The sequence below is a fragment of the Barbatula barbatula genome (genome assembly GCF_947034865.1).
Source record: "Barbatula barbatula genome assembly, chromosome: 16".
NCBI lineage: Eukaryota > Metazoa > Chordata > Actinopteri > Cypriniformes > Nemacheilidae > Barbatula > Barbatula barbatula.
The window spans coordinates 18,676,794-18,820,972 of NC_136779.1; the positions used below are offsets into that span (position 1 = coordinate 18,676,794).

The following is a 144,179-nucleotide window of genomic DNA, read 5'->3' on the forward strand; positions in this document are numbered from 1 at the left end:
TCCCCTCTCAATCGGCCTGTTACGAAACCAGACTCAATACACAGACGTAAGTAAAACCAAGCAGATGTATTTATTAACAGGTTAAGAAACAACAGCAACAGGTATATATCAGAATATGATTCTCTTGATGTAACTTGATGTATGATGGTACTAATGGTTGGTTCTTGCTTTACCAGCTGGAGATCAACACATACAGACACACAGAGAGAGAGAGAGAGAGAGAGAGAGAGAGAGGACTGTTCCGGGAGCTGGAATTAGTTAAGTACTGCTATAATAAAATAAAACAGGCTCATCAGACTTCTTTACCTGTACAGACTGAGTGATACAGAACGAGCCATGTAGGAAACCAAAACTTCCCAGAAGTGTGTTCTTTCATTACCAATGAAATAGATATGATGTAATAATAGTGTAGTATAAATAGTCTAAAAATAAAAAATTACTACTATTACAAAGCGAAGTTAATAAGCCAAACATTTATGAAAACACACGTACAAACTCTGTAACGATTTTACTACTACTATTATTATCTCAAATGATTTTGGTCACAATTTAGTTTAGGGTCTGATTCTCATTATTAACTTGTATTAACTATACCACATTTGCCTCAAAACACTCCTGATTATTGCCTATAAGGGAGTCACTAGGTTTAGCTATTGGGTAAGATTAAGGGACAGTCAGAATAAGGCATTCAAATGTGCTTTTTAAGCAAATTAATAGTAATATACGTGCTGATAAACAACCAGTTCATAGTGAGAATTTAAATAATTTCACTTGACAAAGGTTAAAATGAAAAGTAAGCTATGATTTGTTCAATTTGAAGTATTGTTTCCGAATGTTGCAGAGCCTTATTGGAAAGGTACAATGTAAACGCACATACTGTACATTACAAAATGCCATCTAAAATCCCTATTAATGCCTTCAGAACCTTTTTTTGGTTCCCAAAGTGGTCCCAAATCAACCAATCACATTAAACCGGATTGCTTTCGTGGTGTAGACCCTCATGTGGTCGACAGCGTTCAAACAACCACAGAAGACCGCCTACTGACATTATGCTTAAACATTATGGTTGCCAGACAGAGTTAAACATTTTCCAAATGAACACCTAAAAGTTTGGTTTAAAGACAAAAAATTTACCAAGCACAATGTTTCTTCACCATTCCATATTTCTAACACACACATACAGTGTTCGGCACAGTCTTGTGGCTGTAAAAGCAGAAATGAAAAATGTTGCTCTCTGTATTGTTTTTCTGTCATATCCGGTCACATTCATTTATAAATTGAATGCACTTATTTAGTCCATTTGATTGAAAGATCCGAAAAGCCCAAACATTTACCTGAACGCTACTCTCGGAAAAAGACGTATTAAAACACCAGGTGTAAACGGGTCTGTGGATATTTAAGGGGAGTGGAGAAGGTTATTTACTGTTGGCTAATGTTCTCATCTACTGTCCCTCGGGCAAAAGGAGGTCACTGCGGTGGGAAGGCAGGGTAAAGTAGTGCCTGATTTATATTTTTTTACCACGTGACACCTCTGCCTGTGCATTGATCCTTTGTGTTTTAAATAACTTATTTCCAATCATATCAAACCAACCAACCAACCATAATTTGGTATACATAGGCTACATATAGATTCCAAAAAATTGCATCCCATACAATGTATATTTTTGTTGTTTTTTATGTCATTACCATATGTTGATGCATGAGATGTTGTAACCTTGAGTAATGCTAAGTCTTTGTGAGTATGTGCCTGCATGACAGAGGTTATCCTACCCATCTTGTTAATACCCAGCTATTCACGTTTTTTAACAGTTGATTAGAAAGCGCCATCTGGTGTAATGAAACTGTCATCACACTATCCTAAATGGTTTTATAACAAGCTAAAATTACATTAACAAGTGTATTGGCATTAGATAATAATGCTTTTACTAATAGTAACAGATACTACCTTATTTTAAGTGTTATCAAGATATTTGTCAAATGAAACCTGCAGGGAGGTTTTAAAAATACCACACACAAATTCAATGCAATCCACACACGTGTTACGATTTGTAAATGCAGATTCAACGCCGTATAAATACATGTAACAATATTCACAAATGTTTAATTGAAATTAATTCAAGATCTTGATATACATTTTGAAAGCAGAGATAGTTCAAGACTGGCAGGAAATGTGCGTGGATACACCTCCATTCTACAAGGTCGTTTACTTTGATATATGAACTGTCTTTGTATTTTTAATATTTTAAAGACTTTGTATTTTGGGTGATTTGTTTTGCGCTTCAGCCACATAAAAACTAAATTTTTCTATAGAATAATATATAATAATAATTCTGTGAAATCGCAATTTTGATCAAAAACTGACTTCCAAGCTATTTTTGATATTCCTGAAAATGTCCCAGCGCAACATCCAACAGGCTCTCTCCAGGGCTCTGCCCCATCCTTCTTCTGAGCTTGCAGAGCCATCTCCAGAGCTCTACCCTGAACTATCTCTAGTTCTTCGTAGAGCCCTCTCTAGTGTCCTTCGTAGAGCCCTCTCCATTGTCACTCATAAAGCCCTCTCCTGTGTCACTCATTGAGCCCTCTCTAGTGGTGACTTTCACAGAGCCCTCTCCTGTGGTTCCGCCTTGCTCTGCCTCCAAGCCACCACCGTCTCAATTGTGGCGTGGCTGCATGGGCACCCTGGGATTTCCCCAAAGTAATTTGGGGGGACTCAGATACCCGCGCTGCTGTGGCGTGTCCTGTCTCCCCAGTCAAGATTCTGAAGACGGGGCCACTGGAAGCACCTCCATGCTACGGTCGACCTGACCCGCCGGTACACCCCTGGCCCCCTGAACTGCCGGCACCTCCCTGGAGTCCTGTGCTCCCAGCACCTCTATGGTCCCCCTGATCGCGGTGCCGGAAGCACCGCCCTGGAGGCCTTCCCGTCCTGTCCTGTCTGTCCAGTTATTTTATTAAATGGTGAGAATAGTGAAGATGTTCTGTTTTAATTTGGGTAGACTCAGTATTGATACTGCTATTTTATACTTTAAACAATCACGCAGACATTGGAGCATCACACAAGTCAAATGAACTTGAGATCTAGGATCTAGGTCTACTGGAAAACCTGAAAAACTTTATAAATGTATTTATTGTCCACTTTTGCTTGCTGTACACATTAAACATGTAGTATGGCATCTAAAATCTAAATTAATATAATGTTAAAATAGCTTGAGTGCTTAGTGCATACTGATTTAATATGTTTTATTCTTTTAGTGCAATGGTAAATAAACATTTAGCCTCAGTGCTCTTACAATTTGAAATATATAATTGGGCAAATTTGCTTCAAAATGCGTTGTGCGAACTCGTAATGTTTTAAAAATGGTCATGAATTCATTTCTAACAAGGTGCGGTGGAATAACCAGGTCAGATGTCTGTTTATTAGTTAATCAAGCAACTGAACTAAATAATCATTGTTACGCAATTCTATTGTTGCCCCATTAGTGTATATTAACAACTAATTATTTGTCATAATATGATATTTGTTGGTGATATTCATATTGTTAAAGACAAATGCAGTATATTGGTCTTCCAAAACAATTTATTGATCTTCCAAATTTTAAGACATCAAGAGAAAAATATATTGGAATAACAAATATTTTCTAATAAATTACAAAGTTAGAGAGGTATCCTTTAAAATATTACACATAATTTATCCTGTTAACTTGTTATTTGAGCGTTTCAAATTAGATCGGGCGAATTCTTGTGATTTTTGTGGCTGGAGAATCTTTTCTTTGATTGAATATATTCAGAAATTTGGATTGACATCTCAATTACATATTTGTACAAAATTCCATTGATTTTAAAAGTACAAAATCTTTTTAGTTTACTTTTATCAAATTCATTTTAAAAAATTGGGCTAAAGCTTAGCCAAATTTTGAACAGTTTGTAAAAGAAATTAAACAATATGGACAAATTTGAAGTTATATAAAAACAACAAAGACTGTGTTATTTAAATGTATGCACCCCTCACATAAATTGTTATTCTTTTCACATACCCCAAGTTAGATTTGATGTAATTATTTAACTTGTTGTTGTTGTTGTTGTGAGTTGTATATGTTTGTACAAATTTTGTACTCTTCTGTACTATAATAAAAATACATTTAATAAAAGCAAGCAGGACTGTCAGGAAACTGACTGAGAACCCAGACGCAGATGGCAGTTGAAACTAAATACTTTTGTTTAACAAAAAACCCACGATGGGGGCAAACAGCAAATGATAAACAAACCGCAGCCAAAACAAAGACTTGAACAAAAACAACTGAATAAATAATTGGCTTCTCTAAAAGACAAGGCAAGAACAGGGCAGGCAAGACACAGCATAACAACTAGAGACATTGAAGGAACGAACCAGCACAGGACAGCAAACACATTAAATAGTGTAAACTAACCAAAGATAATAAGGATGGGCAGGTGTGGGGAAGATAGACGAGGAATTTATGTGGTGGGGCCAAGAGGCACGACTGGAGAGCACATGTGCTTCCATACATAACACAACAAGCACAAGGACATGGGTCTGTCATAGCCCTGTCCACAAAACCAGAAAAAGAGTCGACAAGAAGGACAGGATCAGGACAGAATCATGACAGTACATCCCCGCCACCAAGAGATGCCACCTGGCGGCCCCAGGGGAACAGACTAACATGGCAAGATAGACAGGCACACAGTCATACACCAAAACCACATAACAAAACAAATAAGGGCGAACACAGAGGAAAACAATAAATGGGTTGGGATGACACAATAAAAATAGCATCTGCGGAGGGGAAAAGGAAGTCCAAACTTAGGAGAATTAGACAGGGCGGGAAGTCCTCGGAGGGGCTGGGACCCTGGACCGTGGCGGGACAAGGGGATCCGACAAGCAGGAAAGATCAGGCATGACTAGGGCTGACATGGGGGAATAAACGATAGGTGCCGGCTGGAACGGCCCTGGAGCTAGACTGTATGCCGGCGAGGGACTGGAGCTGTGGTTGATACCGGCGGCGGGACCAGGAGTGGATGCTGGGGGTGTCAGAGATACTCCTGCCCACCTCCGAAGAGGGAGCAGAGGGGACTGCCAGGTCAGAGGTTGCGAGTGTGTGGTCGGCTGGCTCATAGGAGGATGTGGACTCTGTAGACTCCATGGAAATCCTCCTGGTCCACTTTCCCCGCAGGCTGAGGGGCAACCCTGAGGGATTGGGTAGTGTGATGCCATCCAGGGTACAGTTCTCTGGGATAGAAGGCAGTCAGGAGCATGAAGAAATGGGTCGGAAACCATAAAAGGAAGAGGGGAGGAAAACCCTCCCCACCGGTGGCATTGGTGGCGGAGAGACCCTGGGCTCCTTGCGATCCATGGCATAGCGGACTTGGTCTATAAAGTCCAGGGGAGCCAGCATCCTCATCTTCCACGTGGCGAGGGGAACATTGAGACCGGAGCCGAACATGTACTTTAGCTCCCCCTCGCTGCACTCCTGACCGGCAGCAGCCAGGAGCTCCAATGCGAAGGACAGCACATCGCGTCAACAAAAACAACTGAATTAATAACTGGCTTCCCTAAAAGGCAAGGCAAGGCAAGGCAGGGCAGGGCAAGGGCAAGCTAAGACAAGACATGTCGTAACAACTAGGGACATTGAATGAACAAACCAGCACAGGACAGCAAACACAAGGGCATTAAATAGGTCAAACTAACAAGGGATAATAATGATGGGCAGGTGTGGGGAATGAAACACTAATGGGAAGATAGACAAGGAAATGAGGGGTCGGGGCCAAGAGGTGCGAAAGTAGAACACATGGCACTAAGCAACAAAACAAAGGTCATGTGCTTCCACACATACCACAACAAGCACAAAGGTACTGTCATGGCCCTGTCCACAAAACTAGAAAAACAGTCAACAAGGATAGGTTTATGACACAGGACACTCCGAATGCAACCTTCTTTCACTTGAATTCGAAGGATACATGAGGTATCTTTCCCTGCTAGAGCTAACTCACAAACCAATGTATTTTATTTTAATAAATGGAAGCAGCTGCACATTCAGAAAAATTTTTTTGGCATATGGGCCTACTATCTGTTTACAGACGGAGTTTTCAATGAGGCACCGAACAATAGTATTGACAGGTTTCTCTCAAGGACCTCTGGCCGTGTTATCAATCCATAAATGTTTTTTGTGATTATTTGATTCTTTTAGACTACTTCACCCTGATTCGACTAATTTACCTGGTTCAAAGGTGATCTAAGAAATCTAGAATATACCTTTGGTTAATTTCAGATTGTTTGTCTCAATATATACACTTGTGAAATCTATCTGGCCCCTTAAACAGTCCATTCAGGTATTTCTTTAACCCTTTCGCTATATAAACATATACAAAATGTAAGTTCAGGCTAAATTGAACTGTTCCTTTTCGGACCAAATACATTATTGCAATAGAATATATAATAAAAAATACAAAGATATGTAAACATCCTTAAAATGGGAGTTATTAAAAATGACTGTATAAGTTTTTCAATTAAATATGGGAGAGATCATGCTAAATGTTTTTTTTTTTCAAAATTCAAAAGTATGCATTAGGCAAAATACATTTTCTTCTCAGGAAACCTTAATGAAAAATCTACACAATCTGGAATATTTTTGAGGTGACAATTACTTCAATTACTTCTTCACCTCATAAGTGCATTGTGTGGAATAATCAATCTTCTATGTAAAAATAGGACCATATTTAGCAAACAGTATGTTGAAAAAACACAGAATGGAAACCTGATTAGCAAAAAATTATTGAAGATAACCAATTTATTATTACTAGTATAATATTTGAGGGTAATTAAAGGGATATCTCCTACAAAACTACAGAATACTCATTATTATCAATATTTGTATGTATTATTTAAGTCTACGTTTTAAGGTTTTTCCTTTTATTTTATGTATTATGTTTACATATGTAATGTTGTGCAAACTATTGAATTGTATCCTTTGTACTACTTTCAATCCACATGTTTGTCATTATTGTAATATTTAATGTGAGGCAATAAAAAAGGCCTACCACCTGCTTCCTTTTCTTCAATTCTAGGTTGAGGACCTCCGCATAACGTATCCGTCAGAGGATGTGGCCTCCAAAGAGTTCTGGGACGAAGCCTTTCGAAATAAAACACAGCTATTGTACTACATTACACAGGGAGGGGTGTATCTCCATTGTTTTACTTTTATTTATTTATTTATTGTTTGGGGAAATAAACATTTGTTTCGATCACTATGTTATATTTCAGACAAAATGGAATTATTTGAAAAATATCCTAGTTTTCAATATCCCCTATGGGGGAAGGGGTGAATTGTCGCACAATCATGACGTCAGTACAATCGATCCAAGAGTGTGCATTCAACCCAGCATTTAGCGTTTACAGTGTATTCGTAGTCTAAAGTAGACGTCGTTTGGTTTTATTCGAACATCACGAATGTTTGTTTTAAATGTATGTGCTCAGAGCATCTGCGTGTGTGTCTGATATCTGTTAAGTTACTGTTTATAAGTATTGAAAATGGCGGCGGTTTCTGTGCGGAGCAGCAGTCCGGGAGTAGACGCATCTCATGGCATAGCAGCGGCGTCGGACCGTTTACGGGTTGAGGAGGGGTCCGGTAATGTACACACTTTTCTCTTTCCTCATAAACGCTTTTTTTATTATAATGTTTGCTTGCATTATAGATTTAATATTGAGTATACACTTCAGAAAAGTGCCATGGTGTTCTCCAAGATTCTTGCACATTAAATGGATTATGCATAGTAATAATTGTACTACTATGGAATTGACTTGCGTCTAGATAAATAACGCACAGAGAGAGAGAGAGAGAATCCTATTGTTTGAAATCCCTAGCACTGTAACGTTAGTGCTTTCTAACAAAACATTAGGGCTTGCTCACACTATTATATCTGTACCGTGCGGGCACAATTCCCCCGCTGGTAGAGGTGGGCTCGGACGCGGTTTATTTGGCATGGAGTGTGAAAGGAATAAAGTTAATGTGATCGCGAAATGAACAGAGCTGAAAGCATGCTTAGGTGGTTTTCACGGGTGGGGGATTGCTTGCTGTGGTTTTTCCCATCGCCCCAGCATAGACCTTTATCACACTTCCTATATCCGGTAAGGGAAGAATTGTATCGCTATTTTCGGTATCAAAGCAACACGATTAAAGGAGTCATGTGACATGGCATTAAAAGTAATGCAATGTGTGCACACGATTTAAGTTAAAAAAAAAACTGTATTTTCCACATACAGTGCATGTTTGTATCTCCTCTCTGTCCCGCCCCCTGAAATGTGCAGATGTTTTACAAAGCTCATCGCGCTGAAAAGCAAGGTGTGGTATGATTGGCCAGTTAACCTGTGCGTAGTGATTGGTCGAATACTGCAAGCGTGTGACGGAAATGTAAACGTCTCTTACCATATTTGGAACATCAGGTTCCAAAGCAATTGTACTGACAGGTATGGCCACCTTACTAGCGTTTCATGTAGGTGGTCTTAGTCAAGTCATACTATGAAGTGATGTAGATTTGTGGGGGTGTGGTTACTCGAGGCGTTTCAGGCAGGTCTGGGTGAGTATTCACTTTTAAAATACTTAGATTTTTGCAATTTTCCGTGTCTAATACATGCATGGGCAACATACCAAAGACACGTATTCGCGCCATATGACCCCTTTAAAACTAATGGCTGAATTGGCTTACCAGCTGTGTTACTGCAGAACCTGGCTACTTTAAAGTAGAGGTGCCCCTATTGACCGTCCAGAGACTGGAATCGGACGGTTTTCCGCATGATCGGCCGGGACCGGTGACCAGCCGGTCAGTCTCACGTCTTACCGATCTTCTGTTGCCCGTGACGCAGGCAATAACGTCAATATGTCACAACCATCAAGTAAACATGTAAACGTGCATTTGCACAGCCTGTCTTTCACGGGTCCACTGTACCACGAGTCTGACTGACACCCATCACTCATATCCGCTGACTGCACGCGCAACACATGCATCATATACTGTACAGACAATAAGGTGCACTGTAGTTTCCCAGTCTACTTGGGGTATGTATGCTAACAGTGATGCTACACTCTGACACATACTAAACTCATGATCAAGGGGTTCACTTTGTGTTAAACAAACGTAAATTCCATTCAACCTGATTGCTTGTCTTACGTTAAAACTATGGTAATTTCACTTGGGGAAAATGATATTCAACACAACTTCTTCTACTTGTTTTTATAATCCAAAATATAAAAAAATAATAAATCTGCCTATCTATGTGATTATCTGAGTCAATTCTTTACTAACACAAAAAATGTAATGATACATATAGATCTTTAGAGTAGTATTCATTTATAAGATTTTTAACTTTTCATTGAAGTTGCAGCTCAAATAAACTAACCAACTTCTTTTAATGCTACAGACCCAAGATAAAGTCAATTAGTTTAACATTTCAGAAAATAAAGCAATGTTAGAACAGGAACAGACAAGAATAAAGTGAAAGTACTATTTTATTCACAGGCTTGTGATCTTAGACTTTTGTGAGATGAGTACAAACAAGAAAAGGGTTAATTAAAGTGACATTTGTTCAGTTTTTTATCTCTTATTCTTATCAGTTCTTCATTAATATTAAGTAAATTCTTATTATGAAAAAATATCCATTGAGGAAAAGTAAATATGGTTTATATATATATTGTCAATTATGGTTTGTGCATAGAAAATAGGAAATGAACAAAAATCGGAAAACAGTGAGATGAAGCACCTTGGAGTATGTTTTTATACAGTATCTGTTTCGCTTCACATGTAAGGGGAATCTCCTCAACCAACAGGCAGCATCCAGCTGGATGATGCGGCTGCAGCCATATTGCCCACCACACACCAGCTTATTGGTGGAGAGGAGACAGAATTACGAAGCCAATTGGTACATATGGGCAGGCCATTATCTATATAGGCAAATTTGGCCAGGATGCCAGGGGATGCCCACACAAACCACAGGGTGAGCAACCCCTGCTGGTCTCACTAACACCTCTTCCAGCAGCAACCTAGTTTTCCTAGCATGTCTCCCATCCAGATACTGACCAGGCTGAACCCTGCTTAGCTCCAGTGGGCAACATGTCTTGGGCTACAGGGTGACATGACTGCTGACATGGAATCCATACGAACGGGAAAGCGTTTCCTGCCAAAGCTTGTCAAAATTAGCAGAGAAGTTGCCGAGACTCGCTCAATCGCTCTGTGGAAATGCACCGCCGTCAGTCTTTCTTTACTAAGAGTAATGCGATGATAGATCGACTGCATTTAATATTAATGAATGTTGTTGTTTTTGAAAATTAAATTCAGTAAAATTACTCCATGACAAATGACACGCAATAGTAATAAAAGAACCATTTTATGTAAATAAATACTCATTTGTCTCAAATAGTTATTCATCCCACTGCAGCATTGTGCGGCTCACAAATTTAGAGCACTGACTGACACTGTTTGGTGAAATAATCATGTGTTTACCAGCCATTTACCACCATTATAAAAGGCATTTCGTTTATATTATTGTGCTCTGTGCAGTGTACACTGCGTGAGGTTAAATTATTTGTATTCTGTACTTTTTGTAGGAAGTGCCTTTTATATTAGGGATGTGATATTGGGGGTCAATACAGACCTTTTTGCTGGATCTGGTATTGAACTGACGGGACCGATCAAAATCTGATCCTGTGCGTTAGCTGCATGTTACTCATAAAGCTTCAAGGGATATTTCACCCAAGAATTAAGGTTCCGTCATCATTTACTCAACCTCATGTCATTTCATACATGTATAAATTACTTTGTTCTAATGAACACAGAGAAAGATATTTGAAAGAATGTTAGTAATTTTCAGTTTGGGGACATCATTAACTACCATAGTAGAAAAATGGAAGTCAAAGGTGCGCCAGAACTCTTTGTTTTCCTAACATTCTTCCAAATATATTTCTCTGTGTTCATCAGAACAAATAAATGTACAGGTTTAAAACAACCTGAGGGCAGAGTCCTGCACGGGTCCGATTTTGTAAATCCGCACCCGCCCGTACCCGCAGTCATTGGAACTGCATCCGACCCGTTTTCCGACACTAGCACTTATTAAAATCTGCACCCGACCCGACCTGCTTAAAATAGAACCGACACCCGACCCGCACCCGAAATAAAATCAGTTTAGCCAGCCAAATTTTAGACACACTTACAAAAATGTTTATTGCCAGGTCATACAGAAGTTATCACACGACCATTAACACAATGACAACAGCCTACGCTGTCAAAAGAGCTAGGCTACCCTATAGGCTATATGAAGAACATGGCTACGAAAACACTGAGTGATAACATTTTAGGCTACCAACCGGCCTGTGCATTAGGCTACTTAACTATAGCCTACAATTGGGGCTGAGACGTGGATCCAATATCTAATGAGGGCAATTTTGGCCTGTACCTTTTCCCGAGGGGATTAGATCCTGTTTGTGGTGGCGTGGTGTTTTAAATTGCTGTGTAAAAAAAGAACATCGTCCACTGTTGACGGTTTCAGCTGACTCCTCCGCTCCTGGATAACGTATCCAGCACAAGAGAAGTCTCGCTCACTTGCAGCGCTGGATGCAGGGATGGCGAGGATAGACCTCGCAATCTGGGCAATATAAGGGAAAAGGCGAGCATGATCTTGCCACCATGACAAAACGTCAAAAGGGTCATCTTTTGGCGTTTTGTGATCGATGTAAGCAGCCACTTCGTCCTGATATTGCGGGGCCTCGTCACTGGAATCTTCTACGTCTGATAAAGTGTCCGCCGACACTCGAACTCGCTTCTCCGGTGGGGGGCGGTGGCACTGCTGTTCAGGACTTCCACGCTTATCCTTGAGGTCTATGATAAATGTAAACAAACAAACAAACATTGCAGTGCAAAATAACGTTATATATTGTATAGGCAGATGTAGGTAACGTTAAGTTTGGCTATGTCTAATAATGGAACCTAGGCTGTGTAGCCTACTTTGCATTAACACTGACCTTTCACAAGTCGCCGCAACTCGCTGTGCACGCTTGTCACTTCACTACTGTCAGCAAGTAGCTTCAAACTTTTCAGTTTAGGATGCAGTAACATTGCAAGTCTATGTAAAAGATGAATGTCGAACTTGTCCTGGAGAATACTGAGGCATTTCTCCTTCAGTGAGGAAATGGTCATGCTATCATTTGAAGAAGCTTGCAAATGGCGTCTGATGCGCTCATACCAAACAATGGTTAGATGGAGCGTTGGGGTTTTCGATGCCTCTGAAGCTTTAGTGGCTTCCTTAAATCGCTCCAGGAATGCAACAAAGTCGGAGAGAGCCTCTTCATCCAAGTTTGTGAGGCGGTTAACTTCCCTTCGCTCTTCCAGAAGTGTGCGGATGTCTTCATATTGACTGCTGATAGACTCTAGCATTGTATGCAGGGAATTCCACCGAGTCTCTACAGAGTTTTTAAGAGTCTTTTTCAGGCGAGCCTGAAGGTTGGTCTGCTTGAAATAGGTCACCAGTGACTTGGCAGAGTCAATCATAGCTGCTACTTCTTCTCCATACGTATCCTCCTGGGATGGTTTGAATGTAGTGTACAGGACAGTGTTGAAAATATGGGCAGCACAGCTCAATCTGGTCACTGTACGCAGGGCCGCAACTATATTTGCGCCCCTATCTGTCACGTAGACCAGTTTGGAGTAGAATTCATCAATGCCAAATTTGCGCAATGCGCTGACGATTGCTGGTTTAATGTTGTCGGCCGTTTTACGCAGTGAACTGTCCCACTCAGAGGTACAGAGCACTCGTTCGATCAGCTCCCACTTATTGTTTATGTAGTGCAGAGTAACACAAAGGTAGCCGATTTTTCTGTAGTCGTCAGTCCACATGTCCAAGGTAACAGCTCCATTACTCCCCCCCAACTGCATTTTAAGTTCTGGGATTATTTTTTGGCGAATCTCCTCTGCATATTTGTTAACTCCACGAGAAACCGTAGTAGGGTCAGGCAGTAGTTGTTTAGCATCCACACGACCAGCTCGAGCACCAACATCTATCAACCCTTGTGCTAATGCAAAAAAACCCTCTCCGTGTACTGCCTCAAAGGGTCTAATATCATTGCATACAAAGTTCACAGACAGTCTGGTTATGGTGTCCTTATCATCTCTACGAGGCACCTTAAGTTCTGTTCCCTTTGAAAAATACTGTTCGATAGAACTGCTTGGTTTGTTACCACAGTTGTCTGCGTGTTTCCTCAGCGATGAAGTTCCACATTTGCGGCTATCGAATACAAAAACCTTAAGGCAGGTTTTGCATGCAGCAAAGCCTTTCACAATATTGTTTTCCTCATCTGAGATAACTCCAAATATCTCCCACACACTGGACTTGATTTTTGATGAGGTATTGTCGACAACTTTACAATCTCCACTAGCTATTCTTTTCTTTAACTCCTCAGGATCCATCTCGACGACTGCCGGCAGATCGCGCGGTTGTGATTTTTTAAAAGTGAAAGTAGGCATAGAGAGTTCTGGGAAAGCGCGGGCATAAATAAACTGATATGGATTTTAAATTATTTTATCAACTTGAAATACAGACATATTCTTGTGGATGTGTTAAAATATGCATAGGCCTATATTTTTACGTTTGCACGTGACTGTTTTAAAACCGTCTTTAGACCCGTGTTTCCCCCTTGTCCGACCCGACCCGCACCCGTATCCGACACAGTTGGATATTTTTCACCCGTTCTAGCAAAATTTGCGGGTCACCCGTCGGGTACCCGCGGGTACCCGAACCCGTGCAGGACTCTGCCTGAGGGTGAGTTAAAGATGACTATAAATATTATGAAAACAATGTAATAGTTTTCATGCACTATATTCCACGTCTTTCTTTTTTCATTCAATAGCTTTATGCGAGGAACAAACCAATATAGCAAAAAAGTAGTTATGGAAACTCTGACCTCTGCTGGTGCTGGCTAGAGGTCGACGATTGATCCGAATATTTTTTTGAGTAATTGGCATCGGCCAAATTTGTGTGATGCTGTCTCCTGCGGAAAACCGATTACCTCCGGCATAACACTGTTGTGTTCTCATCTGCCTGCTAACTTTTTAACTACATGATAACTTCACAATAATTCGGTAGGACTTAAATTCAGGAGTATATATACACAGACTAATGAGGGCTAACTTGACACACCTGGGAGATGATCAACAAGGGACCAATGAACAAAAGAACAAGACAGGAAACGGGAAGGGACAAATACAAACTTAAAGTCCACCTAACAAGACCAAGGAACATGTAACAAATTACAGAAACCATGGCACACAGCCATAGTCTAATTAATGAACAGGATACACTGACCACCTTTAGAGAGCATCTCTAGTGAGGATGACCCCACTTTAAGTAACCAATCACTCTTTCTAGCTACATCAGTTTTTATTTATTCCACAGCCTATTTTACTATTGTTGGTAATACTGTGGATCCCTTAATTCCCATTAAAAATGTATTGGAAAGAAATTCTACAATACCGAGGGTTACCGAAGTGCGTCTGTTTGTATACAGAGCTGGTACATGCTTTTCATTAAATTTATGATGTCATCTTATGTGGTTTGTGTTGACAGAGGCAGAGAAAAAGAGCCGTGTAACTGCGCTGCTGGAAAGACTACATGCCAAACACAACTCATCCCGCTCTTGGCAGGAGACCAGTAAGGTGGTCCGACAAGCTATGGTAAGACCTTCCCATAGAACTGCTTTCTGAAAGAAAGGAAGGTAGATTTCTTTACCATCTTGGTGTTTTTCATCTCATGAGCATTTGATTTATTGACTGTTCAGGAAAAGCGTGGAGTGGCGAATACAGCTGGTCACCAACTTCTGCTTAACTGTTTAGAGACGCTTCAGAGGGCTCTAAAAGGTACAACATTTAATCAAAACATTCTACTCTAGATATAGTACTGATAAAATCAATCAATTCAATATATTTAATACTTGATTATGTCCTAGGCTCATGGAGTTATTTATATGGAATAGGGTTGTCATATTGTCGAATGATCCTATATAACAATACCAAATAGTATCAGGATACTCTGAATGTTGTGGTAGTTCAAATCTAAAGAAAAGAAACCAACATTTTCTAAATACACAGATCGAGATGAAAACAGTCCCAATTCTGAACACTTTAATAATGAGAAAAATGTATGGCTATATGAAAAACTCAATACCAATCATACAAATGCCATGAAGAAAGCATATATGCAAAATGTTGTGAATGTCGCAGAATTTATCTCATATTCAAACAAACACTGCAAAATTTGCAACAACTTGTTCCGCATAATTTGGCCAAAGACGCACCATGTGATGTCGTGTTACAACCTACTCCAAAAGTCAATCAGAGAGATACTATAGAAGGGTCTGTAACACTTTGCTAAAATCATCGATTGCCATCTATTTAAAAAAATAGCCTCTGGTATTTTTTCCTGCATTCCACTGTAGGCGTTAGTATTAGCCGTTACGCTTTTTTGGCAAAAGGTTGCAAGCTAGTGGCTTTGAGTCAAGTCAGCCTTCCAGATGTGTGTGTAACGTTCTTAAACAAGACACCTGGAAACAACATAATGTTGTAAACATCATGTTATTTTAGGTGTCAATGAACATTCATCACAATCAACTAAAGCTGTCTTCTCACAATTGTGCAAGGTTCATGGCATAAACTCATTGCATAGACATTTCCACAACCATAAACATGAAACAGCATGAAACGATATGTGATTGGTTGCTTGACCTGTCAGTCAAAGCCTTTTGGGTGGGCCTTAAACTTTCCAGAACTTTAGTGTGAATCTGCTGCATGACTTTTAATCAAAAGTTATGCATTAATAATTATTTCACAGGTGGTAGTTTTAAAGAAGAACCATATTTGCCAATTCAAGTAGTTTTTAAAAAATCCTTTTCTGTAAACCCCCCGCAATTTTTATCACAACATTTTAATAAAGCCTGTGCAAAATGTAGCATTTTTGGCCCCAGAAATCACCAAAAATTTCCAAACAATCCTGTGGGGACTGACAAATGAGGTAAACAATGGAAGCAAAAACCATAAGCGCAGTAAAACCAGTCTCATCTGGCCTACCACAGTATACAAAGCTAAGGTTTTTAGAAGTCAGAACTAATTGGTCCGCATAGGTGATACATTTCATGAATATACGTTATGGTACTTCTTCTGCAGGGTATATTTGGCTTTCAGATGCAGCCGCATTTAACCGTACTTTCACAGACAAGCTACACACACAAAATCGCAGCCAACTGTCAAATCCTGTGCGTGTTTCAATTTATCGCGCAGCCCCAATGCATTTGTATTTACTGTAGTATACTGTAATGTATAACAGTATTACTATACTTACTTAATGCACACTGCAGTATTTTTGTAGTATTAATTGGATAAACTGTAGTAAATACTGTAGTATGCTTTAGGCTCAAGACTCAAAAACTACACTGTTTAGGAACTAAACTACATTTTACTATAGTAAATACTACAGTATACCACAAACATTTGACATGGGAACTAATTTAAAATGTGGCATATTTAATTTATACGGCAATGTTTGGTGAAATGGTCATTTCAAAAGTACAACCAAAGCTGCCAGTAGGCTGGCATTCAGAGTCAGGGAATCATTCAGCTAATTTATTCAAAAACAAAGCAAGTGTCTTTATGACTGACTCACTGAATCATTGACTTTGGTCATTGAATGGTTCAAAACACTTGATTTATTTAGGAATGAAACACAACTGTGTGTCAGTTCTGCTCTGTTTAGTACTTTTAAAATTGATGGAATAGCACAAAACAGTATAACAATGCTATGTAATGGATAATGTACAGGCAGATGGTTATCATCGCAGAAATAAGTCCCGACAGTGTGATCAGGATTTTGTATCACACTGAAGGGGCGTATTTCGCGATAACAGTCAGCTGCTTGTACATTATCCCGCTTATTACACGGCTTCTTGCCACATGATATAAAAAGTGGACATGGAATATGAATTTGAAATATTTTATTAGCTCAGTGATATCGAATGCAGACTTTCTGCGAGGAAAAGCGCTTTACCTTTGGTTCTAAGGTAAGAAACGACATTTAAATATCACAAACAGGCAATTTGGTTTAATCATTTGTAAATATAATATCATGTACATTAGATAGATACATATTTATAATTGATTTGCCAAAAAAAGCCTGGCAACCCTGCATTCTCTCTTGTGGTATTATTATGTCATCCATCCATCAGTCGGGTACATTTACCTACAAGTTTCAATGAGAGTAACTTCTAAGTTCAACTTAACAAAAGTTTTTTTTCTGCCCTGGCTGTAAATGTGTTTTTACACTTAAAATAGCAACATGGAGGACTCTCTAAAAGTACTTGATTGATGCTGTTTTTTTATTGGTTAGACATTCGCAAAACCCAGTGACAAACATAAAGGCCTACTAATAATAAAATTATAGAATATATATCAAGATACAAGGTTTCAAAGGGACAGCTGCAATATTTCATTTCATTCACCTGATGGGACATCTCCGATGGAGAACTAATCATACTTTAATCTGTAATGCCCACCTAATGTATAAGACATTTGAGTACGCAATAATACAGTTGACTACCTCTGAGGCACAGTATTAAAGTAAATTCTAAAGACACAAACACTGCGTATTATTCTCATTTTATTCTCATTTACATCCTCAGTGTCCTCGCTGTCATCAATGACCGATCGTCTGGAATCCATTGCTCGCCAAAACATGTGAGTTTTCATTTATTTGCTCTCTTTCTTTTTTATGTGTATTCTTCTTGCAGTTGTGCGGCATCAGGCTTATTCATAAAGCTGTCATGAAAACTATTTTCGTTACCGGAAATAAAAACAAAACTTTCCAAATAAATGAAAAACTGTATCGAAACTAATGAACACCCACAATACGAAAGAAAGTTAGATAATTATTTTAGTAAACTCTTTCTCCGAATCCGATATTTATAATGCATTTAAAGGACATTCTTTATCCATCGTAATGCAGTTGTAGTGAGGGGTATGAAGCATGTGGATCCATTTGCAGATTAACTTTTAATAATCGAGATCAGGGTCAAACAGGCAGTGATCAAACAACAGTGGCAGGAATATCAGAGGCAGAACATTAACAGAGACGATACCAGGCAAGAGTCAGGGCTGGCAGCAAAGCAGTCGAAGTTCCAGAGAGCAAGGTCACAAGGGCAGGCGGCAGAGAATCAACAGTAGTCAAACAATCCAGGATAATACACAGAAGGGTCACAGAATATCAAGGTTAACGCTTAGAAATGTCAGCCGGGACAAGACTTCGCAATGAGTAAGAGTGTGAATGCTGCTTAAGTAGAGCAGATCATGGAGAACACCTGTGCAGGTGATTAGTCTCTATGCGGGGTGCATGGGAAATGTAGTCCGGGAAAGTCAATACTCAGGAGAGGGTGCCCTCCGGTGGCCATCAGAGAGAGCCACAGAGGTCTGATTCATGACAGCAGTTGTAAAGCCTTATGAAAAAACTTGTTATGTGGGCTTCAAGTGACGAATGTAAATCCTTCTTTATTATGATCACATTATAAAGATTTTTGGAGGTTTTTAAGTGTTTTTGTTAGTAGAAAAACAAAGGTTAAGGCTCCTTGTAAAGTCATTGTGAAATGAAATATTTAACAATGTTGCAGTGATTATTATAAATGATTTATCCATGAACATCATTATTTTTGTAATATTAATTTGCAGTTGTAGTCTTTAATCAAAAACATATTCTCGTTATGACATAATGTCTGAAGAAGAGGTAGGACTATACTGACTGGCCAATAGGTACTCGTGGTGTATCAGGTCAACTTACAATGATTAACCAATTATTTTTACAAAGCTACTTACTAATATGGCAATTTTGACGTAATGTTGTGTTTATATGACCATTTCAGAGTAAGAAGACATGAAATAATCTCCGTTTACTATTTTGCACTCTGTCTGCGAGACGACTCTCTGGGCGCGTATATCTCAACAACGCATGATAACTGAAGGCCTTTAGTGATTTTTGTTCTTGAAAGTTTCACTGATAACAAATAAAAAGTAGTTAATGTTATGTCTAACATTTTCTATGCTTTGAATCATTGTAAAGTTTTATACAATAGTATAGTGTAGGGCTGTAGCGATCGATTATTTTAATAATCGAGTATTCTACCAATTATTCCATCGATTAATCAAGCATTCAGATAATAAGTACTTTTTCTCTATTAAAGCGCAATACTAAAAATACAAGAGAAAATAACACAGGTCTCTTAAATGAAATAACTTATTTGTTTCCTTTTTAGAAATATTTACATTTATTTTGCCTAAATTGCATGCATTAATATTTGTGATCACTTAACCCATTTACCACATTTAATTGCCCTATATAAATAAGAAACATAAATATAAATAAGAAACATAAATAAAAATGGTAATAAAATGAATAATTTCAAAGGAAAACAACTAACTTACGCTTATGCATGATGCATTTAGTTTTCCTAAATTAGTTTAAATTTTTCATAGCTCTATTTTTTTTTACTATTAAATAGTAATTTATGTGTCCACATAAAACTACTGTAGTTAACCGAACTTTTATCTTGGCTAGTCGTCGGAAGATGCTTTTTTTTGTGTGTGTTTGATACCTTCACTTCACATAGCTGCACTCAGTAAAATGTTCTGAAATAAACTCTCAGAGCAACTCTGGAGATGAAGTTCATGTGTTCATGTCCTCATACAGCGCAGACGCAGACAAATCTATATGAATCACACATGTAGCACATTAAACTGCAGTTCATTCACTCAGAACAGCCAGATGGCATGTTTATACACGATTGCAGCCGGAAAACAAGTTTTATTCGCAAAATAGACTGAAACTAAGTTAAAACGTCAAATCAACGTCAAGCACTTCGACTAACGCAATTCATAAAAAAAGCGGCCAAGGTCATGGGTTCGATCCATGGGGATTGTAGATGGTCAGAAACAAATGTATAGTATAATGCAATGAAAGTCGCTTTGGATAAAAGTGTCTACCAAATTCATAAAAATTTTTTTAATGCACCTGCCAAACTGTATCGCATGCGTACTTCACTGGTAAATACATATATGCCGACCTGTACAGCCCTGTTAGCGACCTCAAAGACCGCTTTCAGCCTTTGGATAAACACAGTGCTGTGTTTTGGGAAACACAGTGCTCTGTGTGCACTGTAGTTAAATGGATTAAATGAAACTTTGAGACAAAAAATTTGCCTTTATGATTATTTGTATTCAAATTACTCGAGGAATCGTTCCAGCCTAGTATAGTGCTTCTCCACCACACGTTGATGCAGCTGGTCAGCACACTCTCAATGGTGCCCATGAAGAATGTGGTGAGGATTAGTGGAGGGAGACTTACTTTTTTCAGCTGGTGCAGGTAATGAAGTCGCTGTTGGCCCTTCGTTGAGAGTGAAATGGTGTTGGTGGTCCAGGTGAGGTCCTCTGTGATGTGCATTGCCAGGAATTTACAGCTACTGACCATCTCTACAATTGAGCTGCCAATGGCCATTGGGGGGTGGTTAACAGAGTTCTATCTGAAGTCCATCACAATATATTTTGTCTTCTCCACTTTGATGTTGTTTGCACCACACCATGTGGCCAGCTCTGCTGGTTGGTGTTGAACTTTGCAGTGCAGTCATGGGTCAGCAATGTGTAGAGTAGTGGGCTGAGCACACAGCCTTGTGGAGTTACTGTGTTCGGCATGATGGTGCTTTGACTGAGGTCTTCGAGTTAAAAGGTTCAATATCCAATTACAGATGGATGTGTTGAGCCCAAGTGGGTTTGTTTATTTTATTTTTATTTATATATACATATACAGTTAGGTCCATAAATATTGGGACATCGACACAATTCTAATCTTTTTGGCTCTATACACCACCACAATGGATTTGAAATTAAACAAACAAGATGTTCTTCAAATGCAGACTGTTGGCTTTAATTTGAGGGTATTTACAGCCAAATCAGGTGAACGGTGTAGAAATTATTCCCTCATTCTCCCATTTACAAGGAGTAGATAAAAGGTGTCAGAGTTCATTTCAAGTGTGCTATTTGCATTTGGAAACTGTTGCTGTCAACTCTCAATATGACATCCAAAGAGCTGTCACTATCAGTGAAGCAAGCCATCATTAGGCTGAAAAAACGGAACAAACCATCAGAGAGATAGCAAAAACTTTAGGTGTGGCCAAATCTGGAGCATCCTTAAAAAAAAAGAACGCACCGGTGAGCTCAGCAACACCAAAAGACCCAGAAGACCACGGAAAACAACTGTGGTGGATGAACGAAGAATTATTTCCATGGTGAAGAAAACACCCTTCATAACAGTTGGCCAGATCAAGAACACTCTCCAGGAGGTTGGTGTATGTGTGTCAAAGTCAACAATCAAGAGAAGGCTTCACCAGGGTAAATACAGAGGGTTTACCACAAGATGTAAACCATTGGTGATCCTCAAAAACAGGAAGGCCAGATTAGAGTTTGCCAAACAACATCTAAAAAAGCCTTCACAGTTCTGGAACAACATCCTATGGACCGATGAGACCAAGATCAACTTGTGCCAGAGTGATGGGAAGAGAAGAGTAGGGAGAAGGAAAGGAACTGCTCATGATCCAAAGCATACCACCTCATCAGTGAAGCATTGTGGTGGTAGTGTCATGGCGTGGGCATGTATGGCTGCCAATGGAACTGGTTCTCTTGTATGTATTGATGATGTGACTGCTGACAAAAGCAGCAGGATGAATTTAGAAGTTTTTCAGGCAATATTATCTGCTCATATTCAGCCAAACACTTGCTGAAGACAAGACTGAAGGGAAAATGCCCCAAGAACAAGCAGGAACTGTAGACAGTTGCAAAACAGAGCATCACCAGGGATGAAACCCAATGTCTGGTGATGTCTATGCGTTCCAGACTTCAGGCTGTAATTGACTGCAAAGGATTTGCAACCAAGTATTAAAAAATGAAAGTTTGATTTATGATTTTTAATCTGTCCCATTACTTTTGGTCCCTTAAAAAGTGGGAGGCACATATACAAACTGTTGTAATTCCTACACCGTTGATAAACCAGATGTAAATACCCTCAAATTAAAGCTAAAAGTCTGCAGTTAAAGCACATCTTGTTCGTTTAATTTCAAATCCATTGTGGTGGTGTATAGAGTCAAAAAGATTAGAATTGTGTCGATGTCCCAATATTTATGGGCCTGACTGTATACACACACACACACACACACACCCACGTATACACACACGCACACACTCACCCACGTATACACACAAACACTCTTATACACACACACAGTTATACACACACACACGTATACACACACACACACACACACACAAACGTATACACGCACACACATGCGCATAAACACACACGTATACGTATACACACACACACATATACATACATACACACACACATATATATGGGACCTTGCAGTCATTCAGGAAGGTTGCAGGTAACTTCTTGGGAACTGGAATAATGGTGGTGGATTTAAGATATGCGGGGATGACTGCCTAGCACAGCGAGGTTTTAAATATATCTGTAATGACACCTGTCAGCTATGCAGTACAGTCTCTCAGTACTGTTGTCGGGACTCCCAGCCTTTTCTGTGTTCGTTTTGACATGCATGCTTGCAAATTCATTGACGCGCTATGTGAGAATGAATTGAAAATGTAAAGATTTAATAACTTTTTGTCAGGTATGTCTAGCTGAATAGCAAATTGAACAAACCATCTAGGAGGAGCTGGAAAAGTAGGTTAATGGAAATTTTCTAAATGATCGGGAGATTTTCATGAGCCAAGAATTAGAAGATAACAAATTATTGTGTTTTTTGCATGTACGGTTCAGAAGTTATGAGCATAGGTGAAACTTTTCATTAGTGGTGGCCCAAATTGAGATTTGACATAAAATGTGCAAAGTGTGCAAAGTTTCATAGCTTTCCCATGTACGGTTCTATAGGCCGCCATAGACGCAATAGCAGAAAAAGCAGTATAATAATATGAAAAATAATAGGACTTGATCCCTAATAAATAATATAAACATGATAACTATATGCAGAGTCAAGTGTTTATTTAGATTTACAGGAAAGAGCTAAAAAGATAAATATGATTATATAGCAATAGCACATGTGCACATTGTCATGATGGCACCACCCCCACCTCATTTTGAGCAAGGAAAAACCCTGCTGACTGCTTCATTTTTACTTTAACATATATTCATAAATGCTGTACAATGTTTCAGTATTGGTATCGATATGCTTTTCTTAGGTATTGTATCGAAGCTTAAAAACGTGTGTCGTGACAGCACTACTTAACAGACAGGTGTGCATATTTTTTACTCTTCAACCCTCTACGGACAATGAAGCTTGAGTCAACATTTTTTATTTTGCTCGCCAGATTTTTTACATAAAATTTGTGAACACAAAATGAACAAAAAAAACATAATTTATCTGAATTTATATTCGTTTCCATACTAATTTAATCTACTGTATCATCAAGCACATGCTAGTATTTTTTTTTACTTTTCATGCCAGACTTTTTTTTACAGGAAATGCATGATCAATGCAAATGAACAAAATAATAAAATGAAACAAAACATACTTTATCTGATTATTTCTTTTTTTCCATATGCGTTTAATCTATTGTTGCTTAGCAAATGCTAGTATTTTTTTACTTTACTTGCCAGACGTTTTATAGGAAATGCATGAACAATGCAATTGAACAAAAGAAATTCAATAACTTTTCTTTGTTTTCAATTGTTCCATTGAATCTACCATTTTCATCCAAAGTAAAGAAAGAAGACCTTTTGATGTGATGCGTCAATTCTCTTTACACATCAAGACATTGAGTGTGTAAGAAAAAGCGACAGAAGGTGCTCTCAGCTAAAAGACAGTGTACTGTCAAGGCAGGCAAACCGGACGTTGAAATGATAGCTGCGCTGAACTTATTCTTTTCATCTAACCTTAATCACTATTTGGAAATTTACTGCCATTGTAGAGGGTTGCCTTAGTATCCTTTGTTTTACCATCACCGTTTTTCTTACCATATTTTCTCTTATCTAACAATAATTAAATTAAAGGTATTTGACATTAGATTTATGACCTTGACCTTGGTCTTTCCTTTTTAATAAGCTACTTTAATAAGTGTGGTTGATCTCTTAGCTCTCCGAAATATTTGTAATTGTTCTGTGAACCTGCAGGTTGGGATCTCACCTGAGTCCTTCAAGAACCGAGTGCTACATCACCTCAGATATGTTCTATGTAGAGGTGCATTTGGATAAAGCCGGACAGCTTGTGGATGTCAAAGTAGCCCATCATGGAGAAAACCCTGCGGTGAGGGAAACATTCTTGATTGTTTTGAGTAGTGTAGAAAAGCTGTCTGTTTTTTCATCTGTGCAATTCTATCTGATTTTTCAAGTAGAGTTGTCCTGAGCTGATACAACATTTAAGGTAAGCAATCTATTTTAAAATAAAAAATACCAAACATGTTGCTGGATCTCCAACTATGAAGATGACTTGTAGATCCTATAGATTGCAGGATTAGAGTCCAGTACATTTTCACTAGATCTCTCTGCGTCATGAAATGACTCGGTCCTTACTCTTTATATATAGTAATGTTCAAATTTGTGTTAAATTTGACAATTTGTTTTATTTTAAATTTGCCAGCCCTACAACACGTACGCTATAAGCCTAATATTCCGTTTTTCATGTTATTGGTATATTTAAGCAGCCTGTTTGATTTTGGGTAGGCTATGATTTACTTTTTCATCAATGTTTGTGTTTCAATGCTCCTAAGACTGCATGCTGCTATCACGTTTAGTCAAAAAACAGTTGTGAATGGTGCTATATGTACATCGTCATTGTTATCATTATCGCTATAAATAAAATCACGATATAATTTTGAGGCCATCTCTGACACACACTCTAAGCGGTTGACCAATCACAGCAGACTAGGTCAGCATGACCAACAAAGCATTTTATTAAGAGAGATTTTATAGAACCAGAGACTCAACAACCTGTTTTCCTGAGAATTCAGACAGCCATGTAGAATAAAGGTGAAATAGGTGAATTAAAAAGCGTTTTAGTTTTTTATTTAACATGAGCACCTTTTGTTGAGCCTCCAAAAAACACGACCAAGACCTAGAAAATTGGCAAAATAGCACCCCTTTAAGTACATTTGTTTCATTATACAACCTTTTATTTTTTCAGAGACAAAAACTTTGATGAGTTCTCCAAACATCTGAAGGGGCTGGTCAATCTTTACAAGTTACCCGGAGACAAGTGTGTATTGCTTTATTTGTTTTAGGTATTTCATCATCATATCATGTATTACATCAACACATGCAGTCCACAGGTGATTAAGATGATTTTTCTAATTTTCGTCAGCAAATTGAAGACTAAGATGTACCTGGCTCTCCAGTCTCTGGAGTTAGACCTCACCAAGATGATGCATATGTTCAGGTACATTGACTTGTTTCTACTAGGAGAACCACGGGATTGCCTTTGTTTTAGGCATGGTACAATTGTAATAACATGTTTTTGACTATGCATTGTAATAGTAACAAATTTACTTATTCTGTGCTCTTTATTATTTTTTGTTTGGTGAAAAACAACCTAAATATAAACCATTATTATATGTTAACCTTGACACGTGCTATTTTTCTATTTGTCTCCTGACACTCCTAAAATTCAAATGCACCGTTTTTGCATTCAAATGTTTATATTTTTGATAAATATTTGAATTAAAAATTTAAATTTGCCAATATATGCATATGGTTTGTATACAGGGTTTTATTTAATTTGATTCTTTACTACAACCTTTGGAAAGTAAAGTGTGGTTTTATTATTTTATGTAAAGCTTGACACATGCGAACAGTAGACAACAACAATTAAATAATGACTAACATTATGACTATGAACAAAAAAGTGAGGGAACGATGGTTGGGCAAATGTATGCATGTATATGTAACAGATTAATGAAAGTATGTTTCATAATTTACTTAAATCGGAATAAAAAAAATTAAGTTGGAGAGATGTAAGTTTTGCCTGTTCTTGATTGATACCAGCTGTGAATTATCACAACGTGCCAATACAGTCACGTCACAGGAAATTACATTGTCCCAATGCGAAGTGAGCTAGGGTCCTTTGCCCAAACCCGTGTACACGATAAACTGATTCAAAACCTATAGGGAGCGGATTGAGACACAGCCAAGGTGTTAGGACCAGACCAACCAGAATCACGCATTCTAAACGTAATGTTTGCACCCGTGCTGAAAGGGACAACTGCAAAGTGTCTGTCAAAGAGAAAATGGAGTTGAAATGTATTGATCAAGTCACCCGTGTGATGGAAACGATTGATATACGTCTGAAGTTTCAGTCGCAGAAGCTGTAGTTTACAGATGATATTGAATAATTATTTTAGAGATTATTTTATTTAAATTCTCTTCATAATACATCGTCAGGAGCCGCAGGGATTACTTTTGTATTGCTTGCATCTGCTTTTTGACCTTTCTTTTTTATGAAAGCTCTTATATCTATTAACATCAGCCCCGCACATTATTTTCTCAATCCTGCATGTTTTAAAACCAAAACCCCCAGGCGCGCAAACGCTTTGGTTCCGATGGACACACATCCAGTTTGTATTAGGAAAGGTGCACCTCTTGGAAAACTTAAACAAATTAAGATAATTTTAGATGTTTAATTATGACTTGAAGCATTGGGATCGTGAGACGAAGGCAACGTTTTAATTTTTTATGAAAATCTCAAATTCGAAGAAAATACACATTTTTCCTGTAGCTCAAAATTGTTGTCATGTGATTAGCTGCTGCTCCATTGGTGTCATGTTTTGCACTTGTGCAGGCCAAAGCCTGAAGAAAATGACAATACCTTACCCCCCCCCCCCCCCCTGCGTATGGCTGTCACCTTTTTCACCTCTTCCGAGTTTGCATGTATAACGATGAAATAGAAATGCAGCTTCACGCTTATAAACAGGAAAAACTAAATGTTCTGCTTCAGGATAGCCACGAATGCCAACACCGTGGAGACAATTCTTCACGGAGGTGTGGGTCTGTTGACAGCGAGGAGTGGTGGTCATCTAGTGTCTCTGCAGTGTTATGTTTCTCCATACGACATCTTTGAGGAAGGATCAGGAATGCCACTCAACTTCACAGATGCCAATAGTGAGATCGTTTTTCAATTAGATATAATACAAAAGCTCATTCACATAGTTAACCACTCTTGTTTCCCTCTTGTTGTCTTTTGTGTTTTGCAGTTCCTCGTACTTTAGGTGTGAGTGTATTGGTGACTGTCGAGGGCACCTCATCGGTTTATAAGCTTCCCATTGCTCCACTTATTACAGGATCCCATCCAGTTGATAACAAAGGGTCAGACATACAGACAATGAAAACGTTTATCAAAAAGGAAATTTCTGTCATGGTTTCATAGTTCCAAACCCGAATTTCTTTTCTCTTAACAAAAAATGAAATGTCTAGCAGAACATCCAAACTTATACACTGTTCCAATTCGTGAAAATGCAAGGTAACAGACCAAGCAACGTAACAAACAGGTAGACGTGTTACATACCAGGCTTTTCTGAGAAAAATTTCTGACAGAAATTTCATTTTTGAATTGTTGTTTTGTAACTGGTTTTCATGTTCATTGTTTTTATTTCGTTATTTATTCCGGCAGTTTGTCTTTGTTGAAGTGTCGAGTCAGATATTCATTTACTTATTTTTGTGTTTCCAGGACTCCATCATTTTCTTCAGTAACAAACTCAAACTGTGTAGATTTACCTGCGTGCTTCTTCTTGAAGATGAACCATCCAATGCCTTTTTCTTTATCATTTGTTCAAAAGATGGGAAATATCACGGGTGAGAAAATATGCCTTTTACTAAAGTAAAATGCGTTGGTTAATAGTTGTGTAGTATCTCTTTTTTGCATGTTAAAATATTTCAGTTCCACCATGCATGCCATTAATAATCATGTGATGTGTCTACCTCTTACAATTTTTAGGAATCCCAGTATTTGAATCTGCTCCCACCTTGTCCTCACTCTATGAACTTATTATTAAAAGTCAACTGCGTGAAGAGGGTTGTATCTCTCCTGCTCTGGACAAATCGATGCGCTTCTACGCAGTGAGTGTTGGATGCCATTAAATGTTTTGCATTAACATTTAGTCATTTAGCAGACTCTTTTATCCGAAGCGACCTTAAAATGAGGCAGAACAATCTTTTGATTACAGCATGGATATATTCTAGATGGTACATGGTTATGCTGTGAATTCTGAAGATCTTGACATATTTAAGAAGAGTTTTATTTATTTAATTTGTATCACTACAGTTATCCTCTATTTTAACGTATTTTTAACCATGATGATCAGAGAGGTTTCAGACAGTGTTTGTGTGACTTTTAACCTTTGGTTCATTGAGACAAAACAAAGTATGAATTCTGATTTAATCAAATTAAAATGTCCCGCTCTCTAAATGCCCCTGTATTTAATAAGTGTTTAACAGGACAGCAGCACTGCTATTATCTAAATGGTGATGCTCCAGTCCAGGATGGGAGATCTCTGCAAGGAGCTTTGGTCCACAAGATTCCCTTTAGACATCCTGCTCAAGTGCCCACTCTCCTTGAAATTATTCGACACCAGGCGGCTTACAACACACTCATTAGTAGCTGTGTCAAAAAGACCTATATTAAGGAAGGTGGGTATATGATATTTTAATGGGCAGTTGTTGTGGCAATTAGATATGTTTGGTTTGACTGTATATTAGTATAATAAGGCTGTTAACCCATGCATATTAACCGCATTCTTAAACCTGCTGCTGTGACTCCTTTCACTAATGTCAATCAAAGAACAAAATTGTTTTGTAGCTTTAATTCTGTTTTTAATATGGAATTTAGCATTAAAGACTGTAAAGTGTTTGAGAACTTAATTCAATTTCTGTATATTTCCTGTCTGTTAGACATGATGCTCTCAAAATACTGTACTTCAATGTTGAACGGGTATAATTAATGTTAAAATAAAGAAAATATCAATTTACTGAAGACATCAGTTGCAGTACTAATATCAGAATGTTGGCTTTCATTCATAAAATTATGTTGTTACAGAAATCTGTTGTGTTTACATAAATATTTAGATTAAATGTGAAATTATTAGAATGTTAAAGTATATTTAAAACATTAATGTTATGTGCGATTAATTGTGATTAAAAAATTGTGTGGTTAATCGTATAACATTTTTAATCGATTGACAGCAGTAATATATATATGTTCTGTGTGTGTGTGTATATATATATATATATATATATATATATATATATATAATATTTTAGCTTCTTTCAGGAACTAACACTTTATCTAGATTCTATAATCTTCAACTCATTTTTTAATTAACATTTTAGCTTGTAGATTTTTAAAGCAATTTTTTATACACAACTAATTTCAAGCGTCCAAGTGTAAGCTTTTAGGCCAAAAGGTTTTCAAGTTCATGAACTTTTGACGGGAAGTGACAGCTCTCTTCTTGTATCCTGTTCTTGTCTTGCTTCGGTGTTGGTGTGTGGGGAAAAGTTATAATAGTATTTACTGTTTTCAGCAGATACACCAGGACTTCTCCAGTTTGAGGTGTGCCCGCTAACAGACTCAAGCTTTAGTGTGTCATTCCAACACCCAGTCAATGAATCACTTGTCTGTGGTAAGACGCACATTATTCTCACTTTACAACTTTCTCTCAAGAAAACCCTTAATGTAATGTGTAACATACAGCATTTCGCTTACTTCAAACTCTGACTCTGTCTTTATTACAGTGGTGATGGAGGTGATTGACTCAAGGCAGGTAGCCTGTAAACTGTATAAGGGATTATCTGATGCTTTGATCTGCACTGAAGACTTCATTACCAAAGTTGTCCAGAGGTATGAACAGATGTTCTGTAGCTCAAGTGGTAGCAAAAACCTAGGTTTTGAATTCTGTTCCCAGGGAATGAACATACTCTATTAAGTTTAAGTTAAACTATTAAGTATATAGAAGGTTTCAAACAACAACATAAACAAACGCATCCACACTTTAGTGGCCCAAACTCAACTACAGGTACACATGCGCAAAGAACTGCAGATTATTTCTGATAACAAATCTAAATAAAAAATCTAAATAAATAATGAGTGGATTACATAATTTTTTTATTATGACAAAATTTATTTAAATAAAGTAAAATATAAATGGTTATTAACTACTAGCCAGACCGATCAACAAACATAGACCGGAAGTTAACTTCGGGCCAGGCGCGTGCATCTTATGAAACAGTCTATAGCTCCAATGCACTATAAGTTGCTTTGGATCATATATAAAATCCACAACAAAATGTATAAATGTGCAAGTTCTGGCATCTGTGCCATTTTGGCATAATATAAATGCAATAATACATGCTGCATATACAATATGTGAAACATACAGTGCCTTGCAAAAGTATTCATCCCCCTTCATTTTACTCACATTTTGTTGTGTTTTTGCCTTTTCTTAGACTACTTTAAATAAAAAAACTTCATTAATCGACACTCCATCCACAATAATGACAAAATAAAAAACACATTTGTGACAACTTTGCAAATTTATAACAAAAATGTAAACTGAAATAAGTACATTGAATAAGTATTCATACCCTTTTCTGGGACACTTGAAGTTTAGCTCCGAAGCATTAGTTTTGCTTGTATGCTTGATCTTTCTACACTTCAAATGGAGTTAACCTGTGGCAAATTCAAATGAATATGTATGATGTGAATATGTACGTTGAAACTAGTAACTTTGTATTAGCACCTATTGTACTATTGCTCTTGTATGACATTTCGCTTATTCCTCCCTGCATTCTTTATAAGTCGCTGTGGATAAAAGCATCTTCTAAATGACTTAATGTAAATGTGCAGCGGCACATACCTCTCAATAAAAGGTGCAACAGCTGAAATGCATATCAAGGTAAAAACCAAGACATGAGGTCAAAAGATCGGCCAGTAGGGCACTGAGACAGGATTGTATCTAGACCCATTTTGGGAAGACTTCTGATAAAAATCTGCTGTATTGATGGTACACAGAAGCATGTAGCCTCCATTAATCCTTAATGAAAGAGCTTTGGAACAACCAGATCGCTTACTCCAGATCGCTTAGCTGACCTCCTGTCCATACCGTGTCCTCTACGGAGAAGGGTCTTTGTTGGAGCAGTGACCGAGAAGCTGATGATCACTCTCGTTGAGTTCCATGATCATATATGGCATCGGTTCCCAACAGGGGGTCCCGGCCCACAAGGGGGCCTCACCGAGCTCTGTGGGTCTTATCATATTTTGAAAAGTGTTGAGCAGTGAGCATTAAGGAGAAGAATCTTATTACATTATCTCATTTTACCCATGATGTCAAAAATTTACAAATCTTTAATTCGCCCTCCACAAAAACGACCGAGTCTCACTGCTTCACCTACAGTAGCTGAGAGCAATGACCCAGGCATACTGGACCCAGGTGAGGAAGCTCACACCAATTTGTGTCGCAGTTTTAGAAGTGCTATCACACTGGAAAAACGAAATGCTGGAAATTCCAAGATAGTTTTTGGTTTTATTTCATTTTCTCATGGCAAAGAATCCCTGCCACAGTGCATCATCTGAGTCAAATTCCTGGCTGACGAATGCACGAGGCCGTCCAAATTAATGAGACATTTACAGACAACTCGCCCTCAATACCGCGACGGCAAAAAAGATTTTTGAAACTTTGGATAATTTCGTGAGGTCAAATGAACATTGACCAAATTATTACTCACTGCCAGCAGCAATCCTGACACTGATTGATAAAGCCCCACAAATAACATGCAAGTATTGAGGTGCCAGACAGTAGTCATTTTGTAATTGCCTATATTTATTCTTTTTTTCTTACACAAAAGTGTGGTTACTGATATTTTTTATATTGCATTTCAAATAAGGCCAAATTATGATAGATTTTTTTATTACAAATGGCCTACTGATGATTTGGTTATTGTATTTTAAATATTATATGTAGGCTATTATTTGTGCATAAGCATATCCGGTTATAGTAATAAACAAACCGTTTCTTTGAAAACAACATTTTTGGTAATCCTTGCTGCAAGCTTACAAGAGCAATACTATCATTATATGTGTAGGGGGGGCCCTAATATATTTCCTTGGGAAAGAGGGTGTCTCAGACAAAAAAGGTTGGGAACCACTGATATATGGAGATGGGAGAAACTAACAGAAGGACAAACATCACTGCAACACTCCACCAATCTGAGCTTTATGGCAGAGTGGCCAGACTCGAGCCTATGCTAAGTGAAGACGCATAAAAACAGAAGGTTCATCCTCCAACATGACAATGATCCTAAGCACACAGCTAAAACAATGCAAGAGTGGCTTAGGGATAACTGTGTCCTTCAGTGTCCTAGCTAGTTAGCTTGAACCCAGCTAAACATCTCTGTATAAATCTGAAAATGTCTGTCTACTGATGATCTCCATCCAACTTGACAAGAGTTTGAGAGGATCTGAGGATAAAGATGGCAGAAAATTGCCAAATGCAGATGTGTAAAGCTTGTCGTTGTAAAGCAACGTAACAAAATGTGAATAAAATGAAGGGGGTTGAATACTTTTGCAAGGCACTGTATTTACAAAATCTCTGATCAACCTACAATAAACTACAGAGTAGCAAATTAAATGAATTGTTCACTTTCAACACATTTTCATGATACTTTACTCACCCCTGTTGTCAACCAAGATGTTTATGTATTTTTTTTCTTTAGTCAAAATGAAATTAAGATTTTTTTTGAAAACATTGCAGGATTATTCTTCATATAGTGGATTTAAATGGGCTCCAAACGGTCGAAGGTTAACAGTTTCAGTGCAGCTTCAAAGGGCTTTAAACGATACCAGACGATGAGTCTTATCTAGCGAAACAATGGGTATACACACCAGGATACACACAAGAAATTACCATTCATTCATTCATTTTCTACCGCTTATCCGGGTCGCGGGGGCAGCAGTCTAAGCAGAGATGCCCAGACATCCCTCACCCTAGACACTTCCTCCAGCTCTTCCGGGGGGACACCGAGGCGTTCCCAGGCCAGCCGGGAGACATAGTCCCACCAGCGTGTCCTAGGTCTTCCCCGGGGTCTCCTCCCGGTCGGACGGGCCCGGAGCACCTTCCGGGGAAGGCGTCCAGTAGGCATCCGTAACAGATGCCCAACCCACCTCACCTGACCCCTCTCGATGTGGAGGAGCAGCGGCTCTACTCCGAGCTCCTCCCGGGTGACCGAGCTTCTCACCCTATCTCTAAGGGATCGCCCAGCCACCCTGCGGAGGAAGCTCATTTCAGCCGCCTGTATCCGGGATCTTGTCCTTTCGGTCATGACCCAAAGCTCATGACCATAGGTGAGAGTAGGAACGTAGATTGACCGGTAAATTGAGAGCTTCGCCTTGCGGCTCAGCTCTTTCTTCACCACGACGGACCGGTACATCGACCGCATTACTGCAGAAGCTGCACCGATCCGTCTGTCAATCTCCCGTTCCATCCTTCCCTCACTCGTGAACAAGACCCCGAGATACTTAAACTCCTCCACTTGAGGAAGGAACTCTCCACCAACCTGAAGTGGGCAAGCCACCCTTTTCCGACTGAGGACCATGGCCTCGGATTTGGAGGTACTGATTTTCATTCCAGCCGCTTCACACTCTGCTGTAAACCGTCCCAGTGCATGCTGAAGGTCCTGGTTTGAAGGGGCCAACACGACAACATCATCCGCAAATAGCAGAGACGAGATCGTGTCGTCCCCAAACCTGACACCCTCCGGCCCCTGGCTGCGCCTAGAAATTCTGTCCATAAAAATTACGAACAGAACCGGTGACAAAGGGCAGCCCTGCCGGAGTCCGACATGCACTGGGAACTAGTCCGACTTACTGCCGGCAATGCGAACCAAGCTCCTGCTCCGGCCGTACAGGGACCTGACAGCCCTTACCAAAGGACCACAGACCCCATACTCCCGAAGCACCCTCCACAGGATGCCACGAGGGACACAGTCGAATGCCTTCTCCAAATCCACAAAACACATGTGGATTGGTTGAGCAAACTCCCATGAACCCTCCAGCACCCTGTAGAGGGTGTAGAGCTGGTCCAGCGTTCCACGGCCTGGACGAAAACCACACTGTTCCTCCTGAATCTGAGGTTCTACTATCGGCCGTATTCTCCTCTCCAGTACCCTGGCATAGACTTTCCCGGGAAGGCTGAGAAGTGTGATCCCCCTGTAGTTGGAACACACCCTCCGGTCCCCCTTCTTAAAAAGAGGGACCACCACCCCGGTCTGCCATCCCAGAGGCACTGTCCCCGACCGCCACGCGATGCTGCAGAGGCGTGTCAGCCAAGACAGCCCCACAACATTCAGAGACTTGAGGTACTCAGGGCGAATCTCATCCACCCCCGGTGCCTTGCCACTGAGGAGTTTCTTGACTACCTCAGTGACTTCGGCTTGGGTGATGGACGAGTCCACCTCTGAGCCCTCAGCTTCTGCTTCCTCAATGGAGGACGTGACGGTGGGATTGAGGAGATCCTCGAAGTACTCCTTCCACCGTCCGACGACATCCCCAGTTGAGGTCAACAGCCTCCCACCTCCACTGTAAACAGCATTGGTAGGGCACTGTTTCCCTCTCCTGAGGTGCCGGACGGTTTGCCAGAATCTCTTCGAGGCCAGTCGATAGTCCTTCTCCATGGCCTCACCAAACTCCTCCCAGGCCCGAGTTTTTGCCTCCACAACCACCCGGACAGCAGTCCGCTTGGCCTGCCGGTACCTGTCAGCTGCCTCAGGAGTCCCACAGGCCAACCAAGCCCGATAAGACTCCTTCTTCAGCTTGACGGTTTCCCTTACTTCCGGTGTCCACCACCGGGTTCGGGGATTCCCGCCTCGACAGGCACCGGAGACTTTACGGCCACAGCTCCGAGTGGCCGCTTCGACAATGGAGGCGGAGAACATGGTCCACTCGGACTCAATGTCTCCAGCCTCCCTCGGGATCTGGTTGAAGCTCTGCCGGAGGTGGGAGTTAAAGATCTCTCTGACAGGAGACTCGGCCAGGCGTTCCCAGCAGACCCTTACAGTACGTTTGGGCCTGCCGAGTCTGTCCAGCTTCCTCTCCTGCCATCGGATCCAACTCACCACCAGGTGGTGATCAGTTGACAGCTCCGCCCCTCTCTTAACCCGAGTGTCCAAAACATATGGTCGCAGGTCAGATGAAACAACCACAAAGTCGATCATCGACCTGCGGCCTAGGGTGTCCTGGTGCCACGTGCACTGATGGACACCCTTATGCTTGAACATGGTGTTCGTTATAGACAAACTGTGACTAGCACAGAAGTCCAATAACTGAACACCGCTCGGGTTCAGATCAGGGGGGCCGTTCCTCCCAATCACGCCCCTCCAGGTGTCACTGTCGTTGCCGACATGGGCGTTGAAGTCCCCCAGTAAGACGACGGAGTCCCCAGTCGGAGTACTTTCCAGCACCCCTCCCAGAGACTCCAAGAAGGTCGGGTACTCTGCACTGCCGTTCGGCCCGTAGGCACAAACAACAGTGAGAGACCTAACCCCGACCCGTAGGCGCAGGGAAACGACCCTCTCGTTCACCGGGGTAAACTCCAACACATGGCGGGAGAGCTGGGGGGCTATAAGCAGACCCACGCCAGCCCGCCGCCTCTTCCCATGGGCAACTCCAGAGTGATGAAGTGTCCATCCTCTCTCGAGGAGTGTGGTTCCAGAGCCCAAGAAATTACCATTTTAAACAAAAAACTGACACAAAGACAATTGAATATGTGGCATTGAACACAACAACTTTTGAACGGTCCTCCTCCACATTTTAAACACTGACTCAGTACAAAGTGAATTACATTACTAAAATAACGAACATCTCCAGGTACCTGCTCTCTGTCCGGTATTGTCCAACTGCCTGCACATCGCACATGAGCGCGCTGATGACGTATGCTGTCTGCGTGAACAGGGTGCGCAGTTGGATGCAAAAAAGGGTGACTAAAAATTTACATGACGTATCATTGCCCTCAGATCCGAGGGCAGTAATTGGTCCAACATTTTTTGACCCTATGCCTTTCACAGACGATATATAATTATAAAAATACCAATGATTCCCTTTACTTATTGATCGCTATCAGGACGTCAAGAGACTTCAGACTTTATGCCCTTTTAAGCTGCACCGAAACTGTAATTATGACCTTCTACCGTTTGGACTCCATTGAAGTCCACTACATGGAGAATAATCCTGGAATGTTTTCATCAAAAACCTTAATTTATTTTTCTACTAAAGAAAGATATACATAAACATCTTGGATGACAATATCTTGGATGACAACAGGGGTGAGTAAATTAACATAAACATTTATGTTGAACGTGACCATTTCCTTAAAGCCCAAGAAAATAGTGTGAAATAAGTAAAAGTTAAATGTATTCCTGTCTGAAGTTGAGGTGTGTAGGAATCTTATTAAAATGTTTGGTAGCTGACAGAGGTTGTAGGGTTTCATCCTACCAAGGGGTGATCAGTAAACTGTCATAAGCTGGATAAAAAATAGCGCTAAATGACTACATATTAGAAAGAATGAATATGATTATTGACATAATACTGTTTTTTTAAGTAAATTAACTGGAAATTGCATTATGTCTTTTTTCTAGATGTATGTCTATTCCTGTGACTATGCGTGCCATCCGATGCAAGGCGGAAACTATTCAGGCAGATACCCCAGCATTGTCCCTTATTGCTGAGACTGTGGAAATAATGGTTAAGAAGAACCTGCCCCCAACTAGTAGCCCAGGATACTTGGGAATTGGTACAGGGGCTGATGGGAGCAACCCAATAGGACTTCCTGGTGTAAGTGGTGGGACCATATCAACAGGAAGCAACAGTGTTGTGGGTGTAGGGGGCAGTGGGTCTTTCCAAGGCCCAATCACCTCATTCAACATAAGTCGAACAAGTCAGGGAGGCTCAAGTATGGATAGCGTTGGACATGTCGGCGGCCAGCAGCAATCGATGCAACAACAACCTCAGTTGCAGAGCCACAGTTCAGATGACTTTAGCAAAGTCACTCAGAATCCAATCTTAACAAGTCTTCTGAAAATCACAGGTAGTGTCGGGTCCAGTCCTCCTCCACAGCCACCTCAGCCTCATCAGACTCCACCACCGACCACCTCACCAGCAAGCAACACCAAGAATCACCCCATGCTAATGAACCTATTAAAAGATAACCCTTCACAAGAATTTGCATTGTATGGTGGTAGCCCTTTAGACAGACAGAACTCATCTGGGTCCCCACGGACTGATAGCCAAGGGCAGTCGTGCTCTGGCACCAAAAGTAAGAAAAAACGTCCAAGAGGCTCTGAAAAGGGACTAATGGGATCAAGTGGAGGAATTGGCATGAAACAACAATCTCAACAGCAGGTGGGAGTCATGACTCAGCATCATCACACACACCACTCTGAAGATGATTTCCACCGTGAGCTTTTCTCAATGGATGTTGATGCCTCCCAGAACCCAATCTTTGATGTCAGTCTTGCAGGCGATGGACTTGACACCCCTCACAGCATCACTCCAGCCCCAAGTCAGTGTGGTACTCCCCCTTCAGGTTCTGCAATGGCATACCACCCACAATCTCATGTCCAAAATCAGCCACAAGTTCAGCTACAAGGATCCCTACCCCGTATGGTCCGTCTCTCTAGCTCTGAAAGTATTGGGCCTGATATTAATGACATTCTATCTGAAGTTCCTGATCAGGCCAACAAAGGAAGCAGCCAACATCTCATGTCTGGGGAAGAAGGAGGTTCCTTGGGAACTCCAATTCGGGATTCCTCCAGCTCAGGCCAAGGTAGCACAGTGTTTGAGGCAGACCTTTTTAATGCAAACAGCAATGAAAATCCCTTTGCTGATGCAGCAGACCTGATTGCAGAGGCTGCTACTGCAGCAACACCCAACAGTGATTCTTCCTCAACAAATTTCTTTCCAGATACAGACTTCAACCCAGAACTTCTCCCTGGACAGGGAAGTTTTTCTCAGAATTACTTTGAAGACAGTTCCCCCAGCCCTGACCCAGATAATGACCTTGTCAAAGGTTTTAGTGGAGGTAGTCAGCAGAACACCCCTACAGGCACACCTCAGAATCCCACTCCACATGGGCAAAATACTCCAGAGGCCTTGTTAAAAGACCATTTTGACATTGGAATTTTTAGTGGGAACAGTAGTGGAGGAAAGCCAATGCTCGGCCCAGCATCAGATATGGGGGACTCGCACCCTTCTGATGTGACCTTAGGTCAAAGCTCACTCATGATGGCCATTGGGGCAGCAAGTAATGATTTTAAAAGTAGTGATACAAAAAGTAAGCAGCAGCAAATGAGAGCAAAGGAGGAAATTGGAGGAAGTTCTGGAATTGGAATAAGTGGTGCATGCTCTTCTGAGATGAAACAGGTGAAGCGTAGTCGAACTCCTTCAAGTGAGAGCAAATCAAAAGAAAAGCCACCTAAGCGCAAGAAGCTGGATCCAGATGGCAAGTCCCCTTCACACAGCTCAGGGGGTCGACCTTATACTCCTCCATGTGGGAGTGGCAGTTCTGGAGGAACAGTGAGTGGAGGTGGATCTAAGTCACCTGGCAGTTCAGGTAGATCTCAGACCCCACCAGGAGGTGCTACTCCACCAATCCCTAAGATTACTATACAAATTCCTAGGACTGGAGGAAAAACAACTTCTCATGGAGGCTACACATCAAGTAGCTCAGCAAGTGGAGGAACTGGTAGTGCAGGTAGCACAAGCAGTAGCAAAAGTCACCATTCCCACTCCTCTTCTTCCTCTGGGAAGTTAAAGAGCAGTAAACTTGAAGTCAGTGGGCAAGGCAACATCTCCAAACCATCAAATACTGGAGGTGTTGGGAGTGGCATGGCTCCTCAATCCAAAGGGTCATCCTTAGGGATGAGCACTAGCAAGCTTTCCTCTTCTCCCATTACCAAGCATGGGCTATCAGGCTCAGGCAGTGGTGGCAGTAGTGGAACAGGAAGTGGAAACAAAATGAAGCCACAAGGTGGTAAACCCTCTGGCTCACTAATGAACCCCAACATCAAGCCCAACATTTCTCCTTCACACTCTCGTTCTGGCACATCAGACAAACTCTCCTCTCCAATGAAACTTCAGCAAGGGCAGGTTCCTGGGACTCCACCCTCTTCAAAAGCAAAATCTCCTATTGGTTCAGGAAGTGTGGGATCGGGAGGCTCCAAGCCCTCCTCAGGTGGTGGAATGGGTACCCAAAAACAGTTAGGCAATAGCTCATCCTCAAGCTCATCTGCGTCATCTTCGTCTGGGTCCATGTCATTTTCTTCAGGGGGCCAGTCACAGTACGGGAGCAGTGGGGGTGGAGGTAGTGGGGGTGGGGGTGGGAACAACCCTAATGCAAAGGGTAAGTCACCAAGCCGAAACAAAAAGCCATCTCTTACAGCAGTTATAGACAAACTTAAAAGTGTGGGTAGTAGTGGTATTGGTGGGGAAGAGGGTGAATGTAGTGGTGGGAGTGCAGGTGGCGGAGTGCCTTCAAACGTTGGTACCTCATCCTCCAAGCATGGGATGTCCTCCCAGGGAGGAGACTTTGTAAACAAACGAGACAAGATAGACAAAGATACCAAGTCCAGGGTTTCAGGATCAGGTGGTAGCTCTGGCGATAAGAAGTTAATCGATTCCAAAAGTGGTGCTGCGAGTGGCACAGGTGTGGCAAAGATTATTATCAGCAAACCAGATGGGGGCTCTCCAAGCATTAAGTCAAAAGTAACTCTACAGAAACCTGGAGAAGGTTCTGGAGATGGCTCCATGCGCTCCCAGCACACAGGTCTCAAAGCATCACCTCTTTTCAGTGGCTCAACACCAAAACATGATCGGAGCTCGCCAAGCCATAGCCGTTCCCCTGGTTACACTCCTCTCAACCCAGACAGTGAAAGTGAGTCTGGAAGCAGTTCAGTTGCTGAAAAGTCTCATCAAAACAGCCCTAGCTCAGATGATGACCAAGCTATTAGACCTCACCAACCCCCTCAAGAATACACGAGTTCCATATCAATTAGCCAAGGTGAAAAACACAAGAAGCATAAAAAAGAAAAGAAAAAGCAGAAGGACAGAGAAAGGGAAAGGGATAGGGATAGGGACAGAGACAGAGAAAAAGAAAAAAAGAAATCGTCTTGTGGGCCATCATCTCACTCAATAAAGACAGATAGCTGGTCCAGATCACCTATATATTCTGAATCTTCAATGTCAATGCTTAGTTCTGAGCGCACCTCACGACCAAGTCCTGTGTATATGCATACAGAAGATGATGACCTCATGGACTCGGCCTTAACAGGCAATTTAGAACCATTTAAATAATTGAGATTGTTTTTTGTAGTGGCATATGATTCCAGCATATCGCTGCTGTCCTTCTGAAACCTCGTATCTCCATATTTCATGCTTTTAATTTTTGTCATAAATTATTATTCTTAGTCACCCTTCATGTTTATCACTGGGTTTAGCAAAAATCTAACCAACAAAAACTATTAGAAAGTGCTTGTCAACTGTGACAACACAGTATTTCAACATTTAAAAGTACTTTGTGTACTTCAGTGTTTAAGTGTTTTTTGTTTAATTTCCTGAAAAACCACAAATTTTTTTATTGTATTTCTATTCCTTTACTTCAGAAAAACTATTTTATAATGATTGTTTATATTTTTTAAATGTCATACTTTTTCTAACTTTGGCCTCGTTTATGCAAATCATGTTAGACTGTTGTAATAGCCTTGTTTTCCAAGTATGTGGTAATTTTTTAGCAGTAAACTAGATATTCTGGTGTAAGATTTTAAGTATTCATAGTATGTAATTGTTATTATTATTGGAAGCCTTGCTCTGTTTTGCATATGCCTTAATTATATCAATATACAATGTAACATTTTAAGGTTTTGTTGTCGTGTGTGTCATTTAACCCGCACATTACTTGACAGATCCATATTTTACTTTTTTTTTCCTGAAAATAGATAATCTAATGTTTAATTCTAATTAGATTGTATTTAATGTATTATTCTGATTATAATGTTTAAACAAATATGGAGCATAAAATGGCCTAATGGTTGTTTAAAATATTTCAGTCTTAAGTAAATAGCTGGAGTGGGTATTTTAAGCATGTTTTCTAGACTGCAGATGTAGCAGATTTAGACTGGGGGCACGTACCCCAGTAAAAGGGGTCTTGCAAAGCCCTTACCTGAAGCTTGTATTGACCTTTTAAACCTGGTCTGCTGAAAAAGACGCTGGTGCTGGCTTTTAAAAAACACTCGGGACCTTTTTGGAAAACACAGTGAATATAATGTAAAAGTCAACTCGACTTAAAAATAATTTCTTCTGCATATAACATCAAAGTAACATAATATACTGCTTTCGGGGTCCTTTGTAATAAAGCTCCTTCTGATTCCGACATCAAAGTATGTTTACACACACACACACAGGGAATTTGACTTTGCAACAGAAGCTTAGTGCAGAAGAAAGAACTAAGCTCATATATGTCTCATTTAGTAATTGTTCACTATATTTTATGAAAAGAGGGACCGATAACTGCCATGTTTGTTTGTACATGTGTACTGAAATGTTCTGTGCTACCCCAACCTAATAGGTCAACCCTATGAATACATTATTATACATCATTCAATAATAATTCTGATAATTCTGCTTTTAAAAAAAACATTCTTTGCATGGCATTCACAGATACTGGTCAGAAAATAAATGAATGGCGAAATTGTGGAAACAGGAAGTGCCTCATATATACTCTTTACATCGAGTGATTCTGATCAAACTTGTTTATTCATGATGTCTGATCACATTGATGTGACTAGTGTCTCCTGGTCATAGTGCCATCAACTACCAACAGGAAGTGTGTCACTCTCAAAAGTTGATTTTTTTTACTGACAAAAAGTTATTAAAAGCTTTTTATTGATCAAATGTTTCTCGTATAAAGCGTCAACGCATTTTAAGTGGAGCATGCCAAAGGGTCATGTGGCTGTGTCTTTGAGGACACTTTTGTGTATTGACACGAAACTTGGTATGTACAGTGCATCCGGAAAGTATTCACAGCACTTCACTTTTTCCACATTCAGTCATGTTACAACCTTATTCCTAAATGGATTCAATTCATTATTTTCCTTAAAATTCTACAAACAATACCCGATAATGACAACGTGAAAGAAGTTTGTTTGAAATCTTTGCAAATTAAAAAAAAAATTTAAACGAGAAAAGCACATTTACATAAGTATTGTACTGTATCATCACTGGCACATCTTGTCTGCCACACACCACCTAGTGGTCAAAGGTTATAAGGATTATTGTTGTAGTTATTGTATCCCAAGTGCATTTCCCTGTGTTTTTAAACTTGGTTTCAAAATATTTCCCTTTGGGCAATTGTTTGCTTGACCCAGTTAAGTGCTGCTTGCAGCTATATTTCTTCCAATTATTCTTCTTCTTCAAACATTCTGGGAAACATTTTGGGGCCCTTTACATTCTCAAAAACCATTGAAAATTGGCACACATGTAGGAATCTGGGGCCATTAGGAAAACGCAGAGGCTTGGACCCGGGCAATGCACTGGGGCTCTGCAGCACACCCAGGAATCTAGCGGTCCATATCTAATGCATGTTGCACATAGAAATATGAAGCTTGTAGATGTAGATCTCATTGAGCCACACAACTTTGAATATTCCTGCTAGAATTTTCACACGACTGCCACCAAACTTGGTCAACATGATCTCAAGATATTGGGGATGCAAAATTGCGAAGGGACACATTTTTTATCAAAATGTATAATTATCAAAATGTATATTTTTTTGTATTATAGTACCACTAACTGGCAGCAGGCAGTGTGTCATTTTTTTAAAAGCTTTGAAATCAGCCTTTTATTTTTACGGGACGTCACCTGCATAATATCAAAACACGGCAGATGTGAAACTCAGAGGGGACTCTTGATAACTGAAATACTGTTGCCATGACAACGTGTCAAATTTGAATATTCTTTTCACATTCTTTTTTTAAGCATTTACCATGCTTATAATTGCATGAAAATCAAAACACACATCAGTAGTAATGCTAGTTAGATACTGGCAAAAAAGGCATAGAGCAGGCGCTCAATAGCGCTACCTTTGACAAAAGTGTGGGGTTTGTTTTTCCTACTCGGTACATATATTGTTGTTCTCATCGAGCCAGACAACTTTACAGTCATTGGCTAAGATCGACAGCAAGTCTGCTATTTTGGTTTGAAGGTGGATATTTGGAATGAATGCATTCTTCTAGGAGACTTGTGCTAGTAACACCAAATTTTGTCAAGCTGATGCAAAGACACTGAAGATGCTAAGTTGCAAATGGATTTTAGATGTCTTGAACAGTGTTGCCATGATGATTTTTATAAAGTAACATTTAAAAGGCTGTTACACTAAGGTTATCCACCAGATGAAAATACCCTTTGTTTCGACTGTAAATCGGTTTAAATAATTGTATTCTATTTGTGAATTAGGACTTTGTGATGCTGGTATGTTGTATTTTTATGCACTGAAATTAGCTTTATGTATCAGATTCCATTAAGGAAGGTGAAGATCGAAGAGATAGAGGCGAACAAAGAACCAAAGCAGAATTTATCCGTTTGCTGCTACAGAACAGGCACTGAATTAAAACATATATCAGAGTTAAACTCTGCACGGTCAAATTAAACACATGCTCAGAATGAGAGCCAGAGAATAACACAGGAGAGCAGTCAAAACAATCAACCTAGGAAGGCTGAAACATGCACAAATATACGGAGAAACTGCACAAACCATTTAGAAAATACTATAGTCACACATGCAAATACAAGAAGAGCACAATACCATTGATGACAGCATGAGCACTGAGCAGCATAAGGAGCACCAATCCTTTATATAACTCTTCTGCAAGCACATAACCTGCATTACAAACTTGAAAGTCCTTTACAAAATTGTCAAACACACTTGTTGCAAGCAAAATAAAAAACATGAGAAATAAATTGAATAGTTCTTGGGTTTTATTGGGAAAAGTCTAAACTCATTTACCAACACTAAGGGTCCATGTGTAAAAACACATGTGTTTATTAAGACACCACAGCTTCAACACCATAATTCACCTTCAGAATTACATTATTTGTTTGTACAACAGCTGAGACCAATTTTGGAGTGAGAATGGATGAAGACGAATTCAAGAAAGAGAAGTGTCTTTGATGAGTGAGTGTGAATGAAGAGAAAGGAGTGAGAGGAAGATGAAGAGGTGAGAGAATGGGAATATATAGACAAGGACAAAGGAGGAAAAGGATGGAGACAGGATACACGCCATTTTTTCAACAAGCTTATTTGTTTGCAGCGTCTCCTGTTACTGTTCACCTACAAACATGTGTATATTATGAGTTTGTCTGCCACTCTGCCTGTCAAACTTGCCTTGGTTTGATTATTGATGTATTTATTCCCTAGGTACGACTCTTGACCCAAGCCTTCTGTTTTTCAAGCTGCTTCAATAATATTTTGTTCTTTTCTTTGGCTTTTGAGTCGGCCCGACATAACCTAGTACTGGTCTTGAAACAGAAGTAATACAATGAATCAATACAAAAACAATATTTATTTTTAAGAAGGGCACATAATTAAGCTTATTAAGCAATGGCATGCAAAGGCTAAATAGGTTTAGTAACAATACACTGTATAAGGATTAAATAATTGTATCTAATTTGTAGGTTAAAAGGCAGTGCATTTATATTTATACATTTTGACATATATATAATATTATTATTCGATTATAAATGAGCTGGTCACAGCGTCCTTCGATTCCATTCAAGGACTTTGTTGCGTGGTGTTTAAATGACCTCTTGTGGACATCAGATACAACTGCAGAGATGTAGTTTGTCCCAAAATATAAAAATAATATAGGAATCTAGTGCGAAAATCTACAGAGATAGGTGTTTTTAACATAATACTTGAAACGTGAAAAATATCTTTCGTATTTTCAAAACAATCCAAAAAGCCACAATAAAAAGAGTGTAATATCGCTAATCGTTATGTTTATGACGAATGTCCGCGACACAGTCTATATACGTCATTCACTTCTTCCCCATACAGTGGACTCGAATGTCTGTATAGGGAGCAGGGAAGGAGTGAACGAGGCAGAGGATTCAGACACATCGTGCGTGTTTACGTCATGTCGTAGACCATAATGCACCTTTTTCTTGGAAAGTACCATTTCGATTTTAAGGGCTCGTTTGTTTCCAGCTTACGTCCACCTTAACAAACAGTCACACTGGCTTGCACATGAATTTATAGTTATAAGTAACACATTATTGAAATAGAATAGTTTAAGAAATTTCGCTAATTTCTTGTTAAAACAACTTGTATTTAAAAAGCGTGAAAGCTAAGGATTTGTCTAACGTACCCATTCTTTATAATGGTATGCCCCGGCGCGCAAGGCACACGCTCCTTTCTCTCAGCAAGTCGCCGCGATGAGGTGAGGGTATCATATTGCTCCTTCATAAATGATTGAAGTTGTGGTAAATATGGTGTTAATCCTTTTTGTTGTGACAACAAAATGTGTTGTTTTATATAACGTATCCTTGATGATGTTATCAGGGTTTGTTATTGAGTTTTACAACTCGAAGCGACCATTTCACCCTCCACGTTGTTTCGTAGTCGGCCCCAAAACAGCTTAGAACTTATATGGCATTTGTGAACCCAATTACGGTTTATTTAATTTTGTCTCTTATAAGCTTAGTGATAGTTCACCCGAAAATGTCAATTCTGTCATCATGTTCTCACCCTCATGTCATGCCTGTATAAATCACTTTGTTCTGATGAAAACAGAATATATTTAGAAGAATGTTAGCAATTCTGTGACACCATTGACTGCCATAGTATATATAAATTCTCCAGAACTGTCTGTGTTCCTAAATTCTTCAAAAATATCTCACTTTGTGTTCAACAGAACAACATAATATGCAATATTTGTCTTCCTACTTTGGTAGTGAATGATGTCACGGAACTGAAAATTGCTATAATTCTTACAGATATCTTTGTGTTTAACAGAACAAATACATTTATATAGGATTGAAACAATGACAGAATTTTAATATTTAAGTGAACTATCCCTCCAGGGTACTACAATGTGATTCATACTGTTTTGGCGTGTAAAGCTGTAATATTTCAAGTCTTTGAATTACATTTAGATACCATAGTCGGCTTTTAGTTTAATCGGTGACTTAACTGACAAAGGTATTTTTATTTTGTTGGGAATTAATATGCATTTTATTTCCCAGCATGCTCCGGCTGCAGAAGCGCTTGGCGTCCAGCGTCTTGCGCTGTGGCAAGAAGAAGGTCTGGCTGGACCCCAATGAAACCAATGAGATTGCCAATGCAAATTCTCGTAAGCAATTTCCTTTATTCGTTTAGAATTTTCAGTATTTGTCTTTGGAATCAAAGTTTTTTTACTATTCATTTGGCATTTTGTTGGCTGTCTTAAAAGAATGAGAGTAGTTACTTACTATACCAAAAAGTTACAAATATAGGGACTACTTTTGTGAAGGGTTGGTTATCCGTCACTTTTTAGCAGATATGGTACCTGGAATTCGGTGCTGGTACCAAACAGTACATTTTCCCGATACTTCTCTTTGTGTAATAAAAACATCCAAACCTCTCAATTTCAACATTTTGTTGAAATTGTATGCGAAAGAAATAAAGACTAGAAATAACTACAGCATTATTATTATTACTACAAGCTTATTCTACTTCCTCATCATGCACATAATAATTTATTTATGCAGTGTGATAATTTACCTCATGCTGCAACTGACGGCCTCACTCACCTCTTTCCATCGACTGCTTTAATGCATCTGTCACTAATAACTTTGTTCGGGACTTCATGAGATGATTTTATTCAGTGGTTGACAGAAAACACAAAGCACCTTAACAAACTTAAATGTTCAGCGGAGTGTTATGTGTGTGCACATCAGGTTGCGTCTGAGCAAGAACAAGTGAAATAATTATTATTAATATGATAACCATATGTAGAGTCGGGTGTCTATTTACATATAGTACGTCGATTAGGACAGCTCTCTCGCACAGCACCCGATGCGTTTTCAGGTACTGGAATTTGGCACCGATTGATTAAATGTGAATCGATACTCTGTAGTACTGACATAATTAAGTCTGTGCCCTTAAAAGTTCAGGTCAGGTACCCAACCCTACTTTTGTAAGACAAAAAGTTCACGTGGCAAAGTGACGACACGTCCATACCCTCCTTCATAATTATAAATCTTAAACCTCATCTTTCTGAGATTGATTAGATTTATTTATTAAAATCAGTTCAGATATTTATGGGGATAAAACAATATTATCTATATCGTGTTATTGCAATAGCAAAATTGTCTCAATATTATCGTGGTCACATGACCGTACAAACATAAGGTCTTCCGGGTCTAACATAGAGAATGTTAGAAAAAATTATAGATGTTGCCTTTGTCAAGTTCCATCTCGTGCTATTTTTTTATTTTATTTTAATGTCATTTGACCCATCTCATACTATAACTCATACCTCTAGGCAACAGTTATGGTCACAGGGTAAAGAAAAGAGGATGCCTACGACACATTTCCAAGTCATCATTTGTCATTTTAAATGTTGCAATAGATTATACCGAGGTGTTATCGTACAGTGAGATTTTGATAATGTTACATCCCTAGATATTTATATTAATTTTGTATTCTCTTTAATGGGTTTGTCTTGTCGCTTGTGTCTGGTGTACACAGCATTTTAGGGAATACCCATACTGAAAATAAAACTTTGTTGATTTCAATCCATGGTTGGGTCAGAAGGATACAAATTTAGTTGTAGGGTTCACTTGACCTAGAAAATATCCATATTTGACCCAACCATTAAAAGAGCACAGGATTTGTGTATATACCTTGAATGCACAAAGTTGCAATTGATAAGTGTCTTCAAAATGATGAATGGGATTTGTCAACAAGCTGTATTCGTTTTTGTCTTAATTTACAAACATGACTTTCTTTTATTTGTAGGCCAGCAAATTCGCAAACTGGTGAAGGATGGTCTGATCATTAAGAAACCTGTCGCGGTTCACTCTCGTGCCCGCTGCCGCAAGAACACATTGGCACGTCGCAAGGGGCGCCACACGGGCATCGGTATGTTGAGCAAAGATGCATTTTGTTTGTTTTTTCCCCTACAATTACAAAAAACTGTCAATCATTTAAGGGGTAAGTTACCCAAAACATGTGCGTGATCTGAATCTTTCCTCTGTGGAACACAAGAAGATATTCAGAGAAATGCCTTAGTGCGTTTGCATTCATGCAGTTAATGGGGCCCCAATGTCGCTTGGTTACAACGTTCTTTAAAAAATCTTCTTTTGTGTCCTGCCGAAAAAGTCATACAGTTTTCTATTGACATGACGGTAAGGAAATTATGAACCATTCTGGTTGATGGTTATAAGTCAAGTCAACTTGTCGTTAATAAAGAAAACAAAAGTAAGGACAATGCTTTGAAACAAGTGGCTGGTAAAACGTATAGCACAAGAACAACAAAATGAAAATAAAACTATTTAAGGGCAAGGTCTGAAGCATAGTGTTTACAGTTTTTGAAGACCAAAGTTTCCCTTACATTTGACAAGTCAGTTAAAATGTAAAGTGAAACGACAGAAAAATGCTTTTATCACTTTGACCTAGGGCTGTGCAATTAATCGTTATGAATTTAGCAAGGATCCACAGTGGTTCAGCAGTGCTATTTCTTTACATTCATTTGTTCAGTTCAATTCAGATATTTTTTATTTTCTATGTTGTTTTAAAGGTTAATGAGGAATCGTGTTAAATAATTTGGATCTCAATATTGGCCAAAATAAGCGCAACTATGATTTATGTCATAATCGAGCAGCCCTACTTCGACCAAACCTAGAACGTCTCTTGTTTCGTTATATTTACTTCATTGTCGCACCTTGTTGACGCAGCAGCCCATATGGAAAATAGTTAAATTATTCAGTTTTATAGTCATATTTTATTCAATTGGGAGCAAGTAGAAAAAAAATCATTAGTTCAAGATGACCGTGCAGAAGCAGAGCATGCATAATGCTGTACATTTACCTTTAGGCGTTTGCAGAGGGAGCAGGAGAAAATGTTGCTGATGACAACACAGGGTTTCTGCGGAGCATTGAAACCATTAAAAGTCATTAAATTGATTTTGGAAAAATGAAAGCATTCTCTTGTCCTCCACAATTATGTCATGTTCCCCTCTCATCTGTGGTGACCTTGTGGCTTTGGCCACTGTGATGTATCAGCATACAATATTGTAGTCATAGAAACAGTGCCAGATTTCTAAAACAGTACCAGCTTCTCTAGTGGCACTTTTCCGCTGCACGGAACGGTGCGGTACTGCTCACTTTTGCGAGGTTTTCCACTGGGTACAGTATCTAGTACCTGATTCTGTTTTAGTCGAGTTTTTAGTTGAGGTTCCAAGCGTACTGTACCGATACCAGTATGTGACGTGTTTACACACAGATCACTGATTGGCCATAGGGAATCATTACAAGCCTCATTGGATTTGCAACACATGAATACGCATTTTAATACGTTTTATTGGCATTTAGTATTATGCTTTGTGACAGTAAAATAGAGATCGAGACCCTTAACGCAATGCTATATGCTACTTTAGCTTACCCTTGTGTGCCGTCGAGTAAACCAAATGATCGTTGTCTGCTCTTTTCTTTAAGATTTCCCAAACTCTCTGGTATTTTAGGGGTATTTTGTTTTGCTGCCATCCAACATCGATATGCTCCATTATTCCTGTGTTGTGAATGTGTTGGTCGTGTTCACTATGGCTGTAGAGGCGGCGCAACAATGACGTCAGTTTATAATCCCCACCCACTTTGAAGCGCTACTAAACTGCTGTGGAAAAGCAAAGTGAGCCGAAGTGAAATTAACTGAACTGAGCCGAGTCGTACCGAACCTGACGGTAACTTGCAGTGGAAAAGCGACACAAACCTTGTACGTGTTCAAGAAGATGAGTACAACATGGTGAACAATGATCAAAAAAATCATGAAATTCCTCCATAGTGTTTATATAGAAGATAATGTGTTGATATTTTAAAGACACAGTGCAGCACGACTGGAGTGCAGCCTCCTTCCTAATGTTGGTATAAAACATTGTAAACTTTCTTTCCATAACCACCCGAATCAAGTCATTTGCACACAGTCCCGGTTAGGTCAAAACGTAGACGTAGGCCAAAAAAGGGCCGCTCCAAGTAGCCAGTTGATAAATTGCTACTTGGTGATAGAAAAAGCTATTGATAATTTATATGTCTGTTATATTTTTACTGTATGTATATATCTGCAAAATATTTGTTACATTTAAAATGTTAACACAATAACATGAAGTTTGTAATGGGCGATTTTGCTGAATGACCACAATAAAACGATTTGAGAATCAGTGTGAATTAAATCAGTTATCACTTGTTAATGGCCAATAGCTTTAGCTGTAGCTTTGCATCAATGTAAGTTGCTACAGTCAGTATTTACAGTGATGACACTAGGGCTGCAACAACGAATCGATAAAATCGATAAAAATCGATTATTAAAAATGTTGGCAACGAATTTCATTATCGATTCGTTGTATCGCGCGACTATAACGCGCGCCACATGTTTGAGTGGCGTGAGCGTGGCGTTTCTGTTGCGTTTCAGCTCTGTGGCGGCTGCGTCGTGTTTTCTGTATCTTTGCACACCAGCACCGTGCCTGACGCGGCGCTGGCGCGCTGATGCTGCTAAAGGTGACATAGAGGGAGGCCGCCGACAGACAAGGGTCTTGTATTCACGACAAGTTTAAACTTTTTTCACATAACCTACACCTTCCAAAATCCGAAAAATGAGTAAGTAGGCTGTCTGTTTATTTAAATAACATTTCCAAATGTTTTGTAGCTTTATTACCTGATGTTGGACCGTCACTCAGATGACACACTAGACTACGTTGTTATTGTAGTGTGTCATATTTTTTTCCATTTTTAATCACATTGTTAAGAGCATAAAAAACAAAAATAATTCAGTCACCAATACATTTTGGGGTTTAATACGAACCACAATTCGTATTAAGATGATTCTCAGATATGTTATTAAAGATGTAACGTAATCAATTGATGCACGAGTTTACTTTATGCAATATGTGTTTAAGATGGACATAAATTAATATTCCCATTCAATGCAATGTATCTTTTCATTGGATATAGCCTAAGCATTTTCTTGGAGGAAGATTTTATGGAAAAAAGTAGTTAATTGGAGTATTCATTTGCAACATTTTAGTAATAATATCTCATACTTAATAGGAATATTAATGTATAATTTATTTCAATATTCACTTGTTGTTTCTCCAAAAATGCATTATAAACATGATTTAAGTCCTGATGTTTTCTACAGTGGACATGTAAACCCCGTAACGTGTAGATGTTGGTTTAATGAAATTCAATTTGAAAATACGATCAAATAAATGATGATTAGCTTTCAAACATCAAAATGGCATTCATTAATATGTATTCGTGTACAAAATTACATATAAACATCTTTTCCTATTCTATTTTGCCTGGAAACGCTTCCAACACGCTTGCGTGTCTCGTGAAATATAGGCGTCGATTCAATTCCTAGCATGCACACGTGTTCCGTGCGGCTCGTCTCACGCAGGCAGTGTGCAAGCTCTAACCTGTTAACATGGGAGCCGATTTAAAAACGGTCACGCCAGGCTTCTGAGACGCTCACGCCACGCATCTAGTGTGTCACAGGACTAAAAAAAGTTGATCGCGCCGCGCAGCATAGCGGAGAAAAAATAAATTAAAAAAGCAGAGCGGAGGTAGAGGAAAGACCATCAGAGAGACCCGAAAAAATTCCAGAAAAAAACAGCAAACCATGAGAGGCTTCTTGATGGGAAATGCATCATGTAAACCACAGCCAGCTGTAATAATAATATAATAAGTAGGCCTAATAATAAAGCTTTTGAAATATGTTTTGCAATGTCAGTTCTATTTTTCAATAAAGGGTTGAAAATGAATGCTTTTAAAAATTTGTATCCGATTCATCGATTAATCGAACAAATAATCGACAGATTAATCGATTATTAAAATAATCGTTAGTTGCAGCTCTAGATGACACGTAAAGCCTTCAGATGTAAGAGCGAGTATGAATGGACACAACAAAAGGACAGTACTGTGCTATAGCATTATTTTGTGTCTGACAAGAGCATGAAATAAAACCGCTGTGAAATAACAAACTTATTGCGTTTTCATCGTGCTATCAGCCCACACTTATTCATAATTTTCCATGTGAAAACATGGACACTAATGTAACTGCAAAGATGTGTTGGATTTGCATTATCATAGCTTTCAATCCTCAAATGAATTTTCCCATTCTGAAAATATTTTTCTGACTATTCTAGCACCACACGAATAACAAGCGATCATGCAAGGTGCCAAAATTTGTGTTCTGATTTTGTCCGGTACATATCAGTTGAGGTCTCTGTAGCTAACCCTTAATGATCGGGGACTAGCGTCATGGTAGAGCATTGAAGTTGACTGGTTTGTGCCATTCCTCTTGTTTATACATTACATTTTTTTTCTTCTTCGTTTGTTAATCGCTGTCAGGTAAGAGGAAGGGTACAGCCAATGCCCGAATGCCAGAGAAGGTTATCTGGATGAGTCGCATGAGAATCCTGCGCCGTCTGCTGCGTCGCTACAGGGAGTCAAAGAAGATTGACAGGCACATGTAGGCTACGTTTTTCTTGTCTTCATACTTTACTTCAATAGTTTTTTGTTTGTTTTTAATGAAGGATTTTCTTTTTATGGTGTCCTTTTTAGGTACCACAGCCTGTACCTCAGAGCTAAGGGAAATGTTTTCAAAAACAAGCGGATCCTCATGGAGCACATCCACAAACTGAAGGCTGACAAGGCTCGCAAGAAGCTCCTGTCGTAAGTCAAAATTTCAGCATTTGAAAATGCTTACACTGGTATCTCGTAAAGTGTCATAAAATTGCAAATTAGAGATTGCAATGCCTGCAACGTGGGATGGGTTTACTCCAGTCCATAATTGAGAATTCCTGCTTTAGTTGAATATTGATTAAATATTCCATAAAACAGTACAGTAATCAATATGGTTGTGACGAGACACTTATCCCACGAGACGAAACGAGATCTGAGATTTTTAGACATGTTTAAAGAGAACCTCAATGGTCTTTAATTCACCTTGAAAACACAAAACGTAGGCATTATAAAATCAACTTGTACTTTATGAAACAAATTTAACTTTTATTTTAAAGAATTATATTATTCAGTAATAAAAAATACTTAATATGTAACATAACTGACAGGCAGTAATTGCACAAAAATGATGATTCGTTTTGTTAAAAGGCTTAGCTTCTAGTAAAAGAGCTGTGGTTGTTTTCTCTGTATGCTTTTGCATAGTGCCGGTTGTTTGAAGGGGTGGCGATCATATCTCACTGTGAATTCTCCTTCCTCCACTAACTGAACCCTCATCGCCTTCAGAGAAACTGTTAAAACTACATAAACGCATCACGTTTTATGCTTACATTACACATAAGAGACAGATGATTTGCATAAAAATGGTCGCAGTTTCGAGCCCAGCACTCGCAAGACCAATAGGATCTCGCGCCACGAGATCTTGTCACACCCCAGCAATCTGACAGGCTAGGCTGTTAGATAATGTAAAGTAGCCAGTTCAAAATGTGCAAGTGATGACTGAGTATTTTCTAACTCCTTTTGTCATAGTGACCAGGCTGAGGCTCGTCGCTCTAAGACCAGGGAGGCCCGTAAGCGCCGCGAAGAGCGTCTGCAGGCCAAAAAAGAGGAGATCACAAAGTCTCTGTCAAAGGAGGAGGAGACCAAAAAATGAGTGTTCATCTTATGGCAAACCTAGTTTCGGTTGTAATAAAAATCCACAAAAATCTGTTTGTTTGATTGTATTTATTTGTAAATATATTATTTAATCAAACTGACTTAAATTGAGAAACGAGTTTAGATGGTGCTTGTTAATGCAAAACGTTGTTGATTTCTGACCTTAAATAATGTAGAACATTTCTTAACTGGACGAATTTGACTGCCGCTGCTATCTGAGCAGCCTCATAGCGGCTACAATGGCACAATGTAAGTTCTGTGTTCGGGTCTGTACAAACAACCTGCGGAAGAGTGGTTTCCAAACAATGTGTCTGCTTTCGCATAAACTAAATCACATGTATTGCACTGCTCACCGGGAAGCTTGTACAGCGACATTATTTACCCCACCGTTAACAGACAATTGTGCTTATCAACCACATTGGGAATCCATGGGCAAAAGTTCTATAGTGTTGATTTAAGATTAGTTTAGAATTTCCTCTCTATTGACATAGAACCATTCATTTTAAGGATTTGGCTAAAGGCAAAGAGGAAAAACAGTTTTTTTTTATAAATGTAATTTGATTACATTTGTATAAAATTTCCATCCATTTGGATTACATATTTTTTTACCTAAACAAAGTAATACACTTGATATGAAACAAATTGGTAAGATAAGTTAATGAAACAAGAATTTGATTTAAGTAATACTATTATTAAATAAAACGTTTTAAATCACAAATCTGTGATGTAGGATTAGTTGGAATGAAAGGGTGGTGGTCTCCAAAAGAAGTGTCGAGAGGCTCAGGGCTTGAGTGGTTTTGCACCACATAAAGTCAGCAGAAACTAAAATCTCTTAAGAGCAGTTTGTTTTAAAACACTATTGGCTTACCACTGTAATGACGTAGATGAACCCGAAAGCAGAAATTCTAAGCTTTTCATGGATACCAAACTATAGATCAAGTAATTGTTTGCCAAAATATAGTTATTCACAATGACATTCTTAAACTTATTTACATTTTTATCTTAAAAAAGGCAAACATTTTGAAGATCAATATCTAAAATCCAGATAGAGCCTTATATATTCCAAGGTGGCCAAAAATAAAGTTGTTGATTTATTAAGGAGCACATAAATAAATCGATTATGGAGAGTTATTTTTCTTTTGTGATTTTGACTCCAAAAAGCTAACTTTCTTATATTCTAGATTCATTACACACAAAGTGAAATATATGTATTACAATTGATAAACATTATTTAAATGATGTACTCAATATTTGTTTGGGGCTCCTTTTGCACGAATTATTGCTTTAATGCGGCATGGCATGAAGGCGATCAGCCTGTGGCACTGCAGAGGTGTTATTGAAGCCCAAGTTGGTTTGATAGCAGCCTTCAGCTTGTCTGTATTGTTTGATCAGGTGTATCTTTCTTCCTCTTGACAATAGACCATATATTCTCTATGGGGCTCAGGTCTGACAAGTTGGCTGGCCAATCAAGCACAGTAATATCATGGTCAGCAAACCAGTTACTATTGGCACTGTGGGCAGGTGCTAAGTCCGGCTGCAAAAGAAAATTGGCATCTCCAAAAACCTTGTCAGCAGACCGACGTATAAAGTCCTCTAAATCTCCTGGTAGACGGCTAAAATGCAGGTGTCTTTGGTTTATGTTGGCACATAAGCTACTTGTGATATATGGCCGATGTTCTGTTGTATTATGTTAAAAAAAATCAACAAACAAGTTCAAAGGTTAGTTTCAGATTTCCGCCTTTTAATAATGTCAAATGAGTGTCATTGCTATATGAAAGAGCGCCTGTCAACATCCAAGTATTAGATATATTTCCAAAAACCTGCAGGACTCGGACAAGCTAAAGTGCGTACGTCTTCTCGGACCCTGACTTGGCGTTAATCACTTTTCCACATCAAAGACGGCCGTAAATGAGGCCATGGAATACTAAATGAGGAAATTCATTTCCTGCAAAGATACAGAAAATAAAAACTGTTGTGTCAAATATGTGGGGCATGTTTAAACGTGGACAGTTTACCTTTTTTTGCATTTTATTACATGAGAAGACAGTGAGTCAGATAAGAAGTGTGAAGTGGTTTTTAAAACAGCTAGTAAAGCAAGAAATAGTAATTTCTTTAACTCTTCTGGTATTGCTCAGGGTAGAGACTCGCTGATTTTTCCTCGCTTCAAATCATGTAGAATAATGTTAATATTTTGATTCTATAATGTTTCATTAAAGAAATCATGTACAACAATGGGAGTTTCTCTGCATACTACTGAGTACAACCAAACTTACAGTAAAGCGTATATCATTTTAATACACAACATTTGTTTTAATAAACTACAAAATAAGTTAAACAAATCAAATGAAAACACCTCATGCATATAAATGTCCTTTTAAAATAAAGTTTTCCTTAATTTACAGGTAAAATTGTATAGGCAGCGATTTATAAAATTCGGGGTCCCTACTGCAATAAAAAGCCTTTCAAAAAACGTTAACATAAATGTGTTTATTTGATATTAATTTATAAATACAAGTTTGTTCATTTTGTTGAGTATTTGACAGTTATTTTGCAAAGTTTGCCTCTGCTCAATGCATTGTACAGCGGATGCAAATAAGATTACAAACATGTTGCTAAATCCTTAAAGAATCAACAAAATATATTTTAGCCTTTTAATGAAATAAACTGTTTGCTGAATTTGAAGTTCCTATTTGTACTGGACAACACTCCCCATTCCCCCAAAAAGAAACATCAAACAGGTCTAAAGCACCTAACATACCTTTAAATGACTCCCCGAATAAAGCAAAAGCACCTTTATAGCACAATAAAACCTCCAAAAACACTCAAACAAGGCAGCTAATTTTGAAATGACACCATCTGTCCATAAGAGAGATACACTGAGAAGTCATGGCTCACTATCTAGGCAGACCTCATCAAAAAGAGTGAGCAGGTTTTTTGGCTCAAAGTTGCTTTTATTGGACAGTTCAGGGTTGATCCAGCTTCTGTTTCGGCTGTGTGGTGAGTCCGATAGATGGTCATGTGTGCTATGATGAATCGGGCTCAGACTGCTCCTCGAGTGGACACTGGAGGGAGTGTGTGTTAGCTGGCAGTGTGTTGGTGTGTGTGTAGTGCCCGTGTCAGTCTTTGGCAGTGGTGTAGAGGTGCTGGCTGCGGACAACCTCGCCTGGACTCTGTACAAGTAGAAAAAACAACAGCTTATAACAGATCAAAATCACACAGAGCAAGTTGACTTGAAAATGATATTTTTGTGCTTGGAAGCCTCAGCCTGCATGAAAAAGTATGACCGAAGCAGTCGTAAAAAGATGATTATTTAATCACCCTCTATGACTATTCCTTCATCCACAACTGTTATAAATCTGCCGCATCACATTTTGCAAAGTGAGTTGTACCTGTGTGAGAAGATGGGAGAGTGACAGGGTTCATCTGAAGGAAACACACAGTCATGAATGAGAGGGCTGTCTGAATCCGAGTAAACGTTGCTCAGATCCGTTTCTCTCTCCAAGCTGGTTTTGGGAGGAGTACTGGGTGGTGAGGATGTTGGCAGACTGAAGGTAAATGGATGACTGAGGGATGAAATAAAACGCCAGCTAGCTGTAAGAAGGGACTTTAGATGAAAAAAGAACAGGCAGTGTTAATGCTCACAGTCACATATTTTTAAGTCTCATGGATAGTGAAACAAATAATTCCTGGTTAGCATGAAAAATGCAGTGTGAATGCAGTCACATTTGCAGTCTTTGCACTTGACCATGTGTTCACAAAAGTTCTAGTGGGCATGAACACACATGCGTTTTGTTTCCCAACTTTTTACATTCTCGAAACAGATGGCGTTTACAGAAAGAAACATGACACGACACATAAGCAGCATGCTAGCTCCATATAAACAGATAATGACACTCAAAACTGTTCCGTTACCACAGCTAATATTACAACAACAAAATATATTATGGCCTCTCCAGGTTATGCATTTTTTTTGTGTGTTACATCAGATTTTGGCTGTGAAGTTCATTTCGTGGGCAAGAAACTACATCAGACTATATGTTGCTTTCTGTTGAGTCTTTTATGATGTGCGTGATGTCATTGAGTAAGGTGGAACTAAAGAGTGACTTCCAGACTGTTAGCAAACATTTGCTACAGATGCGTGTTTAAAATCTTGCTTATTGACTCTAAACCCCTACAAGGTTTAACACCTCACTACTTGAGTGAACTTCTCTTGTATTACAGTCTCTCACGTGCAATACGCTCTCAGGCGTCCGTTGAGTTGGTAATACCTAGAATTCAAGTGCAGGCGGCAGATCCTTTTCCTAAACTTTGGAACAGTCTTCCCCGCACTGTCCGGGAGGCAGACACACTGTCAGTTTAAATCTAGACTCAAGACGCATCTTTTTAATCTAGCATACAATACAGTATGATAATATAAATATTCAGAAGGTTTATGCTGCACTAGTTAGATCAACTGGAACCAGGAACACTTCCAATTACAAACCCTTGTTCCAAGGATACCACAGCTGACAAAAGCTGTGATGATAGAGCTGGATTAAGAAGGACGCGGTGACTTGACACGTCTTCACTACAAAATTTCAGCTGCTATTAGATTATTAATGATAATCTTAAATTTAATTATTTTGTTGTGCAATTACTGTCGAGCTTGTGCAGAGGCTGCAGCTTTTGCCAGAGTGGAACTGGAACCCCCTGGATAGGCCTGGTTTCCCTCTGAGTTTTTTTTTCTCCAATGGAGTTTGGGGTTCCACGTCACCATTTGCATACCTGGCCGGGGGGCTGCTAGAATTTTAAAGATTTATTAAATTAACACTGCATATAGGAATTTATAGTCTGTTAATATTTGACCTGTGTTTCTCTCTTCTTATCTTGGCTGTGTGGTTCTAGGTGATGGCCCCTGTGCGTGCACGCTTGTATGCATGTTGTAGGGAGTGTTTAAGTGTGGGTGTGTCTCTCTTCTGTGTGTGTCTGAATCGGTGTCTGTCTTCTGTGTTTTCACCTTTTTGTTTTGACTTGCATTGTATATTATTTGCTTGATTTGTTTTTATGCTTTTTCTTCTATGACATAAACGTGCAAAAGGAAAGTCGTTCTGCGCATCTACACAAACATGCACGCTGTAGAAGGTGTCAAGGACCCAGTTAATTGATTGAATGATGAGTAAAAACAATTTATTACTAAACTCGGACAAAACAGAAGTGTAACTTATTGGACCGAAAACCATCATACGAAACAAAGAAGAATACAGCTTAACTATTGACGGATGTTCCATAAAACCCTCACCACCAAAACATATTTATTTTGGTTGCAAGAGTGAGCACTTCAATCATCTCGCATGGGGTTTGGTGCGAGGGCACTGATAGATTAGCAAATGGCTAAAGGAGGAGATGCGAAAGGGAGTGACTCGATGCGCCTCTTGCGCAATATAACATTAATGCGTATTACAGTTGAAATATACAGTATATTGATCTGTTTGGCTGTTTGAAAAATACTCGCAAAATGTGACCATTTGATCACAGTCTAAAGCTAAGCTTACATTTAACAAACTGGAGGCCGATTAAATTCCCTTGCTGTAATCGCCAGGTGCTATCTGTAATGCTTACTTCATCTCTAAAGCAAAAATCCTCGACAGCACATAAATGAGTGCAAACTGAACTGATACAAACAGAGCTGATGCCACACTTACTTGACAAGAATGTAACAAGAATAGGAAGCTTTCGATGATGTAGAGGGACAGCTGCCGTCGCCATTTGTATTTGCACACAGAGGGCAGAGATAGCAGCTGCGGTGCTGTAGCTCTTCCACAGGGCTCTGGTGTCAACATGAGGCATAGTACATACTGCAGCTCTGCTGACAGTGCTGAAAAAAAACACACACACTTTTTAATCAAAAATATCTGTATATAATTTCTACAGCAAATAGATAAATATCAAGTGCGCTCCTGGTGTGGATGCGTACTAGTACTTTAAATGTCTGTGCCATCAAACCACTAATTTGGTTTTGATATCAATCTATAAACATGTTAATTAAATGGATGGTATGAACATCTGAGTACTCAAAAAGTAACACACTTAAATTGAATTCTGATTGACAAGATTTTTTGACAATTCAACACAGGAGTTCTTCCTGTCAAACTATCATGTAAATGGGCCACGAACCACCGCAGATGATGCAAGCACATCAAAGCGGTAAATCACTTACAGTATCCACATATTTCTGCCGTACCTTGAAAAGGACAAACATTTTATGCCATTTTGAAATTCTCTTTTGCATTTCCAAATAAAAAAACATACCTGCCAGCTAAGGCACTTCAGTGGGCCTTTATGGATTTATGGCTTGTCCACACCAGGACGATAATTGCACGTGCTTATCGCCAGCATTTTTGGCTTTCATACCCAAATTATTTTCACGTTTAAATTCACTCCCTGACATAGACGCCGCTAAATGAAAAACACAAGGTGGCGCTGGGCAACTTTATGCTTCTGACACTTGTTGCACAGAATAATGTGTTCTTGGCTAGACCATTTTGTGCTTGATAGCCACCAAGGAATGTTTTACTGTAACTTCAGCAGCTCCAGGCACGTGAACAAAAGTGCCAATCTCATTGGTCGGCCAGTTTTTGGCACCCTTTTTTTTAAGTCAAGAGGTGTTAAACGTTGATGCGATTATCGTCCTGGTGTGGACAAGCCAAGGCTGCCTCTGTTTTAATGTGTACATTATTATATTTATGCTACTACAGATATTCAGCGAAGTGTAGTACAGTAAGTGTTTTTCTTCAATATTTTGTATATGTGAATAACATGAATCACAATGGAAAATGAAAAAGCAAATGCTTGACAGTAATGTACCATTAGTGAATTCGGCAGGCAAGTGACCCTGTCTGAGCTGTTGCCAGTCATCTCCTCCTTTAGGTACCTCAATGTTACAGGCCAATTCCAGAATAGACACTCCTAAACTAACAGAAAAGACAAGACATGTTTATTCATATTCACTCAACACAGCTTGTTTAGAGCCATAACAAAACCTATAAATAAAATTTGCAATAAAAACACAAAACGGTCTGACGCATCACAATTATAGAAATATTAGCAAAACCAAGACATAACAGAACTCTTAGTTTAGGGTGTGTTTGCAGCGGAAGACATGGACCAAACACTAACAAACAAACATTTTCATGGTTTTTCCTGCATAGAATTTTTTGCCGCCAAAATGGGGGCGTTGTTTTTCAACAAAAGTGTTACGGTAGGCATGGTAAGGTAGGCCTACATATGCATGCGTGTACAAGTTCTCTGTCTCATTCTGAGAAACAAGCAGGAAAAAGAAATGAATGAAAATGAGAAAAGAATGAAGGGCAAATTAGGAATTTCTTCTGGTTGTTATTTCACGTTGCGAACGAGTAGATATCAAGGCCATCAGTATAGGAGTTTGTGTGTGAGAGGGGTAGAGTCCCAGGGTTTGTCCTGGCTCAAAATGAGGTGGAGGTGGTGCCATCCTTATCTTGTACACACACGCATGTGTAGGCCTACCGTACCTTTAAGAGGCTTAACCAAAGGATTTACACAAAAAAGGGATCCACAGCTGGAAGACCACCGCTGCATGAGTTAAACACTAAACAGAGCAATAAGATACAAACAATCGAGAATAACATCTACTAACCTAAATATGTCTGCAGCAGTCCCATACCTCCCTCTCAGAAGCTCAGGGGCCATGTATCTTGGGTCCCCTTCCTGTAAATCACCCTGTTCTCTCTTTTGTTTTTGAGCATCACTAGAAAGCTTGATCAACAAGCCGAAGTCTCCAAGTTTGAGGCGTCCAGACTTTGTAATGAAAACATTTGCTGGTTTGATGTCCAGGTGGCCAAACCCTTGAGCATGAAGATGCTCGAGTGCTGAGAGGATGTCACACAGGTATGTCCAGGCCCATACCTCACCTGAAACAAAACACACACAAACACTTAAATACTGGCATGAAAAGCCTTTCTTCAGAAAGTAGAATACGAGCCTGTAATTGGCAACAGGATTTTTATCAAAGTGTGCAGTTTTTTTATCATTTTTATCACCAGTATGGGATGGCATTTCTTCAGTTTGAACCAGCAGATTGTTGCAACACAGCTCTGTCTGTATGTAGACACGACCACCCTCCTCCCAGGCTGCGATGAATTCCAGCACATGAGGGTGTGGATACAATCCCTCATGACTACGAGCCTCCTTTATGCTCCTCGCTCGCTCCCCCTCACTGCGGAAGCGCTGTGCAGAGCGCTTGACAGCATACTGACAGCCATCCAGAAGACTCACGACCTTATAAAACACGAACACATTATTTATTCTAATTTACAAACACTGCTGGAGAGACAAACTCCTTTCATATTCTATTTCAAACGGTGTTGCAACATAATGGATTGCAGTTTGGTTGTTCCATTTTAGACCGTACATTTTCGCAAGCAACTTTGACAATAATGCATAGAGCAGAAATAGAAGGAGTGGAATGCTAACATACTAGAATTACCGCCATCGGGTGTTTCTCACCTTAAACACTTCACCGAAAGAGCCTTGTCCAATAAGGCCCAGATTGACGAAACACTGGTCGAAAAACGACTTTGGTCGAGACGGATCGTAAACTGAGCGAGGCGGCGGTGACTCTATAAGGGAGCGTGACAAGGGCGTCCACGGGACAGGCCTGTGGGGGAATACTCGACTGAGTGGCGGGCATCCTTTCGACGGGGGTCTTGGTGGTAAAGAATGAGAAAGCGGACGAGGGGACAGGGAGGAAGATGATATTGAGGAAGATAAGGGAAGTCTGCGTCTCCTCAGGGAGAAGGACTCCTCGGCATGAGAGAAATGAGTAGGCTGTGGAAGGGGGGTGCTGACCACTGTTGTCTGATGGGAAACCGACATGAGAAATACAGACAATTGGCTTCATTCATGTAGATGCAGACTCGAAAGAAATAAGATGCTCCTCAATATCCAATAACCTGTAATAGAACACAAGATGCCTCGATAAACAAAACACTTCATTTTCAAATCATTGTATGTTTTTCGAGGGTATTACGGTATTACACGGGTGTCCAACACTACCTGTCTTACTTTCACACCCTTACTTCCAAACGTATCGTTTCTCTCAACATTCAAAAACAACTTACACCATATTTTCCGTGAATGCTTGACTGGTAAATGTTGAGATCTCTACAAAAAACCGCTTTGTAAATACTAGTATCTCGGTATGCGTCAAGAACTCCTATTGACAAACCGCTTTATCGTTTTCTCTGTATCTTCTCTATAAGTCCCTTTGGATAAAAGCGTGTCCTAAATGTCCAAAACACAGCAACCACCGTCAAAAGTCTTAGTAAACACGTAATACCGTAGTACCTTTGGTTAGTGTAGTGCAGTACAGAACAGCCCACTAAAGTTTTCATGAAGAACGCGAACAATATATATAATATTTCGCTTTTGTGTGCAGTTGCGGTGTAATTCATCACTTACGTGTAGCATGTTTATTTCTCTAACTCGGGATGTTATGTCGCGACACGGTCAGGTCTCGCGCCAGAAGCGGATAATGACGTATGCACTAGCACCAGTGCATTGTGGTCTAGAGGCGTGCTGTGAGGCGGTGAACGGTGACTGCAACCCCAGAAATGGTAAGTAAAACTTTTGAAACTAGGTGAATGCGCGACGTTTGTAATGTAATGTTCCTATTTCGTTTTTTTTGTTTTGCTGTAATAAATCACTGGTTTGAGAACAGCCGGTAGAGGGGTTGCTTGTCCTCTAGTTTCATTTGTTTATTGCATTTAGTGTTGTGTCCATCCCCTAGTTAAACTATGGACTAAAAGTATGCGCTGTAACAAATATGTACACACCGGTGTGGAGCAAAACAGTAGGCTTGTTCGAGATGGCCAAATTCTGCGCTGAATCGATCACCGCAAGATGCATACCGGTTAGATATTTGTCCGAGTTACGTCAGCCGTGCTCCGATGTCATGCTAACGTGCGAAAACTCTCGCGGCGACCGGGCCGAAATCCGCAGCCGAGCGCAGTTGCGTTCCCCCGACTGCTATGATGAAGAGCACGATGGGAAACGACTTGCTGACGACACTGAGCTTGTGGGCTCTTTGGCGAGAATGTCAGCTGATATCTTTTTTCTTAAGTGTTCCATTAACCGAAGTAGATTGTGTTTGTTTGTGATTTATGTGTGGAAAAAGCACACTTATGTGAATGAGTGTGTCCTCACAACCACCTGCATGCGAAAGCAGTGACTGCAGTCAGGCCAGCCTCCACTTTGAAAAACACGGTCAAGCCAGCCCTCACGCGGTTTTGTTATGGGCGCATATATCAGACACTATGGTAAAGATAGCGCGAGAGGACCTTCTTAGAATTGCGAGAACATTTCAAAATAAGAGTGCTCTTTTGTCTCCCACTGATTTGTTAGTTTAATGACATCCTACAATCAATGTTTTAAGACAAGAACCATTTAATTCTTGCTGTGACTTTCATTTTTTTACTTTAACAATTAACAAATTATTCTTACTTTAATTTTAATTGGTAACATTTTTTCCTCACTATCTATTCTTTGAGAGAAAATTTTAAGTATAATTTTGAGGATATTAACACCCCTTCAAATACCACATCGAGGACATAATGTATTACATACAGTATCAAGAAAATCATTTTACCTATAAATACTAAGAAAACCTCTAGTTTCCACAGACTCATTCTACTTTAGTGTGACAGGACACCTCCTCATATTGTCCCCTATACATTATTAAGACAATAGAAAGCAGAGTTTTCCTACTATAAGCACTCAAAATGTCTATTATATGCTGTTTGTTAAGTTTAGACAGATGTTTTTTATGACTTTAGACAGATGTTTAAAGAAAACCTCTAGTTTCCACAGACTCATTCTACTTTAGGGTGACAGGACACCTCCTCATATTGTCCCCTATACAATATCAAGACAATAGAAAGCAGAGTTTTTCTACTATATCCACTCAAAATGTCTATTATATGCTGGGTTTTAAGTTTAGACAGATGTTTTTTATGACTTTAGACAGATGTTTAAAGAAAACCTCTAGTTTCCACAGACTCATTCTACTTTAGGGTGACAGGAAACCTCCTCTTATTGTCCCCTATACAATATCAAGTCAATAGAAAGCAGAGTTTTCCTACTATAAGCACTCAAAATGTCTATTATATGCTGGGTTTTAAGTTTAGACAGATGTTTTTTATGAATATAGACAGATGTTTAAAGAAAACCTCTAGTTTCCACAGACTCATTCTACTTTAGGGTGACAGGACACCTCCTCTTATTGTCCCCTATTCAATATCAAGACAATAGAAAGCAGAGTTTTCCTACTATAAGCACTCAAAATGTCTATTATATGCTGGGTTTTTAGTTTAGACAGATGTTTTTTATGACTTTAGACAGATGTTTAAAGAAAACCTCTAGTTTCCACAGACTCATTCTACTTTAGGGTGACAGGACACCTCCTCATATTGTCCCCTATACAATATCAAGACAATAGAAAGCAGAGTTTTCCTACTATTAGCACTCAAAATGTCTATTATATGCTGGGTTTTTAGTTTAGACAGATGTTTTTTATGATTTTAGACAGATGTTTAAAGAAAACCTCTAGTTTCCACAGACTCATTCTACTTTAGGGTGACAGGACACCTCCTCATATTGTCCCCTATACAATATCAAGACAATAGAAAGCAGAGTTTTCCTACTATTAGCACTCAAAATGTCTATTATATGCTGGGTTTTTAGTTTAGACAGATGTTTTTTATGATTTTAGACAGATGTTTAAAGAAAACCTCTAGTTTCCACAGACTCATTCTACTTTAGGGTGACAGGACACCTCCTCATATTGTCCCCTATACAATATCAAGACAATAGAAAGCAGAGTTTTTCTACTATATCCACTCAAAATGTCTATTATATGCTGGGTTTTAAGTTTAGACAGATGTTTTTTATGAATATAGACAGATGTTTAAAGAAAACCTCTAGTTTCCACAGACTCATTCTACTTTAGGGTGACAGGACACCTCCTCATATTGTCCCCTATACAATATCAAGACAATAGAAAGCAGAGTTTTTCTACTATATCCACTCAAAATGTCTATTATATGCTGGGTTTTAAGTTTAGACAGACGTTTTTTATGAATATAGACAGATGTTTAAAGAAAACCTCTAGTTTCCACAGACTCATTCTACTTTAGGGTGACAGGACACCTCCTCTTATTGTCCCCTATACAATATCAAGACAATAGAAAGCAGAGTTTTTCTACTATATCCACTCAAAATGTCTATTATATGCTGTTTGTTAAGTTTAGACAGATGTTTTTTATGACTTTAAACAGATGTTTAAAGAAAACCTCTAGTTTCCACAGACTCATTCTACTTTAGGGTGACAGGACACCTCCTCATATTGTCCCCTATACAATATCAAGACAATAGAAAGCAGAGTTTTTCTACTATATCCACTCAAAATGTCTATTATATGCTGGGTTTTAAGTTTAGACAGATGTTTTTTATGAATATAGACAGATGTTTAAAGAAAACCTCTAGTTTCCACAGACTCATTCTACTTTAGGGTGACAGGACACCTCCTCATATTGTCCCCTATACAATATCAAGACAATAGAAAGCAGAGTTTTTCTACTATATCCACTCAAAATGTCTATTATATGCTGGGTTTTAAGTTTAGACAGATGTTTTTTATGAATATAGACAGATGTTTAAAGAAAACCTCTAGTTTCCACAGACTCATTCTACTTTAGGGTGACAGGAAACCTCCTCTTATTGTCCCTTATACAATATCAAGACAATAGAAAGCAGAGTTTTCCTACTATATCCACTCAAAATGTCTATTATATGCTGGGTTTTAAGTTTAGACAGATGTTTTTTATGAATATAGACAGATGTTTAAAGTCATAAAAATAAACTTAACTTAACAAACAGCATATAATAGACATTTAACATTCAAAAACATATATTTTAAGAAGGGCTAAGACATGAGAAAATAATAAAAGACAAGAGACAAAGGCGAAAAAATCTAAATTTTGAATAAATATAAATACAAAACAAGAAATCGTCTTATAAAAGTCCAGCTTTTTATTGTTTGCTTTTGATAGCGTTTTTGGATATTGTGTTCTTAAATACTATAAACATGATGATTGCAAATTACATTTGGGAATAACGAACAACAGTAAGTTAATAATATAACAATTTATACGTTTCCATATTTAATTTTTTATAAACGACGTGTTAAATTTAACCACAATAATTGCACTTTGTCCAGGAATGAAAGAAAAATATGCCCTGTGCCTACCACCAAATACTGACATAGAGATCTGGGGGGGGGATTGATCGATTGAGCGTTTTAGGCAGATCCGGTTCGGACTTCTCTTTTAGTTAAAGTAAATCATCATGTGGAAAACTTTGAGTTTTGAGACTTCGGATGTCTTATACATGCACAAACGGTTATATAACACACTAAATCAACAGAAAAACATGAAATTTCGTCATATGTCTCCTTTAAGCCCTAAAGGCCAAATAATCTCAGGTGATTTTACCTGTCTCACCTTTTTATGGAAGTCTAGGTTAGCTCACAGTATACTGTCGCTGCTGACTACTAAACCAACGGAAAAATAATGGTTCCTACAATAATGTGTAGAATTATCCACCATATACCTACCTAAAATTAACATCTGCCCTAGATAAAAGTCAAGTCAGCTTTATTTATATAGCAGCTGTACAAGAATACATTGACTATAAGCAAAACATATAAGGTTATGCAAGTCAAACACAGGTCAAATATCCTATATGCAGTGTTAATTAAATAAAACTATAAAATTCTAGAGATTAGCACTGCCATTTAGGCTTAACTTAGAAAGGTAAAAAAAATAAAAAGAAGATAATATGAAAACGTCCTAAATTATTCAATAAATGTCTAAAAAATTTCTTTAAAAACATGTAAATATGTCAACACATTATAAACAACACTAATTTCATGTTTTAACAAATATTATAATTAACTGTGTTCCTTGAAAATGTATACCTGCATTTGACCTGTTCCCAAAATACCCATTTACAAATTTCAGAAAAGGTTGACATTGCACATTTATAGTTTTTAGGGTCTCATTTTTTTCATGTTTAAAAGAGATTTGTTTCCCATATCATTTTTGCTACATCATTCCGTGTCAACTCAACCAGAGGTCCTCAACTCATTTATTTCTATTTTTACAGAAGCAAGACCAGATTGGTTTATCTGTTAGTAAATTCTGTTGTCTATAGCAATCCTTGAGGCGTTTTATACCAATGCTCCCAGTAAAAAAAATGAAGAAAGGGCATTATTTGTTTCAGTCCATTACCAAGAATCGATATCAGTAGACCCAAATTTTTTCAATATAATACAATTGCACTCAAAATATGAAATTTAGCAAACCAAGTAAATACAAATATTGTGCTCTCTCCTTTATTCAATGGACTAACTGACTTCAGAAAGAATGTAATGTACTCCAACACGCTGGTTGCTGCTTGAATTGCGTCAGACGTCATGTTCAGTAAAATGTATTCGGCCATATTTTACTTCTTAATTTCGGTTGCCAACATTCGGTGCATCTCTGTTCACTTTAGACAGACTCAACCAAATCAGATCCCAGATCAAGGATAATTCATTTAATGCTGAATCAGTGATGAATTGTTTATTCTCAGCATTGATTCAACATTAAATCAATTGTCTTTGCTATCTGGGATATAAATAGAGAGAACAAATAAGGCCAGAAACTCTGCTTTTTTAATTAAGCCCCATTTTAAAACTACTAATCAAACTCCCATTTTACAGGATGTGTTCTTAATGATCCGGCATCAAAAGACCACAATCTTGACAGATGCCAAAGAATCCACGACTGTCTATGAGCTGAAGCGGATTGTCGAGGGCATCCTGAAGAGATCACCTGAAGAACAAAAACTCTACAAGGTTTGAGCTTAGAAATGTTTTTTCAGTGTTGATAAGAGCCCGACCGATATGGATTTTTGGGGGCCGATGCCGATATTAACTTGAAAAGAGCCGATTTATAAGCCGATATTTTGATTTTGAAAATAAACTGGATATTAGACCCATTTCCTATAAACTGCACTTACACAACATTCAATAGCAAAATATCTGCCTGTTCTAGGTATGTGGGCTGTATAAACCATTTTCCAGAAGGGATGTTAAAAAAAGCCTTAGATTACAGTCTCAATGACTAAACAATTGCACATTTAAAGTATATATTTTTCAATGATCACAAAACAGTCTGGTTTTAAACATTTAACACTTTTATTTACTTCCAGTTGAAGCTGGTTTTAACAGTGTGAACTGTAAATAAATTATAAGTTAAAGTTAAAGTAAAAGAGCTATACCAAACAAATTCAATATTCCACAAAACCATAATAAAATTAAAATAAGTTAAATGTATAGCTACATATACAATAAATAAATATAAAATAAATAAATAATACCAAAATATAATTAAAACAATGTAGAATGTTCTCAAAACGTTGTAACCTTTAGATAACGTTCCCCTAACGTTGTAACCTTACACAACTGTCTGTGCATGAGCAGGAATTAATTATTATATATTGGCAGGAATGAATGAACAGGCAAACTTTAACTTGATTAGCGTTAGAATAACGTAACAGTTGTTTTTTCGAGGCACGCTGTACATAACTTCTAGTAATTTACTACACGCGCCCCCTGCCACAGATACGCGGTCATTATGTGGGAAACACTGCAGATATATTTAGAATAAGTTAAACGCTAACGTTATAGTTTGACCTCTTATTAACGTTCGCGTTCTTCCCATGATAAACATGGTTTTAGTTAGCTTTGTGGCTAATCTAATATAGCAATGCATTAGCGGCTGTAAGTGATGTTACAGAATATTTAGAAGTGATAATGATAGGACCGTTAGCTAGAACTACCACACCGTTTTTATATGCAGTGTATGAACTAAATCTACAATCATTTCACATGACGAACGACAAAGTTGTTTTCGCCAGCTCTACCTTAAGAGAGTCCCAGCTAGTCCCGCGATTCACCCGGGGGACCTGCCCGAGCAGCGGGCTGACCTGGGCGGACTCGGAGACCGCCAGCACCCGGCGGAAGAAGCCGAGTTTCAAGCTAGCGGCTCGCCGGGCCGGCCGATCCGGGAAAGAGGCGCCATTTCCGGATTGAAAACGGCCGACGTTTCGGTCCGTATCTCCGCGAGGGAAGGTCGCAGCGATGCGTGGCCGGGCTCGTTGGAAAGGTCTCGGCCGTCCCGTTCGAACGACGCCGCTGTTGTCAACTGGGGAGTTGCAGACCGCCCTCTGGTGGGCAAACTATGCAACACTCATAACATGAGTGAAGCATGAGACTCTTTTTCTCATGTTTTATCGGCCGTTATAAACGCCGATGCCGATTTAAATGCCATTAGCTCATATCGGCCGATAATATCGGCCGGCCGATATATCGGTCGGGCTCTAGTGTTGATATTTCAGCTTTGTCCTGTGTATTTTACCCCATTCAAACGTTTGTTTTATTTAGACTTAAATAGTCTATTAGAGCAAGGTACTACATTATTAATGTTTCAGGAGACCCTTGTGTGAAATCTGGCATGATTTGTATGTTATATGTGTTTTAGGATGAGCAGCCATTAGAAGACAGTAAGATGCTAGGAGACTGTGGCATCACGAATCAGACAGCTAGACCACAAGCCCCTGCAACTGTAGGACTGGCCTTTCGTAGCAGCGGTATGTGTCTTACAGAAACATCGAAGATGCCCACATGTAAGAAGCTAGAAGCAGTGGGTTACAGTGCATTTTATAACACTAAGGGGGTTTTTATCACTCTGCTGGGTGGGAGGTTGCAGGCGATCATCAGAACAAGAAAAAGTATAACACACCGGCAAACAAAGAAAAGCAGTCACAAGCCTTGGAACACGATAGCCAATGGATGGAACAGCATTTCTGCTATATTCATTTTGCTGTGGCATGCTGCCAATCCTCCCTGCCATGGCTGCAGCTTCTCTGACTGATGCAGTGTTTCCCATTAATTCCTAATTTGTCCTGCCAGTGTTGCTAAGTTAGCAACTCTTTTGCATGAGGTCTTTCGGCGTCTACACTGTTCAATGAGCGGAAGTTAGAAACAGCACATTCAGTTCAGCGTCCCGCGGCCGGATTGTGAATGAAAGAGTACCAAATGTTTTTCCAAAACCTGCCACTGTTACTGACTGTTTAAATATAGACACACCTGTTAATAAGCATATTACCTCCACCTGGAATGCGATAACGGCACAGACACGAACTAATGGTCCACGAACACACTGTACCTTTAAATATATTAAAGCAAATGTAATCCAAATTTTCTGAACATATCGAGCGACAAAATACCAGATTTGGAAACATCACTGAGAACGCATCAGTAAAGTCGTGCAGAGGACCCACAGCTTTACTTACACACTACATGATTTCGATGTCTTGCCATGAACAAACTGCCAAGTTTTTTCAATGACTCAAGCTTTCTCCTGCAAAAAAAAACCCTGTGTTATATTTTCTATTGAGGGTCGTGGTAACAAGCTCAGCCAGTAGATACAAGATACTTTTACTTTTTCCAACTGAAGGAAAGTGCACTTACACAAGCCTCGATAGTGCAAGAATTTTACTTGTTTTTGTGACTAAAATAAATGCTTGCAAATTTTAAATGTATTAAGGAGCACGTGTGTCATCTTGTCAGAGAGACTACAGAAAAGATGATGTACGAAACAAAAGCATGTGCGCACACATTGCAAATAAAACAGCCAGTTTCACTTACCGCGTGCGGTTCATGTCCGGCATCGTTTAGTGCTTGGAATGCCGCTCCATCTATCAGTTTCAAACGATCTCCAAATCCAGCGTTATATCCACCGTTTATATAACATTTATCACCCAAATGCAGTGAACAGACAAACACAGCGGAACTTCCAGAACGTAGTTCTCACTCTCTCTCCTGCACACAAGTGAAAGTGTGCCCATGCTCCTTTTCCCTCTCTCCTTGGTTTACAGAAGGAGCTTGGGCGTGCCGTTTGCTTTTTTGGGAGAATTGTCCAATAAAGGACTAAGAAAAGTTGATGCGTAACGATTTTTCATGTTCGAAAAAAACTTGTACGAACACCGGGGGAGTGTATCACGTACAGAAATACTAAGTAATACGTCCAACTAGTTTTTTGACAAGTTGACCATGTCAAGCATGAGAATACAATACGTTTAACATTGTAAATAAGTCAGAATGCATGAAACACAATCGCAGGGCCACTTTAAATGTGCCCCACACAATTATGTTTGTTCCTTCACTACAAATAAATGTTTTCTAAGAGCATACATTTTGTGGATTTATTTTGCTTTTTAGACAGATATAGTTACGATGTGTCATTGTATGGGAAGGTGCTTATTTGCTAAAATAAAACATTTTCCCTTCTCAGACGAATCATTTGAGCCCCTGCAGGTGGAGCCATTCTCTAGCCCTCCTGAACTTCCAGATGTTATGAAGCCACAGGACTTGAGCACCACCGTGATGAGTAGAGTTGGGGGAACTGACACCACCACACATCATGACTGAGCAAATACAAAATTTAGGGATTTAAGAAAAAAATGATACCAGTCCCTGACTGGTGCTGAAATAAGCCAATTACAAAAGGTAACTTTATATATGTTGTCTCTATTATCTTGACATACATTTCTGTCTCAAGTGACTGACCTTTTTTATTTGGGCTAAATAATATTTGAGGGACACTTTTTATTTTGGAGATTGATTTTATCATTTAAATGAAGAATTGAGATTTACCCACACAGTGAAGCAGGTGTAATGCATATGTAAGTATATAAAAATGCAGATGTGCATTTATTAGTTTCAGGGTGTAAGCCTTCCTTGGCTTCACATATTTTGACGAAGAAAGCTTTTGTGTTCATTTAACTTGTCTGAACGCCCTGATCTTTTGTGCATCGTGTGTTTGACTTTTTTATGCAGATTTTGGTAACTCCTTATTTAAACAGTCCAATAGATTATTAAATGACAGTTTTACATCAACTGTGTCTGTTCCCTTTTTGTCCTCTGGATTTGTTTAAGTATTTCTTCTTGCACCCTAGTATTCATTACATTGTTTTTCTCAAACCATTGAATTTATAAGCATAGTTATAGGTTTTTATTGGATTGGAAAGTAAAAGTAGGCTATTGAAAAAAATGAAGTTTTGCTTTTCCCCTCTCATTTGGTATCTTTATCAAAATCCGTATTTTGTGAAAGCATTACATTCATGAAGATGCATACGCTGCCTTGTACTCAGGTTTTCTGCCTTATAGTGGTGATGCAGAGGGTTTATAAGAGAATATAACGGCACCGTGTCCAGAAAACGTGGTGCTCCCACGATAAGGTTTGATTCGTTTAAATTCAAGACATTTCTTCGTTCGGTGAAAGTATCCCGTTTTTTTGACATCTCGAAGTGACTCGTAGCTTTATAAACACCGGCGTTCGCCACGAATTCACAATCCCAAATATGGGCTGGGAATGTCACCCGACCCGCCTCCGCAGGCCCGTCACATCCTCTAAAAAGAAAACGGAGCAGTTCAAGGAAAACTCGAAGCCTGAAAACTTATTCCGGATGAGCGGGAATAATTTATTCCAACTCTTAAATAACGGAAAAGCCGCACAATTGTATTTCGCAAATACAACCATTTTTTCTTTTACCCGAAGTCACTAATTTGATTGTTTACTGATGGACGATTTGGGTAGGTGATTTTACATTTTTATGTTTTAAAGATTTTCCTTTCGCTACTTTCACCAAACCGATGCAACAGATATAAGAAATAGAGAAAGGGTGGGGACAAATGTTGGCGTCGTTTATTTATTTATTTATCAGTTTTTTCTTGTGCGGCAATTTTTTAAACATTCTAAGGCATGAAACGTTAAAGTGTTCCGATGAACTTAAGACAAAGTAAATGTTAGACAGATCCACTTGAACTCTACTATGAAACCATACATATATTTACTATGTCTTACATGCGGATCTGTCTCCTCATGCATGCGTGTGTGTCTCACATCTGCCCACATCTGGTAACGTTTGAGGGGTATAAAGAGAGAAGACTGTATGGATCGTATAAAGAAACGTACGCCCTTTTACTAAAAATGAGGTAAAATGGGATAGTCTTTTCTAATCCCTTCCAGGATGTTTTTTATTCTTGCTGTTGTTTTATGGTTTGTGTTAGTTATTATTTTTATATATTTTTTTAAATTATGCATTTTAGCAAGAATGGCTCTTTCTCTCCTGTGTGTTTGGCGGTGTTTGCAGAGGTATTTGTTGCATCAATCCACATGAATTTAGAGTGGGCTGGTCTGTGGCAGAATTAAGCCAAGCCAAACAGACAGGCAACTCTAAATATGGTTTGAATTCCCAAAGAGACAAATTTCAGCTCCTTATATGAACACAGTGCTTTGTCTGGATGTGTGTTACTATATTCTAAAGGTTTTTTTTACTATGTGTGTTCGAATCATGTTTTGCTCTTTTATAACTGGATGATATACCGATATACTTTATTCTTTGTGTGTCGTGGCATAGAAACTTTTTTGTTTGTTTGTTTATTAAACTCTAGTGTCCTTGCACGGGGTATACTACAAAAACAGTCAAATACATTCATCGGCTAAAGCTGGGGGAACACTTAGCTCTCATTTCCAAAATATCTACAAATATGACTATGGTCTTTTTACGAAATGATCTGATATTGTATGAAAGCTTTGGGAATCTACTCGAATTTACCATGTCTCTCAAAAGTTATACATAAAAACTTAGCATATTATGAAACATGTTGCCAAATTTCATTAAATGGTCTGCCATTGATCGATCAAACACTATTGCCCCCCTGCCCCTCAACAATCCTGTTGCATAAAGTAAGATGAACAGAGTTTTAGAGAATGGTTTACAGGGATAGAATTCTGCCATTTACTTACCCTCTTGACATTCAAAACCTGAATGACTTTCTTTTGCAGAACACAAAAGAAGATACTGTACCACGACCAATTGTGTTACCCATTGACTTGCATTGGTTTTGTGTCAGAAGTCAATGGGTTGTTTGGTTACCAATCTTCTGCAAAACGTGTTCTTTTGTGTTCTTCAGATGAAAGAAAGTCATTTAGGTTTACATTTTTGTGCTATCATTTTAAGTTGACAAAACTGTTAAACTGATACACCGGACAGCCTCACCAGGCCACCGGAAATTGTCCCAGTTCTCCCAATGACCAGTCTGCACCTGACACCAAATCAATCCATAAACAAACTAAGTAAACAGAACAAAGGGACAACTAAAAATTACAGAGAGGCAAAAAGGGGTAAACGGATAAATGAGCCTCATTACTAGAGAAGCCCAAACCTTTTAAAGTTCTCAGTAGGTATTTAGAATCACCAACACCAAAAGTCCCACCCTAATTACAAACTTTCCGCTTTATTCACATCCTACTGTAAAGTATGTCATTATGTGGAAAAAAACGACACAAAAACTCTATATTTAACACTACCTGGCAACACAGAGTTTGTTACGGCTCTTCGCAAACCATTGTTTATAACCTTTAGTTTTAATAGTTTCCATTCAGTTTTGCTGTCCTTCCATTATATTATTTTCAACAAGCTGCAGACTGAATGTTGCATTTCATAGTTGATGAAAGTTTTAATTCATGAAGCAATACTGACACAGTGCAGAGGAGTTGATGAGGCTGTTAGTAAACTAAGCAAGTTCATAGCTTTGTGGATGCAGGTCCCAATTCTCCCTGGCCCATAGGCACCTGAATACCCGGGCGCTGTCACTGCCCATCAGAAAGCCATATTACTGTACTACTTTCTGTACAATACATTTCTGTGGAAAAACAGACACGATTTAAGTCTGTAGTCTGTAATAATCCTCCCTTTACCACATTGCTCATAGAGGATGGACAAAATAATGTATCCACACAAATCTCTTTTCTTTAAAGGCCATTGAAACCATTGTTTGATTTTAAACTGCTTCAAACCAAAATGTTCTTTACAGCGATGCCATAGAAGAACCATTTTGGTTCCCCAATAAAGAACTGTTTGGGGCAGCGGGCAGCTAGACACCCAATGAAGGGGAAATAAGCAGGGGTTGTGACATGGGCTCTTTAAGGCTGATCGAAGACTTTACGTACTGCTGCATTTGTAGGTCATGACCCAAAAGCCTCCTTAGCTGTTATAAAATGCACTTGTACCCACTACTTCAAAGGACGTATTGCTTACGGTTATTCCATGCCCAAGCAACATATGGCGAAACAAAAGTAGCACAGTGATACTTAATTTCTGTAATGCGGTCAGCAGTTACCGGTCGGGTATTTTACCAGTCCTGACCGTTTTAGCAGAGGTCACGTTAACCGAAAAATGATCTGTCACTGGCAGATTTGTTTTACAAGTGACGTAAAAATTTGGTAAATTCCCTTCATTAGAGCGTGATCTGACACTCGCACAGCACACCTCTCTGTCTATACCATTCACCATGCACTTTAACTCCACCACCGCCACCACAATTACCAACTGGACTTCAATGTAGCATGCACTGGACTTTAACACAATAATACTGACAACATCTAGTTACCAACCATTACGTCTACAACCACCCTGTGCATTGTGAATTATGTGTATATTGTGTACAGTAGTGTATATACTGTATATGAAAGTATAGTGTTATTTGTAGAATGTTGAAATGTGTATTATGTTATTTGTTAAACGACTATGTTATTTGTTAAAAGTGTCAATTGTATTCTGCACTGTCTGGAGCATCCTCCCAAGCTTTTCGGCAGGTGATGTTGGTGATGTGACAATAAAAGTGATTAGATTTTGATTGGCTACTACCCCTGCCCTGAATACTATCACAAAGGGATGTGTTTCCCTTACTTACTTTCCCTTTAGCTCCGTTTTGGAAAACGCCCGCACTGTAACACTGGGTTCACACCAAATGCGTTGAACATAATTTTTTTTAAATTATCATTTCATGTCTGACAACAGCAACATAAAATATATAAATTAATATAAAAAACAACGGCTTTATTTGACATATTAAAATCAACATTAAAATACAGCAAGTTCCGAGAGTAAACGCAAGTACAGCGTGATGATGTCAGAAAAAATGCTAATTAGCACGCAACGCCAAGCACCACAGTGACGGGTAGGCATAATAATAATATATTACGACGGATTATTTACGAGTAAAAAAGTTTTGCGCAACCTCTGCGTTTTATAATGAAATTTTAATATCAAACAAATGTGTTCGGAATAGCACATATATGAAAATTAAAAAATACTTTAATGTGAACTGTCCCTTTTAAGATACAGCGCTGTATTATATATTAGTATTTATTAAAATGTAATTTATTAATAGTATTATTAGAGATAAATAAACACAAAAAGTTATCAACAGGACAACACACGTCCTCCTTGCATGGCTGTCAATGATACAGCCTACTGTTTCCCCTCTGTGGTTTAGAGATTGTCAGAATTTTGTTCTGACATAAGCAAAGTTTTGCATGCAATCTTTGGAGTATTGCAGAAGCTCCACCCTGTCTGACTACACAAGTGTTAACTCTCGCTGGACACATGCGTTTTATGTTTGCCTGATGTAAAAACATGGTAATGGTTGCCGTTTTTGCTGTGCTCTCTAATACTGTCTGTCTACCTCTCTGTCTGTGGTTTCTTAGCATGTCTGTCTTTCTTCAGGTGTTCCTGATGAATCTTACTACCCTCTCAGTCCTCGTATTGTTATGTTTGGTATGTAATTTTCTGTGTCTATGTTTTCCTTCTTGTTAATGTTTTATAATGGACAGTCTATGAGCACAAAACCTCGTTTTAAGGGAACAAACTGGAAGTAGGACATAACTACAGAAAAAGTCAAAACAGAAACGACAAAACTACAATCTAAAACTGGAGGAAGAGGCAGTAAACGTGACAAAGCTGTTGCATTTAGAGGAAACAACCAATGATTATTCTGAATATATACATAAATAATACATGAAAATATAAATAAGACAAATTCACATAACAAACTTCAACAATCACCAACATTAGAAAAGACCAAGAAACGCAGACAAGGGTTTCACACTGATCCTAGAAATGGCAAGTCTCACAGTTTTAAGACAGAAATATTTGTACTTAATATAATTTTCGTAATGTATTTTATATTTTATTTGACTATGCAGCACTAAATGAGAATGAACTGGCTGAAGATACTGTTCGATGACAATGATAAGCAAAATATGAACATTGATTTATATACGGGATGTCCCTAGAAGATATATTTCTTGATAACTTTGTTTGATTTTGTAGATGCTCTGCTTGCTGATCTTGAGAACTCAGCATTCCCTCTTGCTCGCTCTCCCGTCCTGCTGACGTCTGACCCTCCACAGACCTCTGAATCTTCATCCAATGATACGGATTCTGTTCAAATCCGACCACCCCCTCCGGCATACACACCGCAACAAGTATGACTGAAAAACAGAAATACATCTTTTATGTATGTTTTCTATACGAAATATATCTTCTATACAAAATATATTTATTAATATGTGATTTCTATTTATCTCTTTGAAAGACCGTTTCTTCTGCAATGAAATCAGGATCTCAGAACAACAACCCGGAAAAACTTTACAGGTACAATAGCTATGAACATTATGATTGTCATATATTCATGACATTTTTTCAGCATGTTTCCTTAGTGCCACACACAGTAGAATGCCTTGTGAAATTGATAAGAGTTTCACTTTTGACACAACCTAGCTTTAGTGATACGAATAAGGCCTTTTTGCTGCTAGTAACCACAGACAGTCATCGTTTTAGGACCATTTATCTCCAACAGCCAAGTCAGAACCGTCCGTGCAATTTCTTGTTTTTTCTTGAAACTGTGTTTGCTTACATACGGCTACTGTATATGTTTGATTATCATCGCAAGCAACCATAAAATGCAGCATATTTCAACAAAGCTTGCTGTTAAACGCACTTTGGGATGGAGTTTAAATTACAACTCGGGCTCGGTTGGGTTAAACAATCTCGGTTACGGACTTTCGTTTAAAGCCTGTGCAAACCTCTAGAACATGTGTCATTACTGTATGTGTGTGCGAACACCATTCTACAACATAAAGTATCGAACCATATGAATATTGACTCATACTGGAATTTACTGCCACACTTGAATGGGTAATTTAATTTATTATATTGACCATTCACACGTGGGAATCTAATCTTTAAAAAGCGACTATGAGTTTCATTGACCAACAGATGGCTCTGCTTTCGACACTCTCCGAGCTTTGAGTCTTTTCTCGAAACAGTTAGGGGAAAATACCAAAACAGGTGAAAACAAGGAGCAAAACCAGGAGAGCGCTCAGAATTGCAGCTATAACATGGATAGATGGACAGAGTTAACCAGACACAGGGTGAGGGTGATTAATGCTGCCTTCACGGGCTCTCGGAAATAAGAGTTTCCGGGGTAAAATTGCACATGAACGCCCTATGATGTCGTGTTTCCCATTGGGAAGTTGGGACGTAATTTTGATACCCGAGTCCCGAAATGGGCGGACCTTAAACTTTAAACATGGTGGATGGAAGGATTTCAACAGTGACAGATGATTTATTAGTTTCCCGCAACAGCTTTGTTGTATTGTCGTAAATTTTTTTAATTACTTACATATTTAAAGCTACTGTATGTGCGAAAATAGCATGTATTAAACCAATATATGGTCAGCAATCTGATTAGATAGTGCTGTAACACTATACAGTACGATGTATGGTTAAAACGAGTACTATATATGATTTTCCCAAGACACAGGCAAGCATAAATCTGCCATCTTCCATTTTCTTCGACAACAATGCCAGTATGATTGTAACTATATTAACACTACAGCCTAAAAAAGTAATTAATTTGATATGTTTTTAAATTATTCTTGTCTTAATATTCAATAAATTAACATAAAGCTAATTTTGACATTATTTTTATATTGAATTCAATTTTTACGATATACTGAGTCCCTGATGGCTTTGAATTTTTCTTGATGATTATTTAAACACGTTTTTAATCCATATAAGCAAACTCATGGGCGCCCCCTAGTGGCGCCCCCTACTTGCCTATGCCTAGAAACAGTGCTGTGCGAATGGCTCATATTATGTTCATGTCCATAACTCTTATAATAATTTACTACATTTGGAAGAAGTTTATGCTATTCATTTCCATTTAAATCCCAATAATTATCTTGCCATTATTATGACATTAGTCCGTGTGACTAATGAGCTACAGGCCAAATCTTTAAATCCATTCAACAGCTTTTTAAAGTTTAAGTTATTAACATTAGTTAACTACCTTAGTTAACATGAACTAGCATAAAATTCTACAGCTTTTATTAACCTTGTTGACTCTTTCCTCATACACTATTATATATTTTAACATTAGTTGATGCACAAGAAACATGAATTAACAATTGTATTACCGCTTACTAATACTATGGACCTTTGTCAACCTTTTTCTTTCCATCAGTACAGTATGTAAGCCACACTCTCCCCGAACAGCAGGCCCTTCTCCAGCTTTCTCCTCCTCATCAGTATTGGGCGGAGGTCTGAGTGAGCTTGATCATTTACTACAGGAGCTCAATGCTACACAATTCAACATAACAGGTGTGTGCTGTTATAAGTCAGGGGTTCCCAAACTTTTCAGCCCGATACCCCCAAAATAACAGCGCCAGTGATTTGAGACCACCACTAGGTGGTTCAAGTGTACAAACATTGTGCGCACATGCACTTATTAGGTCTATCCAAACATGCACATAATGACAACACGAAAGAACAAAGTCTAACATAATATTATTGTATAGTTAGTTACTAATTACTTTTCCAATGGCTGATGGCTTTTTATGCATTTTTAATTGTAACTATATTTTGTTACACATATTGAGCAAATACGCTATTTCTTATAATATATATACAGATTTCATAGTAATGTGTGTATGTTAATAAATTCATATCATTCGTAAACAGGGCACGCATGCAAGCTCATTCACAATTAGCATAATCCCTGTCTATGAATTATATCTATGCAAATTATGCCTGAGAACGCTTTGGAGGCACTGCGTGCTATTGTGGAGACGCTTAAGTTGCTGTGATTTAGAATATCCGCAACAGTTAGCCTACTTGTAACCAGTATCTTATTTTGAAGAATATTACTTAATAGTAGAGTGCAGTAACCATTATATTAACTTCTTCATTGTTGTGTATGATGGTTGGTCAATGTAGTGTTTGACCTGCATCTTCTCTTGGACGGCTGTGGAAAAAAGGATAGTGACGGGCTCTGGGTTTTACCCAAAGTTAAAAATGATAAAAGACCAAAAGAACTTACAGAGAATACAGAATGTTTCATGCTGCTTTACGCACTATTTACACGTGGTAAGGAGCAGGTATAAAACATTTTTCGTACAAACTAACCTTTTGAAAATATGAACATTTTCATGTATCCGAAAATGTGTTAGAATGACTTCACAAACGATTTACATAAAAAATTATTCTGCTCGTGTTTTATGAATGAGACCCATTATGTGTACCTGTAGATATGCAAGCAACTATTTACATGTAATATGATATAATCATAAATGTTTACTTAATTCCATGAGGTATTTTGTCAACTAAAACTAATATCATTTTTATGTTTGTTTAGATGAGATTTTGGCCCAATTTCCCACCACGAAAAAAGATGACAAATCTCCAAAGTGTGATTCATCTTCTACTGGGTTAGTACACAAGAATATTTTCCATGTATATATTTTTTATTTACCATTTCTTACAGTAAATATCAGACATCTATTATACATACTCTATATTTGATGACAAAACCCTCATAACTACATACATGTTGAATAGAAAAGTCTACTTAATGGAAAAAAGTCTAATTCACAAAGTTCATTTAATTCCTATAGTTTTATAGAATATGTTATGGATAGAATTTTTCAATGATTCTAGACCGGCGAAGCCCTCGGCTACATCTGCAACTCTAGAGCTGGACAAACTAATGGCATCTCTGTCAGACTTTAGAGTCCAAAGCACGGTATGTCTCACAGCTTTTTTTTATTAATGCAGTTCGTTGCATTATCCTGTGCTGTGTATTTTGTGATAATATTGTATTCTCACACACGTTTCCAAGATTGTTTACTCAAACTATACAGACATCTGAATTAAAATATAACTGCATTCTATCCTTTAGTTGTTAATGATTGTTTTTGAGTTCTGAAATCAATCAATCAATCGAAACAATAATAATAAAAAAAATCTTATTGCCCTTGTTATTAAGGTTGATTTTGGTTCATTTTAATATAAAAAATTACACACTTTAGGACAGATTTACTAACTTCTTGCGACAGTGCAAACACCTATATTGGCGTAAAAAAACACTGTTTGTATTTACTCTTCAGACACGAACTTTGTGGGAGTAACGCCATTGACTAAAGTATATCAATTTACTGGTATCTTCTATATTATTTAAATCCCCCAAAAGCAGGTCTTAAACCACTTTGCATTTAAAATGACGAGATCAGAGAGCGCATGGTAGAAGGGAGAGGATTCTTTCCACACATGAATTTATTTAAAATGCCAGAGCACCACATTATCCGAACATAAATATAGCACTTTACCTTTAATAAAAACAATATATTTACTATTTCATATTAATATTCTTTCTTCCTCAAGTTCGGGTTGTTATTTTGACCCACATTTTCTATATTAGCCAACAGCTCCTACAACTCCTGTGAGTCCTTTGATCCCTTCAATACAGCAGACTGGAACTTCGCTGGCTGCCACCACTGGAGGCTCCTTGGACAGCATGCTGGGTCTCCTTCAATCAGATCTGAGCAGACAGGGAGTGTCCACCTCCTCTAAAGGAAACTGTTCTGCCTGTCAAAAACCAGTTGTAGGACAGGTGAAATCCTCTTCGTTGACAAGTGGGATGTGGTGGTGGGATGAAAGCATATTAGGGATAGAGGGTAAATCCATAAAATAAATCAAACAGGTAATGATAAAAACGATAAGCGTGCATAGTCCCTCGGAAATCTAATTGTGATAAAAATACACTTAATGTTCTGCTGGTTCTTGTTCTTACAACGGGAGTGTACGACACAGAAAGCAACACATTTTCTGATTTGATTACTAGGGAACACATACTGAAATAAATGTGTACCTTGAATGCACTCTATAAGGGCCTGCTCAGACTTACCTAAGCAAATTGTGCCCTGGTGATGGTTTGACACTTTAAGCCTGGTTAGACTATAGCCTGCGCTCCCATCTGTGCTAGGGCACGGTTTGCTAAACACGCCTTGGCCCGCTTTGAAGATGTGGACTTGAGCGTGGTAAGGGAGCAGTGTGAGTGCAAACCGGGCCGGAACCTGGAACAGAAAGCATGACGTTAATTACGTGACTGTTTAAATTCCTGAACTTGTCACTGTAAGCTGTCACCGTGCCCAAAACTACTTCAAATATTAGGTTTGTCGGACATAATCGGGACAATTGCGCTTAGGAACGGTTCAGGGTAACCATGCCTAGTGTGAGCCACTATTAATGAAAGTAAGGAAGACAAGGGAACATGGAGCCAATGGGTCAACAGATTGAGACACAGGCATGTGCTCAAATGCCTGAGGTAGAGCATTAAACCAAGGCAGGGCTGAAGGCTGAAGATCAGAAAGCTTAAGGCAAAGTTGTCAAGACAGAGCAGAAGGGCTGAAGGGAGCCAGCCGGGGGATTGAAAGAGGTGGGCTGCGCCGCCGTAAACATAGCTAAAGAGAGCCAGCAGAGATGAAGGGAAGGAGATGGAGGGAGTTGGACCAGCGGAGTCAAAGGAGATAAAACCAGCAGCAATCTTAGTCATAATCAGTAGCAATGTAAAGTGAGTGTGAACCAGTGGCAACAAAGTAGGCAGAAAACTGGTGGGATCACGGTAGTAATGACGAGGGGGCTCCATCTGCAACTCTGGCAAGAAACCAAAGATCTGAATTAGAGTAAAGAAATAGAGACAAAACCTTGGGGAAAGTAGTCTTAGCTTGGTTTGTTCTTTGACTTGCAGGTATCACTGTCCTAAATTTGTAGTAAATTTGGCTTTGTGACATTATAAAAATTTATTTTTATATTAAAGACTTGGTCAAGTAAGGCTGTTACATACAGTATGCTAAGTACTAACAGCCACTCTAACTATCCATGCGATATACATTTTTGTTACTCATTGTCAATTGCCAACTGACATTGGTAAACTACAGTATTTAATCTTAAAATATGTATTACAATTTAAAGCCATATGAACGCCATATGCTAAAATCATCTTGATATGTGTAAGCCCATGACTCATTTTCTCATGTATGTGGTTATTTCTCTCTTACTGTAGGTTGTGACAGCTCTAGGACGGGTTTGGCATCCAGAGCATTTTGTTTGCTCGGAGTGTGAATGTGAGCTTGGCAATCGTAATTTCTTTGAGAAAGACGGTCGACCATACTGTGAGCCAGATTACTTTACCCTGTACTCGCCTCACTGCGCACAATGCAACAAGCCCATACTCAACGTAAGCATATGTTTGTCATTTTGGAATGGGACTGTGTGTTTAATAGATTATTAATAGACAATGGGATTTTTTTGTGAAACCTCTTTGTGGAAAACTCATTGTTGTCATTATTTTGGCCATTTTATTCAATAATGTTAATGTAGAGATTATGCAGATAGTGATATAACCAAATAACATGGATGCAACAGGACAGTAGGAAATTAGGACATTATAAACTTTGGTCTCATTATTTGGTCCAATTACCTGTGCAATTTTCCTCTCCAGAAAATGGTGACTGCGCTGGATAAAACCTGGCATCCTGAATGCTTTAACTGTGTGAAATGTAGCCGATCATTTGGAGATGAAGGTATGAATTTGGAGATGTCCCATATGAAAACGGAAAATGGAATTATTTGTATTAATAATTTAGTGTTGCACATACAGTATGTCAGTCTCAGTCTATAGCTCCAGATTGATGACATAAATGATATATTTTATTCTCAGAAACTGTCAATTGTTTAATCGTAGTAGTTATTCACTGTTAACATCACAGTTAGTGCTTCTGGGATATTTATAATATTAAGATGTGCAGACCCACATTAGATTGTTGATGCTTTATCATTTTTATACACATTATCCATGTTTTTTCATATCTTAGATGATTTGCTTTATTGATTTGACCATTGATTGGGGCAACCAAAGTATCCTGTTGTACTTCTTTAACATTAAATATATTAAGAAGATCTTCTGATTAACAAGTATTTATGCTGCTTCTCAGGTTTTCATGACCGTGAGGGGCTGCAATACTGCCAGCAGTGTTTTCTGGCCCTCTTTGCCTCTCGCTGTCAAGCTTGTTCCCAACCCATCATTGAGAATTACATCTCGGCTCTAAATGCTCTGTGGCATCCACAATGCTTTGTTTGTAGGGTGAGTGAGTAAGTTTGCTGAAGTAAACTGTTCCCTGAATCCAATGAGTTAAGTTGTATTTATATAGCGCTTTTCGACAGCGTGCTGCCTGACACAAGACATTTTATTGCAGAAATTACGCAAAAAAGGAGAGAATTCTAAATTATTAAAATTGAAACATGAAACTATATCAAGCTAAGTTTAGTCACCAAGTTATCTTCCGTGAACACATCAAAAACAGTATTAATTCCATAGAAAATAATTTATTTTCTAATTTTATGCCATTACGATTAATCTAAAATCCCATTCCACATAGCCGTATATAAAAAAACTGAAAAAACGCGTAGACGCAGATATACATAAATATACAGTATTGTATACTATTTTGTATTCCTGCTACTCAGGATTTTATTATTTTGAGGGATAAACCCTAGTAATATAACAGGGTCATGATATTTCAATGAAGACTGTACTATATTACAGCCAATATAGGCAATAAATGCTAGCTTCATTGGTCAATATGCATTTGACTTCACATGGCGCCACACAGACCGCTCAGACTGACATCAAAGATAACATGACAGCAATTCGAGATCAGACTGCTGCATAAGCTTTTGAATCGTTCTCATGGTGCTTTGGTGTCATATGCCGATGGATCTGTTCAGCGCTGCATGAAGTTGAAAACACCAAACTGTACATTGATGTATCTTATACAGTAGGTGCTCAGCCATTTCATTGGGTGTTTGAGTCTACAAGCGCACCTGGGATTGAAGTGTAAAATTTCTAGACGAATGTGAAAGATGTGCTTAAATTTATAGAGTGTATGCATTGACATCACCTTCCCATGTGAACACTCCCCCTTGAGTGGCAGAACCTCCTCAAAATTGCTGCTTTCAATAGGAGAAATAAAGATACTTTGACTGAAACACGCAAATATTTGCTGAAATGAAAAACAGTTTGGACTCCATGGTGATCCTTACGACTTACATAGGAACCAGGTGTCTTTGAACACTGAAATGTGGTGCGGAATTGCATTTCCTCATATTTATTTTGTACCTGATTTCAACGCGGGGGGAAATACACAAAGCAAAGACTTAGTAAATTATTTTCTACTGGAGCAAAACATGCTTAGTGATTTAACAAACTGAATCTTAAAGAATCTTAAATTTAATTACATTAATTATTTACAGTGCTCTTCTAAATGTTTACAGTGTTGACAATACGCTAATCTTTAGGTTTGTATGAAATACATCTGCTTAGAATGTTACAAGAAATAGGGGATCTTTCCCAATGCTTTGTTTATAATTATAGAAGGTTACATTAAGGTTAATCTAAGGGACACTTAACGTAACACATAAAGGGGTAGAAAGTAGGTTGAACAAAAACAACGTACGTGAGCTGAGTTTGACATAAAATTGCATACATGTATGTTTCCGTATTCCATATGTTTCAGCGAGTAACAAATCATTTTAAGACTTTAAAAATAATTCTCAGAGTTTGTGCTTAACCTGTTTGTACAGTCAATTGCTTAACAACTTTTTGTTTTAAATAGAGTATAGAGTACAGATGGGGCAAACACTGCTGCATTCAATCTTTCTGCCACTCAGTGTGTATGATGCGCTTGACTTTGATGTGTGGTGATGTCACGTGCATACCCTCTATACTAATTGCAGTTGTGTTTGAAGTTTGGGGTTTGAAAACACATTTTATGTTGTTTATTCTTTATGTATTTCTTTACAGGAATGCTATAGCCCATTTGTGAATGGAAGTTTCTTTGAGTTTGAAGGGCAGCCCTTGTGTGAAGCCCACTACCACCAGTCCCGCGGCAGCATGTGCCAAGCATGCCAGCAGCCCATCCTGGGGCGTTGTGTCAGTGCGATGGGTGCCAAGTTTCATCCCCACCATCTGGTGTGCCACTTCTGTCTAAAACCACTTAGCAAGGGCTGTTTCAAAGAGCAGGAAAGCAAACCTTACTGCCATCCCTGCTTCATCAAACTCTTTGGCTAAGGAGAATCAGAGGAGAATAAGAAATTCGCAACTACCATACAATAAAAATGTATACAAATGTAAATGTTTATAGGGAAATCCAAAGCTTTAGTAAGCAAAACATCTATTTAGTAAGCAATACAAATAAATGACTTGAGGTTACTGTCAGTGTGAACACCTCTTTATACTTCAACATGCTCAGTGTAATAGGAGCAGTTTCGTATGGGGATTGGGTGGAGTGGGGGGGGGAGTTGTGTTATGTTAATTAAAATTATATCTCAATTTACTTACTCTTAAGCCTTCCCACAACATTGCAATGAAATGTTGGCTTCTCAATGGTAAAACTGCAAATAGAATGCAAATTTATCATTAAAGTAATTCAAATGACTCCAGCAGGTTAACTTCTTTGGAAAATAAATTTTTGCAAGAGAAAGCAACATGTCGAGCCAATTTACTAAATATAAATAAGAATTTATCATGTTCTTGTTTTCATTTCAATCTCACTACAAATGCTCAAAATGTTATTTAGTTAAATACATATAGGGCTTAGCTTGTAGAAAGTAATATACATCTGGGATGGCACGGGGGTGAGTAAATTCTGAGACAATGTTCATATTTGGCTGAATTATTTATGATAAACGTGTTCAAGATTTTTTTTGTTTGCCTTTTTCAAACATGTCATTTTACACTTCAGCTTTTTGCTGCGAATTATGTTCACTGCTTAAGCATTTTTTAAATATTCTCCTTTTCCCTTGAGACATTTGTTTTTGTAATTCAAACTATATGCCAAAAATCTGTGTTTGCATCATTTATGATCAGTGCTGTATCATTAATCAGTATCCAAGAAATACATTAGTTTGTATTGGAGTACATTGTATTTGTACAACGTTACACAAAATAAAATAAAAGTCAATTGTTAATTGTTTTGTACAGATTGTTTTGTATAAATCTCACACTAATGTAGCTTTGTTAAAAGGCTGTTATTGAACGATGAATCGGTACATAGACTGCATAAAAGATGGACCGACGATGGGCAAAAACGTCAGTTTGGAGCCTGGACATGGAAATCGTCAGTGGAGTCAGAGTATTGGGTAGTAAGCAGGAAGTGCAGTGTGGTATCAAGGCCCTGTACATATTCCCTGCACCCCTGTTTTATAACGTCCTATAACTAACTAAAACCAGTAGATGGCGCAAAGAAGTTCAGGCTGTAATTTTAGAAAAGGACATTCTCTTTTGAAGATTTAAGATTAATTTATTGAAAATAATCTCACATGTGACTTGCATTAAGACAACTCAAATGCTAAAACATTCCTTTCAGAGAACAACTGGAACATAGACATCAATGAGACAGTTTTCATAGAAAGCAATGAGACAGTCATTCTTTATTCTTCCTCTTTATCCTCTCCGTGTGTAATGACGTAACAGATGTTCTTGTAGTCTATGTTGCCAGCTACATCTGGAGGGAAAGCAGCCCAGAGGTTCTTTATCTAAGAGGAAAAAAACAGAAGTCATTAAAACATCTGTCAACAAAAAAGAACACAAGCAAAACCTATTAAAGAAAAACGAACCTCTTCTGCAGTGAACCGGTCACACTGGGTGGTCAGGAGTTCCTCAAGGCTATAAAAAGAAATACATTTATGTTCCTTGAGATTGAAGACTGTGATCGCAGAGACAACGACTTATAAACATTATTAACGTTTACATTATAATTACATTATGCTTTCAAATCTTAGCACACTGATGAAACAGATGAGTAAGCAGGATCTATATACAAATATTGGGGAATAATGTGACATCCCCAAAAGGTGAACTTCGCCTTAAAAATGCAACGCACCATTATTGAATCTAACTCTGCATTCGGGGTTGCACCCAAACCGATGTTTAACAGATTTATACAAAACAAAATTTTCCTTACAAACCTTTAAAAGGTTGTTATTATACCAAGAAAGCTTTAGGGGTGATCTATAGCGTAGTTTAAAAAAACAGCAATTGGTCAGAACCCTTACAATTCTGTCTTGATTGTGCCAGTAGCCTCGGGGTCCAGAACCTTAAAAGCGCTCACGATAACATCCTCAGGGTCAGCACCTGGAAGAAGAGTTTTACAAAAATTAAATGTGGGATCAAAAATATTTATTATTACAGGAAGAAATGTCAGATAAGACAACTTACCCTTTAGCTTCTCACCAAACATGGTGAGGAAAACGGTGAAATTGATTGGACCACTGGCCTCCTTGATCATGGCCTCCAACTCTTCGTTCTTCACGTTCAGCTGACCCATGGAGGCCAACACATCTCTCAAATCATCCTTGCTGATGATACCGTCCCTATTCTGGTCAATGATTGTGAAGGCCTGTTGGTTTTGGAGACAGTTTATAGACATTAAATGCCAATTCATATCGCATTCTTCTCAAAAGCCTTCTCAAAATGTCCAGTATGCATTAGTTTATTGAGATACTGTACATGAAAGATAATGTTAGTCGTTTATAATAGTTTTGTAATAGTTTAAGTATTTCTTTCTGTGAGATCTTTGTGTTATTCTACCACCCTTGAAACTTGAGATGATATCTGAGACCGAGAAGTCTCTTGGCAGGTGCTGACCACTTGTCTTTCTAAGTTGTTAAAATGGTCACAGAATGTACTAGGAAGTCATATGGGATATTTAGGGAGAGGGGATTAGTTACTTTTGCTACCCCCAGTTAGTCTTTCTGTCCCCGCTACATTGCAGCCTTTCGTTCTTCTTGCAATAGCCATGTAATCTATATTACATCATTTTTATATGATATCTGTGTGATCATTTTGGTGTGAATATGTTTAAGGAACTTTGTGTTTTTTCATTCTGAATCTTGAATCTCTCCATTTAGAATTTTGCATGTAGACTCTTTGGTTAATATGCGTTTTTAACCCATTTTCTATTGTGTTCTACAAAGCCTGAAGTTGTTAAACAACTGGACAACAACCCACTGCTACAATCAATATTGTAACCAAAACAGGTTAAAGTATACGTAAAAAACACATATCTGTTTCCTAGGTTTGTAAATTTTAACATTTATGAACACTACAGCCTCCCATCTTTGCAAGCAATACGTACTGTACACATTTAGAGATTATCAAAAAGAAATACATGTGTGTAACTTGTTCATTTATGGGTGTAAGGTAGGAATTTCATAAAAAGGTGTTTAAGATTTGTATAGCACTTCTTATATTATTTCCTAACCAAGATGAATCGCTTTATTGCTATTCTCACTATTATAAGCTGCTTTGGGTACAGTAAAAGCAAACTGCCTAAATGCAAATGCAAGAATGTGAAAGCACTGCACCTCCTTGTATTCCTGGATCTGGCTCTGTTCGAACATAGAGAAGACATTAGAGCTGCCTCCTTCTGCCTGCTGCCTTCTTTTGGCCTTCTTGGGTGCCTAGCAAGAAAACCATGAAATAAACACGTCAGAAATTAGTTGAGGAACATTTGGATGGACTCTGTCAAATAGTGTCCGAAAGAAAAATATCAATAATTTGCTTCTTAATCATTGAATTTGAAAAATCATTAGTGATTTTTGATGTTGTGGTTTGGTTAGAGGTTGAGGAAGTGACACCCTGTATAGTCAGCACTCGAGGATGTCTAGTAAAGCTGTAAAGTGCTTTGGCACCTCAATGTCCTTTCTCTGCCAAATATATGGCTATGAACATCGACTTCCACTAAGCCTTCAAAATATCTGGTTTTGTTTATGATTCTTTAGTAAATTATGCAATGCATTGTCAGAAATGTAATATAATTTGCAAAAAAGAAATTGTAAAAAATTCGCTAGGAAACACTCACCATCTTTAAAAGTTTTGGGTTCGGGCAAAAGACAACTCAACACCACAGCGATGTCACTGACATGACATGTTGTGTCTTTCTGTGGTCTTACTTATATACAACCCCCTATGTGCTAACTTTAGCCCAGCCATCAGGTTTGGCAGGGAACGAGAGTGCTGGTGAATGTAAAAGATGGGAGTATAGAGAGCTTTGGGTGTCACCTTTCGTTTCTGGTCCAAAATAGCATTTGCACGCTTTGGAATGAGGTGAATTCAGTCCAGTAATTTTGGCCATAGTTTGGTTCACCTTGTAGACAAATATGGAAAGTCCAAGAAGTTGCTGGCTTTACTAGGACTCTGTTTAATCCCATGTCAGAACAATATGACCTATCACCGTATTTACAGTCTGTTAACACAAATTATTTTAAGATCTGTAAACCAGACCACTTACCACCACCTAGAATTTATATGGTCACAACAATGAGATTTCGTGTCATATACAGTATTACTTGAGCTCAACCCGTACTTATTTATTTTTATCAGTCTTTTGTCTGTACTGTAGTGTTTTCCTTACCATCATTTCTATTTACATTTGTTCTATGTTCTTAGTTTTTGTAAAGCTGCTTTGCAGTGTAACTTATATAAGTGTTATATTAATACACATGAATTAAATAGTTCGTCCAACATTATAATGTACTGTAAATATGTAGCCTACTTTATGTTTCCATTAACAACAAAGTTAACATTAGCTCATATTGTATTAGCATTTACTTAATTCTAATTGTAAATTAGTTTTTATATTGTATTAGCATTTACTTATTTCAAATTTTATATTAGTTTTTAAATATGTGGTGTTTATTTTGTTGAGATGTATTTTTTTAATATTTTTAATGTAATTTATGCAAACAATGTTTATGCCACCCATAACTGCTCATTTATCACAAGCAAATCCAAATGTCTCAAATTAAAAGTCTTTAAATTTGATATTGACTCCAGATCATGACATCTGCTGTTCATATAAAATATTTTTATTCCCTTACTTAACACGAGAACCTTTAAGTTAAGAAAACCCTTAGATGTAGGGTTAAGGGAACACTTTATGAGAAACGGGTTGCAAGAAAAAACCTAAACTTAAGGCTGTCAATAAATATCTACCCTAAACCCTTCTCTTAAATAAATCAAGAGACCAATATAGCTCCCTTAAGTCTCAAATGCAATGAATGCGATCTTGTTCATTAGATTTGGGGGAAAAATTACACACATTTTTTGTCATAAAACAGGACTAACAATACGCGATTATTGAAAAATATCAGTTTGATGCGTTATAGCGAATTTAGAGGGTGGATTCTTTGTTTCTTTTTGTGTATTTATAAAAAATACTATCCTCTTAAGTGTCCTCATTTTTTCCTGTGTTGTTAATATTATCCACTACTCAAATGTTTTAGTGGATGTAATGATAAATTTGTGGTGTATTAATGTCATTGGTATATGTTTTGAAGCGTGGATTTATATGCAACCGGGCACTTATACACATTTAGTTTTTTTACCCGGACTGTTTCTTTAACTACAAAATGTGAAATCCATGAAGAGGAAAGAAAATAGAAACAAACTTGAAGGCCACAACAAAAACATTCAGAGAGGCAGCTGTGACCAGAAATAACCCAGCATCCCCAATTTTCACACCCCCTGTTTTGAACAAATGAAAAGTGGTCACAAGTAAAACCCTCCTGTTTCCGCATGGTACAATTGTTCTGACTTATACAACACACTCTCTATTCTGGCTTGACACGATCAACTAGAATTGTGTGTCAGAATGAAATAGAATACCTTGTCATTTCACAGAAGAACAGACAAAATTTGAGCTTCCTCTTCAGTAGTACGAATGCATTAATGCACTACAGTATATAGCGGCCAAAAGTAGTGGAACACTTTTTTCAAATTTTTCACATTATAAGCTCCAGGCTCCATCTTTAGCCATTCGTTTCACTGATTTTAATCTTTGACATGGCATTACTCACTTATTATAAAAAGAAAACAGTAAATCACACACAAACATCACACATTAAAAAAATACTGAATCTTTGGGTTCCACACTGAAAAAAAGATTTTTGCTTCTTGTCCAATTTACCTAACTTATTTAAGTTAAATCAACAACACTTTTGGAAATTTGGTCACGACATGATTTTCATATAACTTCCTCAATTCATGTTGGGACAACATAAAGGAGTTGTGTTGTGTTGTGTTAACATAAATTGTTACAATTGGGCAGAGGACTTCCCAGCATGCTTTGCGTGTGACTGCATTTTAAAAGTTATTTTCTTAAATAAGTGTTATTTTATGCATTTTTAAGTACATAGAAATATTTGGTAGTGTTAAATGTTCATTTATCTTTAAGGTTTTAAAGAGTTTTTTTTATATTTTTGAGTTTTGTGGTTCAGAAAAGCGTTGCCTTTAGTTATGTAGTGGGCGGTTACATTTTATATTTTCAGAAAAAGTATTATCAGTTTAACAGTATTAAATTCTATAATCCTGTTTATCAGCAGTTGAATTGCCCATTAGGACATTTCCCATGCCTTATGCATGACAGAGGGAGCAGTCAAGAATATGAATGTAGTTAAAGGGATCTGAGGTTCCACTGGGTTTGTCATGTAGGCATCCTCTGTGTTCAGGGTGAATGATTCTAGAAATATATACTTATCTTTCTCTCTAGCCATTAGGTCACGACTGCCTACACTGAAATGCATGCTCAGGTCCCCTGGTCCCGTATGGCACAACAATACAACACAGTACCAAAATCAATGCAACCATACACACCAACCCGTTGGCTAAGGCTGTTATAGCCCCACTGGCACTGTTAATGCATGCTCAGTGCCCCCGGTCCTGTATAGCATTACATTACATGGTAATTTGGCAGCCCATATGGTGTCCTTCCGTTTCAGCCGCAGCCAGTGGCTGCTTCCCTCAGCAGCAGTGGCAAGTCCACTGATTCCCACTTCCTTAAGCAGCCTTGTAGTGGAATTGGAAACAAGGCCCCTGCAGCCCACTTCCACAAAGAACACTTTCACTGTACATTACCGCTCTTCAGCCTCCGCTGCCAGGAGATTTGTCACCGGGTGAACAAACCAGGAACCAAAAAGATTTTTACTCGTTGCTAGGGGGAAGAAATGCCGGTGCGACACCATAACGAGCACCAGCTGAAGCCAATGATTAGCGCTTCATTGAAGCACGGTATTAAGAGAGAGGCTGAAAGCATGGTAAGAGGAAAAGAAAGGAGGAAGGGGGAAGAGAATGCTAGGGCAGTTGTGAAGTGCTGCAGGAGTACTTGAGTGGATCATAGTAGCGGCAGTGAGCGGCGAGTGAGGAACAGTAACTGTACCAGCTGGGGAGATCATTGAGTTCGGGCTTATCTTCTGAAACCACTATCCTTTGGATCATCCACCCTATGAAGAGGAGAGAAACGAGTTGATTAATCGCTGTAAAGCGAGTGAGTTTGCAGTGTCTGAAAGAGTGATACCAACACGTGTGAGGATTTACCAGAGTGATTTATGCACGAGTGTGGTGAGATCATACAACTGTGTTTTCTCTGAGTCTCTGATGGATGAAACTGGTCCATAACTTTGAAGATGCTTTCAAATTGAACTGTCCCCGATAGATTGTTTCAAGGTCCCTAAAGATCGTGTGCATGGTGTAGAGGAGGAAGGAAAACTCAACGCACCGTTGTTGCCACAAGTCACGAGCACTGTATCCCACATCAACGAAAGTCAAGCCTTACCATTCTTCTGACGATGCCGTTCCATTACACCCAGAACGAGAGCGAAGGCTGGTAAAGTACCCCGTTTTCTGTCTCACCTACTACTGTCCGCCTCACTGTCGAATTGTCCGTCCCTTACAGGGAGCAAAGAGGGAGCTATTGTAAAGAGTTGAATGGTGGCTTTGCGAGCACGTCAGCGAATCCGAGCCCGGAAGCTGCCTGCCCCACGAGTCTGACGACGAGGAAAGTCCCGGTCTGTCCCACGAGGCCTACCTAGAGAGGAATATACTTACTTGAAGGACGGAAAAGTACCTACCAGCTCCCCCCTTCATTGCGTCCACGCTACAGCCACGAGCATCCCCACCCCTGCTTTTTATCCCTTTTTAGATTAATAAAAACTTACCTTTTTAAACTCATCCTTGTTGTCTGCCTCTTGGTGTTTTCTGGTGTCTGCTCCTCCGGAGTGTGGTAAATAACCCTCGGCCCTGTCACGGGGTGACAGATTCTTTCTTTCAAATGGTTTGTTAATGACCTCTTCCCAAGGTAGAGTCAACTTAACTATGAGGACTGTCCTACTGGAGCTGGACAACAGAACCATGTCCGGCTGCAGGTTGGTCGCTGCGATTTCCAAGGATAAAGTAAGTCTGTGGTTTAAATCAACTCGCATTTCCCAATCCCTGGCTGTACTCAGCAGGCCTTAATCTGGTGTTAAGGGCTTGACCCGCTTTTGTGCCCCTCCCGAATAAAAGATTGCCTTTCAAGCGAGTTAAACTGGGCGTTTTGGGGGATGGCATTTGCTGCCACTCTCTTGTTCTCTACTAATGCAGCAAAGCACGTTAGTTCTTGATTGTGGCGCCATGTGTATCTCCCCTGTGTCAAGCTCTTCTTACAACCCACAAGAATATGTTTAAGGTTTGCTGCACATAGTTGGCAGGCTGGAACTTGTCCATACCAAACATGCAGATTTGTTGGTGAGGGCAGCACATCATTTGTAGCTCTTATGATAAAACACTTGAAGTGATTTTGCGCCAATCAATGCCTTCCCACCTCATCCAACACCTTGCTGGACTTGAGAGCCCACTCTGGCGCATCTATTTGCTTCCTCTTGACGCCGAACCTCCTCCACTACCAGGTGATGTTTTTCCTTTGGTGTCGCTTTTCGCCATGTGGGTTTGGTTGATACCAAATCAAGTCCCCCTCTGCCATGTTGAACTTGTCCCACAATGTCCTTCTGGGGGCTGCCTTTGCATCTCCTACAGCTGTTGTTGGGTTCCATTTCCTCCCTGTTGCAACTGTTGGAGCAGCATCTCTTACACAGGGATCACAGGATTCTTTGAGCTTCATCTCTAAACTTGTTTTGTACTGTATGTTCAGGAATTTGTCTTAGTGACAGGAGCTTAGTGCAGAAGCTTAAAGAAAGTGTACATATGGTGCTAACATAGTGCAAATATACATTAAGATTTAAATAAAATAATTAAATAAAAACAGCAATACACTATATACAACCTGAATAAATATACCGTGGACAAAAAACATATATTTGTGAGTAAATGAGTGTACAGATGTGTTATTTACAGGTTTAACCTTGTCACATTGTTTCTTACAATGTACAGTTTCCAGATGCTGAAGGTGGCATTCCAGGTTTTCCTGAGCTCCTCGTGCACTTCCAGGAAACTGGCACCGGGGCAGGACGCGGTTCCCCCGTGTTCCAGGCGCCAAGAGTCCAACCGTGAGACAGTGCGGTGCACTGCAGCCCGATGCTCACTGAAGCCTGGGCAAGCATGACTGACATCTCTGCTTCGCCCTCATCCTCGGCTCGACTGGCCGGGAAGTCGCCATCCGATTTTGCAACCGAAATCTAATCTTCTGCATGCCATGGCGTGATTCCGTTATGGGACAGTCTGGCGACAGGTCGGGTGAGCATGACAGGGCCTGGACAGTCTGCGGCAATGGCTGCGATGGATTTATATCCACGGGAACTCCCATGTCCCCGCTGCCGCAGATGGCTTGGATAATTGGAGAAGATAGGTTCTCAAGTCAAACCCCATTCTGTCAGTCTCGACACAAAGCCGAGAGACCGACAGAAAGGGAACCTGATGGAGGGAATGAGACGTTCGTGAATGTTTCCTAAAGGAAGGACAGCAAAACACTGATCGCACAACTCAGTGGGTCTTCCCTGTGGGAAGAAGATCACCAGGATGAGAAGAGGCGCCACTTGTAGGTGTACAGTCACCTTGTGGCTGGGGCTCTTGCCTGAGTGATCGTAATCACGACTGCGGGAGGCAGGCCACTCAGGGTCTCCTCGTCCCGTCTGGGATTCCAGAGATCTGGTCTCGGGTGCCAGACCATGAGAAAGAAGGTCCTTCATCAGGGGAATCTGCCAGAGAAGGGTGGGCTGTTGACAAAATATATTTAACACAGAGGATAGATAAATATATGTGTACTTAAACATCAGGAGAGCGGCTGTATATAATAAACAGAGACGTACCCTCTACTGCAGAGGCTGTCAAAGCAGCTTGTTAAATCTATATAAATCTCAAACACGCAATGTTGAATAAGCGCATCAATAACAGATTTGTGATTTTTGCCCACGGGTGCAATCCTCAGCATTCATATGGAGAGTTTGGGGCTGCAACTACATATTTTAGTGTACAAATACTTACAAGTTCTCATTTTAAAATCTTTAGGGTCTCATGTTTTTCTACTGATTTACCTTCATAGCATAGACACAGCGAAACTCACCTCCACGGTGAATTTATGTAGAATGAGTTTTGCCACGTGTAACGAGGTCAGGAAGCTGACCTACATGAAGTATATGATTAAAGTATCACTAAACAAAATAAAAATTTAACAAAGTACAATGTAATAAAAGAACAACGCAACAGAGACCAAACGCAATACATGGAACTATAAATAACAGGGACACTAAAACAACGACTGACAAATGAAACACAAGGGTTATATATACACATGGAATTACAAGCAGGCAAACAAGGAACACCTGACAACAATTAACACTGAACCAATAATAAAAAAAACTACAAAGAACTACAAAATGACATGGGTAAACAGGAATTCAGGAAAACAAACTAAAAGTCCACACAACACAGGAAAATAATCAACAAATCATAACACCATGCAGATTTGTTTACTTCAAACAGTCATTATTGTTGTAGGACTGAGTTCCTTTCCAAAATGCCACAGTTTTTAGCTGGGGTAGAAGAAGGTAGCACCCAAGTAAACAAACCAAACATTTTGACCCTCACATAAAGTATAAAACACGCATAAAACACGTTTGTGTTATAAGAAGGTTGCATCAAGAATTATAGGGAACAAGACAGAAGTTAAGCCAGAAAAGACAAGAGCACTTTATTTTAATGTCCTTCGCTACATGTTACAAGTACTTCATATAGTAAAAACAGAAATGGTGCATCGTTGCAAACCAACCAACAATGAGTAATACAATACAAGTTGTTACAACCCTGGTTGTTTTGTGTGGTGTTTTTCTATGTTACAATACAATAATGACTGGATAACTGTTGATGGGGGAATACAATAAATCTCATTACAGCCAACCCTTTTAAAAACACTGACATCTTTTGATTTCATTGACTTAGAAGGTTCTATCTGACATCTTCGTCAAAATTCACATAGTGTTATTTTGTGACAACTTATTTACATGATGTGATGTATTTTTTCTTAAAGTTGTGTACTTTTTTAGAAAACAAAAAGATGTTATGTACTGAGACAAATGGAATTGAAGCTTGTCATCTCAAAACTGCTCAGAATGCAGATGGAACCTATTTCCAAGGACGATGATATCCTAAAACTATCCTAAAATATAGCAATATTAGCAGCAAGCAATGCAAAGCGTTCTTTTTAAACAGTAGAGACACTTTACCTTTATAAAACATTTTTGGAAATAGAATATGTCGGAAGCTTAGTTAAAAACACAGAAATTAACAAATTACTGAATTGAACACAAATATGTTACATTAGGCTATAATATAGTTTCAGATAATACAAATGAACAACTACACAAAATTACTGATGTAACACCATATAAAGCAAAAGTCTAAAATACAGTTCAGTCCCTTTACATAAGTAAATGTTTCTCACAAATGTTGATAGAGAAGTTATGTTGACTTAATTAGCACAATCCAATGGTAAAATGTCAACGAATGAAGGTGACAATTAAAGTCTTACTGAGGATAAACCTTGATTCTGTTAAATTGTTGATCCTGGCAGATCATTGGTCAGTGTGTGCCAACGTTCAACCTCCTGCCCTTTATTTTTTAGACAGTCTATCCAGTGCTGAAGAGCATCACCCTGTGAGTTACATCCTAGTGACACGCCCCCTGCCATGACCAAAACATAATAAAGCTGATTAGCAGCATGTATTGTGTCCTCGTGAAGATTTGTAATTTAGCAGGATGTATTAAGTCAAGGACACTATCATCCAAAAAGCATTTTATTGGAGAGAGAACATATAATGCTTTGGTTCTTGGAAGGGAAAATACTAAAACAAGTAGATGGGCATTCCTGCTAATAAAGTTGATTTATTTTTAGCATTACACAAAAAAATTGTTACATACATTAAAAAACAATTTAGTTAGTTATAAGGTATTGACAACCAAAATGAATTTAACATGCATCTCAATACTGCATGTGATCAACAAAAGCTATGTGATGCTTTATTTTGAGATATAATAGTGAATATGTATCTCAGATTTAAAAACAGTGACAAATTACTGCTTACCAATGAAATCATTGGACCGCCCCAAATCATAGTCCCAGACCGAAACCTCTAATGTCTTGGCAGCTAACTCATTAAATGTGATCTCATAAAAAAACTCCTGAAACAAGATGTTTAAATAGACAACAGCAGAAAAGACAAATTAGTTTATTTAACATAGCGATGATCATAAGTAATTTTATAATACATAAATGGTTTATTCAGAAATGACCATGAGTGCATTTCCCAGATGACGACTCGCTGCTTAACCACCAACTAGATAGTCACTGCCAGGGCTTGACATTCACTTTTTTGCTCACCGGCCACTGTGGCTAATGATTTTCCAAAGTTAAAGCCTCTCAGCATTTTCACTGGCCACAATTTCGTTGTTGGGAAAATACATTATGATTATGTTGAGTACAGAGTACAATTATTTGATTTAGCTAGATTGAAAATCCTTTCAAACACAGACTGACCACCCAAATATATTAGCTGGTACAGTACTGTATATAGCACAATACTTGTACATCCACACGTAGTCTGTTAATCATCTACCTTTCTTGCAAATAGCGTGCAGGTTCCGATACGGTATAGCTTAATTCGAAGGCTGCGTCCTCCGGAGGTCGCATTTGTCGACCGCATATGTCATCAAGGTTGTTTCATTGCAGTTCAAAAAATGTTATAAAATCTAACATATTTCTCTCAAGACGTAATTGTTGTAGTTTCTTTCTTAACAAATTCCTTTCTGAAATAAAACCTGATATAATAAAACTCGATGCACCCATCAAATGCGACCTTCAGAGAGGGGAGCCTTCGAACTGAGACGCAACTAGTATCTTCATCTTCTCGAGCTCAGCTGACTTCATAAGGATAAGGGACTTCACTGCCACACTATCTTGTTGCGAAGCTGTCTTTGCCAGTTTAAATGACGTGCTGGGGGTTTGACCAACAGACTTTTCCGTTCACACACTGAGCGTAGGGAAGGCTCATGAAAGTTGGAGTTTCGTAGTGTTGCATCGTTTGTTAATTCACACGACTAAAAAATACTTAACAAGAAAACTTTAATTTTTAACTGGCCAAAATGGCTAGTTAGAGTGGTTGTCTTACTGGCCACAGCTGAAATCTACCCGCATTTGGTGGGTGTTAATGTCAAGCCCAACTCACTACTGTGTTGGCACATTCGCAAATGTCATAGTAATAATTTATATTATTTTATGAATCCATTCCAATCAAATCAATGTCAAAATGATTGTTGTAAAAAACAAACATCTCTGTTGTTTTATTATAACATGTATTGAGCATGGTGTAGGCTAGAATGCACTGCATAGGCAAACAATCTGCTTAAAAACATGATCTATGTCAAAGACATAAAATATACATCCTAATTTACCTCATTAAACTCAGGGTTCAGAGTCTTTTTGATGACTGCAGTCTTATGCTTTGATTTCTTCTTAAGGTCAGGTTTGAGATATCTGTTGAAAACAATCAAAACAAACAACAGTTTTTAAGGTAATACAAAGCCTCTCCAGAATATTAGTCTTCAGAAGGCATTTTCCAAACAGAAATGAGCATCCCTATGCCCTGTTTCCTAAGATGGGCTGAGGCCTTTAAATAAGCTTTTTGAAGGGTGTAGGGTGAAAAGAATTCAGCACACAGTAACATGTCTTTCCCTCTGCTTGGTGTTAAATGAAGTAAAATGCCTATAAACATAGAACAAACAAAGTATTCGAATACTATCCTTCCATGCTGTATGAAATAGCTCTAATTCAGTTTTCTTGCATATTTTTTTAGAGCCTGAGTGTGTTCATTATACAACGGTGTCGGGCTGCCATTTTTAATCTTCTTCAAGTGCAGAGGAGCAACTGAGTCTGGCGTTTTCGAGAAAGTGGAATTTAAAATTTTCAATGGTTGTTTCAAGATCTTCAATGTTATTACAATGTTATTTGAGGCTAGGCAGGACCTTCTCTGAATACGGCTGACGAAGGGCAATGGGTGGGACCAGAGGAGATGCGGAAGAGCTGAACGGGACCAGTGGGGGCTGCAGAAATTATCCTCATTTATCCAGTCCGACATATCAGAGGCCAACTGTAGCTCACCCTCAGCGGTGAAAGTGTGGGTGTAACAACCCAGGCCTCTGTAGCTCTCTCCAACGGCCACCGGAGGGCACCTTGCCCTGAGTTCTGATTCCGTTCGGGACTAATCACCACCAGGTGTTTGCCATTCCACTCCCTATATAACTGGTTCCAGACTCTCAGACCAAGGCAAAGTCTTGTTTAGCCTGTCTAGCATTGCTAAGTGTTTATTCCAGATCGTGTACCTGTGTATTATCTTGGACTACTCCTGTTCTATTGATTCTCAGCCGCCTGCCCTACGGACACTCTGCTTTGTTTCTTTTCTGCCCATTGTCTGCCGCCTGCCCTGATCCAAGCCCGTTAACCGACCCCGACTCAGTCTGCCTTTGATATGCTTGACGCTGTTGTTAGACCTCTGCCTAATTATTTTACGTTTCCTAAAAAAGATTGCAAATGGATCCGAATGTCCCTGACTCGTCATTACAGTCGGTGTGGCTTACATCCCTTCCCTCGATATTCACAAGGACTCCCACTGTGACAAACAGTGTTGTCAAGCTCACACACGATGGTTTTCGTTGTCGCTCATATGTGATGGCCCGTCGAACGCTCTTGTCTGTGGTTGGATCAGACTCCGTGCAGCAGGACAGCTGCTGGCTGGTCTCTGGTTTGGGATTGGGCTGGAGATGTCCTCCACAGGGCAGACGGAGAAAACAGTCCCTTTTCTCTAGCACCCACAAAAGCAGTAAATTTCCCCTTGGGACCAACCACTGGAAGGCTTTCCTTGGGTCGCTAGATCAGACATGCACGGTAGAACACACAGAGCGCGAGTTCAGGAAAGTGAGTGAGGCACGCCATATTTATGAAGTCCTGGGTGTGAGACAGCCCCAAACAGAGGAGCTGGACGGCGAGACGGTCCATGAAAAAAAAGAGGAAATAACGCCACAATATAAATTTTAAGAGGGTCCGCTATTCTATCACGGAATGGCGGACTCTATGAAGCACATGACGATAGACGATAGACAACCAAACAAAACATTTAAATAATAGCAGACAATAAAACGAGGAGAACATGAGGGAATGCTGAAGAAACTTAATCAATGGAAACAAAAACTGGTGCAGACTTAACAGTAACTATGGGAAGAAACTATTGTTATCTTTAGATTCTTAGTTTCTGTTTTCCTCAATAGAGTATAACTGTGACACACAAATGCTTACCCACCATTTGATTACAGCAAAAGTGACAGATGTACTTACGTTACAACTTACCCCAAGGGTGGTGTTCATTGTAGACAGAGGGTTGGTCATAACCCTCTGTCAAGAATTCTGTTTGAACACAGTTAACTCAATGTAATTCTGTCTATAAACTGGATTTGGTGGCTTACACAATTAACTTGAATACATGATCATCCACTGGAATATGGAATAAAGAAGTTTATTATTAGCGGATATTGTAAAAGCAAAACTGTAATCATGCTTTTGCTTGTTTTCTTTTGTTATTAACCCAGCTAAAATAATTTTCAGGTGTAATCATGTAGTAGATGACTTATATATAGCTTAACTTGTATCAAACCTGCAATAATAGACATTAGAGGGACTGAGGCAAATAGAAACATTTTCCATATACCCTCTATCTCATATCTGTCTGTATGAATCATATTCACAAACGCAGTATACTATTATTAGACACAAGTTGCATTTAAAGAAAAGGTCTTTAGCTTTTATGTGCTGTTTAAATTTGTAAAAATCAGTACTATTGTTTTTTTAAAAACAATAAACTACTAGTTAAATTAGAGTAAACACTTATTGCCTCCCAAATATCCGCCTCATTAAAACAACGATGATTCATAAACTCATCGACAGTGCAATGATAATTCATATGTTTAAAGTGGACACAGTTAATGTGGTTTTGAAAAAGACGTATTTTTCGAATAAGTGAATTCTAGTTGTCACCACCATAATGTGGAACAAATGTGGATACCGGCAGTGCAAATATTTATAGCTTTACATGTGTATCCAGCTATAGTTTTATACTCACATTTTCACATACGGGTCAGAGAAGCCATTAACGTCCATAGCTGCTAAGTGGGCACAGCGGCGGACCCCCACACATAGCCCACCCTTGGCTTGCTCTTTAGCTTCTGTCTGTTCAGACCTTTCCGAATACTGGCATGCGGGCAGAAATTGCAGACATAGTAGCAGACGACCTCGCTCTTCCAAATTGCCCTGCTGCTCACTATCCCACTGCACACAAGCACATTGTCCACTAAAATGGATTATGTTACCATAGCTACTGTTGTTTAAACATAATTACAAGTGTCTTGAAATGATTTTTTACTGTTCATTTTTGTCACATCGATCTGTAGCCTACATTGAATCCATTTTACACAGTGAAAGAATATTTTTGTCAAGTAAAATGAAAATGATTGCTTTGCTCTTTCACATTAGACATACATTACAAAGCACAAATGCTGTTGCATTCTTCAGATAATACCATACGTGTGTAAAATAGTATTTGGCATCAGAAATATTTGCCTCGATTAGGTCATCAGAGGAAACGACAAAGCAATTCATTGTTTTCTTAATCAATTCAATGTTTAGAAGCTCATCTTAGGCAGCAGAGAGTCAGGTGAGAAAAGGAAAAGCAAAAACCATTAAGGAAGTCAAGTGAGAAAAGAAAACCATTAGGGAAGTCGAGAACATGGAACCTGAGGCTCCATGAGGAGCAGAAAGGACACAAACATAGTGTGTCATTTATGCCCATAAGCACTGCTATATATTTTTAGTGATTTATGTTATTTTCAGCTGGATGTGAGTCACAATTTATCCCTGTGTCAAGGCTAAAACACAGATGAATAGATTCTGATCACTTTGAATTCTGAAAATGTGATTGATTTTATTTCATCATTAGGGTATGATTGTGTCTATTTCAATCTGATTATCACCGCCTCTAAACTAATTATTAGTCTGCAGTCCACTAAACTACCATCTCCGTGTGTCAGTATGTCTGGTAATTAGACGGTACACTGCAGGATATAAAAAGCATTCCTATAAGATAATTTTACAGATGACTGAATGATAGCTGAATGTTTAAAGAACAAAGCTTGAATTGCAAATATGGGATTGATAAACCTACATTAAGCCTTGGAGAACATGTAAGAATAAAAAACAACTGTTATCTTTACCTCTCTCAGATAGCAGGAGATTCCTCTCAAAGCTGAACTCATTGCTGTGGGAGATGACAACTGATAGACAGAGAGAAATATACACGTATATATCACGTCCAAAACTGAGAAATGTTTATTGGTGACATAGGGAGTGGATTACTGATGGTTTTGGTGAAAGAAAGTAGAATAGAATAGAATAGAATCCATTATTTGATGAAGTTTCCATTTCTTATCCCCACACCCATATGCCTTCATGACACTTGAAATCAGCCGCTTCTCAAATCTGCAGTTGTGCCAGTGCCCCACCAAAATATTCATCCACTTTTGTATACGTGAGTGTGTCCAGCATTATTTAACAAATATTTTCAGGATTTCTTGACTATAGTATTTTAAGTCATATAGTGAAATTAATATATATATAGGAATTTAGCACTTGGCTTCATTTATAAATTTAGAATGCACTGCATTTTGCTTGCTTATTTTGCTCAAACGCATGATGTATGTAAGTTTACATGTCATAATAGTTAGGTTCTGTGTTTCTAACCACATCTCAAGACCTGTAGTTCCAACAATGCAACTTTGTGATGCTGTTTCTGAATGTTCGTTGGAACAATAGTTCCTGGAAATACTTGAATAGTTAAACTATGCAGACACAACGGAACTATACTTTTGGGAAAAGCACCCCTATTGTAGGACTCATTTTCAATCAAGATAGGTGAGTTTACCCAGTATCTTAGGGTAAAAAATTATCTCCTCTCTTTTCCAAACATTAATTATGAGACTATGCTCCTTACTCCACTCAACAAAATTGTCAATCTCTGCAATACAATAATAAATGTCCTTATCCTTATGCAGAAGACCAAGAATAGCTGTGTCATCTGAAAATTTTAATATACACAGTCGCCCAATTTAAATCTAGATTAAAAACACATCTTTTCAAAATTTGTATATACACCACCCACAGGTTCTCATAATATATTTATGCAGATGATACGCAGCTCTTTAGAGCCAGGTGACCCCACCCCATCTCTGTCCGTTTTGACAACCATGTTTGATTTCCAGCTGAAATTCACCTCTCACCTCTCACAAGACACAAGATCCTCAAATTCGATGACAATCCAGTCATCAAAACATTTGCTGACATCAAACAACAACCAGATTCTTGTTTGTATTCTACAGTACATACTATATTAGCCAACAAAATTATCCAGGCCCTACCCTCTCTGGAGTTTTTTATAATGCTTTGTCCTCTAAGGCTTGGAAAGAGGGTCCGATCCACTCCCATAGATACACCCCTTTTTCACATTTCTTTTGAAGATAAAACTGAACGACACAATGGTAAATAAAGAATGGCAACATTATGATTTTATTTAAAGGAATAGTTCACCTTGAATGAAAATTCTTTCATTATTTACACACCCTTTTGTTATTTCAAACCTTTATGACTTTCTTTCTGAAGGAGATATTTAGAAAAATTAAAACTATTGGTCCCCATTGACTTGGATCAACGGTTTTTGGCTACCAGCATTTTTCAAAACATCTTCTTTTGTGTTTTGCAAAAGAAAGGAAATCACAAAGGCTTGAAATGGCAACAGATGAGTAAATGATAACAGAATTATTTATTTTGAAGGTGAACGATTCCTTTAATTATCATTTAATGATTTATGAACTTTAACTAACTACATTCATGGGTTTTATACGGAAGCTGTTAAATATCTGCCCTTGACAGAAGATGATCACATTAATTTGGAACAGCGTGAGAGGGGGTAAATGTCACATATGTCATATATTTCTTTAATGATAGCTATTACTGCTTTGTTTTATGTAATTCTTATGGCTTTGCTCTCACTGGCACTCACGGGAGGTGGATGCTCTAAGCAGATGTTATAATGTTTGGGCTGGTTAGGCTTCACTTTGCGTAATGCCACCCGTGATTCTCCAATGAACTCATTATGAGTCAGCTTGTCCTCATCACACACAGACACCCTAAGAGAGACAGAAAACATGAAAAAAATACAAAAAAATACATGGACACTTCAGACACTAGCAGTCCTCCCTTGCATTTGCAAAAAATGCTTCTGATCAATCCCCGTGTTGAACTGATAAGGCAAAATTTGGGCCATTTTTACTGTTTACACCTTAAGCCGTGGTCACATTTGACTAGTTCCCTCCATTGATTTTCATTCATACGCATGGGAATGCGACAGACCCGTTCAATGGTATTTCACATTTCGCTGCGTAAAAAAGTTCAAGTTTGGTGAACTCTGGCCTGCCAATTCGCGTCATTTGTGAGACCAATAGAAGATAAAAACGTCACAGCGTGACCTCTCTGTACAGAAGTGTAAAAAATAGTGGAATCGCACCCGCCCATTTTCGTATCTCTGTCCAAACAATCTTTGCATGCTCAAAGTCAAGTCTGACTGCGGCTTTAGGAAAAAACAGAACATATTAATTTGTTGATGCATCAATATGAGTGCCATGCAAGGGATTGACAATTTACCAAATGGGTGATAATTTACCAATAGCCAGTTAATATATTAAAAGTGAATAAACAGTTGTAGACACTGCATAGATATTCTGTTTAACATTTTCAGAATCTTTAAAAAAACTTGGTAAAGTATCATTAAATAATGTTCTAGGACATAATTCATGCAGATTGCATGAAAAGCTAGTACAGATGTAAGCTTCTGTAAATAACTTTCTTTAAACCTTCATGTGTCCTCTTGTGTAAGTAGTTACATTTATTTGACCTGTCTGATTCAATCTAGTTTAAGGCCCCAGACTAACAGTTTCCACCCTCTGGGTGTCATAAAATACAAACAATCTTTCACATGCAGAAACTTTAGCCTCATGCAAACAAATTCCCAGATTTTTCAGGGGTCAGTGAAATCAAATGCCCCAGATACAACAATGACCTCAATCTGTCACTGCTGCTGAGAAAGATACGCCAAGAGTGAGGACAGAGAAAGAGAGAGAAAGGAAGTCAGATAAGAGGTGGAAGCAAAACTAACTGCGAAATTAAATGAATATTCTGGGAAACAAAAATATGGCATGTGGAAAACATGTTTAATGCTCTTTAAATCCACTCTTAAACAAATATGGTTTGTTAAGGGTTTCTTAACAATGGCAAAAGTGAGAGAATCCTGTTGTGAAACCCATTCTTTATTCCAGCCTCTTTCAGCTTATCAGTTTTAGAAGCCAATTGTTCATGAGATATTTCATATAAATTGTGGGAATTTGCTTTATCAATAACTTGGGATAATAATGTACTAAAATCTTATGTATTTAAATATTTAAATATATAATTCTTTACTACTCATCGTCACATTCAGCTCAACTGAATTTAAACTTTTGTTATGTCCTTTTTGTATCCTTGAGTGGCATCTGTATGATAACATCAGCCTGTTTTATCTCATCCTTTGGTCCCCTAAGACAATGAAGCTCAAATTTGACCAAAGCCCAGCTGGAAAATATGGTGGGAACCTGCAAATGTGCTCCCATTGATCTTTAAGACACTGCCAGCTCCTTCTTCTAGCTGGCCATAAGCTAAACGTCACTCATAAAAAAGCAGTGGATGTATGTAGTTTTTGCTTCTTTACCCAGCAAAAAACTTTAACAAATTGTAAAAAAATCATGTATTTTATAATTGTCTTGTTTTTATGTGTATCCTTATGTATACTGTGTATATACATACGTGTATGTATTTAAATTTCATTACTTTCTCTGTTTTACATTTCAACATGTGTATTATTTTTGTAAATGCAAAACTGTGAAAGGCACCTGTGACTGTCACAAGCTGCAACAAATACACACAAATAAGGGTTGAGGATCCAAATGCAGTCTTTCCTGAAAGGTATTTGAAAGATGTAATAAAAAACAGGCAAGGGGTCAATAACAAATGTAAACATTCCACAAGAACACCAGGGCAAAACACAGACAAATGCATAATCCAGATGATAGGTAAAACATCAAGAACCATTAACCAGAGAACTAGGAACTCCTGCAGGGACACCTTGATGGCTAACAGCTCCTGGGTTCCAATGTTGTAGTTTGTTTCCGCCGGGGTTAGTTCATGAGAGAAGAAGCCAAATAGATGGAGAGGGGTTTTATCCCCCTGCTCCTGTTATGGCGCTGCTCATATCCAAGACAAGAAGCATCAATATCCAACATAAAGGGCTTTGAGGGATCAGGATGGCTGAGGAGCTGGGCGGTGGTGAATCTCATTTCAAGACAGAGATTTGGGCTTGCCTTTAAAAAGACTGATTAGGGTATGTACTACTGAGCCAAAGTCCTGGATGAAATGGCAGTAGAAATTATTCTAAAAGTTCTGACACAGACAAAGAGCTGCTCAGAGCGAGAGCTCTGTGTTCAGTCCGAGTAGAGGCGCAGGGCACATACTGGACACGACACGACAGGGAAAGGGTTGGGACTTCCTCCCTGAGGGAGCGCCTTCAGGTTCCCCACCACCTAGTCTGCGGCGGTGGTAGTGAGGACTCTGGGCATGTGGCCAGGTTGGGGTCTAGCCCACATGGTTTACCACAACTCTAGGCACCCGCTGGACACGAAGAGTGCGTGCTGATCCCCTGGCAGACTGCAAAGACATCTGCCATGAACGAACGCCCGTCCAGCTCCCCGACACTGCCTGCCCGTTGCACACCGCACCCCAACCCAGCAGGGAGGCGTTTGCCGTACCACAGCACGCCTCCCATCTGCTCTAACAGGACTCCAGCCCGGAGTGGGACATGTCTGTCCGAGGGTCTAGGGTGGGCGTGATGGGAACACGCCCTGTGCCGGTGTGCCATGCTCTCCAGGTAACCTGACTCTGAAGCCAATGCTGAAGCAGTCTCATATGCATCAACCTGAGCGGCATGACTGGTTGCCCCAGGAGCCTCTGAGTGTTTATGCCCCAGGAGCCTCTGAGTGTTTCAGGGCAACTGCGGACTGCTGCCTGATGAGGGCCAGGCAGCACAGCATCAACCGGGCACGCTCTCGTGAGGCATGCTCTATGGTAACAGAGTCTAGTCCCATACCGGGAAAAGAGGTGATCCGACAGGGGAGAACTATATCAGTCATCAATATCAAACCGTGTCGTGGCCGTGTCCAAAAAACACGGCCAGCCATGACCGCAATACCATTACCACGAACGCTACTTCAGCATGAGGTGCGGTCGCACCCAAGATTACAGTGGCGAGACATGCCTGGTGACATGTGCACGCTGCAGGAGAATTTGCTCTTTTAGAAATATGCTCTTTTAAGACACCTCCTACCAGCTACTGAAACGCCCAGGGGAATCGCAATCGCCAGGACGAGTTCCGTTGCTCTGTGTCGTAGATCCAGTAGGAAGAATCGAAGATCACTCAGCATAAGCCTTGCAGGTTCCGAAGAACAAAAAGGTGAATGAATGGACACGCCATCTTCCGTTTTATACCCGTATGTACGGGCGGAGTCTGGCGTGCCGTCCCATTCGCCAAGTTCATTGGCCTTTTCAAACTAGAATCGAAAATGATATGTTTTCAAGTCAAACCCCATTCTGTCCGTCTCGACACAACGTCGAGAGACCGACAGAAAGGCAACTAGGTATTCATCATGTTCTGTGGGCGTGATGAATGCAATCTTCTACTTGTTCCCCTTACATCTGGATGACATCATATGGACTGCAAATCGAGTTTGGTTCGGCTGGGAGGAGGGGAAATGGGTAACAAAATTTACCCTGTTATCTTGTTGAGGGCATGGTAATCGATGCAGCCAGAGATGCCCAGGATGATGTCAGCATTGGATCGCTCCAGAACAAGGAAATTAAGATCTTCTATGTGACAGGCTCCAACTTGCATATGGATGGGTCTGACTTTATGGCTGAACTTGACGTTTTCTGATGATTGCATGAATCATGTACTTGATCGGGATGTCATTGCTTCGGGAGGTTGAGCTGGCAGCAAAGGTCTCCGAATTGGAAAATGCCTGCTGACCCAGAGTAAAGGAGCACTGTGAGGGTGAGAGACACATCAGTGGCACATATTTCAACTGCCATTGTGAGTGGCATATTGTCTACACGGGGGTCATGGATGAAACTCATCATGGGATGAGGAGGTTGGAAGTGAACATGTCCCGGGCACCAAAGTATAAGCAAAGACCCTGGGTCAGCTGCAAAACAGGAGTTGCTTAGTTGCATGGGCTCGTCGTGGCTCTGTAGCGCGGACGTGAAAAGCACCCAACTCAGGTTGGCGGAATGGGGGAAGATGAGCATCCAGGGAACATAGATGTATATGGAATGCAACTTGAAATGTCATCGCTGGATGTGTGGGTTGAGCGTGAACTAGGGGTGCTCTACGTTATATGGGTGTTAGAGCCCACTTGAGTGCGTCCAAAATCTATGCAAAGTGATCTGGGGCACTCATCTTAACGTTGTTCATTTGGTCTTCTGTTACAGAATGACTCAGAGAGTGACGTAAGTAAAATGCATAGTTTTTTAACACAGGTAGAGCAGTAAGCTGGCAGGTAAGTCAATATTCAGGAGTATGTTGGCATACAATGGATATTGCAGTGATACTGTCCTGTTGATTGCAGATGGTGATGATGGTGATCATGGACGCCAGGCGAAGGCACACACCTCATGGTGAGGAAGAAGGTGAGATGATGGTGGAGTTGACTTGGGGAACTGGAGATGAAGGAGCAGACTTGGGAAGATCAGATCACATGGAGATAGGCAAGTGTAATACAGTTCGTTATAAGGGAAGGAAGAAAGGAGACAGGGTCGGCGTAGGCTGGGAAGCACCTCACGATTTATTTATAAATTCCTTGGTTGGCGCCACTGCGCTCTTAACAAACAATAACTCAAAATAATGACTCGTTTTAAACACGCTGCTCGACGTCGTCTCGCAGGAGCGGATTTAGGTTTCGGTTTCGCTTTCCTCTCGGGCTTCCCAGCCGGTCTCTCTCACCTCCTCGTCTGTTTGGCAGGCTTTTAACCGTCTCCCCACCAATTACTGAAACGGGACACAGGTGTTTACAATGTGAAATTGACCTACTTACACACCGCTTACCTCACCCTTTCGCTGCCGACTTCGCTTAACCACGCCCCCTCCACATACCCCCACCGCCCGACTCAGGCCGGGGAACCATCCGGCCTGCAGCTCCCCCCCCCCCTCTACGGGAGAGAAAGTCGGCCACGACCATCTGCGCCCCCGGCCTGTGGACCACCTGGAATTTGAAGGGTTGTAATGCCAAGTACCAACGGGTGATCCGCGCGTTGGTGTCTTTCATGCGGTGGAGCCATTGGAGGGGGGCGTGGTCCGAACAGAGCGTGAATTCGCGTCCCAGGAGATAATACCGGAGGGTGAGAACGGCCCACCTAATGGCCAGACATTCCTTCTCGATGGTGCTGTACCTCACCTCCCTCCGGGAGAGCTTGCGACTAATATACAGCACCGGCCGCTCCACACCCTCGACCTCCTGGGACAAGACCGCCCCCACGCCCCGGTCCGATGCGTCAGTCTGCAACAGAAAGGGGAGAGAAAAATCCGGAGCATGCAATAGCGGGCCGCCACACAGAGCAGCCTTAACTTGGGTGAAAGCCTGCTGGCACAGCTCCGACCACTGGACGGTATCCGGTGCCTCCTTTTTAGTGAGGTCAGTCAGCGGGCTGGTGAGCTCCGAATAATTAGGTACAAACCTTCTATAATATCCCGCCAGCCCCAGGAACTGCCTCACCTCCTTTTTGGTCTTGGGTCTTGGTGAGGTCGCAACCGCGGCCGTCTTATCAATTTGGGGACGCACCTGACCATGACCCAAGTGGAAGCCCAGATACCTTACCTCCACCCGCCCAATTGCACACTTCTTCGGGTTAGCCGTAAGCCCGGCCGCTCTCAACGACCTCAGGACCGCCCTTAGGTGTTGGATGTGCCGCTGCCAATCATTACTGTAAATGATGATGTCATCCAGGTAAGCAGCGGCATACGTTGTATGGGGTCGCAGGATTCGATCCATGAGGCGCTGAAAAGTGGCCGGTGCTCCGAATAAGCCAAAAGGAAGGGTGACAAATTGGTGTAAGCCGAACGGCGTGGTGAAGGCTGTTTTTTCTTTGGATATGGGAGATAAGGGGATCTGCCAATATCCCTTCGTCAAATCCAGTGTAAATAAAAGCGAGCCGAACCTAGTCGATCTAGTAACTCGTCAACTCGTGGCATTGGGTATGCATCGAATTTCGACACAGCATTCACCTTGCGATAGTCCACACAGAACCGTACCGAGCCGTCCGTTTTAGGGACCAAAACTATCGGGCTCGCCCAGTCACTGTTGGACTCTTCTATTACCCCCATATCTAGCATTGCTTTTAATTCATTCTGAACCACAATTTTTTTGTGTTCAGGCAACCTATAGGGCCGGCTGCGTACTACGACGCCGGGCCGAGTCTCGATGTGGTGCTCGATGAGGTTGGTACGGCCGGGTAGGGGCGAGAACACCTGTGCGAATTCCGCTTGCAACCTGGCCACATCAGTGATCTGGGAGGGAGAGAGGTGATCCCCAAGCGGGGTCAGAGCAATCGGTGGACTTTTACTAGATGCTTCTGGCCCTAAATCTTCCTCTCTACTGATCACCGTCGCCAGCATCACTGTGTCCGCCTCTTTCCAGCTTTTAAGGAGATTGAGGTGGTAAACTTGAGGCGCCCCGCCCCTATCCGTCCGAGCCACCTCATAATTGAGATCTCCTATTCGTCGTGTGACCTCAAAGGGTCCTTGCCACTTGGCGAGTAATTTAGAGCTCGATGTGGGAAGTAATACAAGAACTTTATCTCCCGGTGCGAATTTACGTAGTCTGGTACCCTTGTCATATTGTCGGCTTTGTCGGTCCTGGGCCTGGAGCAAATTCTCCATTGAGAGCCGCCCCAACGTGTGAAGTTTTGCTCTCAGGTCCAGGACGTACTGAATTTGATTTTTACTCGCAGAAGGTCCGTCCTCCCAAGTCTCTCGCAGGACGTCCAAAACCCCACGGGGCTGGCGTCCATAGAGAAGCTCGAAGGGGGAAAACCCTGTGGAGGCTTGGGGAACCTCGCGAACCGCAAATAACAAAGGTTCCAGCCATTTATCCCAATTTTTGGCGTCTTCGTGCACAAATTTACGGATCATCGTCTTTAACGTGCGATTAAAACGTTCTACCAGACCGTCCGTTTGTGGGTGATAGACGCTGGTCCGGACCGCCTTAATGCCCAATAATCCGTAAAGTTCGCGGATAGTCCGTGACATAAACGCCGTGCCTTGGTCTGTGAGGATCTCACGGGGGACCCCCACACGGGAGATAAGTCGAAACAGTGCGTCCGCCACGCTTGTCGCGGAAATAGTTCGGAGAGGCACTGCCTCGGGATATCGTGTTGCATAGTCGACAATGACTAATGCAAAACGATGCCCTCGTGCAGATCGTTCTAACGGCCCGATCAGGTCCATACCAATTCTCTCGAAGGGGACCTGAACAAGAGGGAGGGGGCACAAAGGTGCCTTCGGGGTGGCCGGGGGGTTTACCAACTGACATTCAGGACAAGACGCGCACCACCTGCGCACGTTCTCATGAATGCCTGGCCAAAAAAAACGGGCCGTGAGACGATTTAACGTTGCAGTCTGCCCTAAGTGGCCGGCCATTGGGTTACAATGAGCCGCCTGGAAAAGTGTTTCCCGACGGCTCTTTGGTACTACTAACTGGGTTGTATCTTGTTTCGTCTGGGTGTCTTGGCTCACCCGATACAACCTATCTTTTAAGATGGCAAAATAGGGGTAGGTGAGCGGACGGGTCGGGTGGATCGGCTGACCGTCAATGGTCTGCACATGCTCAAACGCATGTTTCAGCGACTCGTCCTGAGACTGTTCCAGGGGAAAATCATCGCACTGAGAGAATCTTTGCCTCTCCACTGTGCTCCGTTCACTTGGGGCAGTAGTCAGTGGTCTTGGTTCAGCCTCTCCCACCTCTACGACCGCCCTCCTTCCCTGCCTGGAATTTTGCCAAGAGACATCCGAACACAAATGTCCCAATAAAACCGAAAACATCGGCCAGTTCGTCCCCAAAATTAACGGATGTCGGAGGCGCGAGCTAACGGCCACCTCCACACTATGCTTTTGTCCCCTGAACTGTATGGCCAGCGACACCAAGGGGTAATTCACCACATCCCCGTAAAGCGAACCTTCACCATGCGGTCGTACCCAACGCCACGGGTTGAATCAGGCTTTGGTGAACCGAGGTCTGATTGCACCCTGAATCCACCAAAGCCTGATAGGTACCCCCCTTAATACTCACAGGTATCTGGTACAGTCCGTTTTGATCGAGGGCAGCCCGTGGAGCATCAGGGATCCGGACCACCGTACCGACCTCCATCACCGGACAACGATCAATAAAATGGCCCGGATCCCCACACCTCCAACAGGCCGGCCCAGACTTCCCCGCCGCCCCAGTGGCGGGAAGTAGGCCAATTAATTGGTGGGGAGAGGGCCGAGGGGTGGGAGACGGAATGACACCAGCAGCGGTGTCGTGGGGTCCACTCCTGGGCGGCATCCGGACCCTAGGTGCTGGTCGCGGCATTCGGTCCAGGCGAGACCTGGGAAAAGGGACAGGTTTGGGGGGAGAGAGGGAAACATGAGGGAGAGAAGGAGAGAGAGAAGATGGAGGTACGCCGACCCCGGAGCACGCAACCAGTTGGTCCTCCGCCAGCTGGATGGCCTAACTGAGCGACGTCGGCCGGTGACACTGGACCCACTCCGCCGTCGTCCTTGGTAGCCGTGACACAAACTGCTCCAGCGTCACCGTATCAATGATGGAGTCCACGTCCGCGTTGTCGGCCATCAGCCATCTGCGGCAGGCGTCCCGGAGCTGTTGGGCCATGATGAATGGCTGGCCGCACTCCCTGAACTCCAGAGAACGGAACCTCTGGCGGTGCTGCTCAGGACTCAGGCCGACCCGTTGTAAAATGGCTCTCTTCAGGCTCTCATAGACAAACAGGCTCTGGACCGGAAGCTGTTGTGCGGCCAATTGCGCTTCTCCGGAGAGCAGAGGAATGACCCGGGCCGACCAGTCGTCCTGAGACCAGCCTGCTAGTTCCGCAGATCGCTCGAAAAGCTCCAGGAACGCCTCCGGATCGTCCTGAGGACCCATCTTGTGGAGAGGCAGGTGGGATGACAGGGGTGCGTCCGCAGACGCGGTGCTGGTTCCTTCGCGGCGGACCCAGTTTCGGAACTGCTCGCGGTCTTCTTGCTGAGCCTGGACGAGAACCTGGAAACGTTTCTCCTGGTCCTCTCGGAGACCCAGCAGCGCCTGGTGGTGTTCGTGATGAAGAGCCGCGAGCGACTGAATCACTTCCGCAAACGGCGAGGCTGGCGGGGACTGCATACTGGCTACGGCTTCCCCTTCCTTCCCGGGTTTCGGCACCAGTGTAATACAGTTCGTTATAAGGGAAGGAAGAAAGGAGACAGGGTCGGCGTAGGCTGGGAAGCACCTCACGATTTATTTATAAATTCCTTGGTTGGCGCCACTGCGCTCTTAACAAACAATAACTCAAAATAATGACTCGTTTTAAACACGCTGCTCGACGTCGTCTCGCAGGAGCGGATTTAGGTTTCGGTTTCGCTTTCCTCTCGGGCTTCCCAGCCGGTCTCTCTCACCTCCTCGTCTGTTTGGCAGGCTTTTAACCGTCTCCCCACCAATTACTGAAACGGGACACAGGTGTTTACAATGTGAAATTGACCTACTTACACACCGCTTACCTCACCCTTTCGCTGCCGACTTCGCTTAACCACGCCCCCTCCACAGCAAGTAATTTGAACAGGTAGGTAAACATGCTATGTCTGTGGTTCTGTATTCATACGATGAATAGACAATGAATGCAAGTGAGGTGGGTGCTTTTGAAAGGTTTGTTGATGAGGGGGTGATGAGGTGCAGGTGATCAAGAAATGAGTACTCGGGAGAGAGGGAGAATGAAGGTTGCATGGTGAGAGCCTTGCAGATCCATTACAACAAGAAGCCTTCAATGAAAAGCATGTCCAATTTCAAATTATTTTCCCAACAAACTCAAGTGCTTGGTGCTAAAAGTGTTCTATTAGCACTAAAAGGCTTCTGCTATCGTTACAGGTAGAACAACCCTAGTATTCCGAGCATTTTTATGCATAAGCGTGCAATGTTTAACTTGTTTGGCATAACCTCCTGAAAAAAGTGGTATTTGAACTGATGCCCAATTGCCATTATGGGAGTTGGGAGCTCCAACAAGGTAGCTAAGGTCTCCATGCAGTACATATTGTTTTCATTTATTTTATTTTAAAACAAGTGTGACAATTTTATATTTTGAACATCCACAGTACAATACAGTTTTTACGTATACATTTAGTATTACTCCACATTCTTTTTTGTAATAAACTAACTTTCAGCATCTGTGGCACAAGATTTAGTTGTATTCATTGTCAGTGAGATGACTGGTCATACCTGAGGGTTTTTCTGTACATATCCTCCACTGTGATGCCACAGTATGTGAGGGTTTCATTCCACACTGGGTTAAGGGTGTTTTTCACGATCTTCGTCTTTAGCTTATTGGCCTTGGACAGGTAATATTAGAACAATAAAAAAAATAATTATAACAATGTTTAAGTGCAGCATTCACAAAGCATAGCTGTACCAGTCAACCAAATTAAGAAAAAAATGATTCACGTTTGCAAATTTACAAAAACATATACTGCTTGGGGCAAACACATCATTCGTAATAGAAAAATACAATATTAACACAAAACAATTGTGGTAATTGTATTAAAAGAATGACAAAATATTTGGACAGTTGTTATTAGTTTGACATTACCAGCATTGTATTTACGTTAACCCAGATTTGTACCACTAGATCTCCAGAAGGGAATAATTTGGTTGAATGTTGTGCTGTAGTTGGTATTTTTAAGCAAACTGAATCAAGGTTGTGTAAAAATATGTTTAATTAAATTGCACGGCCTGAAAACACAACATGCTGTAAGAAAAGAGAAGAGGAAAAGTGACCCAGACCTTGCAGGCACCAGGAAGCAGATGTAGTTTCACATATGGGTCAGCCAAACCATTGAAGTCCATTGGCTTCAAACCCTGTATACACGTAGGAAAGTAATTAAGGATTTGTATAGAAAGTCGGATATTAAGAAGGTATAAATATAATAGTTTTAATTTACTTAACAGCCAGTTAGCAAAAAACTCCAGGATGATAAAGGGAGTTTGTAAACATCAAACAGGAGTTCAGAGTACAGTTACCTTTGCTCTTATGACAGTGCAGTGAAGAGCACTTGTAGCGGTTTCATAGAGCAGTTCAAACTCCAGGGTTCCCAAGGATGCTGCCACATATGAAACATCAATTTATTTTTATTAAAGACCCCATTCAATCAAATATATGTTTTATTAAAGTTTAAAAAAAGTAGCACAGTTTATTAAATTATCTACAGGGATAAACAACACCAAAGGCTGTGCGTTCAGCTGTACGCTCACGTAAAAAAAGAATACCACAGGCTTTAAACAACAGAGACATATAGGTGGTGACACAATCTGTCACTGATAAAGGGAAAAAAACACTATATACATGCACATGGGATAACAAGAGACATCTGAGACTAGTCAAACACGATGGAGACTAACAAGGACAAGTTAAACAGGACTTCACAAGGGAAGATAGCGACAGTGTGTCATAAAAGTGTAATGGCTCCAAAATGGTACCAAAGCTAAAGAGATAGTACCCCCAAAAATTCTGTTGTCATTTACATACCCTCTCGTCATTTCAAAACCTGTGTGGCTTTCTTTCTTCTGCAGAACACAAAATATGATATTTTAAAGAATGTTGGTAACCGAACAACTGCGATATCCATTCACTTTAAAACAGCACTTTTCTGGTTAATACATAAGGGGGGTGACATTTTGCAAATGTCTAGATTGTTATTATGTAAAAATGGTCCGGTAATAAAGAAATACATAGACAATCAAGAGTGGAATTTCTCTCAGCATGTATTCAAAGAATGCACCAACATCATATATTGAAAGTCTTACACAATACGTACAAATACAAATCCACCAGGTAATGTTGCTGCTGTGTGTTGAGTGGAGAAACAGTCACGAAAATGATTATAACTGCAGAGAAGTTGATATACGGAGGTTGAAAGACAGTCACACAGGTTTGGGTAAATGATAAGAGAATTTTCATTTCTGGGTGCACTATCCTTAAAGAATCACATTCTGGGTAGATGAACTTTAGTAATAAAATGCATAGGAACTAGTGAAAACAATAGAAATAGAATGACAATGTCTTTTTCGATATTACCATTTGCCTTCACAAGCAACGTCCAGATTTTTTTGTCAGGTGGCCTTAACTACTAACATGAACTATCTGCAAGACTATAATTTTACTGTTAAGTTTGAGGTATGGGTAGGTTTAGGAGTAAGAGCCTTGTTAGGGTTAGGATAAGAAGTTACCGTTTGGTTAGTAAAGGTTAGGTTACGGTTATGAGTAACATTATTGCCTGATTCAGATTATACTATTTCAGCCGGATTTTGGCAAGATTTGTGTCTCAATGTAAGTAAAAAGAAGGACAAAGAACCAGGCTGCCAGGGTAGGGATACTGACAGTGTGAAATAGTATTGTGTTTGCTAAACCAATGAAGTACCCTGATGGCACATCTAAATCTAGGAGACATCTATTTGATGTCTGCATTTATATGCATAGGACATCTATGTTTGTTTGCAATACGTCTCAGAAGATGCCTGTAAGATATTCATGATTTAGAATGTGCCTTTTATAAGACGTTCATCGGATGTTTTTACACAGCAAATGTTTTCCAGAAATGTTTTAGCATGTATCTTAGTCATTTAAGATTAATTTAAAACACATTCTTTGTTTGTTGTCACAAATATGGTCACATGTCTGATCTTTGGACTCACTGTTGTCATCACTGTCACAACTGTCAATCTCTATGGACGTGTCCATGCTACTCATTGCTGAAAGTGTGCCTCCACCTCCAGTGGCTCCTGCTGAGTGAGGAGACAACAGAACTCTGTCTGCTTTGGCTCCAACTGCATCTGAGGAACAGCTGGTCAGGTTTGGCGACAACGAGTCAGAGAAGGAAGATGTCGGCGAGAGTCTGGGAAAGTAGGCAGATATTTGACGGATGGGTTGAATTGGGCCAGGACAGACGTTTATCGCCATGTTTTCCTGAATCGAGATCGCCATCCGCTTTCCTTTTCGTACTGTCATCTAGCTGAAGAGCACAAACAAAAAAAGAAGTATGTTCTTTGTTTATCGGCTAATCCCAATCCTGCTGTAGTGGGGTTGGTAAGGTTAAAAATCAATTGCTTATATGAATCAAATAAGACTGTATATTTAAAAAGTCTTAAATATATTTATTTATATAACATATTTAAAAAATATATTGTCACCAAATGTCACCAAATACAATTTATATTTTTAAAAAGCTAAAAAAGTCTTCAAAAACAAAATAGCATTTCCAGTTCATTCTGCATGATTCCAAAATTCAATTTAGTCTACAGGTTGGAGAAGTGTAACTATATATCTATATTACTGGAAATTCAAGATTCCAGTAGATTCAAGATGTAAGAGATGCCAGATCGGGGTAACAAAACCAGATTAATGGTCAATCAAAACTAGCCCAAAATTAGCTCAATGAATAATATCAGCACAAACTGCAAATTATCAGTCCCAGTGCTGCTAGGCTTATCTGCAGTGCTTGATACCATTGATCATCAGATCCTGCTAGCTACGGTATCAGTGCTAGGGATCACAGTTAATCCTCTTCTCTGGTTTAAATCCAACCTCTCTGATAGATCTTTCAGGGTGTTGAGGAGGGGTGCATTGTCCAAAGCTCACTACATGGTCAGCGGGGTCTCTCAGGTATCAGTGCTTGGACCACTACTTTTCTCCATTAGAAAAACATCCTTAGGACCTATCATACAGACACATAAGTTATCCTACCACTGCTCTGCATGCATTACAGCCTGTCTGGAAGATATCTCAGCTTCAGAATTCAAAACAGAGCTGCTATATCTGGCCCGCCCTATTATACAACATGATCTCACCATACAAATGAGCAATACTGTCATTACTCGTTCCACAAAATAGCCATGAACTTCGGAGTAATCTTCGATGACCGGCTGTCCTTCAGTGATAACACTGCAAAAACAACACGGCCATGCCGATTTGCATTATACAACATCAGGAAGAGCAGGCCCTACCTTACTAAGCATGCAGCATAACTCCTTGTTTAGGCCCTTGTCATCTTAGGCTGGGCTACTGCAATGCTCTCCTTGCTGGTCTTCCTGTTAAGGGAATCTAACCACTCCTAAAGCTAGGTTCGATTGACAAGTGTGAGCGCACACAACCACACTCAGACGCAATTCACATACCGTGTCCCAGCATAGTTGGAAGAGGTGGGCTCGAGTGCGGTTTGGTTGCAAAGGGGACAGTGTGTGCAAACCATGCCAGAGTGTGGAACTGAAAGCATGATGTAAATTATGCGACTGTTTAAATTCCTCCTTGAGATTCAGCTATCAACTAAAAAACTATTTGCGCCCGGGCAAGGTTTAGGGCAATCGTGCTTAGTGTGAATACTCCCTTACACCCAGTCCAGGACCTTTCACTCAGTGAATGGACAGTGAATACCACACCTTAACAAAAGGGCATCTTCCACATGCAGTTCGGTCAACCTGCATCAGCTAAATGCCAAACTGTAAATGTCAAAAAACACTCCTGTGCCTAAAATACACATTTTAATGTTGATGTTTTGAATTAAACAGGTTTGTCTTAAAAATCACTCTTTAGTACTAGTAATAATAAACACATTCTGTCTTCATAAATAATGAACAAAATCCTTTTTTAGAGTTTAAAAAAGCAAGGGTATAAACTCAAAACAACAACAAAACATACAGTATACCCGAGGAAGTATCATTGCTGTTACCTGAACCTAAACATAAAGGCATACTCCACTCAAAAATGAAAATTCTGTCATGAATTACTCAACCTCAAGAAGTTCCAAACCTGTATGAATTTCTTTGTTCTGTTGAACACAAAGGAATATATTTAGAATGTTTTAGAATGTAAAAATCCCAATAAACAGTTGAATATTTCCAAAAAGGCTTGATGGTTCATTTCTGAGAACAGGTTATTAACGGTCAAGGATTTCATTAAATATTTAAAATTATAATATAACTTTTATTGTTTATATTTGAATTTTATTGTTTATATTTGAAATATTTCTTATAGCCTCACATGAAAACCATTTTTTGAAAGATTTCAACTGAACAGCCTCGCAATAAATGTCACTAGGTTGACCCTAGTGTGACAACATGTTTTGTATCAAATGTCTACAATATCCAAATGCTGATGTCACAAAAAGTCTATATACGCACAAAAAGCTATAGAAAGATTTTAACCAGCTTAACCATAACCTTCTGTATATAAACACAATTGCTAATATATCATGTAAAGTACATTGTAACATTGTACCATACCTATTCATTAAACAAAGTAACTAAATATAAGTGTTCACATCAGTTTCAACATTATTAACTCCTCAGCAGTGTTAAATTAACACTTTCATTCACTGCTAAGCACCTCAGCCCAGCTGTGGATGACTCATTGCATGAAAGTGGAAAGAGGGGCGCCACATTGTGGAAACATTGGCAAATTCTCTACTTCAGATATATATTGTGTGATATTCAGTACGCATCAATATCAATTTTCTTTTTTAAATAAGCTTATTTTTAATTTACTGTACATTGTTTTCACTCTTTTTTTATAATCTAAATAACCGGCTTCTTCCACTACAAAGGACCTTTTGTGAAACGGAAAGGTCCTTTGAATGTTGCAGGTTCTTTCTCAAATCATTAAGCCAAAAATGGTTCTAATGGTATCGTGAAGCCAGACAGACCTTAAGATCCTAAAATAATTCACAGTTTTATGTATTACCTTTTCCCAGAAAATGCAGGCAAAACATGTTGATCACAAAACAGCAACATATGACATAAAGCCCTCTCCGCACATGCTTCCTTTCATATTACACTCCTCCATTCTCTTATAACCTCTCTATAATTTCCAGTCATCCTGTGATGTCGTTCTTTATCTGTGATATTTCTTCCATGACAGTGACCATTCATTTCAAATCTAAGGATTTGATGAAGAATAAATTTAAATCCAGTAAATATAAATTGGACAAACAACAGTAACCTGGAAATGTGTGTATTTGTGTTAGATGTTTCCCCTTCATTAGAATTCAGTGTCAATAGAAACAGCTTGACAAAGAAGAGAATAAAAAATAATAAAAACAGGGTAATTGCCAAGAACATTAGCACGTTAGCATGAAAATATGTACATATAGGAAAATGAAGAACTAAAACTTAAAACAAACGATACATTAATAACAAGCAACATAATAAGTCACAAAATACAAGCCTTAACAATAAATAATATTAAATGAAATGTTAATACAAAAAAAGCATTATAGATAAAACATGAATAAGATGAATAAAAAGCAATATGAGGGATCCTGTATAATCTAAAACATCTTACCTCAATGATATGCGATGACAAAAGAAAAACAGAATTTCACAACAGAGACGTCACACAACGCTGTGGAGAGAAGACAACCAGAGAGAGAGAGAGATAAAGAATGAGAGGATAAGAAACAGTGAGAGGAATAAAGAGAGAGAGAGAGAGAGAGAGAGAGAGAGAGAGTGAGGAAGAGCAGCGAGGCAGACCTCTAGTCTTTATCCATTTCTAAACAGAAAGATATAGAAGTCATGTGCATGTTCAAGTGGATGGAGACAAAAGCTTTTCCGTTCTTTATAAAACATGAGCCTTTATCGGATGGAGCTGAAGATAGTTTAGAGCCTATATTCATGATTTACAAATTGACACCACGTGTATTCAAAAATGTTCTCTCTCTCTCTTTCTCTCTCTCAGCCTCTCTAATTATAGGTGTCTTGTTAGTCCCTAACAGACAACAGTGGGCTATTCCTAGCATTTGTGTGACAGCTCAATTCAGCTGTTTTCCCCTTTTTTGTTTTCTGTTGTAATGCATATAGACATATTCAGCGTGTCAGCAGGTGTGTGTCTTCAGGAATTGTTTATTATGCGTCTTCTATCGATCTGTCACACATTCTACTAAATTAATTAGAAACACATTATGAATCAGCAGTTGGGCCTTTCATTTGCTCAGTTTCTAGATGCCAGCTTTTCGGGCATCTATACAAGCTCTAGCCACCAATAGCTCAAGTCAATTCAAGTCATGTCAATTTAATTTTGATATATTTTTTACAATTAGCAGCGCATCAAAGCAGCTGTACATGGAACAACGAAACCAAAAAGAGAACACAAGTTCAAGTTTCAAATTTACTTTATTTATATAGCACATTTAAAACAGCCAGAAGACTATCCAAAGTGCTTCACAAGACACAGCATCATTAGAGTATTACAAAACAGACTAAAGCAAAGAACCAGAATAAAACACAAAAATAGAAAATATAATAGGCAGGAATAAAAAATGGCTTTAATCTGTTTTGACAGCTCGCCAAGTTTCACTCTCTGGGTGTGTGTTGACCCGCCCCCTCGTCTCCTCATTCATTCTCCCTATTAGCGTCAATTTCCCTTACCTGGACTCCTCATTATTTTACCATATAATCCCCTGTGTTTTGAAGTTGTGGCTCTATCATTGTTCTATTTTTTCAATACTATTTGCAGTGTATTTTCTATGAAGTCTTCCAGTATCGAGCCAGTATTACTATCGCTACCAGTTTTCTGTCCTTTAATGTGATTTCAACCCCCTTGTCGTGTTGATTTATTGACTGTCACCCTGTCTCATCGTGCGGATAACTGTACCCCGTTCTCATTGGATTACTACCCTCTTGTCGTGTTGGATTATTGATTTGTGTAAGTGTAACGTCTTGTAAAATTAAAGAACCGAATCCTCCCTGTCTCAACCCTTACATACTAAGCTTTGGATAAAACACTTGATATCTAATTGTTTGTTGTCAGGCCATCATTTCATCATTTTGGATCAACCATCAGTGTGATTACAAGCCGGAAAATGAAAAGACAGACATAGTGAGAGTAGAACACCTGTTGTGGCAGGAGGGGGTGAATGGGGAGTAAGTGTACTCTTTGTTGACCAGCAATTAAGCCACCATAATATTCTTGAAACTTTCCACTTTAACATAGATGATGTCTTTTTTATGCATCACAAATACAGCGCTCCCAGTTTAGCCTCTCAGCGGCCTTTTGAATTGAATGGCGCCGCTACACATACCATACTATTTGATGTAACAAACAAGAACATAAATTTTAATGGGAAGTGTTCCTGTTTCTGATAGATCTAACTACCACAGGGCTTCGTCTTAGGGCCTATGCTCTTCACATTATACATGCTACCTCTATGATATATAATAAAGCGACAAGGACTTTGGCTTTACGGTTATGCTGATGATACGCAACTTTATATTTCCCCCAAGCCTTATGTAACACCGCAATTCCAAAAGTGGATGAGTAACAATTTCTTATTACTGAACTCGGACAAAAAAAAAGTGTTACTTATTTGACCGAAAACCGCCATATGTAACAACCAAGAATTCTGCATAACTATTGACGGATGTTCCATAAAACCCTCATCTTCAGCAAAGAATCTTAGCGTTTTATTCGATAGTACTCTGTCATTTGAGAACCATGATAGAGCTGGATAAAGGAGGACGCTGCTAAGTCTTCACTACAAAATTTCAGCCGCTATTAGATTATTAATGATAATCTTCAATATTTTTTATTTTGCCTTGTTATGCAAGCACTGTTGAGCTTGTCCAGAGGCTGCAGCTTTTGCCAGAGGGAACTGGAATCCCCTAGTTAGGCCTGGTTTCCCTCTGAGGTTTTGTTTCTCATCTGTTTTGGGATCCTCGCCACCGGTTGCATACTGTTTTGCACTGTTTACCTGGCTGGGGGGGCTGCTAGAATTTTATAGTTTTCTTTAATTAACACTGCATATAGGAATTTATAGCATGTCTGATAACTGACCTGTCTTTTGAATTGCATAACCTTATATGTTTTGCATATAGTCAATATGTTTTCTTGTACAGCTGCTTTGTAACAATGAAAATTGTAAAAAGCGCAATATAAATAAAGTTGACTTAACTTCCATGTTGTGGAAAGCTACTTTTGAAAGTTACAATATTGATTTACTCCATAAAAAGTTATGTTACTTAGTTACTTTTTGTGGAACTAAATTACATTTGCGTTACTTTCTCTCACCTTTTCCAGACTACAGTATAATAGCGTATAACGGCGGATCTCAAGCCTTGTTCTCGTGACACAGATAACTTACTACGGAACTACTGTAAACAGAGTTTTGCAAAAGTAGTCGCTTCATGCCCTTGGAATGGAACATATTCGCTCATTTCGAACTGAAATCATCACAGAATATCCGGTTATGTTAACTTGCAGGGCTTTTATGGCGTACTGAACGAACCTCTGAAGTGATAAGGGAAGCAAGGTTATGGTTAGGACAAGGATTGAGAACCGCTGGTTTATAACCAGTGCATTATTAGTAAATTCCGAGGTTACGGAATAAGGGGGCGTGGCAGATCCGGGAAATTAGTGGGGTGGGGAGAAGTAATGGAATGTGCAATCTCTGTGGGTTATTTTATCGAACCATTTAGATGTTTTGAAAATGCGCATAAAAAAGCCTAAAAGGAAACAGACATGCAAAGATAATCTCAGAATGATAAAAAATAAATGTATTGGGTTTTTAACTTAAATTTGCTTTCGTTCAAATGCGTGTTAAGTATGCATAACTACGGGCCGCCTGTGAGAGTGGAATTTGTAGTTGTAGAGGTTGGCCACACATGTGTATCAGTACATTTGAAGTCAAAATTTGAAGTTGCTAGCTTGTAGATTTTTTTTCTCTGCCGCAAACACAGTGCAAGCGCACAAATCCAAAATCAGTATGTGAATTCATGCAATGAGAGTTGAATGCTTGTAAAATATTTTCTCACAAATTGAAGGTTTTATTCTTGCACATTGTTCTAGAACAAACACAAGAACATTAATAAAACTGCTTGAATCTGCTGCTGCGAGTCTCGCACACACTCTCGTTTTGCATCATATATCTGTGTGTGTTGTCACAGACTGTCACGACCGCGGGGGTGTGAGAGAGGGAGGAAGAAGAACCCAAACGCAGGCAGCAGTAGCGGATACACAAAAATATAATATACAACAAACACCCACAAGGGGGGATAAACAGGAACGTAACTGAAAACAAAAAAACTTCCCACGATGGGGCAAAACCAAGAAGCAGTAATTAACCTAAAACACAAACCTCAATTAAATGACAAAAACCACGAGTAACTGGGGAACACGACAAAAAAACAAGGTAATTCAATTTATCCATGTAGACAACAGTAGCGGTTTTAGGTACGGGCGAACCGGGTAGTCGCCCAGGCGGCATTTTTTCATGTCACATGGGGGGTGGCACCGGCACGAGCAGTAAAAAAAAACTCTGGGCCGTCGCGAAGCGGTTTCCTATTATCTATCATTCATTCATTTTGTGGGGAATTGGAAAATTGCCGCTGAGAAGGTGCCGTGTATGTGACGGGGAAAGGGGAGGGGCGCACGCAGGAGATAGTTCACCTCTAGGTGTTCAAACCAAACGCGAATGAAGAGTTAAGCGCGAGTGATTTACATGTTAAGTCAATGCAAAGACGCGATGACCTACTTGCCAATGAGTCAGCGCATGGTGTGAATAGCGAATTGAGAAGCTGAAAAATCTGAATTTTGCCGAAAATTCGAGGTGCGTTAACCAATCAAGAGCTTGCTCTAGTAGGCCCATGATTATGTCATAGCAAGCGGCAGAAGCCCCTCCCATGATGCGAATTCCAATAGTGGGCTAAAGTCAGTCACACACCACCTCGACTTTCTTCTAAATAACGCACATTGTTGATACTCATTGTGATTTGGTTTAGTCTTTCTGGCCGTGACTCGTTTCGTGACGTGAGTGACAGTGTTGGGGAGATTGGGAAATCTGTTGATTGTCGAGTGCCAATTAAACAGAGATGGACAGGAAAAGTTCAAAGCCATCAGGTGCACAAAAAAAAAGGATTTGTGCAATTGAGAAATATAATTTAGTTTCACGTATGTTGTCATAATAAAATATGATGGTTTGTCATAATTTTGTGTGTTTTAATTTTTCGGGGGGGGGACGCTCAAAGGTGGTCTCGCCCGAGGTGCAATTCAATGTAGAACCGTCACTGGTAGACTGGGTGACAAGCAATCAACAAGAGATGATACAAAACGAACTAGCACAGGACAGCAAACACAAGGGCATTAAATAGGGGAAACTAACAAGGTATAGTTACACAAGGCAGGTGTGGGGAATGAAACACTAATGGAAGCTAACAAGGAAACGAGAGGGGTGGGGCTTAAGACGGGACGGGGAGAACGCATATTATATCATGACTGATGATAATATGTTTTTCTCCACACAAAACACGTGGCTCTGTCATGACTCTGCCACTAGGCTAGAAAACCAAGACAGAAGGAGGCAGAATCAGGCCGGCTGGAACACCGGCTGAGTCACCGGACTAGACGCCTGGGTAGGAGGGCGTAGGGCTGGACACTGGACGCCGACTGCAGTACCGGCTGGGCTTGAATCCGCGCCCTCCTCCGTTGCCTCTTAAATCTTGCAACCTGTCCAGTGGTCGGCAGGAGGAAGGGCATGGCAGACATTGAAGGGCATTGGAGGTCTCTGAAGAGGACCCCAGGACTTTCGTCTTCCTCGCTTGCAACCAAGGGTGACTGCGGGTGGGGAGGAGGCTGTAGCTGGTGAGGCGGAGGGGGTGCGGATTCCCAAAACCACGATCTGCACGGGACGACCCTCAGGAATCGCGGCCAATGGAACTGTGGAGCTTAGCTGTGCTGAGACCCTGGGCAGACCATAATTACTGGTGTAGCGGACAAGATCATTCTGATTTTGGCGTATCCTTTGCGAATAGTAACATAACTTTTAATAAGTGTAGTGACTTTTTAGGGTGTTTTGATAATTGTTTATATAACAATGGTTTTACTACACATATTATGGTTAGAATATGGTTACCGTACCAGTTTGTGGTGTTTTACAAAGTCTTTGTTTACAGTTTGTTTCTCATTTTTCATTCAAGAAAGTATGTCATTATCTATGTATTTATTTAACGTCCTTTACTTATTTTTATTTAATATTTTTAACATTATTAAAATGAATTTATAATTTATAATTTATTACCCTATTTCTTTCTATTACGGTTATTCAATCCAGGGATTTTCAAACTGTGATCAGGGGCCCTCCAGAATGTTCTAAAAAAAATTGAGAAATACAAAGATCAAAGAATAATGAGAGGAGTCTACTGAACATTTTTACTGTTTCATATAAATATGTTAATATTTATTTCTAAGTGAAGAAAGAAAATTTCTAAGAAAAGAGTCAAAAAATGGTTTCACTTTAGGTTTATACATCCATAATTTGAATAGCCAATTAGTGTGTTGCCTTTGTACAATCATGCTTATTATTTATCTAACGTAGGTTCAATGTTCCTTGTCTATAAAAAAACAAGCAGACACCCTTACTTAATTACAGTCACTTTATTTTAATTACAACAAATGATTAAAATGTATATGAATATAAAAACTACAAAGCATATGCAACCAACATAAAATGACAAATATGTAACAACTTACATATTTACACATGTAAATGTAATGTCTACACATTCAATTACTGGCAAGTAAAACAGCTGTCTGGGTTCTCTATGCTGCCATAAAAACCATCCAGGACACCACGTTTGCCATTGCCAACAAATCCACAGCCAGCACTGACTTGTACATTCCTTTAACAATTTCTCACACTCCCCTTTGGTTAACACTGTTATATGCATGTTATCAAGGAGAAACAGGGAAAACCTGCGATGCCAAGGATTAGCAAACAGAAATAAGTGGGCTACACAATGTCGATCAGAATTTTATCAGATTTGTTAACAAGTTAAGTTTCATTACAGTGATCTTTTTTTATCTTTAATAATTGGAGAGTCCATCAGAAGTCAATACAACAGTCACGAGGGGGTAACATAACAAAACACGGGAATATAATAACATGACAAGACAGGACAGGACTAAGAACTACACTTAAACAAGACTAAAATTAACTTTAAACATGAACTACAAAACTACACCAGACTACCAAAACTAACACCACACAGGAACTCACCCAACAAAAATGTCAGAATCATCCATCGGCAATGCAGAAACAGGTGAGGAGGAACACCCCTGACCTCATATTGAAAGCATGTTTACTTTCAGAAAAGTGCGTAAAACAGCTAAATTATGCGGTGTCTTCTGTGTCTACCAAAACAAACGGACATTCCAGCATTCAAAAACTCAACATCCAACTTGAGGAAACATGTACGTTTCCTAAATTCGTTCTATTTTCTTTATTTGTATTTAGTTTTTGCTGTGGATAGCGACTGTTTGTCTTTTAGGTTACACATATTTTACATATTTCCTATATATATATATGATTGCATGAACTGTAATTTGCGTTATATTACATAGAGCATTTTAGATAGTCAACGTTATAAAAAATAGTTTAGTTTCACCCCATACAGTATCTATTAAGTTGAAAAAGGACATTTACACTTCTCTAATAACAGTATTATACTTGGACTAGTTGTGACGGGGCACATAGCTACCGTCAAGGCAGCGATGCGCTACCTATTCCAGTTCACAAAGACAAAGAGTGCAAATGTTGCTGGTATTTGTTTGTCTAGCAGGTCAATGTGTTCTCCTATTCCTCATATTCTTGCAAATTAGCGGTTAACCTGGTCTTTTATAAAAACTCTACAGTAATCCCGTAGCTTTCGTGTGCACACTTTAACATCTAATACTATGGTGATTTAAATGCTATAGCTACTATTATCAATACATATTGAGCTGTTTAAAACCAGGTAATTTACTTCACAATCTTTACCAGTTACAATAACCACACAACACAGGTTTTTCGTTAATCATGTATCTTTTTATTTAGTTTAAAATTAACATAGCTCTGACATACCATCTTTGTGTCTTACTGCCGTCTCCTGTTTGTTGGAGTAAAGGATTTTTTGCCTCAATTGTGGGGCTTATATGACGCTATGACTTCCGGGTCAATAGGAAGTGGTTCGGAGTTTGAGTTAAAAATTTTCAGCGGTTAATTTAACTATATACTATTTGACAAAGTAAGCTAAACCCATAGAAATAATATTTTGTAATTTTCTAGTTTTATAGAGGTAACGTTTTGGCTGTTTAAGCATTTATGGCATATTCACCTGAGCCACCCCTGTATTGTGGTATTGTGTTGGTATGTGTCAATTCTAGGGGTGCCTTCAGGCATATAAAGATTAATGGCTCCAGTCTCAGGGGGAGAGCGAGTAGAGAGGACATAAGTCTGTCGATGCTCTTTGTATATGGGCTTGTGTAAAGGCTATTTTCTAAGCAGCTGCAAAATTTTGATTATTTATTTGACTCAAGTCAATTTAGATTTTTTTTTGTTTTTTTGTCCCCAAACATGTATGTTTTTTTTCTCTTGTAAAATTTATAGTACCTTTCTTTGGCCTTACGGAGGATAAATAAAAAGATCCCATCTGTTTGCAACTGTTCTCCTGTGTGCTTACATCTGCTCAAGACGACTCTGTCACATCTACCCTCAACACTAGTTTTCACGGCATACAGTGTACAGTGTTCGTATCTTCAGATGTTATTACAATACAGATAGTACTCCACTCAGTTCTTGAAATACAACCCGAATTCCAGAAAAGTTGGGACGTTTTTTAAATTTGAATAAAGTGGAAACTAAAGGAATTTCAAATCACATGAGCCAATATTTTATTCACAATAGAACACAGATAACATAGCAAATGTTTAAACTGAGAAATTTTACACGTTTATACACTAAATTAGCTCATTTAAAATTGAGGTCTCAAAAAAGTTGGGACGGGGGCAACAAATGGCTTAAAAAGCATGCAGTTTTGAAAAGATTCAGCTGGGAGAACATCTATGTCATGATTCTGCCTTCTCATGTCTTGATTTCCTAGTCTAGTGGCAGGATCATGAGAGGGCCACGTGTTTTGGGTGGAGAGAAACATTATTGCGTTCTGATAACCCTTATGTGTATTTTGAAGTGCCTTGTTTATTGTTCCTGTTTGTTTATTTATGCCCCCTTGTGGGAAGTCTTTATTTTCTGTACATTTCCTTACTTCAGTTTTCCCCCATCGTGTGTGTTTGTTTTCCGTGTTTATATTATTTATTAGAGTTATTGTTTAACCCCGTCACTGCTGCCTGCAATTGGGTTCTTCCACCCCCGATAGTGACAATCTAGTGACTAATTAAGTTAATTGATATCAGTTCTGTAACATGATTCGCCATAAAAGGGATGTCTTAGAGAAGCAGAGTCTCTCAGAAGTAAAGATGGGCAGAGGCTCTCCAATCTTTTATAGACTGTGTAAAAAGATTGTGTAATACTTTAAAAACAATGTTCCTCAACGTCAAATTGCAAAGGTTTTTGAGACCTGTAGCAGGCATTGCATTTTAAATTAGCCAATTTAGTGGATAAAAGTGTAAAATTTCTCAGTTTAAACATTTGCAGGAACAAACTCTCCTGCCTTCAGTTACTTAAGTTAAGACAAAATAAATAGTCACTGTAGCAAAGTTCGTAGAAGGGAAGGAAGGAGGCGGGAACCGGCGAACATTCAAATAATAAAACTTTAATTAAACAAACAATAAACACGGAAGTTGCCGACAGCCACCTCACGGTAGACTGTCGGCCATAAAACATACATAAACTAAACACATTTCCGGGCCCGGTCCTCTCTCGTCAACAGTCCTGCCGAACATCCATTTAAGCTCCCAATCTCCTCCGTGATGAGATGCGGGACCGGTGCGCGCACAGCTGATTGCACTTATCACTCACGCCACCGGCCCCGCGTCACGGCTCTCGTCCCGCCTTCCTCACCACATACCCCCATCACCCCTTACAGGCCGGGGGGCACCCCCGAGACTGTACCTACTCCCCCCCCGGGGAGCCAGTCTCGGAGTCGGCAGCGCCTGGGGGTATGCACCGGCGAGACGAAAGAACGGAGACGGGAGCCCCCGGAGCGACAGGGACGAGAGAGGGGAGAGAGGAAAAGAAAAAAAATTGTCCGGTTCCCTGACACGCTGTCACTCGGTCCTCAGCCCAGCCGAGAGGCTCTTCCTCGCGGTGCGATGCGGTAGTGCTGGACGTCGGGGGGACGGCCCGATCCTCCTTCGCCTCCTGGCGGTTGGCGATGGCCCTCAGCGTGAGGGCAGCCAGCAGCGGGTCCCCCGTTTCCTGTTCCTCACCCTCATAGTTGTTGGACACAGGATTCCGGCCCACGGCCAACGGCGACGACCCCTCCGCTCCCTCCTTAAGGCCGCCATCCCACCTCGGCCCAGGAGCACGGCAGCGGGCTCTCCGTCCCAGCCGATTTTTCTTGCTCCAGCACCACCGCCTCGGGCAGCGCGCCGGCGGACGTCCCTTGTCCGCGCTGCCCGAACTCCTCCGCACCACGATGCCTCTCGGCAGCGAGGGCTCTTCGACAGCATGCCCCTCCTTCCTCCCGGGTTTCGGCACCAATGTAGCAAAGTTCGTAGAAGGGAAGGAAGGAGGCGGGAACCGGCGAACATTCAAATAATAAAACTTTAATTAAACAAACAATAAACACGGAAGTTGCCGACAGCCACCTCACGGTAGACTGTCGGCCATAAAACATACATAAACTAAACACATTTCCGGGCCCGGTCCTCTCTCGTCAACAGTCCTGCCGAACATCCATTTAAGCTCCCAATCTCCTCCGTGATGAGATGCGGGACCGGTGCGCGCACAGCTGATTGCACTTATCACTCACGCCACCGGCCCCGCGTCACGGCTCTCGTCCCGCCTTCCTCACCACAGTCACACTTTCAGGTTGTGATTCGGTGGAGCTAACGGCTCCAAATGAAGTTGGTATTTCCCCTTCTTTCAAGCATAGTCGTTTAACATATAACACATGTGATTTAAAAAACGATTTGTGTGAGCAAAACACTGCAAAAACATATTGTGTAGTCTATGAAGAACTTAAGCAACAGTATTTATGGTGTTTTGGAGAATGAATGCAGTTAAACAGTCATCTGCAGTGACAAAAAATGTGATCTGACGGGCACAATCTTTCTTTAATGCTTTAATGATTCGCTTTTTTGTTACACACACATGCAAACACAAGTCTTCACGCGGGTCCCCTTGCATGAAATTCGCCATGTTCTGTCAGCGGTCGTAGTGTTTAGAAAGGGAGTGGTGTGAGCAGTTTGTTGCTTTGGTTAGTCTATGGACATTGTGCATTTAGCAGTCAATAGAAGCAAACTCATATTTCCAGCGTTACCACTAAACAAAATGTATTCCACCTCTCTCTCTGGTCGGTCACTTGCTTACTACGCTTTGAGTTCTTAAAGGTCTGGGGCTTTCCTTACCAGTCTGCTCTTATTGTCACCGGGTGAACGAACCAGGAACCAAAAAGATTTCGACTCGTTTCTAGGGGGAAGAAATGCCGGTGCGACACCATAATGAGCACCAGCTGAAGCCAATGATTAGCGCTTCATTGAAGCACATGCTTCAATGAAGCACAGTATAAAGAGAGAGGCTGAAAGCATGGTAAGAGGAAAAGAAAGGAGGAAGGGGGAAGAGAATGCTCGGGCAGTTGTGAAGTGCTGCAGGAGTACTTAAGTGGATCATAGTAGCGGCAGTGAGGAACAGTAACTGTACCAGCTGGGGAGATCATTGAGTTCGGGCTTATCTTCTGAAACCACTATCCTTTGGATCATCCACCCTATGAAGAGGAGAGAAACTAGTTGATTAATCGCTGAAAAGAGAGAGTGAGGATGCAGTGTCTGAAAGAGTGAAACCAACACGTGTGAGGATTTACCAGAGTGATTTATGCACGAGTGTGGTGAGATCAAACAACTGTTTTCTCTGAGTCTCTGATGGATGAAACTGGTCCATAACTTTGAAGATGCTTTCCCCGATAGATTGTTTCCAGGTCCCTAAAGATCGTGTGCATGGTGTAGAGGAGGAAGGAAAACTCAATGCACTGTTGTTGCCACAAGTCACGAGCACTGCATCCCAAATCAATGAAAGTCCAGCCTTACCATTCTTCTGACGATGCCGTTCCATTACACCCCGAATGAGAGCGAAGGCTGGTAAAGTTCCCCGTCTTCTGTCTCGCCTACTACTGTCCGCCTCACTGTCGAATTGTCCGTCCCTTACAGGGAGCAAAGATGGAGCTATTGTGAAGAGTTGAATGGTGGCTTTGCGAGCACGTCAACGAATCCGAGCCCGGAAGCTGCCTGCCCCACGAGTACTTCCACGAGTCTGAGTATGAGAAAAGTCCCGGTCTGTCCCACGAGGCCTACCTAGAGAGGAATAAACTTACCTGAAGGACGGAAAAGTACCTACCAGCCCCCCCCCCTTCATTGCGTCCACGCTACAGCCACGAGCATCCCCACCCCTGCTTTTTATCCCTTTTTAGAAAAATAAAAACTTACCTTTTTAAACTCATCCTTGTTGTCTGCCTCTTGTTGTTTTCTGGTGTCTGCTCCTCCGGCGTGTGGTAAATAACCCTCGGCCCTGACACGGGGTTACATTATCCTACCAAAGTAGTGTATCTGCTTGGTTATTTTTTGGGTTTCAGGCTAACCCGTTTGTTAACATGGTGGTTTGAATGGGGATAAAAAGATGTGTTGGGTATGGTTGAGTGCCGTTTTTGTGCTTGCCGTGCAAAAGGCAGGTCAGTGGTAGTTATCTCAGTCTTCCCCTGGCCAATCCTCTTGCAATGGTTTCTAGTTCCTCACGCCGTTCGACTAGATCCTCTTATGCCCATGCTGATGATCACATCCGCTTTTTGGTCTCCTCATTGCAACCTTCGTGCAAGATCCAGCAATGGATTCAGTTAATAAATGCAACCTCAGATCACTGGAGTTTTTTATCAGCCTCTTCGTCATTAAAGCCTATGTTAGATTCTTCATCCATTATAGACCGGTCTGTTCAATTTCTCAAATAAGTCCTGCGTCTTAAAATACGTATTCAGCCGAGATGTTTATGCTGGGACAGAAGGAGCATTTTAAATGATACATTTCAGCTAAGAGAAAATCTTTTGGGGGGGTCAAGAAACAGTTTGCAGTATGTTTCCTCCTCCCTCACTACAAAACGCTGGCTCTGTGATTCTGTATGCATTTTAAATTCATAGTAAGGATGTTAAACTTAGAACACTGCTACTTGTTATTAAAATTGTTTAGCAAGGCTTTTTAATTTCCCAGAAAGTACTAAGTGTGACATTGTTTTGTACGACAACATACTTGGCACATGTCTCTAAAAAGAAAATTCAAAACAAAATGATCCCCACTTGTTAATGAAGAGGAGGTAAAGAAGATAAAAGTGAAATATGGTCACAGTGTGAAGAAACCTGGAGAAAAAGATGCTAGTTGTCAAAGATCCAGCCAATCTGTGGTAAGCATGATAAATGACAATAGAAACTCTAAAAATAAATCCTTATCTTTAAACTGTAGTCTTTCACCAAAGGAATTGTTCACTCAGGTGAAATGACAGAATTCTGCGACCAATCGTGTTTGTGCATCTGTCTTTCTCCCTGCTTGGTTGTTTGTTACATTGTAGCCAGGTGAAGACTGTGTCCCTTCTATTGGTGAGGATGCTACTTCAATTAATGCCCATGTGAAGACCTTACAGGACCAGTACAAGAAGACCCAACCAGATGCTGCAATAGTGGATGAAAAAATGAAACAAACATTTGCTTGGAGGAGGAGGGAAATAGTGAATGGCACTCCTGTTGCTGATATTTTTCAAAAATATCCCTTCCTCAGGACTCCTTCAGTTGTAAGTATAACTTGCCTAAACTGTTTCACATCTGTATGACTTAAGGTTGTTTTCAGACCTGTAGTTAATTTACATTGTTTTGAAAAGGGGACACTTATTTCAGTGTTTTAATTTTTCTGGGTTCAACTAACTTTCACAAGGCAACGGTGCAAAGAATACCAAAATGTGTTTATGTATATCACATGTGAGTAAAACTGTCCTCTTATTGGTCAGAGTTTATCTTTTTTCAGTATGTTCCTATACACTATTAATCAAGATAGATTGTCAAATTTGCTCCATCGGCTTATGGTGAATTTATTTGTACAGTAGCTCTCACAATGCAAAGCTATGCGTTTGCTCTCAACAACAGCAAAGACAAACAGAATTAAATATTTGTTATCTGCATTTTAGCTATTTCAGGAATTGGGCCGAATGCATGACGTATCTGATTTAAGCCGGCGCTTCCAGGTCTCCTTCAGCAAAATTGTGCACAGTGTGTTGAGGTTAGCTAAGGGGAAATCTTCTATAGAAGCACAGTACATGGATGCCAGAGGAGAGGCTGTAGCAGAGAATATTTGTGGTATGCATGATTTCGGTCTAGGCTTTGCTTGTTTTAAAATGTCTATTTTCGTACTGTTCAACATTAGACCTATTAAATTTATTTTTAGATATGGATTTCCGTGCTGCTCTGGTTTTACTTCCAGTGATATTCAGGGAGAAAGTGGACAATTATGTCACCATTGGAGTCCGACAGGTATTGCCGTGTTTCCTATGCATTCACAAAGAATTTACTCACACTGTAAAATCAGTAAATTTATGAAAGATTGCAAGAATTACTTAACTGGTAATTACAATAATGTGCTGTTCACACATGCGATGGGGTTCCATCTCTTTACTGGTTAGATGCCATTCACACAACTCGCTTTCCCAGACAGGGATTTGTTTAAATCAGAAGTTTAATTATGAAATATAAGTGATTTTAACAAACACGTCACACTAAAAACATTACTTGAGTGCCTTTTGACACAACACAATGGTACTGGTGTATTTTATGATATGTCTGTGCAAGTTGTTATCAGTTTGAACAGCTCTTTTTTTAGTCTAGGACTAGTCTTAATCTCTGTCAGGGAAACCAGCCCTTTAAGTCAACTTAATTATTATTATGAGTTTTTGACTCTTTTATAGTCGTTTGGGAAATAATTTTACTCCGGACTTTTCTAAAACTGATTTTCTTCTTTTTGTTCAGGATGAACCAGCTACTCCAAATACCACTGTACAGATTTTGGGAACATCTGACTGGAAACAGGTCTTCAGTGAGAAGAGAATCTTCAGCACTGTGAAAATGGAGGGATCTGAAATTTGCCAAGCAGTTGGAGTCGAGGATGGAGTTCTTTCAGCTTTTTGTGCGTATTTTGTCTTCAACCTTGCGTATCCCTCGCACAACAGAAATACCCTGCTCTTTCTCCAGAGGCATGTGTTGAAGGTAACGACACTTGGTGACAAGCCTTTGCCAACTGCTGTTGTTAGGATTATCAATTTTTTATCCTAGACTCAAAGGATGCCACGGCCCTACGCTTGTCCAAAGTGTTCACGTCGATATTATACTGCAGCAAAACTAATTAAACATATAGGCTTAATTCATGCTCATGAACCTAATTTTTCTATCTGCTGCGGACTTGATGAGTGTCAGCGTTTCTTTTGCAAATACGAGTCTTTCAGGCGTCATGAATATGGAAAACACAGAACTCACATTTGGACAAATGAAAAGAGGTTAAGTATGGTTAAGTATGTTTTCAACATAGACACATTGTGGAAACTGTGTGGAAAACTGTTGCTTCCACATTTGTTTGATTCTCATTTTCATGCATTTCATGTTTCATATGACAAGGACTGGTGTTGTTTGAAACCAGGAGATGAACTGGACTACCAGGTACTTGACCTCTATATGGTTGATGATGTTTTGTGCGTAGGAGCCAGATATGTGTAGTCACTGTACTGGTTTTTGTAGAATTGTTACAGTGTTTTTGCATTATCGCATTTGTTTGTGTTGGGAATAATTTATTCTTTAAAATTGTAATGTTAATGGTATTGTTCAGGCAAAAATGAAAATTCTGTAATTCACTCACCCTCAAGTAGTTCCAAACCTGTATACATTTACAGAATTTTTTCTGCTGTACTCCTAGAAAGATATTTGGAAGAATGTCAGTAACCAAACAGATGTCGCCCAGCATTTACTAATGCAGTCAATGGTGCTCGAGACCCGTTTGGTTACCAACATTCTTCAAAATGTCTTCCTTTGAGTACAACAGAACAAATACATTTATACAGGTTTGGCTCAACTTGAGGGTGAGTGCATGATGACAGAATTTTTGCCTGAACCATACCTTTAATGACTGGTATTACATTTTAGTCAAATGGTTTGCATCAAAGAGACATGTTTTTAAAAGAAGCGATGCTCCTTTTTTCTACATTTGATTGTAAAGAGGAAAGTTGATGTTTATAATTTTTGTACTCTATCCCTGAACTTTGTTGGTTTAAACACCTATGTATTTGATGGCATCTATTTACATTAAATTCTATTAAAATTATGCTTTCTCAATTTGTTGCTTAACGTGTTTTATTCAAATGACAAATTACCTGTAATAGTGCTTAAAAGAACACATTTGCCATAGTTAAGGTACAAACATGCTTGGGGTGGTACCTTCAAGGCCAAGATTTGTACCTTTGTTGCAGGTACAATATTGTACCAGCAAGGTTTAAAAAACAAAAGGTACATTTTGGTTACACACGGTACAAATCATGTCCTTAAAGGTACATACTGGAATGGTACAAATTTGTTTCCCTGTTATAAGGTACAAATTTGTACCAGTTAAAGGTACTGCCCCTGTGACAATGGTTTGTACCTTCTTTGGTACAAAATTGTACCTTTTTTCCGAGAGTGTCACGTAATTCTTCTTCGGTTCCTTTTCAATGGATGGTGGCAACATACGTTTGAGGTGCATGTGCCATGTGATGAAATGACAAGCACAACAACTGAATTTACGAAATACAGGATGCATTAACACCGTAACATGGGTTTTGTAAACAACACATGAAACAAAGCTTTCAAATTTCTTCAAGTACAGTACATTCAAAGTTTTTATTTTCATGTATTTTCATTTCATTCCTTGTTGGACTATATGCTTTTCAACTTTATTTATATAACGCAATTTACAATTTTCATTGTTACAAAGCACCTGTACAAGAAAACATGTTGACTATAAGCAAAACATATGAGGTAATGCACGTCAAAACAAAAAAGGGGAAAACAGAAGACAGACACAAACACACAGATTCAGTCACACAAACAACACGCACAAACACACACCATCACACACACAAACGCGCACACAGACAGACACACACTCACCAAACAGGGTCCACCACCTAGAACCACACACCCAAGATAAGGAAAGGGGAAACACAGGTCAAATATCAGACATAAATTCCTATATGCAGTGTTCATTAAATAAAACTTTAACTTTGTAAACTTTGGCTAATTATTCGTTTATCTGTATTGTGCCTATTGGTTGATGTCTCTTACGTAGATATGTTGCTCCAATATGCATTCTATAGTAGTATTGAAAACAACCTGAGAAAATCTCTTCTGTGGTGTTGTTTTATGAGCTAAGTACACTGAACAAACTTTTGTTTTTGCCCCCATTTTTCATGAGCTGAATTCAAAGATGGTGGTCACACCAGATACTGACTGGTTTCCGGATCCCCCCAATACAGTAAAACTGCACAATTTAAAATGTGTCTTTTTATTGTGTCCAGCCTAAGGCACAAATGTGCAACAATCATGCTGTCTAATCAGCATATTGATATGCTACACCTGTGAGGTGGATGGACTATCTCAGGAAAGGAGAAGTGCTCACTAACACAGATTTGTGAACAATATTCGAGAGAAATTGCCCTTTTGTGTACATAGAAAAAGTCTTAGATCTTTGAGTTCAGCTCATGAAAATTGGGAGCAAAAACAAAAGTGTTGCGTTTATAGTTTTGTTCAGTGTGTTTAGACATGGACATTATCCAAATGTTATCAGACCACGCTCTCGTTTAACTTTCATTTCTCCTCCTCTGTTCTTTTCTTTCCTTGTCCAAAAACTACACCATTTTTACACGTCTCTTCATTTTTCGTTTGGATGAATTTGAGTAATTCATTGGTTTAGGGCTTATTTGTGTTTTATAATTATTTGTTTATGAAAGGTGATCAGAGAGTTGAATTGTGCCAAAGTGTATCTGTTAAAACTACCTGATTATCTGGAGAATAATTGTCATGTATTTTTATCAATATCAAGTATTGTGAATTGAAACCAGCTCAATGTTACGAATACAGCTGCCTCGGAGACTCCTGTCCTTGTTACACACAATCATTCTGGGTTAGCAGTAAATCATGAGGATTTAATCTGTGAAACGGCCAGACTTTTTCTCAAAATAAAGTTAATAAATGAAGCCCTTCAGTAGATCATCACACTATCAGGGTTTATTCTGACTGTTCATTATCCCTTACATACAGCTGTAAGAATGTAAACATTATAACATTTACAATGATCAAAATTCATGTGATGATAGAGATGATTATGAATGTAAAACGTTACAGTTTTGTATGAAGATCCAGAGCTGACATTACCTCATTGAGATCATCCGAAGTTTGGATCCAAACTGGACCTGCAGGCAGGGCCGGATTAGCCATATGGGAAATTGGGCAATTGCCCAGGGGCCCCCGACCTCTAAAGGGCCCTGTGGGCGGTAACACCAATCAACGTGCACTGAGCCGGTCGCGTGACGGCAAGTGCTACAAACACAACACAACTCAAAAAATGCAAACACGGAGTAGCTAAGTGGGAGCGCTAATCGGAAATTTAAAAGGGAGAAGGATATCAGGAACGCAGAAAATATATACCGAAAATAGGCAATTTCTTTACGCTAGTAAACGTTAGCAACTAGTCTGCTAAGGCACCATCCGTCAACGAGGACAGCTCAGCTAGCCAGGACATTTCTTCACTGCCGGCTCTAGCTAATGTTCACAGCCCCGAGAGCGAAGAGCCCCCAGCAGCATCTTCAACCACGACCCGGATTCTGCTACGAGTGCGATCATTGAGGGAAGCGGTGATGATTCTGCTGCATCATTCATGTCATGTTTCTCTTAGTATAGTGGCAGGATCATGACAGAATCTCATGTTTAATGGGGAGAGAGGCAATTATGGTTTATGTTGGTTTGCCATAGGCTCTCTCCAGTCCCGTCTCTGTTCCCGTCCTCTCGTTTCCCGTTATTGCTTGTTAATTAGTTCATGCCCTGCACCTGTCCCCACCTTGATTATTTCCCTATTTAATGCCCTAGTGTCTTCTGTCGGATCATTGTTATGTGTCAGATGTTGCACTTGTCTCCAGCCTTGTCACTTAAAGTAAGTCTAGTCTAGTCTAGTCTAGTCTAGTCTAGTCTAGTCTAGTCTAGTCTATTGTCTTAAGTTGTATGTTAGTTTAGTGTAGTCAGTTTATGTTCTTGTGTACCCGTGCTGTTCTCTTGTTTTACTCCTTCGTGGGTGTTTGTTTTGTACTTATTATTAAAATCCCTTGTTAACCCTTCATCCGCTGTCTGCGCTTGGGTCCTCTGTCTCTGTTCCCGCAACACGTTCATGACAGAAGCGGTGATGGGTCTCGAGTCTAACAACCATCTGAACCGCTCGTCGAGTCTGCGGGCAGCCCCTGTTTCACATTCAAAGTTCAGAAAAATGCTTGTGTAAGATGTGTTTGCCAAATGAAATCAAGCATTTCAAATTTATACATGCTGTTTCCCATTATTTAGGATTCAAATTGTGTATTTTGCCAGATTATTTAGAATTTCTTTTTGTCTTGTCTAATTGAGATAAATTAACAGTTCCCTTTCGAGAGCGGTCACTTCGACCGCATATGAAACTCCTCTTTTTCACTTTTCCTGAAGTCCTATAGGATAATGCCAGTAAAACTGGCCAATTGTCGCAAGACATGTACAGTATGCAAATACTGACGAATCTAGACAGTATAAATACAGTGCACGTGACGACAACTCCTCAGAATCTTCTTTTTCATGCTGCCATCGTTGAAGACGCAACTAGAACTTCTTTCACCGCATCCGATGGCTTCATACTGTCGTCTTTGCGCGGGCCCCATTTGCCCGCAGGATACTCACGAGCACTGCATTGCCTGCCTGGGCCTTGCTCACGCAGAGGATGCATTCTGCGAGTCTGATTGCGCGCACTGTGCGGACCTGCCGGCGCGTGTCTTGAGGACTCGCAGGAACATTGCTCGTGGACTCATAGGGTCGAGGCTCACCACCGCCAACGAGCCGCTGGTGAGTCCACCCATTCCACGAGGTGGCGGCGATGACCCGGCTCCGGGCCCCCGTCCTCTGCCATCACCTCATTCCCCAGTCCTCTACCTGGACGAGAGCCTTCGTCCCCCGCCTTCCATCGCGGACGCCGTTTCCTTCGGCGCTGAGGAGGACTATGACTCCATGCCCATCTCTGCAAGAGGAGTGCGCCGTTTTTTCCAGACGTCCACGAGCAAGTGGTGAAATCCTGGTCTGCACCTCAGTCGGCGCACGTTCACGCTGCTACGCCAGCCATGTTCGACCACGTGGTCGGGGCTGAAGCCCACGGTTACGTGCGCATGCCACAAAGCACACCGCACAAGCTATCGGCAGGTCTATGGTCGTCCTCCACCGTTATCTGTGGCTTACGTTGGCGGATCTAAAAGACGCTGATCGTAAGTCCCTTCTCAACGCACCGATCACTCCCTCCATTCCAGGCATCTCTCTCTGGCTACTAAACGAACACGGGTTCTCCCTGCAGTTCAGGTGCATACCTTCCCGCTTCAGCGAAAAACGCGCCTGTGTTGAGGCAGGAAATCTGCAGCCTGCTCGCGAAAGGAGCGATCGAGCGTGTCCCTCCGAACGAGCGGGAAAGCATTTTGCAGTGCCAAAGAGAGATGGTGGTCTGCGTCCGATTCTGGACTTGAGACCCATCAACCGAGCGCTTCACAAGCGAGCATTCAGAATGACAACTCTAAAACAGATCCTGGCGTCCCGGGGACTGGTTTGTATCCGTAGATCTGAAGGATGCGTACTTTCATGTTCAGATAGCCAAGCGCCACCGAAGGTTCCTGCGATTCGCATTCGAGGATTCA

At 39.8% G+C, this 144,179-nt stretch overlaps 7 protein-coding genes across 19 annotated transcripts; 4 read left to right on the forward strand and 3 right to left on the reverse strand.

Moving 5' to 3' along the window:
* The first annotated feature begins 7,322 nt into the window (after positions 1 to 7,322).
* med1 (mediator complex subunit 1) lies at positions 7,323 to 41,024 on the forward strand. 3 transcript variants are annotated; one of them, XM_079476144.1, is made up of 16 exons: positions 7,323 to 7,640; positions 14,621 to 14,727; positions 14,832 to 14,910; positions 17,721 to 17,775; positions 24,263 to 24,395; positions 24,484 to 24,512; positions 25,272 to 25,343; positions 25,449 to 25,523; positions 27,078 to 27,241; positions 27,334 to 27,445; positions 27,807 to 27,931; positions 28,074 to 28,195; positions 28,564 to 28,765; positions 29,659 to 29,754; positions 29,867 to 29,972; positions 36,758 to 41,024. In XM_079476144.1, exons 1-16 carry the CDS (start codon positions 7,544 to 7,546, stop codon positions 40,467 to 40,469), a joined length of 5,286 nt encoding a protein of 1,761 aa, XP_079332270.1. In that variant the 5' UTR covers positions 7,323 to 7,543; the 3' UTR covers positions 40,470 to 41,024. The 3 variants fall into 3 exon arrangements, with proteins under 3 accessions (XP_079332270.1, XP_079332269.1, XP_079332271.1); XM_079476143.1 differs by having other exon boundaries at positions 7,349 to 7,640; positions 29,656 to 29,754; XM_079476145.1 differs by lacking the exons at positions 7,323 to 7,640; positions 14,621 to 14,727; positions 14,832 to 14,910; ... (1 more) ...; positions 24,263 to 24,395; positions 24,484 to 24,512 and having other exon boundaries at positions 25,275 to 25,368; positions 29,656 to 29,754.
* A 4,200-nt stretch (positions 41,025 to 45,224) lies between these two features.
* On the forward strand, positions 45,225 to 54,092 carry LOC306905236 (large ribosomal subunit protein eL19-like). The gene is made up of 6 exons (XM_079475702.1): positions 45,225 to 45,607; positions 46,413 to 46,519; positions 48,169 to 48,291; positions 52,773 to 52,893; positions 52,986 to 53,096; positions 53,913 to 54,092. Exons 1-6 carry the CDS (start codon positions 45,603 to 45,605, stop codon positions 54,034 to 54,036), a joined length of 591 nt encoding a protein of 196 aa, XP_079331828.1. The 5' UTR covers positions 45,225 to 45,602; the 3' UTR covers positions 54,037 to 54,092.
* Positions 54,093 to 56,505: 2,413 nt separating this feature from the next.
* pkmyt1 (protein kinase, membrane associated tyrosine/threonine 1) lies at positions 56,506 to 64,394 on the reverse strand. Of its 5 annotated transcripts, none has more exons than XM_079476154.1 (8): positions 63,962 to 64,186; positions 62,559 to 63,004; positions 62,093 to 62,330; positions 61,690 to 61,963; positions 60,882 to 60,988; positions 59,720 to 59,892; positions 57,428 to 57,642; positions 56,506 to 57,208 (listed from the first exon to the last, which is right to left on the reverse strand). In XM_079476154.1, exons 2-8 carry the CDS (start codon positions 62,925 to 62,927, stop codon positions 56,923 to 56,925), a joined length of 1,662 nt encoding a protein of 553 aa, XP_079332280.1. In that variant the 5' UTR covers positions 62,928 to 63,004; positions 63,962 to 64,186; the 3' UTR covers positions 56,506 to 56,922. The 5 variants fall into 5 exon arrangements, with proteins under 5 accessions (XP_079332280.1, XP_079332277.1, XP_079332279.1 ...); XM_079476151.1 differs by lacking the exon at positions 63,962 to 64,186 and adding an exon at positions 63,513 to 63,612; XM_079476153.1 differs by having other exon boundaries at positions 56,512 to 57,208; positions 63,887 to 64,394.
* LOC306905504 (elongin-B-like) lies at positions 63,417 to 73,113 on the forward strand. Of its 2 annotated transcripts, none has more exons than XM_079476164.1 (4): positions 63,417 to 63,667; positions 68,872 to 69,006; positions 70,694 to 70,802; positions 72,509 to 73,113. In XM_079476164.1, exons 1-4 carry the CDS (start codon positions 63,665 to 63,667, stop codon positions 72,643 to 72,645), a joined length of 384 nt encoding a protein of 127 aa, XP_079332290.1. In that variant the 5' UTR covers positions 63,417 to 63,664; the 3' UTR covers positions 72,646 to 73,113. The 2 variants fall into 2 exon arrangements, with proteins under 2 accessions (XP_079332290.1, XP_079332291.1); XM_079476165.1 differs by having other exon boundaries at positions 63,661 to 64,291; positions 66,947 to 69,006.
* LOC306905502 (transforming growth factor beta-1-induced transcript 1 protein-like) lies at positions 72,690 to 88,442 on the forward strand. 6 transcript variants are annotated; one of them, XM_079476161.1, is made up of 12 exons: positions 72,690 to 72,723; positions 77,790 to 77,840; positions 78,396 to 78,550; positions 78,661 to 78,719; positions 80,593 to 80,729; positions 81,763 to 81,835; positions 82,065 to 82,149; positions 82,825 to 83,016; positions 84,469 to 84,642; positions 84,907 to 84,988; positions 85,400 to 85,548; positions 87,268 to 88,431. In XM_079476161.1, the coding sequence occupies exons 2-12, from the start codon at positions 77,834 to 77,836 to the stop codon at positions 87,532 to 87,534; spliced, it is 1,380 nt and encodes a 459-aa protein (XP_079332287.1). In that variant the 5' UTR covers positions 72,690 to 72,723; positions 77,790 to 77,833; the 3' UTR covers positions 87,535 to 88,431. The 6 variants fall into 6 exon arrangements, with proteins under 6 accessions (XP_079332287.1, XP_079332284.1, XP_079332286.1 ...); XM_079476160.1 differs by lacking the exon at positions 72,690 to 72,723 and adding an exon at positions 73,645 to 73,809 and having other exon boundaries at positions 77,771 to 77,840; positions 87,268 to 88,436; XM_079476157.1 differs by lacking the exon at positions 72,690 to 72,723 and adding an exon at positions 73,645 to 73,809.
* Positions 88,443 to 88,748: 306 nt separating this feature from the next.
* Positions 88,749 to 98,004, reverse strand: mylpfb (myosin light chain, phosphorylatable, fast skeletal muscle b). The gene is made up of 6 exons (XM_079477304.1): positions 97,799 to 98,004; positions 90,831 to 90,926; positions 89,683 to 89,863; positions 89,520 to 89,598; positions 89,082 to 89,130; positions 88,749 to 89,000 (listed from the first exon to the last, which is right to left on the reverse strand). The coding sequence occupies exons 2-6, from the start codon at positions 90,864 to 90,866 to the stop codon at positions 88,896 to 88,898; spliced, it is 450 nt and encodes a 149-aa protein (XP_079333430.1). The 5' UTR covers positions 90,867 to 90,926; positions 97,799 to 98,004; the 3' UTR covers positions 88,749 to 88,895.
* A 398-nt stretch (positions 98,005 to 98,402) lies between these two features.
* On the reverse strand, positions 98,403 to 120,259 carry LOC306906164 (double C2-like domain-containing protein alpha; the record flags this gene model as incomplete). The annotated part of the gene is made up of 10 exons (XM_079477305.1): positions 98,403 to 99,414; positions 99,816 to 99,912; positions 101,182 to 101,263; positions 103,899 to 104,104; positions 105,046 to 105,105; positions 106,887 to 107,013; positions 117,478 to 117,587; positions 118,039 to 118,113; positions 118,276 to 118,355; positions 119,947 to 120,259. 10 exons carry the CDS (start codon positions 120,257 to 120,259, stop codon positions 99,284 to 99,286), a joined length of 1,281 nt encoding a protein of 426 aa, XP_079333431.1. The 3' UTR covers positions 98,403 to 99,283.
* Positions 120,260 to 144,179: the final 23,920 nt, after the last annotated feature.

Bases quoted from the DNA above. Each gene is read 5' to 3' on its own strand.
- LOC306905504 (XM_079476164.1), top strand. The intron at 69,007-70,693 runs GTTTGAGCTTAG...TATGTGTTTTAG, and splicing joins AAGAACAAAAACTCTACAAG to GATGAGCAGCCATTAGAAGA. The intron at 70,803-72,508 runs GTATGTGTCTTA...TTCCCTTCTCAG, and splicing joins ACTGGCCTTTCGTAGCAGCG to ACGAATCATTTGAGCCCCTG.
- LOC306905502 (XM_079476157.1), top strand. The intron at 78,551-78,660 runs GTATGACTGAAA...TCTCTTTGAAAG, and splicing joins CGGCATACACACCGCAACAA to ACCGTTTCTTCTGCAATGAA. The intron at 82,150-82,824 runs GTATGTCTCACA...TTTCTATATTAG, and splicing joins ACTTTAGAGTCCAAAGCACG to CCAACAGCTCCTACAACTCC.
- pkmyt1 (XM_079476154.1), bottom strand. From the start codon at position 62,927: ATGTCGGTTTCCCATCAGACAACAGTGGTCAGCACCCCCCTTCCACAG. The intron at 59,893-60,881 runs GTACATTACTGT...GTTTTTTTTCAG, and splicing joins GCCTGCCGAATTCACTAATG to CACTGTCAGCAGAGCTGCAG. The intron at 57,643-59,719 runs GTAAGTGTGGCA...TTTCATCTAAAG, and splicing joins TCTTGTTACATTCTTGTCAA to TCCCTTCTTACAGCTAGCTG.
- LOC306905236 (XM_079475702.1), top strand. The intron at 46,520-48,168 runs GTAAGCAATTTC...TTTTATTTGTAG, and splicing joins GATTGCCAATGCAAATTCTC to GCCAGCAAATTCGCAAACTG. The intron at 52,894-52,985 runs GTAGGCTACGTT...TGTCCTTTTTAG, and splicing joins AAGAAGATTGACAGGCACAT to GTACCACAGCCTGTACCTCA.
- mylpfb (XM_079477304.1), bottom strand. From the start codon at position 90,866: ATGTTCGAACAGAGCCAGATCCAGGAATACAAGGAG. The intron at 89,131-89,519 runs GTAAGGGTTCTG...TTCTTTTTATAG, and splicing joins GGCACAATCAAGACAGAATT to CCTTGAGGAACTCCTGACCA. The intron at 89,001-89,081 runs GTTCGTTTTTCT...TTTTCCTCTTAG, and splicing joins ACCGGTTCACTGCAGAAGAG to ATAAAGAACCTCTGGGCTGC.
- med1 (XM_079476143.1), top strand. From the start codon at position 7,544: ATGGCGGCGGTTTCTGTGCGGAGCAGCAGTCCGGGAGTAGACGCATCT. The intron at 14,911-17,720 runs GTACAACATTTA...TTACATCCTCAG, and splicing joins GCTTCAGAGGGCTCTAAAAG to TGTCCTCGCTGTCATCAATG. The intron at 27,446-27,806 runs GTCAGACATACA...TTGTGTTTCCAG, and splicing joins CATCCAGTTGATAACAAAGG to GACTCCATCATTTTCTTCAG.